The sequence below is a fragment of the Pithys albifrons genome, chromosome 6, assembly GCF_047495875.1.
Source record: "Pithys albifrons albifrons isolate INPA30051 chromosome 6, PitAlb_v1, whole genome shotgun sequence".
In the NCBI taxonomy this organism is placed as follows: domain Eukaryota; kingdom Metazoa; phylum Chordata; class Aves; order Passeriformes; family Thamnophilidae; genus Pithys; species Pithys albifrons.
This window is the reverse complement of record NC_092463.1, coordinates 63642047-63783605: the sequence shown is the minus strand read 5'-3', so window position 1 is coordinate 63783605 and position 141559 is coordinate 63642047. Positions and strand designations below refer to the sequence as shown.

The 141559-nt window shown below is 47.4% G+C and overlaps 4 protein-coding genes across 6 annotated transcripts; 3 read left to right on the top strand and 1 right to left on the bottom strand.

Moving 5' to 3' along the window:
* The first annotated feature begins 46162 nt into the window (after nt 1–46162).
* Nucleotides 46163–48609, top strand: LOC139673564 (basic proline-rich protein-like). The gene is made up of 2 exons (XM_071559323.1): nt 46163–46384; nt 47059–48609. The coding sequence occupies exons 1-2, from the start codon at nt 46163–46165 to the stop codon at nt 48607–48609; spliced, it is 1773 nt and encodes a 590-aa protein (XP_071415424.1).
* Nucleotides 48610–74823: 26214 nt separating this feature from the next.
* On the bottom strand, nt 74824–88401 carry DHCR7 (7-dehydrocholesterol reductase). 3 transcript variants are annotated; one of them, XM_071559259.1, is made up of 8 exons: nt 88298–88401; nt 83267–83370; nt 82194–82416; nt 81407–81497; nt 78833–79046; nt 78168–78372; nt 77057–77188; nt 74824–76468 (listed from the first exon to the last, which is right to left on the bottom strand). In XM_071559259.1, the coding sequence occupies exons 2-8, from the start codon at nt 83362–83364 to the stop codon at nt 76004–76006; spliced, it is 1428 nt and encodes a 475-aa protein (XP_071415360.1). In that variant the 5' UTR covers nt 83365–83370; nt 88298–88401; the 3' UTR covers nt 74824–76003. The 3 variants fall into 3 exon arrangements, with proteins under 3 accessions (XP_071415360.1, XP_071415358.1, XP_071415359.1); XM_071559257.1 differs by lacking the exon at nt 88298–88401 and adding an exon at nt 85677–85866 and having other exon boundaries at nt 83267–83429; XM_071559258.1 differs by lacking the exon at nt 88298–88401 and adding an exon at nt 85677–85866.
* A 115-nt stretch (nt 88402–88516) lies between these two features.
* NADSYN1 (NAD synthetase 1) lies at nt 88517–106654 on the top strand. The gene is made up of 21 exons (XM_071559255.1): nt 88517–88674; nt 88809–88869; nt 89621–89737; nt 90556–90609; nt 91000–91089; nt 92438–92489; nt 93143–93231; nt 94314–94431; nt 95663–95794; nt 96566–96640; nt 96815–96939; nt 97157–97205; nt 97858–97960; nt 99105–99273; nt 99611–99746; nt 100947–101053; nt 101821–101952; nt 102511–102580; nt 103186–103314; nt 103751–103927; nt 106161–106654. Exons 1-21 carry the CDS (start codon nt 88590–88592, stop codon nt 106212–106214), a joined length of 2124 nt encoding a protein of 707 aa, XP_071415356.1. The 5' UTR covers nt 88517–88589; the 3' UTR covers nt 106215–106654.
* Nucleotides 106655–108988: 2334 nt separating this feature from the next.
* TPCN2 (two pore segment channel 2) lies at nt 108989–138327 on the top strand. Its single transcript, XM_071559254.1, has 25 exons — nt 108989–109157; nt 111117–111181; nt 112381–112457; nt 113791–113968; nt 114677–114793; nt 116568–116674; nt 117519–117591; nt 119984–120083; nt 121119–121184; nt 121542–121606; nt 123413–123510; nt 123822–123903; nt 124532–124618; nt 125596–125715; nt 126039–126098; nt 126186–126314; nt 126960–127009; nt 129090–129189; nt 130121–130192; nt 132142–132215; nt 132571–132661; nt 132759–132841; nt 133635–133716; nt 135019–135104; nt 135812–138327. The coding sequence occupies exons 1-25, from the start codon at nt 109076–109078 to the stop codon at nt 135888–135890; spliced, it is 2223 nt and encodes a 740-aa protein (XP_071415355.1). The 5' UTR covers nt 108989–109075; the 3' UTR covers nt 135891–138327.
* The last annotated feature ends 3232 nt before the right edge of the window (nt 138328–141559 follow it).

Below are 141559 nucleotides of genomic sequence, written 5' to 3'. Positions count from 1 at the left end.
AAACTGCAATTTCCTGGACACACACGTGGCACGCACCGTCGATCTTTATACCCAGGGAAAAGGTGGCAGCCTTGGGCTCTCAGGTGCCAATGAGGGGGTCGCATTAACCCTAGACCTGGAACAATCGCTTTCTGTCCTGGCACCTTTTTCCTGGGAGGAATCTTCATCCATCTGGAATTCTGGGATGAAAAACTGCATTTGCCGGACCCGCGCATGGCATGCATCGTCGAGGCTTGAGCCCAGGGAAAAGGTGGCAGCCTTGGGCTCTCAGCTGCCAAAGATGGGGTTGCATTAACCCTAGAAAAGGAACAATCACTTCCTGTCCTGGCACCTTTTCCCAGGGAGGAATCATCGTGCGTCTGGAATTCTGGGCTGAAATAACCGCATGTGGCATGCACCGTCGGGCTTTGCGCCCAGGGAAAAGGTGGCAGCCTTCGGCTCTCAGGTGGCAATGATGGGGCCCCATTAACCCTAGAAAAGAAACAATCGTTTTCTGTCCTGGCACCTTTTCCCTGGAGCAATCTTGGGCCGTCTGGAAATCTGGGTTGAAAAATTATGCTTTCCAGAACCGCACCTGGCACACTCCGTCGAGCTTTGAGGCCAGGGGAAAGGCGGCAGCCTTGGGCTGCCACGTGCCAATGATGTGGCCCCTTAAACCTAGAAATGGAACAATCACTTTCTGTCTTGGCACTTTATCCCAGGGAGGAATCTTAAACCGCCTGGAATTTCGGGTTGATAAACGGCTCTTTCCCTGACCCGCACCTGGCACGCTCCGTCGTGCTTTGAGCCCAGGGAAAAGGTGGCAACCTTGGGCTCTCAGGTGCCAAAAGTGCGGCCGCATTAACACTAGAAAAGTAACTATCGCTTTCTGTCCTGGCACGTTTTGCCTGGCAGGAATCTTCATCCGTCTGGAATTCTGGGCTAAAAAACCTGAACTTGGCACGTTCCGTCGAGCTTTGCGCCCAAGGAAAAGGTGGCAGCCTTTGGCTCTCAGGTGCCAATGATGGGGCCCCATTAACCCAAGAAATGGAACAATCCCTTTCTTTCCTGACACCTTTTCCCAGGGAGGAATCATCGTCCCTCTGGAATTCTGGACTTAAAAAACAGCATGTGGTAGGCACCTTCTGGCTTTCCGCCCAGGGAAAAGGTGGCAGCCTTGGACTCTCAGGTGCCAATGATGGGGCCCCATTAACCCAGGAAACGTAAAAATCGCTTTCTGTCTTGGCAGCTTTTCCCAGGGTGGAATCTTCGTCTCTCCGGAAATCTGGGCTGAAAAACTGCACTTTCCCTGGCACGAATGTGGCACGCTCCGTCGAGGTTTGCCCCCAGGGAAAAGGTGGCAGTCTTGGGCTCTCAGGTGTCAATGATGGGGCCTCATTAACCCTAGAAAAGGAACAATCCGTTTCTGTCCTGACACCTTTTCCCTGGGAGGAATCTTCATCAGTCTGGAATTCTGGGATGAAAAAAGGCATTTCCCGGACCTGCACCTGGCATGCACCGTCGAGCTTCGAGCCCATGGTAAAGGTGGCAGCCTTGGGCTCTCAGCTGCCAAAGACGGGGCCGCATTAACATTAGAAAAGGAACAATCGCTTTCTGTCCTGGCGAGTTTCTCCCAGGGAGAAATCATCGTCTGTCTGGAATTCTGGGCTGAATAAAGGGCATGTGGCAGGCACCGTCAGGCTTTGAGCCCAGGGAAAAGGTGACAGCCTTGGGCTGTCAGGAGCCAATGAGTGCGCCACATTTACCCTAGAAAAGGAACAATCGCTTTCTGTCCTGGCACTTTTTCCCTGGGAGGAATCTTCGTCAGTCTGGAAATCTGGGCTGAAAAGGAGCACGTACCCTGACCCGCACCTGGCACACTCCTTTGAGCTTTGAGCCCAGGGAAAAGGTGGCAGGCTTGGGCTCTCAGGTACCAATGATGGGGCCCCATTACCCCTAGGAAAGGCACAATCGCTTTCTGTCCTGGCTCCTTTTCCCTTGGAGGTATCTGATTCTGTCTGGAATTCTGGGCTGAAAAACAGCACTTTCCCTCACCCGCACTTGGCATGCTCCATCGAGCTTTGAGCCCAGGGAAAAGGTGGCACCCTTGGGCTCTCAGGTGCCAATGATGGGGCCCCATTTCCCCTAGAAAAGGAACAATCCCTTTCTGTCCTGACACCTTTTCCCAGGGAGTCATCTTCATCCGTCTGGAATTCTGGGCTGAAAAACGGCATTATCACGGACGAGCAAGTGGCACGCACCGTCGAGCTTTGCGCCCAGGGAAAAGGTGGCATCCTTGGGCTCTCAGGTGCCAGTGATGGGGCTCCATTAACCTTAGAAAAGGAACAATCACTTTCCGGCCTGACACCTTTTCCCAGGGAGGAATGTTCATCGGTCTTGAATTCTGGACTGAGAAACGGCACATTCCCCAACCCGCTCCTGGCCCGCACGGTTGAGCTTTGCGCCCAGGGAAAAGGTGGCAGTCTTGGGCACTCAGGTGCCAGTGATGGGGCCCCATTAAGCCTAGAAAAGGAGAAATCGCTTTCTGTCCTGGCACCTTTTCCCAGGGAGGACTCTTCGTCCGTCTGGAATTCTGGGCTGAAAAACGGCACTTTCCCGGACCCGCAAGTGGCACGCGCCGACGACCTTTGCACCCAGGCAAAAAGTGGCAGCCTTGGGCTCTCAGGTGCCAATTATGGGGCCCCATTACCCATAGAAAAGGAACAATCTCTTTCTGCCCTGGCACCTTTTCCCAGGAAAGAATCTTCACCGGTGTGGAATTCTGGCCTGAAAAACGGCACATTCCCGGACCCGCACCGGGCACGCACCATCAATATTTGAGCCCAGGGAAAAGGAGGCAAACTTGGATCTCAGGTGCCAATCATGGGGCCCCATTACCTTTACAAATTCCACAATGACTTTCTGTCCTGGTACCTTTTCCCAGGGGGGAATCTTCGTCCGTCTGGAATTCTGGGCTGAAAAATGGCACTTTCCCGGTGTCGCAAGTCGCACACGCCGTCGGGCTTTGCGCCCAGGGAAAAGGTGGAAGCCTTGGGCACTCAGGTGCCAATGATGGGGCCCAATTAACCATAGAAAAGGAACAATCGTTTTCTGTCCTAGCACCTTTTCCCAGGGAGGAATCTTCATCTGTCTGCAATTCTGGGATGAGTAACTGAACTTTTCCAGACCCACACAAGGTATGCACCATCCAGCTTTGCGCCCAGGGTAAAGGTGGAAGCCTTGGGCTCTCAGGTGCCAATGATGGGGCCCCATTACCCCTAGAAAAGGCCCAATCGCTTTCTGTCCTGGCACCTTTTCCCTGGGAGGAATCTTCGTCCGTCTGGAATTCTGGGCTGAAAAACGGCACTTTCCCTAACCCGCAATTGGCATGCACCGTCGAGCTTGCGCCCAGGAAAAGGTGGCAGTCTTGGGCTCTCAGGTGGAAAAGATGGGGCCCCATTAACCCTCGAAAAGGCACAATTCCCTTTAGTCGTGGCACCTTTTTCCTGGGAGGAATAATCATTTGACTGGAATTCTGAGCTGAAATACCGCACATTTCCGGACCCCCATGGGGAACTCACAGTTGAGCTTTGCGCCCAGGAAAAAGGTGGCAGCCTTGGGGTCTTAGGTGCCAATGATGTGGCCCTGTTAAACTCAGAAAATGAACAATCGCTTTCCGTCCTGGCACCTTTTCCGAAGGAGGAATCTTCTTCCGTCTGGAACTCTGGGCTGAAATAGCGCACATTTCCAGACCCCCACGAGGAACACACCGTCGAGCTTTTCGCCCAGGGAAAACATGGCAGCCTTGGGGTATTAGGTGCCAATGATGTGGCCCTGTTAAACTCAGAAAATGAACAATCACTTTCTGTCCTGGCACCTTTTCCCTGGGAGGAATCTTCGTCTGTCTGGAATTCTGGTCTGAAAAAATGGCATTCTCCCGGACCCGCCCAAGTATGTACCGTTGAGCATTGCGACCTGGGTAAAGGTGGTAGCCTTGGGCTCTCAGGTGCCAATGATGGGGCCCCATTACCCCTAGAAAAGGCACAATCGCTTTCTGTCCTGGCAACTTTTCCCAGGGAGGAATCTTCATTGGTCTGGAATTCTGGGCTGAGAATCGGCATATTCCCGGACCCGCAAGTGGAACGCATCGTCGAGCTTTGAGCCCAGGGAAAAGGTGGCAGCCTTGGGCTCTCAAGTGCCAATGATGGGGCCCCATTACCCCTAGAAAAGGCAGAATGGCTTTCTGTTCTGGCACCTTTTCCCAGGGAGGAATCTTCATCGTTCTGGAATTCTGGGCTGAAAAATGGCACTTTCCCGGATACGCACGTAGCAAGCACGGTCGAGCTTTGCGCCCAGGGTAAAGGAAGCAACCCTGGGCTCTCAGGTGCCAGTGATGAGACCCCATTACACCTAGAAAAGGAGAATTAGATTTCTGTCCTGGCACCTTTTCCCAGGGAGGAATCTTCATCCGTCTGGAATTCTGGGCTGAAAAATGACCCTTTACCGGATCCCCACATAGAAAACACCATCGAGCTTTGCGCCCAGGGTAAAGGGGGACACCCTGGACTCTCAGATGCTAATCATGAAGCCCCATTAACCATAGAAAAGGCACAATTGCATTCTGTCCTGGCATATTTTCCCTGGGAGGAATCTTCGTCCGTCTGGAATTCTGGGCTGAAAAACGGCACTTCCCCGGACTGGCAAGTGGCACGCACCGTCGACTTTTGCCCCCAGGCAAAAGGTGGCAGCCTTGGTCTCTCAGGTGCCAAAGATGGGGCCCCATGACCCCTAGAAAATGAGAAATCGCTTTCTCTGCTGGAACCTTTCCCCAGGGAGGAATCTTCACCGGTCTGAAATTCTGGGCTGAAAACGGCTCTTTCCCGGACCCGCACATGGCACGCACGGTGAAGCTTTGAGTCCAGGGAAAAGGTGGCAGCCTTGGGCTCTCAGGTGCCAATGATGGGACCCCATTACTCCCAGAAAAGGCACAATCGCTTTCTGTGCTGGCAGCTTTTCCCAGGGAGGAATCTGAGTCCGTCTGGAATTCTGGCCTGAAAAACAGCACTTTCCCAGACCCGCATTTGGCACGTTTCATTGAGCTTTGAGCCCAGGGAAAAGGTGGCAGCCTTCTGCTCTCAGGTGCCAAGGATTGGGCCCCATTACCCCTAGGAACGGCACAATCACTTTCTTTCCTGGAACCTTTTTCCTGGGAGGAATCTTCTTCTGTTTGGAATTCTGGGCTGAAAAACGGCACTGTCCCGGACCCGCACTTGGCACGCTTCGTCGAGCTTTGAGCCAGGGAAAAGGTGGCAGCCTTGGGCTCTCAGGTGCCAATGATGGGGCCCCAATACACTTAGAAAAGGCACAATCGCTTTCTGTCCTGGCATCTTTTCCGTGGGAGTAATCTTCATCCGTCTGGAAATCTGGGCTGAAAAACGGCACTATCCCTGACCCGCACTTTGTATCCTTCGTCGAGGTTTGAGGCCAGGGAAAAGGTGGCAGGCTTGGACTCTACGGTGCCAAAAGTCGGGTCGCAACAACACTAGAAAAGGAACAATCGCTTTCTGTCCTGGCAGCTTTTCCCTGGGAGGAATCTCTATCCGTCTGGAAATCTGGACTGAAATACGGCACCTACCCTGACCCTCACCTGGAGCGTTCCGTCGAGCTTTGAGCCCAGGGAAAAGGTGGCAGCCTTGGTCTCTCAGGTGCCAATGATGGGGCCCCATTATTCTTAGAAAAGGCACAATCGCTTTCTGTCCTAGCACCTTTTCCCAAGAAGGAATCTTCATCGCTCTGGAATTCTGGGCTGAAAAACGGCATTTGCCGGACCCGCACACGGCATGCACCGTCGAGGTTTGAACCCATGGAAAAGGTGGCAGCCTTGGGCTCTCAGCTGCCAAAGATGGGGCTGCATTATCTTAGAAAAGGAACAATCGCATTCTGTCCTGGCACGATTTTCCCTGGGAGGAATCATCGTTTGTCTACAATTCTGGGCTGAAAAAACCGCATGTGACATCCACCGTCGGGATTTGTGCCCAGGGAAAAGGTGGCAGCCCTCGGACCTCAGATGCAAATTATGGGGCCCCATTATCCCTACAAAAGGAACAATCGCTTTCTGGTCTGGCACATTTTCCTAGGGAGGAATCCTCATCGGTCTGGAATTCTGGGCTGAAAAACGGCACTGTCCCGGACCCGCACTTGGCACGCTCCATCAAGCTTTGAGCCCAGGGAAAAGGTGGCAGCCTTGGGCTCTCAGGTGCCAAAGATGGGGCCCAATTACCCTTAGAAAAGGCACAATCGCTTTCCGTGCTAGCACCTATTCCCTGGGAGGAATCTTGTTCCATCTGGAATTCTGGGCTGAAAAACGGGACTTTCCCGGACCCGCACTTGGCACGCTCCATCGAGCTTTGAGGCCAGGGAAAAGGTGGCAGCCTTGGACTCTCAGGTGCCAATTAAACCTAGAAGTGCAGCAATCGCTTTCTGTCTTGGCACCTTTTCCCTAGGAGGAATCTTCGTCCGTCTGGAAATCTGGGCTGAAAAACGGCACTTTCCCGGACCCGCACCTGGAGCTTTCCATCGAGCTTTGCACCCAGGAAAAAGGTGGCAGCCTTGGGCTCTCAGGTGCCAATGATGGGGACCCATTATTCTTAGAAAAGGCACAATCGCTTTCTGTCCTGGTACCTTTTCCCTGGGAGGAATCTTCATCCGTCTTCATTTCTGGGATGAAAAACGGCATTTGGCGGACCCGCACCTGGCATGCATCGTCGAGCTTTGTGCCCAGGGAAAAGGTGGCAACCTTGGTATCTCAGCTGGCAAAGATGGGGCCGCATTAACCCTAGGAAAGGAACAATCGCTTTCTGTCCTGGCACATTTTCCCTGGGATGAATCTTCATCTGTCTGGAAATCTAGGCTCAAACAACCGCATGTGGCATGCAACGTCGGGTTTTAAGCCCAGCGAAAAGGTGGCAGTCTTGGGTTCTCAGGTGCCAATGATGGGGCCCCATTAACCCTAGATAAGGAACAAACGCTTTCTGTCCTGACACCTTTTCCCTGGGAGGAATCTCCATCCGTCTGGGAATCTGGGATTAAAAATTACGGTTTCCCAGAACCGCACCGTATACACTCCGTCGAGCTTTGAGGCCAGGGAAAAGGTGGTAGCCTTTGGGTCTCAGGTGTCAGTGATGGGGGCCCTTAAACCTAGAAATGGAACAATCGCTTTCTGTCTTGGCACCTTTTCCCTGGGAGGAATCTTCGTCCGTCTGGAAATCTGGACTGGAAAACGGCACTTTCCCAGACCCGATCCTGGAGCTTTCCGGCGAGCTTTGAGGCCAGGGAAAAGGTGGCAGCCTTGGGCTCTGAGGTGGCAAAAGTGGGGCTGCATTAACACTAGAAAAGTAAGAATCGCTTTCTCTCCTGGCACATTTTCCCTGGTCGGAATCTTCATCCGTCTGGAATTCTGGGTTGAAAAACTCGCAAGTGGCACGCTCCGTCGAGCTTTGAGCCCAGGGAAAAGGTGGCAGCCTTGGGCTCTCAGGTGCCAATGATGGGGACCCATTATTCTTAGAAAAGGCACAATTGCTTTCTGTCCTGGCACGTTTTCCCTGGGAGAAATCTTCATCCGTCTGAATTTCTGGGATGAAAAATGGCATTTGGCAGACCCGCACCTGGCATGTATCGTCAAGCTTTGCGCCCATGGAAAAGGTGGCAGCCTGGGGCTCTCACCTGCCAAAGATGGGGTCGCATTAACCCTAGGAAAGGAACAATCACTTTCTGTCCTGGCACATTTTCCCTGGCAAGAATCTTCATCCGTCTGGAATTCTGGGCTCAAAAAATCGCATGTGGCATGCAACATCGGGCTTTTCGCCCAGGGAAAAGGTGGCAGCCTTGGGCTCTCAGGTGCCAATGATGGGGCCCCATTAACCCTAGAAAAGGAAAAAACGCTTTCTGTCCTGGCACCTTTTCCCTGGGAGGAATCTCCATCCGTCGGGAAATCTAGGCTGAAAAATTACGCTTTCCGAGAACCGCACCTCACACACTCCGTCGAGCTTTGAGGCCAGGGAAAAGGTGGCAGCCTTTGGCTCTCAGGTGCCAATGAGGGGGCTCCTTAAACTTAGAAATGGAACAATCGCTTTCTGTCTTGGCACCTTTTCCCTGGGAGGAATCTTCGTCCGTCTGGAAATCTGGACTGGAAAACGGCACTTTCCCGGATCCGCACCTGGAGCTTTCCGTCGAGCTTTGAGGCCAGGGAAAAGGTGGCAGCCTTGGGCTCTCAGGTGCCAAAAGTGGGGCCGCATTAACACTAGAAAAGGAACAATCGCTTTCTGTCTTGGCACATTATCCCTGGGAGGAATCTTCATCTGTCTGGAATTCTGGGCTGAAACACCCGCAAATGGCACGCACCGTCGGGCTTTGCGCCCAGGATAAGGTGACTGCTTTGGGCTCTCAGGTGCCAATGAGGGGGCCGCATTAACCCTAGAATTGGAAAAATCGCTTTCTGTCCTGGCACCTTTTCCCTGGGATGATTCTTCGTCCGTTTGGAAATCTGGACTGAAAAACGGCACGTAGCCTGACCCGCACCTGGCACACTCCGTCGAACTTTGAGCCAAGGGAAGAGGTGGAAGCCTTGAGCTCTCAGGTGCCAATGAGGGGGCCACATTACCTTTAGAAAAGGCACAAACGCTTTCTGTCCTGACACCTTTTCCCTGCGAGGAATCTTGGTCCGTCTGGAATTCTGGGCTGAAAAACGGCACTTTCCCGGACCCGCACTTGGCACGCTCCATCGAGCTTTGAGGCCAGGGAAAAGGTGGCAGCCTTGGGCTCTCGGGTGCCAATGATGGGACCCCTTAAACCTAGAAATGGAACAATTGCTTCCTGTCTTGGCACCTTTTCCCTGGGAGGAATCAGCATCCGTCTGGAAATCTGGACTGGAAAACGGCACTTTCCCGGAACCGCACCTGTAGCATTCCGTCGAGCATTGAGCCCAGGGAAAAGGTGGCAGCCTTGGGCTCTCAGGTGCCAAAAGTGGGGCCGCATTAACACTAGGAATGGAACAATCGCTTTCTGTCTTGGCACATTTTCCCTGGGAGGAATCTTCATCCGTCTTGAAATCTGGACTGAAATTCGGCACGTACCTTGACCCGCACCTGGAGCTCTCCGTCGAGCTTTGAGCCCAGGGAAAAGGTGGCCGCCTTGGGCTCTCAGGTGCCAATGATGGGGACCCATTAACCATAGAAAAGGAACAAACGCTTTCTGTCCTGGCACTTTTTCCCTGGGAGGAATCTTCATCCGTCTGGAATTCTGGGATGAAAAAAGGCATTTGGCGGACCCGCACCTGGCATGCATCGTCGAGCTTTGCGCCCATGGAAAAGGTGGAAGCCTTGGGCTCTCACCTGCCAAAGATGGGGTCGCATTAACCCTAGGAAAGGAACAATCGCTTTCTGTCCTGGCACATTTTCCCTGGGATGAATCTTCGTCTGTCTGGAAATCTGGGCTCAAAAAACCGCATGTGGCATGCAACGTCGGGTTTGCGCCCAGGGAAAAGGTGGCAGCCTTGGGCTCTCAGGTGCCAATGAGGGGGCCGCATTTATCCTGGAATTGAAACAATCGCTTTCTGTCCTGGCACCTTTTCCCTGCGAGGAATCTTCGTCCGTCTGGAATTCTGGGCTGAAAAACGGCACTTTTCCAGACCCGCACTTGGCAAGCTCCGTCGAGCTTTGAGGCCAGGGAAAAGGTGGCAGCCTTGGGCTCTCAGGTGTCAATGATGGGGCCTCTTTAACCCTAGAAAAGGAACAAACGCTTTCTGTCCTTGCACCTTTTGCCTGGGCGGAATCTCTATCCGTCTGGAAATCTGAGATGAAAAATTACGCTTTCCCAGAACCACACCTCACACACTCCGTCGAGCTTTGAGGCCAGGGAATATGTGACAGCCTTGGGCTCTCAGGTGCCAATGATGGGGCCCCATTACCCCTAGAAAAGGCACAATCGCTTTCCGTGCTAGCACCTATTCCCTGGAAGGAATCTTGGTCCATCTGGAATTCTGGGCTGAAAAACGGCACTTTCCCGGACCCACACTTGGCACGCTCCATCGAGCTTTGAGCCCAGGGAAGAGGTGGCAGCCTTGGGCTCTCAGGTGCCAATGAGGGGGCCGCATTTATCCTGGAATTGAACCAGTCGCTTTCTGTCCTGGCATGTTTTCCCTGGGAGGAATCTTGGTCCGTCTGGAATTCTTTGCTGAAAAACGGCACTTTTCCAGACCCGCACTTGGCACGCTCTGTCGAGCTTTGCACCCCGGGAAAAGGTGGCAGCCTTGGGCTCTCAGGTGTCAATGATGTGGCCCCAATACCCTTATTATTGGACTCTTAGGTGCCTGTTCTGGAGCAGGGGTAGAGATAGAAGGATTTTATGCTACAAGCTGCTAAATATTAATTCACTAAAATCTACAGCATTACATCTACTGTGTTTCTAAAATCTACAAAATATGAAAATTGAAATATTAAAAAAACTCTTTCGGCATCAGCGCCCAGGGAAAAGGTGACAGCCTTGGGCTGTCAGGTGGCAATGAGGGGGCCTCGTTAACCCTAGAAAAGGAAGAAACGCTTTCTGTCCTGGCATCTTTTGCCTGGGAGGAATCTCCATCCGTCTGGAAATCTGAGCTCAAAAATTACGCTTTCCCAGAACCGCACCTCACACACTCCATCGAGCTTTGAGGCCAGAGAACATGTGGCAGCCTTGGGCTCTCAGGTGCCAATGATGGGGCCCCATTACTCCTAGAAAAGGCACAATCGCTTTCTGTGCTAGCACCTATTCCCTGGGAGGAATCTTGGTCCGTCTGGAATTCTGGGCTGAAAACGGCACTTTCCCGGACCCGCACTTGGTACACTCCGTCGAGCTTTGAGCCCAGGGAAAAGGTGGGAGGCTTGGGCTGTAAGTTCCAAAAGTGGGGCTGCATTAACCCTAGAATTGGAACAGTCGCTTTCTGTCCTGGCACATTTCCCTGGCAGGAATCTTCATCCCTCTGGAATTCTGGGGTGAAAAACATGCAAGTGGCACGCACCGTCTGGCTTTGCGCCCAGGGAAAAGGTGACAGCCTTGGACTGTGAGGTGCCAATGAGGAGGCCACATTTATCCTAGAATTGGAAACATCGCTTTCTATCCTGTCACTTTTCCCTTGGAGGAATCTTCGTCCATTTGGAAATCTGGGCTGAAAAAAGCACGAACCCTGACCCGCACCTGGCACACTCTGTTGAGCTTTGAGGCCAGGGAAAAGGAGGCAGCCTTGGGCTCTCAGGTACCAATGATGAGGCCCCATTATTCTTAGAAAAGGCACAATCGTGTTCTGTCCTGGCACCTTTTCCCTGGGATGAATCTTCATCCGTCTGGAATTCTGGACTGAAAAAACCGCATGTGGCATGCAGCATCGGGCTTTGCGCCCAGGGAAAAGGTGGCAGCCTTGGGCTCTCAGGTGCCAATGATGGGGCCCCATTAACCCTAGAAAAGGAACAAACACTTTCTGTCCTGGCACCTTTTCCCTGGGAGGAATCTCTATCCGTCTGGAAATCTGAGCTGAAAAATTACGCTTTCCCAGAACCCCACCTCGCACACTCCGTCGAGTTTTGAGCCCAGGGAAAAGGTGGCACCCTTGGGCTGCCAGGTGCCAATGATGGGGCCCCTTACACTAAGAAATGGAACAATTGCTGTCTGTCCTGGGACTTTATCCCAGGGTAGAATCTTAAGCCGCCTGGAATTCCGGGCTGATAAAAGGCACTTTCCCTGACCCTCACCCGGCACGCTCCGTCGTGCTTTGAGCCCAGGGAAAAGGTGGCAGCCTTGGGCTCTCAGGTGCCAATGATGGGGCCCCATTACCCCTAGAAAAGGCACAATCTCTTTCTATCCTGGCACCTTTTCCCTGGGAGGAATCTTGGTCCGTCTGGAATTCTGGGCTGACAAACGGCACTTTCCCGGACCCGCACTTGGCACGCTCCGTCGAGCTTTGAGGCCAGGGAAAAGGTGGCAGCCTTGGGCTCTCAGGTGCCAAAAGTTGGGCCGCATTAACACTAGAAAAGGAACAATCCCTTTCTGTCTTGGCACATTTTCCTTGGGAGGAATCTTCATCCATCTGGAATTCTGGGCTGAAACACCCGCAAACGGCACGCACCGTCGGGATTTCGCCCAGGAAAAGGTGACTGCTTTGGGCTCTCAGGTGCCAGTGAGGGGGCCGCATTAACCCTAGAATTGGAACAATCGCTTTCTGTTGTGACACATTTTCTCTGGGAGGAATCTTCGTCCGTCTGGAAATCTGGACTGAAATACGGCACGTACCTTGACCCGCACCTGGAGCTCTCCGTCGAGCTTTGAGCCCAGGGAAAAGGTGGCAGCCTTGGGCTCTCAGGTGCCAATGATGGGGCCCCATTAACCCTAGAAAGTTACAAACGCTTTCTGTCCTGGCACTTTTTCCCTGGGAGGAATCTTCATCCGTCTGGAATTGTGGGATTGTCTCGGTTTGAGGGGAAAAAACCAAAATGTTTTACCCACAAGCAGGGGAGGGGCCTCCTCCACGATAATCACACCACTCTTTATTAAATTTAAGAAAAGGAATTTTAATACAAGAAGGATAACTGCTATATATATATATGTAAACAGACTAGTGCAACCCACTTCCCCAACACCACAAGAGAGGGAAAAAAAAAACAAAAAAACCCCAAAACAACAACAAAACCCAGCAGGTTTTTTCTCCGGGAGGAAAGGTTATACTCAAGTGTTCATGTCACAGCCCGGCTGGCTGCAGAGTGAGTTTCAGTCCCTCTCCAGCGAGACAGACGAGCAGTGAGCTTTCAGATGGACTCAGTCTCTTCCCCCTGTGTTCCCTGTCCAAGAAGCAGAAAGGTACGAGCAACCAGCAGCAAATCCAAGGCAGGGAGCAGCAGCAGCGCGGCACGAAAAGTAGTCCGAGGTAGGCAGCGGCAAGACAGCCAGGAAAAACCCCAGTAACCAGCAGGGCAGCCTGCCTCCTTCGAGCCCCCACTCCCCCGTTCTGCCGAGCCAAGACTGGGGGAGAATATCCAAAAAAAACCCAAAAGAGACAAACCTGCCCCCACCCCAGCGATCAACAGTTAACTGCTTCTTTTGTTAACCGCTGGCCTGGGCAGTTAAGTGGCAGGGGAGAGAATTTACATAATAATCCCAAACTACAACAGGGATGAAAAAAGGCATTTGGCGGACCCGCTCCTGGCATGCATCGTCGAGCTTTGCGCCCATGGAAAAGGTGGAACCCTTGGGCTCTCAGGTGCCAATGATGGGGCCCCATTAACCCTAGGAAAGGAACAATCGCTTTCTGTCCTGGCACCTTTTCCCTGCGAGGAATCTTGGTCCGTCTGGAATTCTGGGCTGAAAAACGGCACTTTCCCGGACCCGCACTTGGCACGCTCCATCGAGTTTTGAGCCCAGGGAAAAGGTGGCAGCCTTTGGCTCTCAGGTGCCAATGATGGGGCCCCTTAAACCTAGAAATGGAACAATCGCTTTCTGTCCTGTCACCTTTTCCCTCGGAGGAATCTTTGTCCGTCTGGAAATCTGGACTGAAAAACGGCACCTATGCTGACCCGCACATGGAGCGTTCCGTCGAGCTTTGAGCCCAGGGAAAAGGTGGCAGCCTTGAGCTCTCAGGTGCCAATGATGGGGCCCCATTATTCTTAGAAAAGGCACAATCGCTTTCTGTCCTGGCACGTTTTGCCCTGGGAGGAATCTTCATCGCTCTGGAATTCTGGGATGAAAAACGGCATTTGGCGGACCCGCACCTGGCATCCACCGTCGAGCTTTGAGCCCATGGAAAAGGTGGAAGCCTTGGACTCTCAGGTGCCAATGATGGGGCCCCATTACCCCTAGAAAAGGAACAATCGTTTTCTGTGCTAGCACCTATTCCCTGGGAGGAATCTTGGTCCATCTGGAAATCTGGGCTGAAAAACGGCCCTTTCCCGGACCCGCACTTGGCACGCTCCGTTATGCTTTGAGCCCAGGGAAAAGGTGGCAGACTTGGGCTCTCAGGTGCCAAAAGTGGGGCCACATTACCTCTAGAATAGGAACAATCACTTTCTGTCCTGCCACATTTTCCCTGGCAGGAATCTTCATCCATTTGTAATTCTGGGCTGAAAAACCCCATGTGACACTCACCGTCGGGCTTTGAGCCCAGGGAAAAGGTGACAGCCTTGGGCTCTCAAGTGCCAATGATGGGGCCCCATTACCCGTAGGAAAGGCACAATAGCTTTCTGTCCTGGCACCATTTCCCTGGGTGGAATCTTCGTCTGTCTGGAATTCTGGGGTGAAAAATGGCACTTTCCCTCACCAGCACTTGGCAAGCTCTGTCAATCTTTGAGCCCAGGGAAAAGGTGGGAGGCTTGGGCAATAAGGTGCCAAAAGCGGGGCCGCATTAACACTAGAAATGGAACAATCGCTTTCTGTCCTGGCACATTTTCCCTGGGAGGAATCTTCATCCATCTGAAATTCTAGGCTGAAACACCCGCAAATGGCACGCACCGTCGGGCTTTGCGCCCAGCAAAAGGTGACTGCTTTGGGCTCTCAGGTGCCAATGAGGGGGCCGCATTAACCCTAGAATTGGAACAATCACTTTCTGTTCTGGCACCTTTTCCCTGGGAGGATTCTTCGTCCGTCTGGAAATCTGGGCTGAAAAACGGCACGTACCCTGACCTGCACCTGGCACACTCGGTTGAGCTTTGAGCCAAGGGAAGAGGTGGCAGCCTTGGGCTCTCAGGTGCCAATGATGGGGCCCCATTACCCCTAAAAAAGGCACAATCGCTTTCTGTCCTGGCACCGTTTCCCTGCGAGGAATCTTGGTCCATCTGGAATTCTGGACTGAAAAACGGCACTTTCCCGGACCCGCACTTGGCACGCTCCATCAAGCATTGAGGCCAGGGAAAAGGTGGCAGTCTTGAGCTCTCAGGTGCCAATGAGGGGGCCCCTTAAACCTAGAAATGGAAGAATCGCTTTCTGTCTTGGCACCTTTTCCCTGGGAGGAATCTTCGTCCGTCTGGAAATCTGGACTGGAAAACGGCACTTTCCCGGACCCACACCTAGAGATTTCCATCGAGCTTTGAGGCCAGGGAAAAGGTGGCAGCCTTGGGCTCTCAGGTGTCAATGATGGGGCCCTTAAACCTAGAAAAGGAACAATCGCTTTCTGTCTTGGTACCTTTTCCCTGGGAGGAATCAGCATCCGTATGGAAATCTGGGATGAAAAACAGCAGTATCCCTGAACTGCACCTTGTATGCTCCGTAGAGATTTGAGCCCAGGGAAAAGGTTGCAGTCTTGGGCTCTAAGGTACCAAAAGGGGCCACATTAACACTAGAAAAGGAACAATCGCTTTCTGTCCTGGCACATTTTCCCTGGGAGGAATCTTCATCCATCTGGAATTCTGGGCTGAAAAAACAGGAAACAGCACGCACGGTCGGGCTTTGCGCCCAGGGAAAAGGTGACTGCTTTGGGCTCTCAGGTGCCAATGATGGGGCCTCATTAACCCTAGAAAAGGAACAAACGCTTTCTGTCCTGGCACCTTTTCCCTGCGAGGAATCTTGGTCCGTCTGGAATTCTGGGCTGAAAAACGACACTTTACCGGACCCGCACTTGGCACGCTCCATCGAGCTTTGAGGCCAGGGAAAAGGTGGCAGCCTTGGGCTCTCGGGTGCCAATGATGGGGCCCCTTAAACCTAGAAATGGAACACTCGCTTTCTGTCTTGGCACCTTTTCCCTGGGAGGAATCTTCGTCCGTCTGGAAATCTGGACTGGAAAACGGCACTTTCCCAGACCTGCACCCGGAGCTTTCCGTTGAGCTTTGAGGCCAGGGAAAAGGTGGCAGCCTTGGGCTCTCAGGTGCCAGTGAGGGGGCCGCATTTATCCTGGAATTGAAACAATCGCTTTCTGTCCTGGCATGTTTTCTCTGGGAGGAATCTTCGTCCGTCTGGAATGCTTTGCTGAAAAACGGCATTTTTCCAGACCCGCACTTGGCACGCTCCATCGAGCTTTGAGGCCAGGGAAAAGGTGGCAGCCTGAGGCTCTCAGGTGTCAATGATGGGTCCCCAAAACCCTTAGAAAAGGAAAAATCGCTTTCTGTCCCGGCACCTTTTCTTTGGGAGAAATCATCATCCGTATGGATATCTGGACTGAAAACACCGCATGTGGCATGCAACGTCGGGCTTTGCGCCCAGGGAAAAGGTGAAAGCCTTCGGCTCTCAGGTGCCAATGAGGGGGCCTCGTTAACCCTAGAGAAGGGACAAACGCTTTCTGTCTTGGCACCTTTTCCCTTGGAGGAATCTCCATCCGTCTGGAAATCTGAGCTGAAAAATTACGCTTTCCCAGAACCGCACCTCACACACTCCGTCGAGCTTTGAGGCCAGGGAATATGTGGCAGCCTTGGGCTCTCAGCTGCCAATGATGGGGACCCATTAACCATAGAAAAGGAACAATCGCTTTCTGTCCTGGCACTTTTCCCTAGGAGGAATCTTTATCCGTCTGGAATTGTGGGATGAAAAACGGCATTTGACGGAACTGCAGATGGCATGCATCGTCGAGCTTTGCGCCCATGGAAAAGGTGGCAGCCTTGGGCTCTCAGATGCCAAATATGGGGCCGCATTAATTTTAGGAAAGGAACAATCGTTTTCTGTCCTGGCACCTTTTCCCTGGGATTAATCTTCGTCTCTCTGGAAATCTGGGCTCCAACAACCGCAGGTGGCATGCAACGTCGAGCTTTGCGCCCAGAGAAAAGGTGACAGCCTTGGGCTCTCAGGTGCCAATGATGGGGCCCCATTAACCCTAGATAAGGAACAATCGCTTTCTGTCCTGGCACCTTTTCCCTGGGAGGAATCTCCATCTGTCTGGAAATCTGGGCTGAAAAATTACGGTTTCCCAGACCCGCACTTGGCACGCTCCATCGAGCTTTGAGGCCAGGGAAAAGGTGGCAGCCTGAGGCTCTCAGGTGTCAATGATGGGGCCCCTTAAACGTAGAAATGGAACAAGCGCTTTCTGTCTTGGTACCTTTTCCCTGGGAGGAATCATCATCCGTATGGGAATCTGGGCTGAAAAACAGCACTATCCCTGAACTGCACCTTGTATGCTCCATCGAGCTTTGAGCCCTGGGAAAAGGTGGCAGCCTTGGGCTCTCAGGTGCCAAAAGTGGGGTCGCTTTAACACTAGAAAAGTAAGAATCGCTTTCTGTCCTGGCACATTTTCCCTGGCAGGAATCTTCGTCCGTCTGGAATTCTGGGCTGAAAAATGGCACTTTCCCAGACCTGCACGTGGGACGCACCGTCAAGCTTTGCGTCCAGGGAAATGGTGGCAGCCTTGGGCTCTCAGGTGCCAATGATGGGGACCCATTTACCTTAGAAAAAGAACAATTGCTTTCTGTCCTGGCACCTTTTCCCTGGCAGGAATCTTCGCCCATCCGCAATTCTGGACTGAAAAATGGCACTCTCCTGGACCAAAACATGGCACGCGCCGTCGAGCTTTGCACGCAGGGAAAAGGTGGCAGCCTTTGGCTCTCAGGTGCCAATGATGGGGCCCCATTAACCCTAGAAATGGAACACTAACTTTTCGTCCTGGCACCTTTTCCGTAGCAGGAATCTTCGTCCGTCTGGAATTCTGGGCTGAAAAATGGCACTTTCCCGAACCTGCACGTGGCACGTGCTGTCGAGCTTTGCGCCCAGGGAAAAGGTGGTAGCCTTGCCCTCTCAAGTGCCAGTGATTGGGCCCCAGTAACCCTAAAAATGGAGCACTCACTTTCTGTCCTGGCACCTTTTCCCTGGCAGGAATCTTCATCCATCTGGAATTCTGGGCTGAAAAATGGCACTTTCCCAAACCTGCATGTGGCACACGCCGTCGAGCTTTGCGCCCACGGAAAAGGTGGTAGCCTTGGGCTCTCAGGTGCCAATGATGGGGCCCCATTAACCCTGGAAAAGGAACAATCGCTTTCTGTCCTGGCACATTTTCCCTTGCAGGAATCTTCGTCCGTGTGGAATTCTGGGGTGAAAATGGCACTTTCCCAGACCTGCACGTGGCACGCACCGTCGAGCTTTGCGCCCAGGGAAATGGTGGCAGCCTTGGGCCCTCAGGTGCCAATGATGAGGCCCCATTAATCCTAGAAAAGGAACAATCCCTTTCTGTCCTGGCACCTTTTCCCTGGCAGGAATCTTTGCCCATCTGCAATTCTGGGGTGAAAAATGGCCCTTTACCGGACCTCCATGTGGCACGCACCGTCGAGCTTTGCGCCCTGGGAAAAGGTGATAGCCTTGGGCTTTTATGTGCTAATGATGGGGCCCCAATAACCCTAGAAAAGGAACAATTGCTTTCTGTCCTGGCACCTTTTCCCTGGCAGGAATCTTCATCCATCTGGAATTCTGGGCTGAAAAATGGCACTCTCCTGGACCAAAACGTGGCACGCGCCGTCGAGCTTTGCGCCCAGGGAAAAGGGGGAAGCCTTGGGCTCTCAGGTGCCAATGATGTGACCCCATTAACCCTAGAAAGAGAACATTCACTTTTCGTCCTGGCACATTTTCCCTGGCAGGAATCTTCGTCCGTCTGGATTTCTGGGCTGAAAAATGGCACTTTCCCAAACCTGCATGTGGCACACGCCGTCGAGCTTTGCGCCCAGGGAAAAGGTGGTAGCCTTGGGCTCTCAGGTGCCAATGATGGGGCCCCATTAACCTTGGAAAAGGAACAATCGCTTTCTGTCCTGGCACATTTTCCCTTGCAGGAATCTTCGTCCGTGTGGAATTCTGGGGTGAAAATGGCACTTTCCCAGACCTGCACGTGGCACGCACAGTCGAGCTTTGCGCCCAGGGAAATGGTGGCAGCCTTGGGCCCTCAGGTGCCAATGATGAGGCCCCATTAATCCTAGAAAAGGAACAATTTCTTTCTGTCCTGGCACCTTTTCCCTGGCAGGAATCTTTGCCCATCTGCAATTCTGGGGTGAAAAACCGGACCTCCATGTGGCACGCACCGTCGAGCTTTGCGCCCTGGGAAAAGGTGATAGCCTTGGGCTTTTATGTGCTAATGATGGGGCCCCAATAACCCTAGAAAAGGAACAATTGCTTTCTGTCCTGGCACCTTTTCCCTGGCAGGAATCTTCATCCATCTGGAATTCTGGGCTGAAAAATGGCACTCTCCTGGACCAAAACGTGGCACGCGCCGTCGAGCTTTGCGCCCAGGGAAAAGGGGGAAGCCTTGGGCTCTCAGGTGCCAATGATGGGACCCCATTAACCCTAGAAATGGAACACTCACTTTCTGTCCTGGCACCTTTTCCCTGGCAGGAATCTTCGTCCGTCTGGAATTCTGGGCTGAAATTTGGCTCTTTCCCAGACCTGCACGTGGCACGTACCATCGAGCTTTGTGTCCAGGGAAAAGGTGGCAGCCCTGGGCTCTCAGGTGCTAATGATGGGGCCCCATTATCTTTAGAAAAAGAAGAAATGCTTTCAGTCCTGGCACCTTTTCCCTGGCAGGAATATTCGCCCATCCGCAATTCTGGACTGAAAAATGGCACTCTCCTGGACCAAAACGTGGCACGCACCGTCGAGCTTTGCACGCAGGGAAAAGGTGGCAGCCTTGGGCTCTCAGGTGCCAATGATGGGGCCCCATTAACCCTAGAAAATAAACAAAGGCTTTCTGTCCTGGCACCTTTTCCCTGGGATGAATCTTCATCCGTCTAGAATTCTGGGCTGAAAAATGGTTCTTTCCCGGACCTGCACGTGGCACGCGCCGTCGAGCTTTGCGCCCTGGGAAAAGGTGGTAGCCTTGGGCTCTCAGGTGCCAATGATGGGGCCCAATTAACCCTAGAAATGGAACAATCGCTTTCTGTCCTGGCACCTTTTCCCTGGCAGGAATCTTTGTCCATCTGGACTTCTTGGATGAAAAATGGCACTTTCCCGGACCTGCACGTGGCACGTGCCGTCGAGCTTTGCGCGCAGGGAAAAGGTGGCAGCCTTGGGCTCTCAGGTGCCAATGATGGGGCCCAATTAACCCTAGAAATGGAACTCTCACTTTCTGTCCTCGCACCTTTTCCCTGGCAGGAATCTTCATCCGTGTGGAATTCTGGACTGAAAAACGGCACTTTCCCAGACCTGCACGTGGCACGCACCGTCGAGCTTTGCGCGCTGGCAAAATGTGGCAGCCTTTGGCTCTCAGGTGCCAATGACGGGGCCCTATTAACCCTAGAAAAGGAACAATCGCTTTCTGTCCTGGCACCTTTTCCCTGGCAGGAATCTTTGCCCATCTGCAATTCTGGGCTGAAAAATGGCACTTTCCCGGACCTGCATATGGCACGCGCCGTCGAGCTTTGCGCCCTGGGAAAAGATTGTAGTCTTGGGCTTTTAGGTGCCAATGATGGGGCCCCATTAACCCTAGAAATGGAAACCTCACTTTCTGTCCTGGCACCTTTTCCCTGGCGGGAATCTTCTTGCGTCTGGAATTCTGGGCTGAAAAGTGGCACTTTCCTGGATCTGCACCTGGCACGCACCATCGAACTTTGCAGCCTGGGAAAAGGTTTTAGCCCTGCGCCCTCAGGTGCCAATGATGGGGCCCCATTAACCCTAGAATCAGAACATTCACTTTCCATCCTGGCACCTTTTCCCTGGTAGGAATCTTCGTCTGTGTGGAATTCTGGGGTGAAAAATGGCTCTTTCTCGGACCTGCACCCTTCTCTTCCTGCATCCCAAATTTGGCATTCTTATAATGGATGGCTGATCAATAAGGACACCAGGACTGTGGCAGCTGAGCGACACCCATCCTCACCGAGCCCACGCTGGCTCCGCGGGGACGCCCGCTAAGCATGGGGCCGTCCAGCTGTTGCCCATCCTGGTCGTCCTGGCCTGTCTGCTCCAGTGAGCATCCGGGATAGCGAGTAAGTGCAGAAACATCAACTATTTTGTATCCTTCTGTATTCTTTTATTAAGTGTTTTTTTCTTTTTATTCTCTTTTGTATTAGGTGTTAGGTATTTTATCCTTTTTATTCTCTTTTGCTAGTTGGTATTGCAATCAATGTAATTTTTTGGCATTTTATGATTGTGCTTATCTTTATTCCAGACATGAATGAACTGGTACAGTGGCATTGATGGGCTCTTGTTCTTGAAGGTCCTTTTCTTTGAGCCTGTTGGGAGGCTTCCTCAGAGCATTCTCAGCTCACTGACACGTAGATCACGCTGCTCAACAGGGTCTTGGTTCTTGGAGTTGTTCTTCTCCCTGAGAGCTTTCTCTCATCACGCGGCATGTTTGTAGTGTAATGACTCTGGTGTGCGTGTGTTTGGCCTGCAGCTCTTCTGCCCTGTTGTGTAGGCTGGAGGGAGCCAGAAGAGTCTCCCATTAACACGTTTGGTACCCTTAGGTGGTTGCGGTGGTGGCTGTGTGCTTGAAGCAGCCATGGGCAGTGTGAGTGCAGTCCTGAGAGCAGGGGTTTGTGAGGATGATGGGAGCTGCATAGCAGGGCCTTGACCTAGGGTGGTTGTTCTTAGGTGTCTTAATGTGGGCTGTAGTTGAACTGTGGATTTCCATGAGAACCTTAAGACATTTAAAGTATCAGTGAGCATCTGGGTAACCATATTAATCCTGTCTGTCAGTGTCAGTGTGAATACCCAAGGCCGATCCTTTTGGAAGGAGCTTGGTGTGACGGGGCAGAGAACGAGACTACAGCCCCCTGATGTGTGTGTGGACCCTGTAAGCTTGTCCAGGGCCATGCCGTGCTCAGGCCATGCCCCCAGAGCCTCAGCATCCCAGCATTGCAGGTGCAGTGCCTTGGGAGTTCTGTGGAGGGAAGAGGATGAGAAACTATTAGAGAAATATCCTGAACTCTGGGGACTGTTGTGTATTTGAAGATATTCTATTTGTTGTGCCCTGTATTTTAATTATTGTCTTACTGCTTCAGCTCTGCATGTAGCATTGCTGCCATACCATAGCCAAGTAGAAGATGAGGGAGTAATTAATGTGTCCTCTCTGGAGTCTCCAGTTAGTGATGTTCAGAGTGTGTTGCTTGTGTTGGAAGTGAGGGCTGATTTGCACATGACGGAGCCATAACATGGTTTTGGTGATCCTTCAGACTGTCTGCAGTGTTCTTGCTTGGAAAAGTGGTGAGAGTACTGGCAATTAGAGGCAGTGGCAGATGAGTTCAGTGAAAAGCATGATTGGAGGGTGGTAAGTACTGCATCTTGGCATCTTGGGCAGTGGCACTTAGATGTGTCTGTGATTGCAGACTGCCGTGTGCATGTAGGTTGGTGAAAACCTGAAAATCACAGGATCACAGACTATTCTGAGTTGGAAGGGACCCAGAAGGATCATTGACAGAGGGTGGGCTGGCTGAGTTTAGGGGATGGCGGGCTGGCTAGCTTGCACTGGAAAAAAGCAAAGGAAGCCCCAAGCCTGAAGTGGTATGCCTGCGGCCTCTGCCAGGCGCAGAGGTCGCTGCTGGGTGGTGTGGAGGGGAAGGCGCGGCTGTAGAGAAAGAGACGATCCCCGACTGCGGGGGGTGGGCGGTAAGTTGGACTGCGCTACAGTTCCCGGGTGTGTCCGCCAGGCGGCACCGTCGAGGCCAAGGGGAGGCCGAGGGTGGGATTCGAACCGGCGGGGGGGCAGAGGAAGCTGCGTCCCAGGCGGGCACCTTGACCGCTCGGCCGACGGGTGCAGGGAATGGCCAGCAGGCGCGGCAGGCGGGGCCGCCCAGCACAGCCTGTAATGGTAATAATAATAGATAAAAAAATAAAATAAAATTAAAAAAATATGAGGAAAACAGCATAAAAAATGGATGAGTCTCAGAAGCGTCGGTGGAACCCAAAAGGTTTTGCGGTGCCTCGTTTTATTTTGCAGGCTTTGTAAAATAAAAAAATAGAGGAGGCTCTGCAACCCAGATCCATGAAACAAGGAAGTCCCTGTAGACTGCTGGGGCTGTTTGGCGTCTCTGGTGTTCCTTGGGGGGGGTCCACGAGTGTCCCATGAGAGTTCCAGGGGACTGTGGGAGTCCCTGGGGTGTCTCCTGGGGGTGATGGGGTCCTTGGGGGTTCCTGTGGGACCCTGGAGGTAGCTGGAGGTCTCAGGGGGTCATTTTAAGTCACTGGGAGGACCCTGGAGGTCCTCAGGAGGTGCTGGAGGTCCCCGGGTCTTCAGGGCTGGCAGTATCCAGCTGTGCTCTACAGAGAAGAAATGGAGAGCTGGGGGAGGCCTGAACAACTTGGAATGCAAAGCTTCCCTGGGGGAGTCCTTGGCCGGGCCCACTGCCTCCACCTGGCCCAGTCTCTGCACAAACTGTTCACAGCGTGCCCAGGCAGGGTAGGTGGCTTGGTCTCTGCATCCCTGGGCTGCATTCAGCAGAGAAGAAATGCCTCTGTGAGAATGGTCTCTTGCTAAGGTTTGATAATCAGCAAAATGAAGTGTGTTGTAGGCAGAAGGCAAGATCTTGCTGTGTCTTATTCTTCATTGGAACTTGGCTTTTGTAAGGTTTTTCCTGGTAACCTCAGAAAGACCTTATTTTTAACAGCATTTAGTTTAGCAATAAGCTCAAATATATGCTGTTCAAAAAATTAAAATTTATCCACTTGATGGCCTAAAACTAATGGTTGTCTCCTGTTCAGTTGCATGGACTTGGGAGATTCAGGCAGCTCATATAAAATTAGACATTTGGAATACACAGTTAACTCTCTTACCCCATATGGTGTCTGTTTTGTTCAAGATATGGGTAAGTAAAGATTGTCTGAGAGATGAGCTGTTTCTCCCTCCATAACTGCTGCTCTCAAAGTGTCTGAGCTTATGCCCTGTGCATGAAGAGCCATGGCAGTGGCTGAGTGTCCCTGAGCCCTCTGCTGTGTCTGCCGAGATGGAAAATTCCTGCACTTGGTTTTGGCAAGTGGCAGTTTCCCAGAATTTTCTTGCCTTGTTTGCTTCCTGTGGAACATGTGGACCAGCAGAACTCTCAGGGCTTGTGTTCAGAACAGTCTTGAGGAGAGTGAGTGAGTGAGTGAGTGAGTGAGTGAGTGAGTGAGTGAGTGAGTGAGTGGAGTGAGTGAGTGAGTGAGTGGAGTGAGTGGAGTGAGTGAGTGACTGGAGTGAGAGAGTGAGTGGAGTGAGTGAGTGGAGTGAGTGAGTGAGTGGAGTGAGTGGAGGGAGTGAGTGAGTGAGTGACTGGAGTGAGTGAGTGAGTGAGTGAGTGAGTGGAGTGAGTGAGTGAGCGAGTGGAGTGAGTGGAGTGAGTGAGTGACTGGAGTGAGTGAGTGAGTGGAGTGAGTGGAGTGAGTGAGTGAGTTGAGTGAGTGAGTGAGTGAGTGGAGTGAATGAGTGGAGTGAGTGAGTGGAGTGAGTGAGTGAGTGGAGTGAGTGAGTGAGTGAGTGAGTGAGTGAGTGAGTGAGTGGAGTGAATGAGTGGAGTGAGTGAGTGGAGTGAGTGAGTGAGTGGAGTGAGTGAGTGAGTGAGTGAGTGAGTGAGTGAGTGAGTGAGTGAGTAGGAGCCACAACGTGTCTTCCTTGTCCTGCACTGCAGGATCAGAATCCTGGTTTAGGTTAGGGATGCTTTTGCACTGGTGCGTGTCTTAGATGGTCAGAGCCAACTTTCCGCTGGGCCACTTAGGAAGAACAGTTGCCTAGAGCTTCATGTTTGCTTTCCTTGCAGCCTGGATTGTTGGGAGGATTCCTGAAGCTGATTGCCTTGAAAGCCAGTGATCCCCAAGGCTTTGACCTGCTAAACAGCATCATCGAGCATATGCCCCCGTGAGTATGAGCTCAAATTGCATTCAAAACTGACTTCTGTGGGCTTTGGTTATGCAGTGTGCAGTCATGCCAAATGTTAACACTTCATGAGCAAAAATGTCACATTTATCAGTTAAAGAGATGTGAACAACTTTATCTGTGTTTTCTGTAAAGTGACACCACCAGTAAAAGCCCACTGTGAACTGAATAACTGTTCTTTTAAATTTCCAGTGAATTGGTTGACTGGTACAGGAAACAGATCTTCATTCTGCTATTTCAATGACTTCCAAGTTCCAAAACAACTAAAGTTATCAAAAGTAAGTTCCTTGCTCTGTAAAGCTCCACTGCAACACGAGTGGTTCAGAGTGTGCAGTTGCACAGATCAGGCATCCTGTACATGGGTGGGACTCTGGTGGCTCCAGGGACTTGCTCCAAATGCTCTGTAGTCAAGGGGGCATAAAGGGCAGTGGCCACAACAGGTGACACTCCATGAAAACTGAGGGAATGGAACTAAACTAAAGGACGAGACTTGTGTAGTTCTCTTCCTTTCCTGGTGTGTATGATGTTAAGTATCTGAAAGTGTCTCTATTTAATCTCCAGTTCTTGCCCTGTCACACAGCACAGCCATTCTGACCACTGCTCTCTGCAGTTTGTGTTAATGCTGGGAAACATTCCATGCTTTTGTGTCATTTTGGCCTTTGTGTGAATAAAGTTATGAGGAAGGGTTTACGTTTCTCTGTCAAAGCTGTGACACATTGTTGAAATCCATCCCCAGGCAGATGGCCATGCTGATGAAATTCGTGATGTTATCTCTACACAGATTAGACAATGTCTCTTACTTAATCCTATTGATGCCGAAAGGTTTTTTTTAATTTTTCAATTTTCATATTTTGTAGACTTTAGGAACACAGTAGATGTAATGCTGTAGATTTTAGTGAATTAATATTTAGCAGCTTGTAGCATAAAGTCCTTCTATCTCTACCCCTGCTCCAGAACAGGCAGCTGAGATCTGCCAGCTATTTAGTCTCTTCCTCAAGGTACCAGATTAAAGCATATCAGAAGAGAACATAAACATGGAGCAGCGTGACCCGAAGCCCTGGAGAGCGTCCAAGAGACCTTTGTGTGCTGAAGAAGAGGAGGTGGATGAAGACAGAGGGTCCCAACGACCCCAGCCCCAATTCAACAGGGGTGGGAACTGGGAGGGGACAGAGGTGGAACTGGACATGTGGACAGCAGTGATTGGATAGGTTATATTATAAAAGCTCTAGAACTTAGAGCTTGCAGGCGCGCACGTCGATGTATTCCTGGATGAGCGGGGTTGCTCATTAAAGTGCCTGCCCATTATCTTATCTCCTACAAAACTTGGCTTGGAGTCTTTTTTACAGACTTTTACGGCAACACTATAAAATCTGCTTGATGCCTCCTGGTAGAGGGGCAAGAATTACAGGGTTCTTCCAATGGTGTTCCACAAACCAAATGGAAGTGGTGCTTCCAGCATTCCATGTTTCAGTGTTGTGGTGCCTGAGAAGAGCAGCAGTTTTTAGGTAAACTTCAAAGCAGCAAGTTAATGTTCTTCACTAAAAGGGAACATTTATGAAGGCTGCCCTTTCTGTCTCCTTGTTAGAATGCATACCTGTTGCCGACCGGGTGCTAGTGAGACTGCACACACCAATGTGATGTTCAAGCAAATCCCAAGTTTATTCAAAAACACAGGTATGTCACCTCAAGTGACCCCGCCCCAGGTGCGGTGGTCTGACTCCAATTGGTTGAGGCTGGAAACATGTCCTTTTAAGGTGAAAACGAAACTTGTGAGGTGGTCCTCCAGACTCACCTGAATCAGAGGCTGCAACATCTCCCCCTTTTGTTTCAAAGAACAAAGCAAAAATGCAAACAACATAATACATATAACTCCTTAGCTAACTCATCCAATGGGGAAATTGTTACCATTAGGATACTATCCAGACTCATGCATATTGCAACTTGAACAGAAAGGCTGAAAATTTTGAAAATTGAGAAATAACATTTTGAAAATCTCAAATTTTGCTAATTCAAGACTTAACAGGGTATTTGCAGGTTACACATCCCTACCTCCCCCTCTCTTTTCAAAATAGACTTTCGGAAGGAGGTACAGTAACCTTTGTAAACTAACACAAACTAATACATGACTAAGACACGTATGTTTGGAATTTGCAAACTTACAACTAGTGCAAAACAAGAAACTTTTCTTTCACACGTGAAATTGTGGTCTTTTTGTGCAGTCGTCACTGCACAAACCACTGTAAACAAACTACAAATTTTATTAAATTTTGTGCATAGTGTCCAAGAGTGCAGAGTGACTTCCCTTAGCAAAGAAGCAAGTTCAGTCCAGCTGAACTAAATCTCCTTATGTTCAAGGTCCATTCTCAGAACTTCTGTGTGGCCATCACAGAGGTTTGAGAATGAAGCTTTGATTTTTAGTCCTTATACACTCTTGGTAAAGCAGTAAACAAGTGTGAATTCACAGAGGAAATTCACAAAGGCTAAACATAACTACTTACATTCTGCAGAAAATGTTCACTAGCTGAGGGGACAGGTGTCCTTATCCCTACAGCCTGCTGGGCAACTTGGCAGTGCAATAAGCTCAAAACTGCACTTTAACTGAAAATTAACAGAATTTCAAAATACAGGCTAAACAACATGCTCTTGAACTGGACTGTTCTTGTTTGATTGGACAGTTAACGACTAGTCCTGCAAATAAGAACAATCAAACAAATCATAATAATGACTAGGATCAATACTCCTTGAATCAGTGCTGCTTCTTGCCAGGTTATTAGGCTTAGGGAATGAACCCATTTCTTTAAAGGAGAAATGTTAACTGTTAGCTTGTCAGAATTATTTTTCATTGCTTGTACTTCGGAGTGTTTGCTTAGTTCTGTGGAACATATTCCTTTAAACTCATCACATTGGTAACCATGAATCTTCAACAAGAATCTCAGGGCTTCTCTGTTTTGTAATACTGCTTGTTCTATCCTATCAGCATCTGTTGAGAAATCATTAAGCATTTTGGCAATGATGTTTAGTTGTTCCTGCACACAGTAGTTAAGGATTTGCACTAAATGTAATGCTTTGTCTACACCAACTGGGGAAAAAACTGCTGCTAGCAAATTTCCTGTATCACTCCAATGTTCTATGGTGTTTTCCTCAGCTTGAGGACTAGACCACTTAACATGCTCTTGTATTGATTGTGTAAATTTGGTCAGCTGGCCTAAGTAACAAGGTCCACTTTTTACCTGGGCAGGTATTCCAGGCCATGCTCTATTACCACAAATTAAGAAATATCCAGGAGGCAGCACTCTTCTCTGGTTACCTTTTGTGTGAATGTCCTAGTTCAGCAGGAGGGACCAGCTAACCCTGTGTGGGGGTGATCAAAGCTGTGTATTCTACCCCCTCTATTCATTCCCCAAGGTCAATGGGCCATTAGCAGCAGCTGCCCAGGGAGCCATTATCACCTTCACACCCAGCCTGAGGGGGGCAGAGCTGCTAATGGGCCATCAACAGCTCAACACCCCCTGGCTCCCAGAGTTAATCACCCATTGGGTGAGTCCCCGCCCAGGGGGAGGGACTGAGAGCTCCCTGAGGGTACATAAGTGGTGGGTGAGAAGACCTCAGGAACCTCTCGTCGGATCCAGAGCAGCAGCAGGACCTTGACAGGAGGAGATCCCTGCTCTTGCCCAGACCACAGCCCTCGCCTGCACCAACAGGTTTTTCTTTTCCTTTTGTTCTGGACTTGGGGGAACCACAGGGGTCTCAGCACAAGGGCAAACAAACCCCTTTGGGTTTGTGCCCCAGGACACTGGGTTATACTGCTGGGGTTTTGTGAGTTGAAAGCAATTTCCCTTGTGTGTCAGTGTTGTTATTGTAATATTATTATTAAATTTTAGGTCTGACTTATAATCTCTCTCATTGTGAGTTCATTTCCCCTGCTGGTTCATCTTTAAACCAGCACAGTGAACCAATCTTGTTTTTGGGTAACTTGTATTTTGTGAACCAATAACATTCCAACACCAACTGCTATTGGTGTAACTCTTATTATGAGGAGTGACATCTGTGCTTCCCACAGGAAAATATTGCTGTGACCAGTGTTTGTTTGACCATTCAGATACACTAGAATGCACAGGGTGAAGTTCAACACATGACTCATTTCCAGGGAGAGCTCCTACTAACCTTAGCTCTTGTGGATCTCTCTCTAAGGAAGTATTCAATTGCCATATGATGTTTGCTATGGTTTCTCCAGTACCACTGCAGGACACTTTTGCTTCCTCAATACCAAAAGGAATGAAATCTTTGATGTTATGATAAGGTATTCCTATAAGGCACACTTTGTTTGGTTCTCCTGCTTTAACCATGTTATCTGAGCAGAAATTTTTTAGATTTGCCTGTTGAGAAAGCATTATCCATACATTTTGATTAGTAACAGCAACAAGACAAGTTACAAATGCAAGAGATAAACTTAGATACTCTCTGGATTTAACTACCCTTTGAATTATGGTGGCTAGATGCTTTTCATCTGGCTTCACCATAGCTGTGAAGGCTTCTGAAATGGTCCTTTGAGTTACCAGAGGCTTCCCTGTTCTAGGAAGGTTAGAAAAGACAGCTAAAGCAGCATTTTTGGATCTTTCAAATCCCTTTTTTACTACATCGTGATTCCCAGCTCCCCCCAGCATGTCCCAAACAGAGGCTTCTTTTTCTTTTTCTCTCCATTCTGGGATACAGCTGGTGGGTGTGGCTGTCGGTGATGGAGGCTGCAGGTACCAGGTTGCCGGCGCAGGGGCAGTCTCTACCGGCGCGGGGGGTTCCAGTGCCGGTGCTGGCAGCTGCGGGCAGCACACGGCTATCGGGGAGGGAGTCCCCGCTGGTGCTGCAGAGCTTGTGTCCTGCGCGACCGGCGCTGTGGGAACTCGCTCTCGGGACACTTGCGCTATGGAGGGTGCACAGTGAAGGGGACGACCAGGGGGAGCTCCGGTGGCTCCGCTCCACGGAGGAGGAGTCTCTCCCCTCTCCATGACGCGGTCGATCCACGCAGGAGGTGGTGGGGGTGGCGCGGAAACTGATCCGCCCCCGGCTCCTGCAGGCTGCGGCGGACCCGCGCCTGGCGCATGCGCTGTGATTGGCAGGCAGTAGGGAGGGGGCTTGGGCGGTCCTGGCGCCTTGTGGTAAGGGCACGCCGTTCCTTTGTTTGATTTCGCGGGCTTTGCCAGCACGTGGTCTCTTTGTTTTCCTGGCCATGCGGTTATGCCTCCTTTTTATCCTCCTCCAATGAGATAATGAGGCTAAGCAGGCAAAATTTAACATTGCCAAGCCCACAGGAGCATAGAGCAGTTTGGGTGGGAGGGCACCTCAAAGCCCCTTCAGTGCCATCCCCTGCCACAGGCAGAGACACCTTCCAGCAGCCCAGGGTGCTCCAAGGCCCATCCAACACTCCCAGGGATGGGGCAGCCACAGCTTCTCTCGGTACCCTGTGCCAGGGCCTGCCCACCCTCACAGTAAGTTCTCAATGAAAAAGTTTCACTCCATTGCTTTTAACTTTTCCCTTAATTTCCAAGTTGGAAGGATTGTCCCCTCCCCCTGGCCCTGCTTACTTTGGAGCTGATCACTTTCTGAAGAATATTCCTATCTTGGCCATTTCAAAGTTCCCAGTGCAAATGCTTCCAGGAAGGAGATGTTGTTTCCATGGAACAAGATATTTTCCTGCAGTTCCTCTCCTCCATTTTCCCTCTTCATCTTCTCCTTCTGTCTGATAAAAATGCAGGGGAGAGGAATGTGAGCCATGGAAGAAAAGGGAGAAAGAAGTTGTTCAGAAAATCAAACTACTGTATAATATCCTTGTAAATGTCAGCTGGCTGAGATTTCCAGCCTGCCTTCTCCTCTCAGCTTGGAAAGTGGGACAGATCCTTGGCATGAGGAACAAGGACAAGGCAAGCACTGCAGTGATACCACTGCTCAGCAATTCCAGAGAATTCTGACTTTACTCAGTGAATTGAAGCAAGTACTGACACAGTCCCCACTGCCCCAACCCTTTGCTCCTCTCTGGGGTCCTACCAATTCTGCTTTAAGGTCTCTTGGCCCTTTCCACCCCAGCTCTCAGTGGAGGAGAGGCAGCCATTCAGCAGAATGATATGGAGGATTAAGAGCAATTGAATTCTCCTCTGAAAAGAATCTGACTCCTAAAAACCTGAAAGCTTCCTTAAAAACTACTATACTGTTAATTTGCCATGTGTGAATCCTGACCTACTGACACTTTGCCATTTCTGTAATTTCAGCACTAGTGGGGACTTACAAAGGGCCACAGTGTGTGTTCCTTGTGCCAGGCCACTTTGTCCTGCCTCTTTTTTCAAAAGCTGCATGAATAATAACAACCCCTGAAATGAGGATTTCTTGTAATGCGCAAACCATGCATGGCTGGTAACGTCTGCAGAAGGCACTGCATGCAGAGCACTTAAGAACCTGGTTGCAGGAATTAAAGAAGACCCGGGAGGAGCTTTTTCAGAGATGCCACAAGAATGTTTACCTTCCCCTGGTTTCTGGTTCCTTCATCAATTCCAAGCCTTTCTTCACATCTGCTTTCATTTCATTTCCCTGAGCTCTGCTATGGACAGACCCTGCACTGTCCGATTTACAGCCAGAGCCTGTAACTGAAAAACAGGAAAACATGATGAGCCTTCCAAACACCAACATTTCTCACTGCTTACCTACAAACAAGAGACTCCTTTTCGCTTGCTGCCTGTCAAGTGCACCTCTGTACCACTTCAACCAGCCACAGCCTGCAAGTCTGAGTGTTCAGCCAACTCCTCTGCCTCGCTCCAACAACTCCCATCAGGCTCCAGGCATTTCACAGGGTTAGGCAGGAACTTGGTAAATGGGAAGTGTCACTCTCTGGTGACACTTTGGGCAATTTGATCTGACAGAAATTTGTCCAAAACATCCATTGGAGATTGTGTCTAAGACTCCCAGACGACAGAGATAATCCTGGGAACTGGAGAAAGTCAAGGACAATTCCTCTCTTCATAAAAAGGACACAGCTGGCTAACCCTGATCCCCAGAAACATTGTACGATGAGTTGTTCAATAATCCAGGAAGAAGCATATGGGGAAAAAAAGGGAGGGGGAGCCCAAACAGGAGGGATTGTCAAGAGCAGATACATCGAGGCAAACCCTTCTTTAACAGGAGCAAACAGCCAATCCCACCTGGGGGAAACGGCAGCTGGGCTGATCTGTGGATTCCAGAGGGGTGTTCTGCCCCCACCTGCCAAGGCAGGCTCAGAAGCAATGAGGGAAATACAGGCCAGGCCAAACTGCCCTGGGGTGGCAGAGATGCCAGAGCAGTGATCAACAAGCCTTGGGAAGCTCTGGGAGCATTTCCATGGTGACCTTAATCTCCTTGCGAGAGGCGGGGCACGCTGTTGGGGCCGCGCCGCCATCTTGAGTGTGGCACAACCCGCCCCCGGGAATTGCGGGACATTTTAAGCCTCGCCCGAGCGCTGACAACACCCACAGAGGTGGCACGGCCCAGGCACACTGACTCAGCGCCAGATAAGCGCAGAAAAAGAAAACAATTGCGGGACATTCCCTTCCTTCCGAGGCAAGGCAGATAAGCCCTGCTAAGAAAAGGAAAAAAGAGGCAAGACTTGATCAAGCAAAGCACACCCTGCCAAGCTGCTCTCTCTGCTTCCATTCCGCCCTTCAGTACCACGTGACACCGCGCTGCGCATGCGTGAAGGTCCGGTTGCGGTGCTGCCCGAGCTGGGCCCGGACAGGGCACAGAGAGAGCTCCGGACACACAGAGCTGGAGCTGCTGCTGCTGCCGGCACAGCGAGCGCATTGCATGGCACAGGGCACAGAGAGAGCTCCGGACACACAGAGCTGGAGCTGCTGCTGCTGCCGGCACAGCGAGCGCATTGCATGGCACAGGGCACAGAGAGAGCTCCGGACACACAGAGCTGGAGCTGCTGCTGCTGCCGGCACAGCGAGCGCATTGCATGGCACAGGGCACAGAGAGAACACCCGCTACACAGAGCGGGAGCTGCTGGCACCGGCACAGCGAGCACATTGCATGGCACAGGGCACAGAGAGAACACCCGATACACAGAGCGGGAGCTGCTGCTGCTGCCGGCACAGCGAGCGCATTGCATGGCACAGGGCACAGAGAGAACACCCGATACACAGAGCGGGAGCTGCTGGCACCGACCCAGCGAGCGCATTGCATGGCACAGGGCACAGAGAGAACACCTGATACACAGAGCGGGAGCTGCTGCTGCTGCCGGCACAGCGAGCGCATTGCATGGCACAGGGCACAGAGAGAACACCTGATACACAGAGCGGGAGCTGCTGCTGCTGCCGGCACAGCGAGCGCATTGCATGGCACAGGGCACAGAGAGAACACCTGATACACAGAGCGGGAGCTGCTGCTGCTGCCGGCACAGCGAGCGCATTGCATGGCACAGGGCACAGAGAGAACACCTGATACACAGAGCGGGAGCTGCTGGCACCGACCCAGCGAGCGCATTGCATGGCACAGGGCACAGAGAGAACACCTGATACACAGAGCGGGAGCTGCTGCTGCTGCCGGCACAGCGAGCGCATTGCATGGCACAGGGCACAGAGAGAACACCTGATACACAGAGCGGGAGCTGCTGCTGCTGCCGGCACAGCGAGCGCATTGCATGGCACAGGGCACAGAGAGAACACCTGATACACAGAGCGGGAGCTGCTGCTGCTGCCGGCACAGCGAGCGCATTGCATGGCACAGGGCACAGAGAGAACACCTGATACACAGAGCGGGAGCTGCTGCTGCTGGCGGCACAGCGAGCGCATTGCATGGCACAGGGCACAGAGAGAACACCTGATACACAGAGCGGGAGCTGCTGCTGCTGCCGGCACAGCGAGCGCATTGCATGGCACAGGGCACAGAGAGAACACCTGATACACAGAGCGGGAGCTGCTGGCACCGACCCAGCGAGCGCATTGCATGGCACAGGGCACAGAGAGAACACCTGATACACAGAGCGGGAGCTGCTGCTGCTGCCGGCACAGCGAGCGCATTGCATGGCACAGGGCACAGAGAGAACACCCGATACACAGAGCGGGAGCTGCTGCTGCTGCCGGCACAGCGAGCGCATTGCATGGCACAGGGCACAGAGAGAACACCCGATACACAGAGCGGGAGCTGCTGGCACCGGCACAGCGAGCGCAATTTATCGCACGGGCAAGCCCTTAGGTTTGTTTCATTTGTAAATACAAAACTCCTATTTTCAACATCCCCCCTTTCCAATTTCTCATATTCCCAAACCCTGTATATAATACCGAGATACAGGGCTCTATTTTGAATTCCATTCCGGTGTAAATTGATATGGAAATTGAACATACAGGAAAATGAGAAACATTATTTTTCTTATTAGTTTTACACACACAACTCCCCCCTGCGTTTTCAAGCATTTGGGCTGTAGCCTGCCTTTTTTTGCTGGACCCCACAGGACCCCCCTTCATCCCTCATGCACCTGCACCCCATCCTCACACTCCAGAGACATTGGGACGCTGCTCATCACCTTATCAGCCCCAGACTCCCCCCATAACACTTTTGACTCAACCCCAAACATGAAGAGGGAGGGTGGGTATGTCCTAGTTCAGCAGGAGGGACCAGCTAACCCTGTGTGGGGGTGATCAAAGCTGTGTATTCTACCCCCTCTAATCATTCCCCAAGGACAATGGGCCATTAGCAGCAGCTGCCCAGGGAGCCATTATCACCTTCACACCCAGCCTGAGGGGGGCGGAGCTGCTAATGGGCCATCAACAGCTCAACACCCCCTGGCTCCCAGAGTTAATCACCCATTGTGTGAGTCCCCGCCCAGGGGGAGGGACTGAGTGCTCCCTGAGGGTACATAAGTGGTGGGTAAGAAGACCTCAGGACCTTCTCGTCGGATCCAGAGCAGCAGCAGGACCTCGACAGCAGGAGATCACCGCTCTCGCCCAGACCACAGCCCTCGCCTGCACCAACAGGTCTTTCTTTTCCTTTTGCTCTGGACTTGGGGGAGCCACAGGGGTCTCAGCACAAGGGCAAACAAACCCCCTTGGGTTTGTGCCCCAGGACACTGGGTTATACTGCTGGGGTATTGTGAGTTGAAAGCAATTTCCCTTGTGTGTCAGTGTTGCTATAATAATATTATTATTAAATTTTAGCTCTGACTTATAATCTCTCTCGTGGTGAGTTCATTCTCCCTTGCTGGTTCACCTTCAAACCAGCACAGGGTACCAAGATGGAGTCATAAGACAGAGGGGAGAAGGGATAGATGCAGTTGGACAAAGAAGGGGGGAAGCAAAGGGAATGGGGATTTTTTTCTCAGGTGCCCAAGGTCCACAGCTCCATCCCACACCCCCTCTCTTCTGCAGTAGAATGTTACTCCCAAAACATGGTGTATCAGTTCCTTCTGGATACATGTCTGGAATCAAGGTTAGCACAGTCGGAGAAATACCAGAAATACCATTTATTGCAATACCAACAAACAAGGGAGAATAAACAGGATAAAATACCTAAACACTTAACACAAGAGAGAACAAAAATAATAAAATAATTAAAACTTAATAAAAGGATACATAAGGATGCAAAACAGTTGATGGTTCAGGGCTTACTCACTATCCCTGATGCTCACTGGAGCAGACAGGCCAGGACTACCAGGATGGGCAGCAGCTGGATGGCACTCACGCTTAGCGGGCATCCCCGCGGAGCCAACGTGGGCTCGGTGGGAGGATGGGTGTTGCTCAGCTGCCCCACTCCTGGTGTCCTTATTGATCAGCCATCCATTATACTACATAGGGCCAGGACGCAGTATAAGGTGATGCCCGGGGGGCAGCCAAACACCGCCTGTTAATTACATAAGTGGCAACAGTCTGCGCATGTTGCCTGTCAGGGAGTGGCCGTATTACCCCTGCCTGCATTATCTTCCTCCCCTCATTACCTCTCTCACCCTCCTGTACAATCTTCACCCTTGTGGTTCCAGGGTATCTGTATCTATCTTGTGGCCTGCAGCCAAGTCAGTATTTGTGCATTTTATGAGGGTGGCAGTTCTCTACAAAGCAATTCACAAAGTCCCTTCAGTTTGATTTGTTTCCAAACAGGAAATCAGAAAACCAGGGAAAAACCCCCAAAATTCCCAGCATGCCTCATACCCCCTTCTCAACATGCTGCTTCCCACACACAGCCTTGCTTCTTCCTCAGCTGCCAATCTCACTTTAGGGTTACCCCCAGGGGAGCTGCAGCTCAGGGAGCACAGTCTGAAGGCACCCAGCTGGGGTACAACACCGGCTCTGCAGAGGAAACAGGATGTCCAGGGCTCCCAGGACACTCCAGGGTTGCTCCAACGCTGCTCCCACCACTCTGTGAGCTGAGGTTCCAGTGGCCCCCACCATGCTCTGCCTAAGCCAGAGCTGAGACTGGATATCTCAAATCCTGCATGAGGAGTCAGAAAGCAAATGGGAGAGAAAAAAAAGATAACTTTGGGGTATTGGTCCACAGTGAGTAATTAGTGCCATTTTTAGCCTTGCTGACAACAAGCTCAGAGGCACCACACTGTAGTCCTGGGACAGAGAACTTGATACCCCTGTGTTATCCCCTCCTGCATCCTGGCAATCCACCCACCACCAGGCTCAGCCCAGTGCTGCTCTGCCTGCTCCAGGATTCCAACTGCCAGAGAGGCCACTGGTTTGCACATAGGCCCCCCCCATCCTGCTGATCCCACTCCTCCTCCCCCCTGCTCACTGCCAGCAGCCAGACCTCCCGGCATCCCCAGACACAGAGCCCCTTCCCCAGGACAGCCCACTGCCCTCAGCTCCCCAAAAGAGAGGCAGAAGAGCTCCCTTCTCTGTTCATTTTCCCAGCAGCTTTGTACCCTGTGTGCAACAAGACTAAAAGTCTCTAAACAGAATCACTTTTTAAATAAAATTCTTACCACAGCTGGCTACATGATTAAAGAAATACCTGTACTGTCAATCCAGATCAAATACTTTCACAAGAGAAAATATCCCTTTCAGTAGCACAATTGGATACACCTTCAGAAAAAGCACAACTGCCACCAACTCCCAAGAGCCCGCAGGAAGAAGGAAGCCCTCCTTGTGACACCCAATACAGCAGACATGGAAAAAGGAGGGAAAAAACCCAAGGTTCTAGTGGAAAAAAAACCAGGACAACAGAAATACATCATGACTTAAAAATCTCTCTCCTTCCACTAGTAGCAAACAGTGCAACTTACTGTTTGTTTGCTTTTTCCATAGATCTTCCAGCCAGCACAAAGTGTCTCTCTGCTCCTACATCCCTCCCAACCAGGCCTTCCTTCCCCTGCCCCAGCATCACACCTGTACAGCCCAGGGGCCCCCAGAGCTCAGAGGGCTGAGACATTCAGCACAGGCCAGCAGCCTCTTCTCTCAGCAGCTCCAGGGCCACCCTGCACTAACACACAGCCCTGTGCCACCTTGCACACTGACTCCCCTGCCTCGTGACATGCTGAACGAGCAAGGGCTGTGTGTTCGGAGATGAGACACTTCAACACTCCAAGCCCCACGAGCCATTTCACCAAAAGGCACCTGGAGTTGTCAACCATGTCAAAGCTTCCCTTTGCACACATGGCTTCACTGCATGGGGGACTTGCAAACCCTTTTTCCCAAAGGCCCAAAAATGCATCTCACTCCAGAGCCAAACAGTTTTGTGAGGCTAGAAGGAGGCAGAAGCCCCAAGTCACACAGCGAGTCAGGTCATACAGCTGTCCTGGGCAGGAATGGCTCCAAATTCCATCAGTCCCTGTCCTCAGACACCACTTTGTTCTGTCCTACACTACAATAACACAGACTTATGTGCTTAAGATCCACCCCTAAGAACTGTCACACCAAGATCTTTGAATATTCCCAATTCAATGCCAATACTTTTTAACCTCCTTGATTTCTTTCTGTACTACAATATCAAGACAAATAGTTTACCTGCCCTAGAAACTTATAAAGCAGAGAGCAGGGTTTAAACAAGCCCCAGGATCTGAGGTGCCCTGGCTGCCCAAAAAACCTAACTTTGCACTCAGGAATAAGCAACAGGTGGAAGGGTCCTCAGGAAACCCTCTCACAGCCACAGAAACCACACCAGTGACTGGGGCAGCACCAGAGGCACCTGTTCCAGGGGAGCAGGATTGGAAATTGAAGGAAGAGAAAGCATAAACAATCATGAGCTCCTTTTAAAGATGGAAAAACCATAATAATGATAAATTATTTCAAATTTTCCTCTCTCAAAGAAAATAAAACAGAACCCTGGGCTCAAGACCCTTCAGTTTCTTTCCTGTTTTACCTTTAAAGACCATGCAAGACAACCATGCCACGCACCCATCGCTCAACACCCTCACAAGAAGGAGAAAAAGGCCAAAAATTAAAGTACTCACAGACCCAAAAGTAACATCTTACCTGCCACATTGAGTGCTGATCCACCCTCCTGATCTGCTGCTCCAGCTTCCTCTGAGTCTGCTGGATATCTTGGCCACCTGCCTCTGAGCAAAACCAGGATTAATATGGTCACTCAGAAGCCCACTGGTAACTTCAACTTTGCAAAGTTCTCATGTCCCCTCAGGAAAACCAGAGTTCAACTACAGCCCACATTAGGACACCTTAGAACAACCACCCAAAGTCAAGGCCCTGCCATGCAGCTCCCATCATCCTCACAAACCCTGCTCTTGGGACTGCACTCACACTGCCCATGGCTGCTCCAAGTGCATCTTAACTGCCTAAATGTACCAAACATGTGTTAATGGGAGACTGTTCTAGCTACTCCACCTGCTCCCTCCAGCCTGCACAGCAGGGCAGAACAGCTCCAGGCCAAACAAACGCACACCAGAGAGATTACACTACAAACATGCGGAGTGATGATGACAGAAAGCTCTCAGGTAGAAGAGCAACTGCAAGAACCGAAACCCTGTTGAACAGTGTGACCTACGTATTAGTGAGCTGAGAATGCTCTGAGGAAGCCTCCCAACAGGCTCAAAGAAAAGGACCTTGCACAAGAAGAGCCCATCAATGCCACTGTACCAGTTTGTTTTAGACAGATGTCCAGAATCAAGATAAGCACAGTCATAAAATACCACAAATAGCATTGTTTGCAAGACCAACTAGCAAAAGACAATAAACAGGATAAAATACCTAACACCTAATACAAAAGAGAATAAAAAGAATAAAATACTTCAAACTTAATAAAAGAACACAGAATACAAAACAGTTGATGTTTCAGGTCTTAATTTCTATCCCTGATGCTCACTGGAGCAGACAGGCCAGGACTACCAGGATGGGCAGCAGCTGGATGGCCCCCATGCTTAGCGGGCGTCCCCGCGGAGCCAACATGGGCTCGGTGAAAGGATGGGTGTCGCTCAGCTGCCCCACTCCTGGTGTCCTTATTGATCAGCCATCCATTATACTACGTGGGGCCAGGACGCAGTATAAGGTGATGCCCGGGGGGCAGCCAAACACCACCTGTTAATTACATAAGTGGCAACAGTCTGCACATGCTCACCTGTTGCAGAGTGGTCGTACGACCCCTGCCCACATTTTCTTCCTCTCATCATTAGCTCCCTCACCCCCTGTACAACCCTAACCATTGGGTTTCCAGGGTATTTGTATCTACCTTGAGGCCTGCAGCCAACTTGGAGAGGAACACAGCCTTGATAATATAGAACATCTTGTGCTATACAGTCACCTTGTACCATACTTTACCTGGTTTCTCAGCATGTTTCTCACCCTTCAATGCTCAATTGATCATCTGAATGAAAAGTACTTCATTTATATTCATGTTTTTCTGTAACTTAGCAGGCAGCAAGGCCAGACATCCACCAAAATAACAGTATTTTACTACACTCTAATACAAGCTGAAAAAGGACTGCACAAGAATGCTACATTCGGGATGCAGGAAGAGAAGGGTGCAAAGAACAAGTCCTCCTCCTTTCAGCCACATGGCACAAGTGCACAGCTGTTGGATGACACAGCCTAAAATTGGGCTGTTAAAGACACCTGACTGCAAAATTCCAAGATGGAATTCTGATACACATGCAAGCTTGCAAGGCAAGGAAGTGACAAAATCTGCAACTGTGCCGAGGATGCCTTTGAGACCCCAGGCAGGACGGCGGGCACTTCCCATAAGCCCCTCCAGGACAGAATGCAAAGGCATCTGATCCCAGAGAGTCACAAGACATCGAAGTTGGACTAGAGAAACCATACAACACAGACTGGAACACAGACTGGAACTGCTCTGCCCTGCACAGCCCCCTGCTGTTGTGGCCAAAAGTGAGCCACTCCCTTTACATGCAATAAGGGACCAGTATCAGACATCCCTTTCCCCTACACTAACTTCTAAATCAGTCCCGTATTCCACTCCCACCCCAGTGTCCTGCTCTCCTCCCCTCTCCAGGTCACGGCCCTCGACTTATCTTTCACAGAGATGGCGATGCAAATCCTTCTTCAACACAAAGGAAGGTTGCCTCGGATCCCTCAGAGGTTCCTGCAGTCACCAGCTTATTCTCTTAGTCAGCTACAAGAAAGAAAACCTCAATCTATGCCTGAGTTTAGCAGCACCTCACCCAAAGCCCAACAATTCCACTACTCACCATCCCCTAAGTGCACCGAGGTCCTCGGCTCACCAGCTCCAGGGGACAGCTGTCATCAAACTGGATACCTGGCTGAGTGACAGCCAAAGTTGCTCCAAGTTCAGTGCATCCCTGGTCCTCTTGTGTCCTCCCTCAAGCACCTGGAATGCTCCTCTCTTTCCACAGGTTTCCCACAAGGCACCTGCAAATAGAAAGGCAAATGCTTAAATCTCTGAGCCCTGTGAGACTTTGGCATTACACACAAGGCTGGCGAAAGACCACCCAACCTTGTCAGTCAGCTAATCAGTGGCTGGCTTTGGTCCCCTGAGCTTGTGTGCATCCCCTGCAGAAAAACAAAGGCCAAGCCATGTACTGGCACACTGCCTTAAAGGATGCCTAAAGGCGTTCCCACAGTAGTTGCCATCTGATGATGCTCCACTGTCACCTCTCACCTGTTCATTCTCTGTTGCTTTGGGCTGGCAGCTGCAAGTTTGCAGACACCCTGGAAAACATAAAAAAATAAGGGATCTGTGTAGGTTCACATCCACCCACCCATGAATTTAATTTTCAAGCGTGTTTGGGCTGTAACCTCCCTTTCTTGGGAGACTGCTGCCTGAGTCCCCTCACTCACCTCACCTGTCTGAAGATGGGGCCCCGTCTCCCAGTACAGACTCCACTCCGCAATGTTCCCCCTCCTTTCCTGCACTCCAGCCACTGCTAGAGGATGTCTCGTCTCTTCCTTGTGACACTGCTGTGGGGAGATCACCCTGTGAGGCTGCAGGACACAGCTGTACCACAAACAAGATTTGTGCTCACACCATCACCAGAACAGCTCCTCATCCCCAGCCTCCAAGCCCCATTCCCAGCCCGGCTTCCCACCTCCTGCCAACCTGCACAGGAGACACCTTCAATTGGGAACAGACTTGCTGCAGCACCTAACACCACCCCCTGAGGATGTGTCCCTGCCTGCCTGCTGACCCCCTTAGGCCTTGGACTTGTCCTGGAACCTCAGTACCTTCTTCCTGCCAGACCCACCCACCCTGAACACAATCCACAGCAACTGCATCCCCCCAGCCACTGAGTGCCTCTGTCTGGAAAGACAACCTCCACCAAGTGAGCTGGCAAACGAGCACTGACTACAGGCTGCAGCTCCTGAGTGCTGAAAACAGGCAGCACCTTAATAATGATCTGAATGCCACACAGCAAAGGAAAGCATTTGTATTTCAAAAGTAATTTTATGTTTTCTACAGAGTTCGCAACAACAGTTTCCTGTTACCAAAAGGGAACGACAGAGATAAAAAAAAAACCACCCAGAGGCAAAAGGCACATACTGACCTATCATCTCAGAGCACATCATTCCCACAGAAGTCCCTATCTCAGGTTCCTTTACAGCAACATCACACCAGACAGACCTTTGTCACCCTGGCCTGATGGCTCTATGGCTGCCTGTGAAAAAAACAAATTAGAAGGCAGGTGTGCAGATGCACCGATAATACAACACCCAGAACTACCGTCTAAATCAACTCAGCAAGCAGAACACTCACCTTGCTCATTTCCCCTCTGGTGCCAGTCAGCCCATGCCACCCATCGCTCACCCACTTCACATTAAGAAAGGAAAGAAGCCAGAAATAAAAATACTTACGGACCCAAAAGCAACATCTTCCCTACCACACTAAGTGCTGACCCACCCTCTTGCTCTGCTGCTCCGGCTTCCGCTGAGTCTGCTGAACATCTTCTACACTTGCCTCTGAGCAAAACCCGGATTAATATGCTCACCCAGATGCTCACTGATAACTTAACCTTTTCAAGGTTCTCATTTCCCCTCAGGAAATCTAGAGGTCAACTACGGTCCACGTTAAGACACCTAAGAACAACCACCCAAATTCAAGGCCCTGCCACGCAGCTCCCATCATCCCCACAAACCCCTGCTCTCGAGACTGCACTCACACTGCCCACGGCTGCTCCAAGTGCCCATCAAAGCCACTGTACCAGTTCGTTTTGGACATGTGCAGAAAAAAGATAAGTGCAGACATAAAATGCCATAAAATAACACAGATTGCAAGACCAACTAGCAAAAGACAATAAACAGGATAAAATACCTAACACCTAACACAAAAGAGAAATAAAAGCATAAAATACTTAAAACTAAAGAAAGGAATACATAAGGATACAAAATAGTTGATATTTCAGGTCTTAATTCCTATCCCTCATGCTCACTGGAGCAGACAGGCCAGGACTACCAGGATGGGCAGCAGCTGGATGGCCCCCATGCTTAGCGGGCGTCCCCGCGGAGCCAACATGGGCTCGGTGAAAGGATGGGTGTCGCTCAGCTGCCCCACTCCTGGTGTCCTTATTGATCAGCCATCCATTATACTACATGGGGCCAGGATGCAGTATAAGGTGATGCCCGGGGGGCAGCCAAACACCGCCTGTTAATTACATAAGTGGCAACAGTCTGCACATGCTCACCTGTTGCAGAGTGGTCGTACGACCCCTGCCCACATTTTCTTCCTCTCATCATTAGCTCCCTCACCCCCTGTACAACCCTAACCATTGTATTTCCAGGGTATTTGTATCTACCTTGAGGCCTGCAGCCAACTTGGAGAGGAACACAGCCTTGATAATATAGAACATCTTGTGCTATACAGTCACCTTGTACCATACTTTACCTGGTTTCTCAGCATGTTTTAACTACTTTCTCACCCTTCAATGCTCAATTGATCATCTAAATGAAAAGTACTTCATTTATATTCATGTTTTTCTGTAACTTAGCAGGCAGCAAGGCCGGACAACCACCAAAATCACAATATCTTACTACACTCTGATACAACCACAAAAGCAGATGCACAAGAATGGTACATCAGGGATGCAGGAAGAGAAGGGTGCAAAGAAAAGTCCTCCTTTCAGACACATGGCACAAGTGCACAGCTGATCACACAGCCTGAAATGAGGCTGTTAAAGACACCTGACTGCAAAATTCCAAGATGGAATTCTGATACACGTGCAAGCTTGCAAGGCAAGGAAAGGATGACATCAGCAACTGTGCAGAGGAGACCTTCGAGATGCCAGGCAGGACAGGCGAGCACTTCCTATAAGCCCCTCCAGGGCAGAACACAACGGCATCTGATCCCAGAGACTCACAAGACATGGAAATTGGACCAGACAAACCATATAGCACAGACTGGAACTGCTCTGCCCTGCGCAGCCCCTATTGTTGTGGCCAAAAGTGAGCCCCTCCCTTTACGTGCAATAAGGGGCCTGGTATCAGACATCCCTTTCCCTTACACTAATTTCCATATCCATCCCGTACTCCACTCCCACCCCAGTATCCTGGTCTCCTTCCCTCTCTGGGTCACGGCCCTCGACTTATCTTTCACAGAGATGGCGATGCAAATCCTTCTTCAACACAAAGGAAGGTTGCCTCGGATCCCTCAGAGGTTCCTGCAGTCACCAGCTTATTCTTAGTCAGCTACAAAAAAGAAATCCACAGTTCATGCATGAGTTCAGCAGCATCTTGCCCTGATCCCAACAATTCCAGTACTCACCATCCCCTATGGGCATACTGGTCCTTACAGTTAACCTCAAATTTTAGACCCAAAATACTCATTCCACCTCTAGGTTACCTGGATTTTGCCACAGAAAACCAACCCTGATTACTGCTTTCTCATCTGCAAAACGTTTATCCAGAAGCCTCTGGTGAGGTTGTGAATTTTTCAACCAGGGGGTAACTAAAAAGAATTTGCAACACTTTTGGTTCAGGTGTCAAGAGAGGCCAACAAAGCTTTTGCCTTTTTCAGGCAAGTGTACAATTTTTTGGCTCACTGGCAGATCAATGTCACCACATCACCTTTCCTATGAAAGGGCAGATCTCACCCAGAGATTCCCAATTCAATGCCAATATTTTCTTTACCTCCCTGATTTCTTTCTGTACTACAGTAACTATACAATTTGTTTGCCTGTCCTATAGAGTTATAAAGCAAAGAGCAGGGTTTAAACAAGTCCCAGGATCTGAGGTGCCCTGTATGCCCAAAGAGCCTGACTTTACCCTCAGGAAAAGGCAGCAGGTGGAAGGGTCCTCAGGAAACCCTCTCACAGCCACAGAAACCACACCAGTGACCGGGGCAGCACCAGAGGCAGCTGTTCCAGGGGGAGTAGGACTGGAAATGGAAGGAACAAAAAGGAAAAGAATTATGAACTCCTTTAGAGATGGCGAAACCACAACAATAATAAATTAGTTACAATTTTCCTCTCTCAAAGAAAATAAAACAGAACCCTGGCCTTAAGTCTCTTCACTTCAGACCTCAAAGAAAGACATGGACATTCCTTTCACAAGAAACAGATGGCACGTAGTGCTTCTTTCTGTCTGTTCTCAGAGTCTGCAGCTCACTGGTTTTTATCATCTCATTTGTTTGTTGTTCCCCCAAAGAAGCTTCAAACAAACTACCTGATGGTGGGTGCCTCCCAGTGTTTTGGCGGGGAAGCACTAAGTTTTTTAAAAGAAGTACTCTGGCTTGCATTTATTTTCCCCATCAACCTTGACTTCAGACAGGACGCTAAAACCAGAAAGGTTTCAGCCTGCTTCCCCCAGAGTTCCAAGGGAGAAATAAAAGCACTGCCTCCAGCCCTGCCAAAGGGAGGATGCAAAGGAACCCACGCGACCAGGAGAGAGAAAATATCAGCCTTGGAGTCCAACGCAAATGAAACTGAGTCCTTGAGCAGACCCTGGTCCATTTAAGCCACAACCCCAAAACCAAAGAAGCATCCTAAGAACCACCCCCATCTTTGTACTCCTCACTTGAACCCTGCCTTGCTGGTCGGCAGTTCCGGTCACGGCAACCCATTGGGATGGTTATCAGCGCCAGACAAGCACTGCCAAGCCATTAAACACAAGCCTATTTCCAAAGAGAACAAAAGACAGCACTTACCAGCTAAGTCATGTCCGTGCAGCCAAGCCCTGCCCCGACGGTCCTCCTCGGAACAGGTAAGCAGAAATCCTGAGGGCACCTGCCCAAAGGAGTTTTCTCTCTGCTGCAGAAACCACCCCGGCAGTGGCAGCGAAGCGGGACCCACGCAGCCCAGTGCCACGCGAGAGGGCTTTTCGTGCCCACGGAAAGCGCCAACCCTCTCTGTGCAAGCACTGCCCTCAGCAGAGTGACCAGCAACACAGCTTGAGATAACCGCGTCCAGCGATAGGGCTCAGAAAGCCAAGGAGCTTTTAAGGCTGCGAGTTGAGGGGCTCAATTGGGACCAGTTGACAGGCTCAGGTGGAGCAAGTTAAACCCATGGGGCGGGGCCGGGCCGGGACGAGGGGCGGAGAAAGGGGCGGAGCAAAGGCGAGGCAGCAGGCGGGGTCGACAAATGGGCGGGGCCAGAAAATAGGGACGGGGCTGAGGCGGAGCCATGAGGAGAGCCGAGCGAGGGGAGCGGAGGGGACAGGGCAGGACCGGGGGGGCATGAGCTGGGTGGAGAGAGGGGAGGGGGCGAAGCAAATGGGGAGCCGGGGACCGGGACCGGGGCCACGTCCGGGGCGGAGAAACGGGCGGGGGTGCGACGAGAGGCGGGACCGTGGGTGGTGCTGAGAATGTAGCGAGGCCATGGGCAGGGGTGGGGTGAAGGGCGGGGTCAGTCTCCGGTGTCTCCAGCCCACGGCCAGACCCGCCTTCCCGCTGGCGGCGCGGCAGCCCATTGGCCAGAGTGCCTGTCAGTCTCCGGCGGCTCCGGCCCGCGGCTAACCCCCGCCTCAACACTATCGACGAGGCACCCCATTGGCGGAAGCGCCTGTCAGTCTCCATCGGCTCCAGCCTGCGGCTAGCCCCGCCTTAACTCAGCGTCGCGGGAGCCCAATGGCGGAAGCGCCTGTCAGTCTCCGTCGGCTCCAGCCCACGTCCAGCCCCGCCTTCCCGATGGCTGCGAGGCACCCCATTGCCGGACGCTCCTGTCAGTCTGCACCGGCTGCCGCCCACGGCTGTCCCCGCCTTCCCAGTGGCGGACGCTCCTGTCTCCGGCGGCTCCTGCCCGCTGCCAGCCCCGCTAGCTGCGCCGCCGCTCCCGACCGTATCCGCCAGGTGAGTGTTCTGCTTGCTGAGCTGATTTAGACGGTAGTTCCGGGTGTTGTATCGTCAGTGCATCTGCACACCTGCCTTCTAATTTGTTTTTTTTCACAGGCAGCCATAGAGCCATCAGGCCAGGGTGACAAAGGTCTGTCCAGTGAGATGTCTCAGTAAAGGAACCTGAGGTAGGGACTTCTGTGGGAATGATGTGCTCTGAGATGATAGGTCAGTATGTGCCATTTGCCTCTGGGTGGTTTGGTTTTTTTTTTCTTATCTTTGTAATTTCCTTTTGGTAACAGGAAACTTGTTGTGAACTCTGTAGAAAACATAAAATTACTTTTGAAATACAAATGCTTTCCTTTGCTGTGTGGCATTCAGAGCTTTCCAAGGTCATTATTAAGGTGCTGCCTGTTTTCAGCACTCAGGAAATGCAGTCTGTAGCCAGTGCTCATTTGCCAGCCCACGTGGTGGAGGTTGTCCCTCCGGACAGAGGTGCGCCGTGGCTGGGTGGACACAGTTGCTGTGGATTGGGTTCAAGGTGGGAAGGTATGGGAGGAAGAAGGTACTGAGGTTCCAGGTCGAGTCCAAGGCCCGAGGTGTCGCCCCTCGTCAACACCCCCGTTAGGGTTTCCCGGCGCCCGAGGCGTCGCCTCTCGGCAACCCCCCCTTGGGGTCCCCCGGCGCCCTAGGCGCCACCCCTCGGCAACATCCCCCTGGGGAACCCCGGCGCCCGAAGCGCTGCCCCTCGGCAACCCCGCCTTGGGGACCCCCGGCGCCCGAGGCGCCGCCCCTCGGCCAGTCCTGCCTTGGAAACCCCCAGCGCCCAAGGCACTGCCCGTCGGCCAGCCCCGCCTTGGGGACCCGAGGCGCCCGAGGAGCCGCCCCTCGGCCAGCCCCGCCTTGGGGACCCCCGGCGCCCGTGGCGTCGCCCCTCGGAAACCCCGCCTTGGGTACCCCAGGCGCTCCCCCACCCCAGTGCCCGAAATGTCGACCCCCAGAAGCCCCCCCTGGGGAGCCCCGCCGGTGCCCGAAATGTCACCCTCCGGGAACCCCCCACCGGGGACCTCCCCCCCAATGCCCGAAATGTCGCCCCCTGGGAGCCCGCCTTGGGGACCCTCCTTCCCGGTGCCCAAAATGTTGCCCCTCGGGAGCCCGTCTTGAGGACCCCCCTTGCCGGTGCCTGGACTGTCGCCCCGCGGGAACCCGCCTTGAGGACCCCCGTTCCCAGTGCCCGGAATGTCGCCCCTCAGCAACCCCCCCTTGGGGACCCCCGGCGCTCGAGGCGTCGCCCCTCGGCAACCCCCCCTTGGGGACTCCTGGTGACCGTGCATCGCCTTTTGGCAACCCCCACCTTGGTGACGCCTGGCGCCCGAGGCGTCGCCTCTCGGCAACCCCGCCTTGGGGAACTCCGGCGCCTGGGATGTCGCCCCTCCGCAACAGCCCCTTGGGGACCTCCGGCGCCCGAGGCGTCGCCCCTCGGCAACCCCCCCTTGGGGACCCGCGGTGCCCGAGGCGTTGCCCCTTGGCAACCCCCCTTTGGGACCCCCGGCGTTCAAGGCGTCGCCCCTCGGCAACCCCCCCTTGGGGACCTCCGGCGCTTAAGGAGTCGCCCCTCGGCAAACCCCCCCTTTAGGGACCCTCCGCGCCCAAGGTGTCGCCTCTCGGCCAGCCCCTCCTTGGGGACCCCCGACGCCCGAGGCGCGGCCCCTCAGCCAGCCCCTCCTTGGGGACCCCCGGCACCCGAGGCGTCGCCTCTCGGCCACCCCACCTTGGAGACCCCCGGCGCCCGAGGCGCCGCCCCTCGGCCAGCCCCGCCTTGGGGACCCCCGGCACCCGAGGCGCGGCCCCTCGGCCAGCCCCTCCTTGGGGACCCCCGGCGCCCAGGGCGTTGTCCCTCGGCAACCCTGCCTTGGGGACCCCCAGCACTTGAGGCGCCGCCCCTCAACCAGCCCCCTCTTGGGGACCCCCGGCACCTGAGGCTTCGCCCCTCAGCAACCTCGCCTTTGGGACCCCCAGCGCCCAAGGGACGACCCTCGGCAACCCCCGTTCCGGGGACCCCCGGCGCTCGAGGCGCCGCCCCTCGGCAACCCCGCCAGGCGCTCCCCCACCCCGGTGCCCGAAATGTCGCCCCCTGGGAGTCCCCGCCAGGGACCCCACCTCCCGGTACCCGAGATGCCGCCCTCTGGGAGCGCCCACCGGGGACCCCCGCCCCCGTTGCCCGAAATGCTGCCCCCCGATAGCCCCCGCCGGGGACCCCCCGGCGCCCGGTGCCCGAAATGTCGCCCCTCGGGAGCTCCCGCCGGGGACCCCTCCTTCCGGTGCCCGAAGTGTTGCCCCCCGGGAGCCCCCGGAAAGGACGGCGCCCCCCAGTGCCAGAAATGTTGCCCCCTGGGAGCCCCGGCCGGGGACCCCCCCCCGCGTGCCCGAAATGTCGCCCCCCCCCGGAAACCCCTATTGCGGAGCCCTGGTGCCGACAATGTGGGCCCTCGGGAACCCCCTCTGGGGACCCGGGTGCCCAAAATGTCGTCCCTCGGAAACCCCCATTGGGGTGCCCCGGGGCCCAAAATGTCGTGCCTCCGGAACCCACCTTGGGGACCCCCAGTGCCCAAAATGTCGTCCCTCGGGAATCCTCCTTGGGGACCCCCGGTGCCCAAAATGTCGTCTCTCGGGAACCCCCCTTGGGGACCCCCGGTGCCCAAAATGTCGCCCCCCGGGAACCCCCCGCCAGGGACCTACCCCCCATGCCCGGAATGTCGCCCCCTGGGAGCCCGCCTTGGGGACCCCCCTTCCCGGTGCCCAAAATGTCGCCCCTCAGGAGCCCGTCTTGGGGATCCCCCTTGCCGGTGCCCGGAATGTCGCCCCTCGGCAACCCCCCCTTGGGGACCCCCGACACCCGAGGTCTCGCCCCTCGGCAACCCCCCCTTGGGGACCCCAGGCGACCGAGACGTCGCCCCTCGGCAACCCCCCCTTGGGGACCCCCGGTGCCCTAAATGTCGTCCGTCGGGAACTCTCCTTGGGGACCCCCTGTGCCCTAAATGTCGTCTGTCAGCAACCCCCCCTTCGGGGATCCCTGGCGCCCGAGGCGCCGCCCCTCAGCAACCCTCCCTTGGGGACCCCCGGCGCCCGAGGCGTTGCCCCATGGCCAACCCCCCTGGGGGACCCCTGGCGCCCAAGGCGCTGCCACTCGGCCAGCCCCCCTTTGGGGAACCCTGGCGCCCGAGGCGCCACCACTCGGCCGGCCCCCCTTTGGGGACCCCCGGCGCCCAGGGTCGCCCCTCAGCAACTCCACCTTTGGCACCCCCGGCGCCAAGGGACGCCCCTTGGCAACCCCTCCTTGGGGACCCCCGGCGCCTGATGGACGACCCTCGGAAAGCCCCCTTGGGGACCCCCGGCAACCCCGCCTTGGGGACTCACGGCGCCCGAGGCGCCACCCATTGGAACCCCTCCTTGGGAACCCCCGGAGCCCGAGGCGCCGCCCCTCGGCAACTCCCCGTCGGGGACCACCGGCGCCCGAGGCGTCGCCACTCGCTACCCCCGCTTCTGGGACCCCCGGCGCCTGAGATGTCGCCCCTCGGCAACACCCCTTGGGGACCCCCAGTTCCCGAAATGTCGTTTCTCGGCAACTCCACTGTCAGAACCCCCTAGGTGCCCAAAATGTCGATTCTCTCAGGAACCCCACTTGGGGACGCCCGGTACCCGAAATGTCGTCCCTCATGAACACCCCTTGAGGACCCCCGGCGCCCGAGGCTCCGCCCCTCGGCCAGTCCCTCCTTGGGGACCCCCGGCGCCCCAGCTGCCGCCCCTCGGTAAGCCCGCTTGGGGAGCCCCGGCGCCCGAGGCGCCGCCCCTTTGCCAGCCCCTTCTTGGGGACCCCCAGCGCCCGAGGCACCACCCCTCGGCCAGCCCCGCCTTCGGGACATCCGGCGCCCGAGGCGCCGCCCCTCAGCCAGCCCCCCTGGGGACGCCCGGCACCCGAGGAGCCGCCCCTCGGCCAGCCCCGCCTTGGGGACCTCCGGCGCCCAAGGCGCGGCCCCTCGCCCAGCCCCCACTAGAGGACCCCCGGCTCCCGAGGTGCCACCCCTCGGCCAGACCCCCTTGGGGACCCACGGCGCCTGAGGTGTCGCCCTTCGGCAACCCCACCTTTTCACTGGGCGCAAAGCTCGATGGTGCGTGCCACGTGCAGGTCCGGGAAAGAGCCATTTTTCAGCCCAGAATTCCAGACGGATGAAGATTCCTGCCAGGGAAAAGGTGCCAGGACAGAAAGTGATTGTTCTTTTTCTAGGGTTAATGAGGCCCCATCATTGGCACCTGAGAGCCCAGGGCTGCCACCCTTTCCCTGGACACAAAGCTCGATGGTGCGTGCCACGTGCAGGTCTGGGAAAGAGCCATTTTTCAGCCCAGAATTCCAGACGAATGAAGATTCCTGCCAGGGAAAAGGTGCCAGGACAGAAAGTGATTGTTCCTTTTATAGGGTTAATAGAGCCCCATCATTGGCACCTGAGAGCCAAAGGCTGCCGCCTTTTCCCTGGGCGCAAAGCTCGACGGCGCGTGCCACATGCAGGTTTGGGAAAGTGCCGTTTTTCTGCCCAGAATTCCAGACGGACGGAGATTCCTGCCAGGAAAAGGTGCCAGGACAGAAAGCAATTGGTCCTTTTCTAGGGTTAATGGGGCCGCATCATTGGTACCTGAGAGCCAAAGGCAGCCTCCTTTTCCCACGGCGCAAAGCTCGACGGCGCGGGCCACATGCAGGTTCGGGAAAGTGCCATTTTTCACCCGAGAATTCCAGACGGACGAAGATTCCTGCCAGGGAAAATGTGCCAGGACAGAAAGTGAGGGTCCCATTTCTAGGGTTAATGGGGCCCCATCATTGGCACCTGAGAGCCAAAGGCTGCCGCCTTTTCCCTAGGTGCAAAGCTTGACGGTGCGTACCAGCTGTAGGTCCGGGAAAATGCCATTTTTCATCCCAGAATTCCAGACGGACGAAGATTCCGGCCAGGGAAAAGGTGCCAGGACAGAAAGCGATTGTTCATTTTCTAGGGTTAATGGGGCCCCATCATTGGCACGTGAGAGCCAAAGGCTGCCACCTTTTCCCTGGGCGCAAAGCTCCACAGCGTGTGCCACGTGCAGGTTTTGGAAATTGCCATTTTTCAGCCCAGAATTCCAGACGTACGAAGATTCCTGCCAGGGAAAAGGTGCCAGGACAGAAAGCGATTGTTCCTTTACTAGGGTTAATGGGGCCCTATCATTGGCACCTAAAAGCCCAACGCTACCACCTTTTTTCAGGGCGTAAAGCTCGACGGCACGTGCCACGTACAGGTCCGGGAAAGAGCCATTTTTCAGCCCAGAATTCAAGATGGACGAAGATTCCTGCCAGGAAAAGGTGCCAGGACAGAAAGCGATTGCTCCTTTTCTAGGGTCAATAGGGCCCCATCATTGGCACCTGAGAGCCCAAGGCTGCCACCCTTTCCCTGGGCGCAAAGCCCGACGGTGCGTGCCACGTACAGGTCCGGGAAAGTGCCATTTTTCAGCCCAAAATTCCAGATGGACGAAGATTCCTGCCAGGGAAATGATGCCAGGACAGAAGGTGAGTGTTCCTTTTCTAGGGTTAATGGGGCCCCATCATTGGCACCTGAGAGCCAAAGGCAGCCACTTTTTACCAGGGCGCAAAGCTTGACGGCGCGTACCAGGTGCAGGTTTGGGAAAGTGCCATTTTTCAGCCCAGAATTCCAGACGGACGAAGATTCCTGCAAGGGAAAAGGTGCCAGGACAGAAAGAGTTTGGTCCTTTTCTAGGGCTAATAGGGCCCCATCATTAGCACCTGAGAGGGCAAGGCTACCACCTTTTCCCTGGGCGCAAAGCTCGACGGCGCGTGCCACGTGCAGGTCTGGGAAAGTGCCATTTTTCAGCCCAGAATTCCAGATGGACGAAGATTCCTGCAGGGAAAAGGTGCCAGGACAGAAAGCGATTGTTCCTTTTCTAGGGTTAATGGGGCCCCATCATTGGCACCTGAGATCCAAAGGCTGCCACCTTTTCCCTGGGCGCAAAGCTCGACGGTGCGTGCCACGTGAAGGTCCGGAAAAGAGCCATTTTTCAGCCCAGAATTCCAGATGGACGAAGATTCCTGCCAGGGAAAAGGTGCCAGGACAGAAGGTGAGTGTTCCTTTTCTAGGGTTAATGGGGCCCCATCATTGGCACCTGAGATCCCAAGGCTGCCATCTTTCCCCTGGGGGAAGAGCTGGATGGTGCGTGCCACGTGCGGGTTCTTTCGGGTACCCCCAATGCCCGAGGTGTCGCCCCTCAGCCACCCCCCTTGGGAGCCCCCTGTGCCCGAAATGTAGTCCTTTTGCAACCCCCCTTGGGGACTCCCGGTTCCCGAAATGTCGTCCCTCGGCAACCCCCCTTGGGGACCCCTGACGCAGAAAATGTCGTCCCTTGGGCACCCCGCAGTGCCCAAAATGTCCCTCGAGAACTCCCCCGTCAGGACCCCCTAGGTGCTTAAAATGTCGATTGTCTCAGGAATCCCAATTGGGCACGCGCGGTGCCCGAAATGTCGTCCCTCGGGAACACCCCTTGGGCATCCCCGGTGCCCGAAGTGTCGTCCGTCGGAAACCCCCCTTGGGGACCTCCGGTGCCCGAAATGTCGTCCGTCGGACAACCCCCTTGGAGACCCCCCGGTGCCCAAAATGTCATCCGTCGGGAACCCCCCTTGGGGACCCCAGTTCCCGAAATGTCGTCCCTCGGCAACCCCCCTTGGGGACCCCCGATGCAGAAAATGTCGTCCCTTGGGCCCCCCGCAGTGCCCAAAATGTCGTCCCTCGGCAACTCCCCCGTTGGGACCCCCTAGGTGCCCAAAATGTCGATTTTCTCGGGAACCCCACTTGGGGACGCCCGGTGCCCGAAATGTCGTTCCTCGGGAACACCCCTTGGGGACCCCCGGCGCCTGAGGCTCCGCCCCTCGGCCAGTCCCTCCTTGGGGAACCCCGGCGCCCGAGGCTCTGCCTCTCGGCCAGCCCCCCCTTGGGGACGTCCGGCCCCTGAGGCGCCGCCCCTCGGCCAGTCCCCCCTTGGTGACCCCCGGCGCTCCAGCTGCCGCCCCTCGGCAAGCCCCCATTTGGGAGCCCCAGCGCCCGAGGCGCTGCCCCTTTGCCATCCCCCCTTGGAGACCCGGGCGCCAGAGGTGCTGCCCCTCGGTCAGCCCCGCCTTAGGGACCTCCGGCGCCTGAGGCGCCGCCCCTCGGCCAGTCCCCCCTTGGTGACCCCCGGCGCCCCAGCTGCCGCCCCTTGGCAAGCCCCCATTGGGGAGCCCCAGCGCCCGAGGCGCTGCCCCTTTGCCATCCCCCCTTGGAGACCCCGGGCGCGAGAGGCGCCGCCCTCGGTCAGCCCCGCCTTAGGGACCTCCGGCGCGAGAGGCGCCGCCCCTCGGCCAGGCCCCCTTGGGAATAGGTGGCAGCCTTGGGCTCTCAGGTGCCAATGATGGGGCCCCATTAACCCTAGAAAAGGAACAATCGCTTTCTCTCCTGGCACCTTTTCCCTGGCAGGAATCTTCACCCATCTGCAATTCTGGGCTGAAAAATGGCACTTTCCCGGACCTGCACATGGCACGCACCGTCGGGCTTTGCGCCCCGGGAATAGGTGGCATCCTTGGGCTCTCAGGTGCCAGTGATGGGGCCCCATTAACCCTAGAAACAGAACATTCACTTTCCATCCTGGCACCTTTTCCCTGGCAGGAATCTTCGTCCGTCTGGAATTACGAGCTGAAAAATGGCTCTTTCCCGGACCTGCACGTGGCTCGCGCCGTCGAGCTTTTCGCCCAGGGAAAAAGTGGTACCCTTGAGCTTTTAGGTGCCAATGATGGGGCCCCGTTAACCCTAGAAAATGAGCAATTGCTTTCTGTCCTGGCACCTTTTCCCTTGCAGGAATCTTCGTCCGTCTGGAATTCTGGGCTGAAAAATGGCACTTTCCCGGACCTGCACGTGGCCCGCGCTGTCGACACTTCCACCCACGGAAAAGGTGGTAGCCTTGGGCTTTTAGGGGCCAATGATGGGGCCCCATTAACCCTAGAAAATGAGCAATCCCTTTCGGTCCTGGCACCTTTACCCTGGAAGGAATCTTCGTCCATCTGGAATTCTGGGCTGAAAAATGGCTCTTTCCTGGACCTGCACGTGGCACGCGCCAACGAGCTTTGCACCCAGGGAAAGAGTGGTAGCCTTGGGCTTTTATGCGCCAATCATGTGGCCCCATTAACCCTAGAAACAGAACATTCACTTTCCGTCCTGGCACCTTTTCCCTGGCAGTTTTTTTCCATCTTTTCCATCTGCAGTTCTGGGCTGAAAAATGGCACTTTCCCGGCCCTGCACATGGCACACACCATCGAGCTTTGCACCAATGGAATAGGTGGCAGCCTTTGGCTCTCAGGTGCCAATGATGGGGCCCCATTAACCCTTGAAAAGCAAGAAACACTTTCTATCCTGGCACCTTTTTCCTGGCAGGAATCTTCGTCCGTGTGGAATTCTGGGCTGAAAAATGGCACTTTCCCGGACCTGCACGTGGCACGCACCGCCGAGCTTTGCGCCCTGGGAAAAGGTGGTAACCTTGGGCTCTCAGGTGCCAATGATGGGGCCCCATTAACCCTAGAAATGGAACCCTCACTTTCTGTCCTGGCACCTTTTCCCTGGCAGGAATCTTCGTCCGTCCGGAATTCTGGGCTGAAAAGGGGCACATTCCCGGAACATGACGTTCCACGCACCATCGAGCTTTGCGCCCAGGGAAAAGGTGGTAGGCTTGGGCTCTCAGGTGCCAATGATGGGGCCCCATTAAACCTAGAAAAGGAACAATGGCTTTCTGTCCTGGCACCTTTTCCCTGGCAGGAATCTTCGTCTGTCTGGAATTCTGGGCAGAAAAGGGCCACATTCCCAGAACTGCAGGTGGCACGCACGGTTGAGTTTTGCGGCCAGGGATAAGGTGGCAGCCTTGGGCTCTCAGCTGCCAATGATGGGGACCCATTAACCCTAGAAAGGAACAATCACTTTCTGTCCTGGCACCTTTTCCCTGGGAGGAATCTTTGTCCGTCTTGAATTCTGGCCTGAAAAGGGGCACTTTCCCGGAATTGTAGGTTGCACTCACCGTCGAGCTTTGCGCCCAGGGAAAAGGTGGCAGCCTTGGTGTGCTGGTTTAAACGTGAACCAGCAGGGGAAATGAACTCACCACGAGAGAGATTATAAGTCAGAGCTAAAATTTAATAATAATATTACAATAACAACACTGACACACAGGGGAAATAGCTTTCAACTCACAAAACCCCAGCAGTATAACCCAGTGTCCTGGGGCACAAACCCAAGGGGGTTTGTTTGCCCTTGTGCTGAGACCCCTGTGGTTCCCCCAAGTCCAGAGCAAAAGGAAAAGAAAAACCTGTTGGTGCAGGTGAGGGCTGTGGTCTGGGTGAGAGCGGTGATCTCCTCCTTTCAAGGTCCTGCTGCTGCTCTGGATCCGACAAGAAGTTCCCAAGGTCTTCTTACCCACCACTTATGTACCCTCAGGGAGCACCCAGTCCCTCCCCCTGAGCGGGGACTCACACAATGGGTGATTAACTCTGGGAGCCAGGGGGTGTTGAACTTTTGATGGCCCATTAGCAGCTCCGCCCCCCTCAGGCTTGGTGTGAAGGTGATAATGGCTCCCTGGGCAGCTGCTGCTAATGGCCCATTGCCCTTGGGGAATGAATAGAGGGGGTAGAATGCACAGCTTTGATCACCCCCACACAGTGTTAGCTGGTCCCTCCTGCTGAACTAGGACATTATCTACCCCTTATTCTACTACATCTAGTCATTCCCAAATTAATCCCCTTTTACCTACATATATATATATACACATATATACAATGAAACATTACAAACTCTTCTCGCTCAAAATTAGGTCCCCTTGGGGTACACAATGTGTTTCTCCATCTTTTTGCATTACCCACCAAGTGCAACCAGGTCCTTGAGCAAAGACAATCCCTCGGGTGGGTTTGCCTTTGTTTGAGGTGGGACTAACCCAAACAGTCTTTCCTAACATACCTCTCATATGGACCACAGGGACTTTGTCTCCATCTACAGTATTCAAGAGTTCTGATTGGTCTGGGCCAGCTCGATTGGTGGAGCCCCGGGTGTTGACCAACCAGGTGGCCTTTGCCAAATGCAGCTCCCAGTGTTTGAAAGTTCCCCCACCCAACGCCTTCAAGGTTGTTTTCAGCAGTCCATTACATCGCTCAACTTTCCCGGCAGCTGGAGCATGGTAGGGGATATGATACACCCACTCAATGCCGTGCTCTCTGGCCCAGGTGTCTATGAGGCTGTTCTTGAAGTGGGTGCCGTTGTCAGACTCTATTCTCTCTGGGGTGCCGTGTCTCCACAGGACTTGTTTTTCAAGGCCCAGGATGGTATTCCGGGCAGTGGCGTGAGATACGGGGTATGTCTCCAGCCATCCAGTGGTTGCCTCTACCATGGTCAGCACGTAGCGCTTGCCTTGGTGTGTTTGGGCAAGTGTGATGTAGTCAACTTGCCAGGCTTCCCCATACCTGTATTTCGACTACCGTCCACCATACCATAGAGGCTTCACCCGCTTGGCCTGCTTGATGGCAGCACATGTGTCACAGTCATGGATAACCTGTGAGACACTGTCCATGGTTAGATCCACCCCTCGGTCACGAGCCCATCTATATGTCGCATCTCCGCCCTGATGACCAGAGGCATCATGGGCCCATCGGGCTAGAAACAATTCACCTTTATGCTGCCAATCCAGATCTACCTGACAGACTTCGATCCTGGCAGCTCGATCCACCTGCTCGTTGTTACGATGCTCCTCATTAGCCCGGCTCTTGGGTACATGAGCATCTACGTGACGGACCTTCACACTCAGCTTCTCTACCCGGGCAGCGATGTCCTGCCACATCTCAGCCGCCCAGATGGGTTTCCCTTTGCGCTGCCAGCCGGCCTTTCTCCAACGCTCCAGCCATCCCCAGAGAGCATTGGCCACCATCCACGAGTCAGTGTAAAGGTAGAGTCTTGACCACTTCTCTCGTTCAGCGATATCCAAAGCCAGCTGAACAGCTTTCAGCTCTGCAACCTGACTTGATCCACCTTGTCCTTCAGTCGCTTCTGCAACTTGACGTGTAGGACTCCATACAGCTGCTTTCCATTTCCAGCTTGTTATGGGTTCACCTAGGTGGGCCTAGATTTGGGCTCTGAAGTGTGGACTAGGCCGAAGCTGTCAGCTGACTTGAGCTGGGCTGAGCTAACAGCTGACCTCTTCTAGCCAGTAATTTTGTATTCCATACCACATTATGACATCATCTCCAGGGAAGTAGGAACCAGTGTGGGAGTGGTTAAGGCAGTCGCTTCTCAGCCCTCCTTTGGGAGGATGCACGATGCTGTCCCAGGGGGGATGGAGAGGACCAGGCCCACCACTGGCTCACAGGGTATCTCAGGAAAGTAAAATGTGTTGTTCGGGGTCTCTCCTTTCTGCTTGAGTTTGTCTCCCTGGGTAATAAGTCTTTTCTTAAGTAATGTGTAGTTAAGACAGTAGAATTTGTGTGTTCGTTATGAAGTTGAGGTGGGGAACTTGTTGTTGCAGACTTGTGTGAGTGTATATTTGTACTCTCTTCTAATTGTCTCTTTCTTTCTGTGAAAAATATATGTAGATTTAGTATAAATGTGATTTGAAGTGTTTTTTTCTTTCCCCTCTCTTTTCCTCCCTTTCCCTGGTGTTAGGAGGGAGGCTTTTCTCTCTGTGCTTGGGGGGGGTTGGCAGTTGCTTATCTCAAACCAAGACAGGCTTGTCCCTACAATGCGGCAAGAGCCATCTGTGAAGAGAGCATATCGCTTCTCCTCTTCTGGTAGCTGGTTATATGGTGGGGCCTCCTCAGCTCGTGTCACCTGCTCCTCTTCTTCTTCAGAGGAAAATCCGAAACTCTCACCTTCCGGCCAGTTGGTGATGATTTCCAAAATCCCAGGGCGATTAGGATTCCCTGTCCGGGTTCGCTGTGTGATCAGAGCGATCCACTTACTCCATGTGGCATCAGTGACGTGATGAGTAGAAGGAGCTTTTCCTTTGAACATCCAGCCCAACACTGGTAGTCGGGGTGCCAGGATGAGCTGTGCCTCAGTGCCAATCACTTCTGAGGCAGCTCGAACTCTTTCATAAGCTGCCAGCATCTCTTTCTCAGCTGGGGTATAGCTGGCCTCAGATCCTTTGTATCCCCGACTCCAGAATCCCAGCGGTTGTCCTCGAGTCTCCTCATGTACTTTCTGCCAGAGGCTCCAGGATGGGCCATTCTCCCCGGCTGCAGTGTAGAGCACATTCTTCACATCCTGTCCTGTCCTGACTGGCCCAAGGGCTACTGCATGGGTAATCTCCTGTTTAATCTGCTCAAAGGCTTGTTATTGTTCAGGGCCCCACTGGAAATCATTTTTCTTCTGTGTCACAAGGTAGAGAGGGCTTACAATCTGACTGTACTCAGGGATATGCATCCTCCAAAAGCCCACGGTGCCTAGGAAAGCCTGAGTTTCCTTCTTGCTGGTCGATGGGGACATAGCTGCTATTTTGTTGATCACCTCTGTTGGAATCTGGCAACGCCCGTCTTGCCACTTCACTCCTAGGAACTGAATTTCCTGAGCAGGTCCCTTGACCTTACTTCGTTTAATGGCAAAACCAGCTCTTAGGAGAATCTGGATTATCTTCTTTCCTTTCTCAAAAACCTCCCCTGCTGTGTTCCCCCATACAATGATGTCATCGATGTACTGTAGATGTTCTGGAGCCTCACCCTTTTCCAATGCAGTCTGGATCAGTCCAAGGCAAATGATGGGACTGTGTTTCCACCCCTGGGGCAGTCGATTCCAGGTGTACTGCACCCCCTTCCAGGTGAAAGTGAACTGCGGCCTGCACTCTGCTGCCAATGGAATGGAGAAAAAGGCATTGGCAATGTCGATGGTGGCATTCCACTTGGCTGCCTTGGACTCCAGCTCATACTGAAGCTCCAGCATGTCCGGCACAGCGGCACTCAGGGGGGGTGTGACCTCATTGAGACCACGGTAATCCACCGTCAGCCTCCACTCTCCACTGGACTTTCGTACTGGCCATATGGGGCTATTAAAGGGTGAGTGAGTCTTGCTGACCACCCCTTGGCTCTCCAGCTCACGAATCATCTTGTGTATGGGGGTCACAGAGTCTCGGTCAGTGCGGTATTGCCGACGGTGCACTGTGGCTGTGGCCAGCGGTACCAATTGTTCTTCAACTTTCAGCAGTCCCACAGCAGAAGGGTCCTCTGAGAGGCCAGGCAAGGTGCTCAGCTGTCTGATTTCCTCTGTCTCCACAGCAGCTATGCCAAAGGCCCAACGCAGTCCCTTTGGGTCTTTGAAATACCCATTCCTCAGGTAGTCTATGCCAAGGATACATGGGGCTTCTGGACCAGTCACAATGGGGTGTCTATGCCATTCCTTCCCAGTCAAGCTGACTTCAGCTTCCAGTACAGTCAGCTGTTGGGATCCCCTGTTACCCCAGAAACAGAGATGGATTCTGCCCCGACGTCTCCTGATGGCATCAACGTGCATTGTGCACCAGCGTCCACTAAAGCTTTGTATTTCTGTGGGTCTGATGTGTCAGGCCACCAAATCCACACAGTCCAATAAACCCGATTGTCCCTCTCCTCTACCTGGCTAGAGGCAGGGCCCCCCTAGTTCTGGTCATGGTATTCACTGCGCTCTCCCTGTGAATATGACTGGGAGGTTCCTTCAAGAGGATCGGGCATAACATCATCATTCCTATACTGTCTGGAGCCTTGCCCACGAGAGACCAGAGCAGCCTTCAACCTTGAAGAATTCCCTGTGTTAGTTGTGCCTTTTTGCAATTCACGTACCCGAGCTGCTAAGGAAGAGGTGGGTTTCCCATCCCACTTCCTCATATCTTCTCCATGCTCATGGAGGTAAAACCACAGATTGCCGCGTGGAGTGTACCCTTTCTCCTTAGCTGGAAGATGCCTGCTTCTGATGGCAGAGACTCTCGTTTGTTCTGGAGAGATATGGAAGAGTCCTTCCTTAATCTTCTCTTCCAGTTCAGCCAGTTTTGTTTCCACAGCTGAGACGTGGGCTTGTAATGGAGCAGTGACAGTGTCTTCATAAATCCTGAGTTTGCTGACCAGTGCGTCCACCTTGTCTTCTCCCTCTCTCCACTGCAATGTTGCAAGGTAGCGAGAATACATTTCTGGCCCAAGCTGTGCAAATTTTAACCACATCTGGGATGTGCACTGGACACCATCTGGACTTTTAGGGAATCTCTCATCCTCTGAAAAGATTATCTCCAGTACGGCTAATTCCCTTAAGCACCGGATACCTTGTTCCATCGTGTTCCACTGTCCTTGCTGTACGTGGAGGTCCTCCTTACAAAGACATCTCTCCCTCACGCTTGACAACAGTCGCCGCCAGAGGCTGAGAGTTTCCTGCCTCTTTCCAATGCCCTGATCAATGACGACATCTCGAGAAAGAGATCCCAGCTGCCTTGCCTCACTCCCATCTAGAATTGTATCATTGGCTGCAGCATCCCAGATTCGAAGTAGCCAGGTCAAGATGGACTCATTTGCCTGTTGTGTGAACTCTCTCCGGAGCTCACGCAGCTCTCCCAGGGATAGGGACCGGGTGATTATTTCTGGCTCCATTTCTTCTGCTTGAGGTGAAGGTCCTGACTCTTCCTCGTCATGCACTATACGAACGGATTTGGTCTTTGATTTTCTTTTCTGGACAGGGGCAACTGCTATTGGTTTCTGTCGTCCTTCTGGCTCCTCCATGGTTTGTGTGGACATGGTGCTGGTTGATTTGTTTCCCTTTCTTTCTGGCTTAGCTGTGGTTTGTGTGGGCATGGTGCTGGTTGATGTATCTCTTCTCCTCGCTGACTCAACCATGGTTTGGGTGGACATGGTGCTGATTGATGTATCTCTCTTCCTCTCTGGGTCAGCCGTGGTTTGGGTGGACATGGTGCCTGTGGATTTGCTCCTTTTCTCCTCCTCCTGATGATGCTGTACCACACCAAGCAGTGTGCGGTAGGCAGTGGCCAGGGCCCAGCAGGTTGCTGTGAGCTGCACATCTCTGGGACTACCAGAGCATCTTCCTTTCACATAGCTTAGCATTTTGGCAGGGTCCTGCAGTTGTTCTGGGGTGAATTTCCAGATCATTTGAGGAGAGAAGGTCTCTAAATACTGGCCCATATCATCCCACTTCCCGTGCCACTCAACATCATCCACTCCCAGGGCAGGCCTCCAGCAAGTCTCCTTAGAAAGCCCAGTTCTGACCCTAAACATGGTGTATACAGTACAGAGGAGACAAAGCAACACTAACAGCACTAACAGTAAGATTATGCTGTCCCTAACATCAAAAGGAAGCTCAATATTTTCAATGATTGTTGTAGCAGAGGTGAAAAGGTGGAAGTAACCATCTCCGCCTGTTTTCCCCACAGTCTGGGTGCTATTTTTAATGAGACCCCAGAGGTAACAACCCAAACCAGGACAGGCACACCAGACTGAATATACATTCACAATGAAATTCATTGCTTCTGATGTTATGACAACATAAACATAGTATATTAATAAAGCAATTTTGATCCTTCTCCCTGGTATTAAAGAGAGCATCAAAACAGGCACATGGTTCCCCATGTGTCGAAATATGAACAGGCCCAGATACACCATCCACATGAATACATCAAGCAACATGGTAGTCAGGGAGTTTCTGTATCCAAATACACAAAATGAAATCGTAATTCTGACTTCTCTCTCGTGGCCCCACGTTGGGTGCCAAACCACAGCTGAGCCAGAGAGAAAGGGAAACAAATCAACCAGCACCATGCCCACACAAACCACAGCTGAGCCAGAGAGAAAGGGAAACAAATCAACCAGCACCATGTCCACACAAACCATGGAGGAGCCAGAAGGACAACAGAAACCGATAGCAGTTGCCCCTGTCCAGAAAAGAAAATCAAAGACCAAATCCATTCGTATAGTGCATGACGAGGAAGAGTCAGGACCTTCACCTCAAGCAGAAGAAATGGAGCCAGAAATAATCACCCGGTCCCTATCCCTGGGAGAGCTGCGTGAGCTCCGGAGAGAGTTCACACGACAGGCAAATGAGTCCATCTTGACCTGGCTACTTCGAATCTGGGATGCTGCAGCCAATGATACAATTCTAGATGGGAATGAGGCAAGGCAGCTGGGATCCCTTTCTCGAGATGTTGTCATTGATCAGAGCATTGGAAAGAGACAGGAAACTCTCAGCCTCTGGCGGCGACTGTTGTCAAGCGTGAGGGAGAGATGTCTTTGTAAGGAGGACCTCCACGTACAGCAAGGACAGTGGAACACGATGGAACAAGGTATCCGGTGCTTAAGGGAATTAGCCGTACTGGAGATAATCTTTTCAGAGGATGAGAGATTCCCTAAAAGTCCAGATGGTGTCCAGTGCACATCCCAGATGTGGTTAAAATTTGCACAGCTTGGGCCAGAAATGTATTCTCGCTACCTTGCAACATTGCAGTGGAGAGAGGGAGAAGACAAGGTGGACGCACTGGTCAGCAAACTCAGGATTTATGAAGACACTGTCACTGCTCCATTACGAGCCCACGTCTCAGCTGTGGAAACAAAACTGGCTGAACTGGAAGAGAAGATTAAGGAAGGACTCTTCCATATCTCTCCAGAACAAACGAGAGTCTCTGCCATCAGAAGCAGGCATCTTCCAGCTAAGGAGAAAGGGTACACTCCACGCGGCAATCTGTGGTTTTACCTCCATGAGCATGGAGAAGATATGAGGAAGTGGGATGGGAAACCCACCTCTTCCTTAGCAGCTCGGGTACGTGAATTGCAAAGAGGCACAACTAACACAGGGAATTCTTCAAGGTTGAAGGCTGCTCTGGTCTCTCGTGGGCAAGGCTCCAGACAGTATAGGAATGATGATGTTATGCCCGATCCTCTTGAAGGAACCTCCCAGTCATATTCACAGGGAGAGCGCAGTGAATACCATGACCAGAACTAGGGGGGCCCTGCCTCTAGCCAGGTAGAGGAGAGGGACAATCGGGTTTATTGGACTGTGTGGACTCGGTGGCCTGGCACATCAGACCCACAGAAATACAAAGCTTTAGTGGACGCTGGTGCACAATGCACGTTGATGCCATCAGGAGACGTCGGGGCAGAATCCATCTCTGTTTCTGGGGTAACAGGGGGATCCCAACAGCTGACTGTACTGGAAGCTGAAGTCAGCTTGACTGGGAAGGAATGGCATAGACACCCCATTGTGACTGGTCCAGAAGCCCCACGTGTCCTTGGCATAGACTACCTGAGGAATGGGTATTTCAAAGACCCAAAGGGACTGCGTTGGGCCTTTGGCATAGCTGCTGTGGAGACAGAGGAAATCAGACAGCTGAGCACCTTGCCTGGCCTCTCAGAGGACCCTTCTGCTGTGGGACTGCTGAAAGTTGAAGAACAATTGGTACCGCTGGCCACAGCCACAGTGCACCGTCGGCAATACTGCACTGACCGAGACTCTGTGACCCCCATACACAAGATGATTCGTGAGCTGGAGAGCCAAGGGGTGGTCAGCAAGACTCACTCACCCTTTAATAGCCCCATATGGTCAGTACGAAAGTCCAGTGGTATAGTATAAGATAGGATAGTGCACTTTCCTAAAGGAATTGTTGAAACGATTATACTAAAGTTATCAAAAAAGAAACAGTTATTAAAAAGCAGTGTATGTAACTCACCCAGACCAAGGCTCCTGGGGAAATCTCTACTCACCCTCGAGGAGGGACCGTGGGAAGGCTCCCCAGCCCAAGGGAGGAATCTCCACACACAGCCCAGGAGGGGTTATGTTGGAAGAACCTGCCCCTGTGAAAGCAGACTGGACCTTTATGTTATAAAGGGCTTGACTGACAGTCATTTGGCTCCAGTGGCTGCCTCAACCTCAGGTTGTTAATTTGGGGTTGAACCCAGAATGGTTTCAACATCTCCTGCCCTGGCCTGGCCCCCTCAGCTCTCCACCCATATATTGGCAAATAGGGCATTGTCTTGGTCAAATTCCAGGGGGATGTCCTGCCACAGTGTCCCAGTGTGCCTTTAGTTCCCTGAGGCCCTGCAGTGTCCCAGTGGCCCCTTCATGCCATCCAGGGCCAGACAGGGGAACCCCAAGCTGGAGCCCCAGGCCCCTGACAGCAGCTCTGGGAGGCAGGGGGGACAGGATGAGGGAAATGGCAGCAGCTGCTGGGAAGGTACTGGGATGAGTGGGACACACTGGGATAGACTGCCGTGGACTTGGACACTGGGATACACCAGGAACAGGACCAGGACCCAGCAGGACCAGAACTGAGGCAACAGGGATCATACTGGGAGCCTTGAGGAAACTGACAGGGAGTTTGGGGGAGATGGGTGGTAACTAGGAGGGGCTTTGGTAGGGAATGGAGAGGCAGAGAATGGGTTTGGAGTGTCCTGGGAGAGGGTGAGGGAAGTCATGAGGGTGGCTGGGAAGGACTTGGGAGCCATGGGGGATTACTGGGAAGAGGTTTGGGGTGTTGAGTGTACTGGAATGGGTTTTGAGGGGTTCAGGGAGCAATAGGGGGTGGAGTATCGTGTGGCTGTTGTTTCATTGTGATGGACGAAAAGGAGCACAGATCGCCGGTATCACACACAAGGCAGTTTATTATATCACACCATGGGGAAGGAAAAACTAAGAAAATAGAACAGCAAGCACTCTCTAACTACAAGTTATACAATATGTATTGTAAAATCCCACCCATGACCAGCTGTCATAGGTTGAATAACAGTGTCCATAAACTTTATTACAGCTTCTAGTTGGATGTTACTTCGTGTCCAGATGTACCTTTGTTTCACGAGAAATTTATCTCCCCACATTCCATTCTTATGCTTGCTTCTCTCAAATCCTCCTTATCTCACTTTGTTTTAGTTACCTAGCTAGTTTTTCTCACAGGATTAATTAACTTTCACTGTTCTCATACTGGTACCAAGAGGTGCCAGCCTGTTAAGGCCTAAAGAACTGCCTGCAGCTCCAAAGCCTTCCTAACTCAAAAAACCTTTATTAATCCTCACAGTATGGGGCATCCTATGTTGGCTGGGAAGGGACTGGGAGAGGGTTTGGAGAGTTCTCAGGGGGCTGAGAACAATTGGAAGGGGTTTGGAAGGCCCTGAGGGTGCTTGGAGTGTGTTGGAGCCTCCTAGTGGGGTTGGGGGTGGGGTTGGGGGATCTTGACAGGGCTGGGAGGAGGTTCCAGGGGGTCCTGGGTGAGCTGGGGGTGATTGAGAGGGGGTTTGGGTATATCCTGGAGGGCCAGTGAGAAGTTTTGGAAGGTTTAGACCCCCCCCCAGGTCCCCCAGAGCTGCTGCCAGATGCTGCCCACTGCAAGATGCTGATGGGATTTGGAGGCTTCATGTTGGGCTTCGTCTTTCTGGCACTGGGGATTGGCTTCCACCTAAGCCAGAAGGTAAGGGAGTCCCTGGGGGTCCTGTCCTCCTGTGTGCCCTCCCAGGGTTCTCCCCACCTCAGTGTCACCCCATTTTCTGTCCCCACAGAGTTCCTGAGCCATCAGCAGCCACAGACCCTCACTGTGGCCTTGGGCCCAGCCTGGACCACCCACCCCCATCTCCGCACTGATTTTGGGGGCATCACATGTCCCTGCCATCCCTGCTTTTATTCTAACACCACCTGGCTGGTCCCACTGTTCCCAGTAAGGCTTCCCAGTTCTCCCCAGTCCTGGCTACTGGGGTGCAGTGGGGGGCGGTCATGAGAGGACACCAAGATTTGTAGGGGAGCAGAACCAGCCCCAGGATGGATTGGGAATGGGGATTCCTGTGCATCCCCCTGTGACAATCAGATAATATAGAAATACAATAAATAATATTCCTCCAGTGTTTCTCTGCCAAAAACATCCTATTGAAAGGTTTTCTGTCAACATTTTGCTAAAAGCTCACAAACAAACTTCCTGCCAGAGCATCCTGCTGGAGCCTGCCTGCCATAAAGATTCCTGCCATCAAATGTGTTACACATACACCACTTTTCTCAGAAAGTTCATACATATGTTAACCAGCTCTGAGAATTTCTTCAGAAGTCTGTATTTGGTCAGTGGGGTGTTGTCTGGTGGTCTCTTGGTGGTCTCTGGTGGTTGGTTGGAGCTTGAACTTTATGTGAACTTGTCCATTAAGCAGCATATTTACAGCTGGTTATAGAGCATCCTTGCTCATCAAGACATCATCTCTTATCAAAAACTTACTTACATGTATGTGACAACTACTCTGAATGAAAGCAATCAGAAATTTGCTTATTATGCAACTACCTAAGCAGAAACTTCTATTGTAAAGGGCCAGGGAAAAGTGCTGAACAAGGGAGAATTACTGCTCTCAAGTGGCAGTACTCAGTTGGCTCTTTGGGAAAAACCTGTTTAAAGCAGAGCTCTGCAGATTTACCTGACCTGCTAACAGAAACATCTTCCTGGTCCTCAACAACCCTGTTGGCAGAGCTCCCTGGAGATGAGGGAGCTCCAACTCCCTTTGTTGCTGAAGGAACGTGTCCAGCAGAGAGGGGAGCCTTGTCAGTTGGTTCCTGGAAGGATGGAGGCTCTTGGAGGGAAGGAGGATCTCCAACGGAGATTCTTGGATGAATAGAGGATCTCTGATGGAATTATTTCCTTGGAAGGGTGGAGACTCTCCAATAGATGGGAATTCTTGATGGGAGAAGCCTCTCAGAGGGATGGAGCTCCTGGAGGAGCTGGAGGAACTGGACAAGCTGCAGCAGAGCAGGTGGCCTCGCTTCATCAGCACCTCCAGTTCCACCCACAACACCTGCTATGATAGTTTTGGCTTTAGTTTCAGCCAGGCCTCAGCTAGGCCTCAACTCAGCAGGCCCAGAGGATGTGACGTAGATTAGAACAGACAGGCATCACCTGACTTAAGCACGCAAAGAAGTATTTCATATCATCTGACATCATCAAGAAGTACAAAAAGAGAGGGAGGTGGAGCTTCTGCCTCTTATAGTCTTTGCCTTAGACCTGTGAGGATGCACTGCCCTGCCCTACCGAGATTAGGCCTTGCCACCATCTGCACTGTGTTATCCAGGGAGGGGAACATTTTCTTGTTAATTTTCTCCTCTCTTGCTGGGAGGATTCTGTAAAAGAGTTTTTGGGAAATTTTGTGGAGTTTGGGTGGTTGGAATCTGTATTGTTTAGTTGGGTGACTCGATAGTTATTGTTGTTAGTTTGGTTTTCTTTTTTCACATTTGTATCTATATATATTATGTCATTATCTGGTTTTAATTGCTTTTCTTTTGTGTAATATAAGAAGCTTGCTGCTTCAGGTTCTGAGGTTTTTTCCTCCCTCCTTTTCCCTTGGTTGAGGGAGGAACCCTTTCTCTCTGTGTTGGGCAGTTGGCATTTTGCCAGCTCAACCTCACACACCTGCCATATTCCAGAATCCAGAAGGAGACACATCCCAGCCCACACCAACATCATCAGTCCCTGCAGCTCCTTGGCCACTGCCATGCAGGGCTTGCAGCCACAGGGGACGCACAAGGTGCTCGTGAAAGCATCTGGATTCTGCGGAGAGGTCATCTAAGGCATGGAGGGACTCTCCTTGGGTGTTCCAAGAGCCCCAGGCCCAGCCCCCAAGGCACTTCCATGCCTTCAGTGTCCCCACTTGCTGCCTGCATGGTTGCCAGTGGCCAATGGGCAGCCAGACAGCCACAGTGGCCAGCAGCAAGGCAAACAAGGCGAGCACAATGCTGCTGTTGCTCATGTCTCTGGCACAGTCCATCCCAAAGGCACAGGGAGCCTCAGGCTGGTGGCTCGTCCTGCGGGCAGGGACACCTGTGTGATGCCCCAGCCTGGCATCACTGCAGTGCTCACTCCCGTTTGTGATGTCACAGCCCCACCTCACCCCAGTGCTCCCCAGGGCTTCAGGGGGGACAAAGGCGTTCCCTGTGGGAACTGGAAGCACCTTTAGGGAGGAATGGATGGAACATTCTTTACCAAGTAGGACACAGGGAGGAGGAGGGGGATGATGATGGTATCACCTTCTTGCTGGCAGAGCATGGGACATGGATTGTCCTTATGGATCTAAAACAGGTGCTCTGCGGAAGTATCTGAGGTGCTGACAGAGCACCCATCCTGGTCCTCATGGCAGCATAAATGGAGCTGTTTGCTGCTTCAAAATCTGAGGGTGGAACGGTGAGGTCTTTGCAAGGTTTAGTGAAAGCTTGTATGAACAACCAGAAAAGGAATGTTCACAGGGTTCTGTTGAGTGGGGAGCAGTTCAGAGGGAAAGGGAAATGAATCCATTGCTGCAATTGGCTCTCCAGGAAGCGATGGAACATGATGAATCTCTGAGAATGGAGCTGGAAAGAAAAAATCTCACTGCCATAAGCTCACCTTGTTAATGGATTATGGGCATGTCCTCTTGGGGGATTTTAGGAGTTTTGATCATGTGCCTCACAAAAACCTGTTGAAGAAGGTGTCTAGCTTTGGGATGAGGAGGTGCAGGGTGTGCTGAATGAAGAACTGGCTGCTGTATTGGGTTTTGCTGGGATAAAGTCCATTTTCTTCCCAGTAGCTGGGTTTGGATTCAGGATGGGATAACAGCTGGATGGTTTGCTTGTTGCTGAGCAGGGTTTGCTCTCCTCAAGGACTCTTCGGTGTCTCATGGGACAATCCATGTCCCATGCTCTGCCAGTCAGAAGGTGACACTATCCTCTTTCTCCTCATCATCACTGTGTCCTACTTGGCTTAGAATGTTCTATCCACTCTGCTCCAAAGGGGCCTGCGGTGCCCACAGGGAGGCCCTTTGTCCTCCCTGAAGCCCTGGGGAGCCCTGGGGTGAGGCAGGGCCGTGACGTGACACAGGTATCCTCTCCCACAGGCCTGACATCACTACACAAGATGTGCTACCACCCCCTGGCTCTCTATGAAGTCATGATGGGCCATGTCAGAGCCATGAGAAATGGCAGCATCCTCCTCTCCTTGTTTGTCCTGCTGTTGGCCACCATGGCTGTCTGGCTGGCCATGGGCCACTGGCAGCGATGGCTTCTGGAGACATCGAAGAACCCTGAGAGCGAGTCCACGGGCTCTCAGAGAAGCCAAGGAGCTCCAGTGAAGGCTTCCAGTTCCTCCACAACTCAGGCAACCCCTCTCCAGCATCCAGATGCTCCTGAAAGCCCCCTGGACATGCCCTGTAACTGCAGTCCTAGCTGTATCCCCTGCGTGACGGTGGCCCAGGACCTGCAGGATTTGGTGATGTCGGTGTGGGCTGGGAATGGGATGTCTTCCCCACTGGATTCTGGGACATGGCAGGTGTTGTGGGAGAACCTGGAGGAGCTGGTGGAGCTAGGCCACCTGCCCTGCTGCAGCTCGTCCTCCAGCCTTCCAAAAGCCTCCATCCGTCGGCAAGCCTCTGTTTTCTCAATATCCTCATACCTGCCAAGAACCCGATTCCGTAAGAGACATTCTATCCTCACAAGAAGACCACACCATAGGAGAGCCTTTACCCCTCTGAAAGTCTCCATTCCATCCAAGAGCCTCCATTCCTCTGAGAGCCTCACTCCTCCTCAGAGTCTCCATTCCTCTGAGACCGACAGTGAGACCTGCCAGACTCCAGGTGGAGAAGCCCCTGGAGACAGGTCTCCCTGCTCCCTCGAAGCCACAGAGGGAACCCACTTATCCCTGAAGATGCACATGGCCAAGAAAAGCCTGGAAGTAAAAACAGGAGTTCGGTCCATTGTAGTGACATGTTGCCAGGAGGAACCAGCCCAGCAGGAAGAGTCCTGCAGCCACCAGTGCGCACCCCCCAACTCCTGGGATGCTGAGGCAGTGTCAGCCAGGAACACCCACTGTGTTGTAGCACAGGAAAGCAGCCTCAGTGCAGAAGAAGATCCTTCAGTGGCAGAGGAAGTTGGAGATCCACCATCTCCAGGGAGCTCCCTTCAGCCAGGTGCTGAGGACTAGGATGAGGCTTGTGTTTGCAGCTTGGATACTTTTGCAGAGCATCCCTGTTAAATAAATTGGCTTTTTCCCAAAGAGCTGTGAGTGCTCCCACTGGTCTGGTTTGGACTGGTATAGGAGGCATGGTCTGGACTTGCTCCTGGGTCTCCTGACACTGGTCAGAGCACAGGACTGTAGAGGGACCACGGCAGAGCAAAGCCTGAGTGGGAGACAAGGCACCATCCTTGGGGACACTCCCTGTGCCATGGGGCATCCATCAGCCTGAGGGACAGGAGCTGAGGGGCACTCCAACCCTTTCAAGAGCTTGAATTTTCCCCCTTTTTGGAGGGCCTGTCCATGTGTACATGGCTTTTGGATGCACCAAACTGCTGGCCAAGGCAGTTCAACTCGTTTTGTTCCTTCTTTGGGGGTGAGAAAAAAGGGGGTTATGGGGGAGATGGGGGGTGATGGCGTCATTAGGGGCACCCCAATGTCACTGGAGGAGCAATGATGTGGGGGCTTCACAATCTGACTTCTGTCTCCCAACTATGAATAAATCAGCTCTTCTGTAGCTTTTTTGAATGGACAAAAAAAATTTGTTTAAATTCTTTATCAAAACCTTTAACTTGGCTAAACTTCTTAAGTCTTGCCACTCTTCTGTTACTAGTTCATAACTTGGATAACAAACCATGTTTATCTGGATTGTCCAGATAAATATTTACAAATATAAAATAAGATTCTCAATTTCCAGTAGCTACAAGCTGTAATCACACAAAAGACATTTGACAATTTTTTTTTGCAAAAGTATGGGCAACTTTTCCCTTTTATAGTTTTTCCTTCTGAACTCACCTCTTTCACTTCCTCTACTCAGAAGACTTTTCCTGTGATTTATTCCTGTATGGATTTTCTGATGCTTCCACAGCACTTTATAGACATGTAGCTGTAGCAACATATACTTATTAGGGTTTTTTTTGTTTTGATGTATATTATGTTAGATCATGAACCATGTATTTTACATTACCTTGAACTGTAAATTTTTTACATAATTAAGGGGAAATATATTTTTAAAAGTTATAATAGCATGATTTAAAAACAATAGTTTTATTACCCATCCAGTTGCCATAAAGTAAATGTGTATCTGTCATGTAAAAATTAAAAAAGCTCTTTCCCCTTTAGATTTGACACACACATTTAGACTTTTTTCCCCTGTATCAAATGAAGGAGAAAAAAAAGTTTTATTATTTCCTAAATGCATTATGTGTGCTATAGATCATCACTGAATTGCGTCAACATTCCTGCATGCTGGGATAAACTCAACTATAAATCACTAACCATCCTCATGCTGAGAGGTGGAGCCCTGATCCCACCAATGCCATCTAGTGATTGGTTTTCCATGTGTGAAGGCATCCTCCTCCCTAGAGGTATTCCCAGTTCCCTTCTTCCCAGTCCCCATCTGCAAATGGAGTACTGACAAACCATAAAGGTTATACATCAGAACACGGGGATGTAATTTTTCCTTAGGTAGATTTATGGCAACCTGGGTATTTGTCACTTTTCTTCCTACAATAATTCAAACAAACTACTTTGTTACTGCTCCAAGAAATAACCAGGAGCTTTTGCTGCATTTCCCCACTATATTTTATATAACCCAAGTGTCCTAGTTCAGCAGGAGGGACCAGCTAACACTGTGTGGGGGTGATCAAAGCTGTGTATTCTACCCCCTCTATTCATTCCCCAAGGGCAATGGGCCATTAGCAGCAGCTGCCCAGGGAGCCACTATCACTTTCACACCCAGCCTGAGGGGGGTGGAGCTGCTAATGGGCCATCAACAGTTCAATACCCCCTGGCTCCCAGAGTTAATCACCCATTGTGTGAGTCCCCGCCCAGGGGGAGGGACTGGGTGCTCCCTGAGGGTACATAAGTGGTGGGTAAGAAGACCTTGGGAACTTCTTGTCGGATCCAGAGCAGCAGCAGGACCTTGAAAGGAGGAGATCACCGCTCTCACCCAGACCACAGCCCTCGCCTGCACCAACAGGTTTTTACATTTCCTTTTGCTCTGGACTTGGGGAGAGCCACAGGGGGCTCAGCACAAGGGCAAACAAACCCCCTTGGGTTTGTGCCCCAGGACACTGGGTTATACTGCTGGGGGTTTGTGAGTTGGAAGCAATTTCCCTTTCGTGTCAGTGTTTTTTAGTGTAATATTATTATTAAATTTTAGCTCTGACTTATAATCTCTCTCGTGGTGAGCTCATTTCCCCTGCTGGTTCGCCTTTAAACCAGCACACCAAGTTAAATAAGTACTATTTTAAAACATTGGAACTTCTATATTTAAAATTCCCAGCATAGCAGAGACATTTGATGGGTGATCTTGAAATTTGATAGGTGATGTTGACAGCATGGTATCAATAAATGTGAGCTATGAGGACAAAAGTTCATCCAACACATACACCCCCAAATCCTTCCATATATATATTGTGTGTGCGTGTGTGCTGTGGAAGAAACAAACTTTAGAGCCCTGCCATGCATAAAACATAGTGTGTCCCAGGAGCAAGCTGATGGTAGTTCAGATTCCAGCTTTAAGGAGTGACCTTAGCTGGACACTGCCTGGATCACTTACACACTGCCCATGTTAGGATGAAGCTTATTGGCAGAGAGAACATTCTTCATGCTTCTCCAAAAAAGGATTTCCCCATGCAAACCCAAAATCTGAATGAAATTGGCCCTTTCTTTTCCCTATATGCATCCAGTCCATCTGTATGGCAGAGAGATGGAACAAGGAAGATCTACCTGGACAGCAGACAAGGCTGAAGAAGCAGAATCTGTCATGCTTACAAGAAGTAGGGTGTGAGTTTAGCCCACCAATGGCTTGAAAACCCTTGTGCCTAATTGCTTTTTAGAGTGCTGATATTTTTATTGGTCTTGAAGGGGCAATTTTTTCCATTATTGACCCAGGATTTCTCAGTGAGCAAAAGGGCACTGTGCTGTGCAAGGCTACTGTGATTTAGAGTCCAGGTTACCTTGAAACATTTGGACAACCTTGACATTAACAGCCAACAGTCAGTGTAATTTCCAAGGCTACATAAGAAAAGTGGCCTTAGGGGAACTGAGTAAAGAAAACATTCAATCATTTCAGCACAGCCTAAAGCAATTCAGGGACTAAGGAAGTCCAACAGCCCTGGAAATTCCCTACTCAGTTTTTCCTTCCTCTGGATTGACTTCCCTCAAATCAAGCACCTTTTAAGCACAGGCCCTTTGAGAGCTGGAAAGGTGTTGGGCTGTGTATTTTTTCACTAAAGGCATCTCTACACCTGTAAGTAATATCCAGCTCTGCAAAAGAGCCAAGCTGCAAGACACATTTGTTTTCTAGGTTTGGAGAGCCCCTTTTTCTCCTGCCTGTATCACCCTTTCCAGGAGTGCTACAGCAAAACCAAAACACATACTTAGCAACACACCTCATTCAAATCTGCCGCAAAGATCAACACACTCAGCAGCTCCTAAAGAAATCTAGTTTCCAACTTACTATAAAATCCAACATATTTATATGTAATAGTTAATACTATGATCCCTCTTTCTTTTTATTTGTTTCACCTTGGAAAAGAGAATTTCATGGAGCTCTTGAACTGCACTTTTTGAAGAGCTCTTTTGAAACCAGTAACTCTCAAAGATAACTATTAACAAGAAAAGAAATATCTGAAAGAAAATTAGCAGTGTTTTTATTTACTTGTCTTGAAACTAAGAATTTATTTCTTGAAATTTTACAAATATGATTTTATACAAACAACAGAGAATGAAGTTTTCTGTCCATACTAAAGAAATGGACCTGACCTTACCCATGGCTGCAGCTTCTCAGAGGATGAACCTGTGCTGTCATGGGATTTCCATTGCAACATGCTCTGAGGAGCTCCAGCACAACCCCATATCCTTCAGACTTAACTTTGGGCCACAATCCCTTCATGGGCATGGACATAACCACGGCCACAGATGCTTCGAGATGTTCCTGCTATGCCATGGGTTTATCCACAGCCATTGATGCTTTGGGGTGTCCTGTTCCCATATGGACTCATCATCAGGTCACAGTTCTTTTGATTTGAGTCCACACTGGAGTTCCAGACTGTCCAGCACAGCTGCACAGAACCAACAGTGATGCCCTGGCCACCTGCCAGCCCAGGGGTAGAGCCACTGCTGCCACCAGCGTCCCCAGGCACTGCACAGTAAGGTGATAAGCAGCAAAACCCAAATGAAGCCACTAATGAGCACTGTAATAACCAGTTAACACCTAAAATAGCACTAACAGCTAAAAATCGAGTTTAGCACATTTCAGTCAAAACTGTTGTTATCTCAAACCCCTCAAGCCCTGTGCTGGGCACCCAAAACGATTATCATGGTTTAACCCCAGCTGGCAACTCAGTCCCACACAGCACCCTCTCACTGCCCTGCAGGGGGATGGGGGAGGGAACCGGAGAAGTGAGAAGACTCGTGGGTTGAGATGAACACAGTTTAATAGGTAAAGAAAAAGCTGTGCACACAAACAAGCAAAATAAAAGGAATCCATTCCCCACTTCCCATCTGCAGTCAGGTGTTCAGCCATCTCCAGGAAGGCAGGGCTCCATCACACATAATGCTGACTTAGGAACACAGACACCACCACTCTGAACATTCCCCCTTCTTTATTCCCTCAGTTTTATATGCTGAGCATGATGCCATAGCACGGGGCGTATCTGTTGAGTCACTTTGGGTTCCAAAGTGTTCCACCCCTGCCCCCTCCCAACTCCCTGTGCACCCCCAGCCCACTCAGTGGTGGGTGAGATGGAGAAGAGGCCTTGATCCTGTGCAAACACTGCTCAGCAATAATGAAAACATCTCTGTATTACCAACAGTCTCAGCACAAATCCAAAACAAGCCCCGTACCAGCTACTATGATAAAATTAACTCTACCCTAGCCCAAACCAGCAGAGCTCAGTATCTTCACAAATCAAGGGTGGTTTCAGTATCAAAATAAAACTCAGTTGGTCACACACCATATTCTCAGGGGCCGAGAATGTCACTTTTGAGCCATACTAATTCATACCAGCTCTCACAAACATTTGTTTTATATTATAACAATCATTTAAGATCAGGTTCTCCAGTTCAGTATTTCCCCAGTTAATCTCTTGAAAAGCAACAAACAATAAAACCTCCTCTGTGATTGTTACTGACTGTAGGTTCTGACTATCATAAGCAACTGAATTATACAACTTCTTTCATGAAGACATCACATAACTATTTTCCTTCTCTTTTAAGTCACTGGAAACTGGTTCCAGCACCATGCTACTGGGAAAGTTAAGGCCACCTCCCAGCTTTGGAGGATCTCAGGAGTCTCAATACATGTAACTTTTCAACTCCAAGGTAATCTGGAAGTGAAGACCTGTCGAGGGGAATTCCAAGTAAAAGAGTTTTCTAAATGCACAGGGCATTTCAGTGCCTCATTTCATTTGCTTTAAGCACAGCATGTTCCTTCAGTACAGCAAGGATTATTGTCCAGCCACCTTTTCTCCCTCAGAGCACTACAGAGTTTCCTTCACAAAACCTTTTTGTTAGTTTATCTGTGTTCATAAACGTTGTCCACCTCAAAAAAAAGAACAAAAAAAATCCTTTCTCTTTCCCCTGGATTCTGTGTCAGCCTTAAAATACCCCAGGAATGAGCCGGTAGGGCACTGCTGCAGTGTAGCGCTTCCAGTCCCTCCCGTACTTGCTGAAACAACGGTGCTCGTCCCTAACGCAACGGTGGGTGAGCAGAATAGTCATATAAATTATGTAGAAGTAAGGCAGGATGTGTGCAAACCCACAGGCCAAGCAATAGGCCAGGGAGCCCATCAGGTCTCCCGTGTAGTTGAAATGACGTGCCCAGCCCCAAAATCCCGAGGTCATCAACTTGCTGTAGTACTTGGTGCCATCCACAGACATGTAGGAGCACTCGATGTACTCCGGTTTCTTCCCCCAGATCCTGCACTTGCCATCTGTACGACGGAAAAGATCCTTTTGGTGGTTGGTCACCCTGAAGATGTAGTAGCCAATCAAGCCCAACATCAAGATGCCCACAGTGTTAGCTGTGCCCAGCTGGACGGGGTGGTAAACCAAATACAAACCCTGGGGAGCACAGAAACAGTGATTTGTTTTCAATACATGCTCAGGATGTTGGATGAATTCCTTGACTACAACAGATGAGAAGAAAGAACGAAAAAATCCACTCCACCAGTCAAATTGTAGAAAACTTTCACAAAATTCTCCACCTGACATTTTCCTTCTCCCTCTCTCTCAGTTTCTCTCTCCCTAAAATTGCACTTTTTAGGTGGAACAAGCAGGAGAGAGAAGTTGTAAGGATGCAAACCAACCAGGACAAAGGCAAAAAACAACCAATCAAATCCAAACAAACCACCCCCAAACAAAAGACTCTCAACATTCAGGAGTATAAAAATAAACTGAAAGGATTTAGAGAAATATACAGACACAACAGACAGTTGTAGAAAAAGGCACAAAAGGAGGGAAAGAGAGGAAAAGATGTCAATTCCATGCATTGTCCTTCCTACAGGTGAACTGTTACAAGGGATATTTTAATGATTTCTCAACATTTAAACTGTCTAGAAAGAATTTAAGGTACAAATCAAACTGCTGGTAAGAATGTTTCTGTAAAGGTTCTTTTCTTTCAGCCCAAATATATATTGTGTACATTTTTACCTGCAGAGTATAGAGGTAAGGCAGCCAAACACAGTCTCCCCATCCCAAATACCATCCAAAATGATCATGGCAGATATCAATGGTTTTCAAATACCAAGCTTCATTCCAAAAGAAGTCCAAAACATAAATACCCTGCAACAGAATAATTTTACACTAATTACAGAGCACTGTCACCTGTTATCCTGTTTAACAGCATCAGCCTAATCTCTGTGCTGTCTTGTGATATGATCTCAAAACTCACTTTTGTTTTTATGTTAACACTTCACAAACAGGCTATATTAAGAGGAACATAATCACACAAGCACAGTCTGTCTAGATACAAATATCTATCCATCTAGACAGATAAGGCAAGAATAAGATATATATATCATATAGATGTTATATATAATATATATTATCAGATATAAGAAATTAAAAATAATAAGCAATAGTAAGTCAAGTGAGTACTTAAGGACACACACCTCAGTAGTGAACTCACAGTTGACCATCCTGACCTCTTTTCAGTTTAGAGCCATATGGGTACACAGAGGGGAACAGAGCTTCCACTAAGCATGCTTCTATTTACACAGATCAATTAATAAATCCTAACTATTCCCTATATTTGTTACCTTGGGGTCTCTTCAGTAGAAAGCACAGCACCACTCTGACTATTTCAAGGTGTGCAAGCATTTGTAGTTCTGCATGTCTTGCACAAACACACAAAAAAAATCAGGTGCTGTGATGCCTTCAGAAAAAAAACCCCACCCAATCTGGCTCCAACTAAAGCCATGGAATTTGTCTTTGTTTTCTTTGGATTCAAGATCAGACTATGCCTGTGTCCAGAACAGGGGATCAGAAAAGCATTTCTTAAGTTTCCACTGAAATTTGGAGCAGACATGACCAAGCCACTGCTGGCACTCTGAGTGAACACAGCAGAGTGTTTTCATTTCCTCTGAATGAATACAAATATCCAAAGAAACCAACAAAAGAAGCCCCAGCACATCAGCACTGAATGAGCTTGTTCAGGCCAAGAAAAACTGCCTAAGTTTAATTTCCATGGAAGGAGTTTTTTTCCTGCTTTAATACTACTTCATTTCCAAATTGGTTTCTTCATTTCCACCTCTGAATTTACCTGAAGAAAATTGACAAGGATCATGGAGTTTGTCACTTGGCCATAAAGCTCTTGTTGTTTAGCAGCATAGGAAAGGTTGATTAGAGTCCAGGCTACAATACCAGGGCGTCCATTGAAGAAGAGCTTGAAATCAAACCACTTTCCTATTCGAGGGTTAAATTCAATCCCCATCATGTAGTCATAAAAGAAGTTGCCCGTGAATTTGCTAGAAAGCATGAAAAAATAGAAAATACACAGTTATATACAAGTAATTACTATTCTGACTACACATTTCAGATTAATTTGATGTAGTAATAACACAAATGATAAACCCAAGTAACACTGCAAGGTAACACAAATTGACTGAACCAAAGTATTATATTCATAGAGATAAATTTTAGAACTTCAGATGAGCCCTGGTTTACTTTTTGTAACACTTCTGAACAGTGTAATTGTAACTGTATTTTTAGGATGGATCTGTCTGTGCCACTGAGGCTGCCAGTCACATGGTGTCTAGCATGAAACACAGAGGATGGTGCCAACAAAACAAAGAACCACAGTCCTATATTGGCTTATATATCTGTGCCAGCAAAATATATTCTGTGATTCGATTTATATGTCCTATTTGAATTTAACAGTTTTAATGTCTGATTATCTAGTATCCTCTCATACTAAAATTCACATACCAGTCTTTGGTATTGGTAGGGAAACAGTAGCCTTTAATCATTGCAAACGTGGAAACTGCATATCCCAAGATATTGGCACACCACAGGAGAGGAATCCAGTTGTCAAAGATGATGGTAGGGGAGAAGAAATGGAAGTAATAAGCATTTGCAAACCAAAGCACATGGGTAATGATCCAGGCCTGTAGTCCATTGATTTCATATTTATTCACTACACCTAAAATAAGAAGAAAAAAATGAGTGTTAAGTGATACTACATTAATACACCTCTTAACTAATATACAGAAGCTCAATTATCATCATCATCATCATCATCATCATCATCATCATCATGGCTTGGCTTCGTGAACGAAGCTTTGGGAAGGGCACTACCCACGCTTGCTGCAAGCTGTTGGTGGCTAAAAAGGCCGATACGGGATAGGCAGGTCCAGTCACAAAAGGCACAGCGGAACGTCTCTTTAGGTGACATTGGCAAGGAAAGGTTCTTTCTGCGTTGTTTTTTCTCCTCCGGACTGACTCTCCGTGCATTCTCAAAGGAAGCAGCAGCGTCGTGAATGGTGTGTCTCCATGAATCCCAATTGGAGGCCAGAGTGGACCATTGGGGGCAGTCAGTATGGCCAAGGCTGAGGTGTTGTTTCAGGGAGTCCTTGTATCTCTTCTTCGGGGCTCCTCTCTTGCAGTAGCCGGTGGCGAGTTCACCACAGAGCACAATCTTTGGGAGGCAGTGGGTGATCCTCCATCCTGGAGACGTGCCCTGCCCAGCACAGCTGCGTTCTCAGCAGCATGGCTTTGATACTGCTGACCCCTGCCTGTTCAGAACAGACACACTGGTCACATAATCACACCAGTGGATGTTTAGGATTGAACAGAGGCAGCGCTGATGGAAGCGTTCAAGAAGCTGCAGGTGGTGGCGGTAGATGACCCAGGATTCACACCCATGTAAAAGAGTAGACAGAACAATGGCTCTGTAGACACTGATCTTTGTACTTTTCTTCAGGTGTTTATTGGACCAGACTCTTTTATGGAGTTTTCTGAAGGCTTTGTATGCCTTTGCCAGCCTGTTGTCTATCTCTTTGTCAATCTTACTGTCTGAGGAAATGATACTTCCCAGATAGGTGAACTGCTGGACTGACTTAAGCTCTGAATTGCCTATGGTGATGTGGGGTTGATGGAAGACTTCCTGAGGTGCAGGTTGGTAGAGAACTTCTGTCTTCTTCAGGCTGACTTCCAGCCCAAAAAGCTCAGCAGCCTCTGCAAAGCAGGATGTGAAGCGCTGCAGAGCTGCTTCTGTGTGAGCAATGGGGGTGGCATCATCAGCAAAAAGCAGCTCATGGACAAGGCGATTCAGGGTCTTGGTGTGGGCCTTCAGTCACCTTAGGTTGAATAGGCTTCCATCGGTACGATATCGGATGTAGATGCTGTTTTCTACATCAAGGTCTGTTGTGGCTCTTTGGAGCATCATGCTGAAGAAGATTGTGAATAGAGTTGGTGCAAGAACGCAACCTTGTTCACCTGCCGTTTTCGACCCTCGCCTGTCACTACAGGGCTTTGCAATGTGGGTGAACCCTTCAAGCCTGCACAATGGATTTTTCAGGTGAGGCACAGCGTGCATTGAACTGGCCCCACCCTTTACTCCTAAGGTTCATCTGCCACGGCCTAGTGAGCTTGGACGGTGACAGTGAATACCTCAGGACGTAGGTTTGGTCAGAGTATCCTTCTCTTAGATGGATGGCCTGACAGGGCTAAGTGAGCTCCATCTACCTGGGTTTGGGGTTGGAGTTGTCCTTCTCCTAGGATGGTTGCCAGAGGGCTGGCGAGCCCATCCTGCCCATGGACACACTTTGTCTGACCCTTCAGCTGAGACCTGTCTGGCATGGGAGACCCTACTGGCGGCACAAACCACCTCCAGCATAGCTCTCAACCTCATGAGGGCACGCGAGCTTCTCCCCCGCGACCACGGGGTGTCCCCGGAGAAGAGAAGCTCAATCAAGTGCTCATGAAATTACCTCACTCTCCTCATCCTCCCAATTAAATATCTTGAAGCACTTTTCTGAACATTACATCAGGTTTTGTTAGGCTGAGATTACCCTTTCTAGCACCATTCACACCACCCATTTTGTTCAAGTCTCTCTAACAGCTTCAGCTGCTACAACTGCCTTGTCAAATACCAGCAATAGTCCAGTGATGGTTTGAAGTGCCAAATTATCAATTATTACTTTTCCATGGCTGGTGTGGTGCCTGCAGTATCAATAGTTTTACTGACATTAAGAGAGAGAAATTTTAAAATTTATTCTAAAAGATGACTTTAGATTCCTTTCTATTTTTGTTTGAACATATCACAGAATCACAGACTATTCTGAACTGGAAGGGACCCCAAAGGATCATCGAGTCCAACTCTTAAGTCAATGGCCCACACAGGGGATTGAACCCATGACCTTGGCACTATTACAACCAAGTTCTAACCATTTATGTCCCCATTTCCTCCAGCTACAAATGGGTTGTTAAAGACTATAAGCACAGAAATATTGCAATTTTACAAGATTGGATGGTGTATGTGTATTCCAAGGAAGGCCTTACCAGCAGGGGTGACAGCACCTTCTTGTACACCCCCCACATATCCAGGAAGAACTTTATGGCAGAAGTCAGGAATGAACATATACAAAACCACCTGGAAGAGAGAGAATGTATCAACAGTAAACACAGACAAAACAAAACCCCTCCCAACACTACTATACAAATAACAAATATATGCAGTTTCTATTAAGTATTGAACAAACAAATATGTATTGGATAAGCCAATATGGCAATACTTTGCTGTTATTTTAGACAAGTAACATGTCCAAGCTATTACACAACTGTAAAGATGTGTTTCCTGACAGGTTGTCATCCTTTTTTTGGGGAGGCAGGACAGTTGGTAACTAGATTCAGCTCCTTATCCTTTTATTTTGAAGTTAATCTGTGTTATAAGTGGTGTCCAATTAGGCAAAAACATTGGTTTGGTAAGTTTGAAGATATTTTACACATCTAAGTTATATTTAATTCATTAGCCTTTTTTTACTGCTTGTCTATAGAAAATAGTAACCCTCCTGCAGTGCTTTACTGTATGTGAATTTATGAAAAATGGGTACTGTTTTTATATTGTAACTTCATCAAGGATTATGTCACTGTAGGAATATCACACAAGGAATACTTGTGCATATTCCCTACACACTTATTTTTCCATAAAGCTTCACTTGGATTCCAAAAACCATGGGAAGTGAGAAACACCAAAGAGCAAATGCCAGTGCAACATTGCACTATCCTTTCACCAAAGAGCTGTTTGAAAAACCAGACACTTCCTCCAGGTCATGCCTTGTTAATGTACCTGGAAAGCAACCCAGAGGGAATAGATGCCAGCAGCCCTGGAAGTCAGCACAGGAGTCTTGTTCCAGATGTCAGACAGATGTCTGTTCCCCGTGAGTAAGTCAATGAGTGGATCAGTCAGGGAGCATTGATACTGGTCACAGGACATGATGAAGTAATACACAATAAGTGGTGCAAACATGAGCAGGAAAAGGATGCTTGCCAAGGAAAACCAGTCCACCTCCCTGGAATCCAAAACACAGTGGTTTTAACCCCAGCTTTCAGGTAGACAAGTGCTTTGATTACATCAGACAATTTTTTCAGTGGCCCTTCCAGACTAAATGGATGAATACTGGAAATGTTTTCAGGACACACACATTTCTTTGCGTTAAACAACCACAAAAAACTTTACCACAAACTGCTATAAAACTACAGTATCTGATCAGAGCAAGACATTAGATAACATCTCCCCTCCAGAAAGCAGATTATTATTGCAGACTGCATGTTTTTGATGGCAATCATGGCTAAAACTGGTAGAGCATTCATCTGGAAGTCATAACAGCACCTCAAGAATATTATGCAAAGCTTGGGAAGGCAGAAAAGACAGACCTTGGACAGCCATTGGTTGAAGTCCCTGTTTGACAAGCTGTCTGTAAATCCACAGACCCCATGGCTGTTTCCAGCTGCAATACAACACCTTACCAAGACTTGCCCAATTCTTACAGAACAGGGATATGAGTCATAAGTCTTGCTACAGCAGAATTTGTCAGCTGGGAATACCACAGATGCTTTCCAAATCTCAGGATATATTTTGTTCCTTGAAGGAGCCACAAATTGTATCAATTTTTATGATTTGCTTTCCCTTTTTGCAAGGAGGACTGCGTGCTAACCCAAGCCATCTGGCAAGCTCTGTGTCTTAAAAATCTTGAAGAACTCTTCTTTGGCATCTGTTCCTACAGGAAATTATCCACAAGTTTTCAAGAACAACAATCTGTTACTAACAGGGTGAAGTTGAAAAGAGATGTAGCATCTTTAAGAGTATGTATGAAGCAATTGGAAATGCAAGGACTAGTTAAGGTCATCAGCTTCTCTCACCATGCTCTTCCCCACTGGACTTGAGATGTTTGAGTATCATTTTGGGTGGGTTTGTGTTTTCTTTCTTGAGCAAGTTTTTTCTCCTGATGGGCTGCCATGATTTCCTGTACAAAAGAAATATTCATCATATCACTCCAGTTGGTTCTCAGTAATTCTTATGGCTCTACAAGAGAAACACAAACAGAAGTTATTAAAAACTCTTACATAGCCTTTGGATTGACATTTGGGGGTGGAGGGAAGGAAGGAAAAAATCCTTACCAATTCCTTATGAACTTAATCAAAAAACCTTATCAAAACATTAATGTCAAAGCAATGCATTAAACTTCTTGCTAATGGGAAACTTAAGATATATTACAAAATATATGGCTTATTACTTATTATGTGAGAGGCAAAAAGGAAAAAAGTTTTACCACATTCTTATAAAGCTCTGTAGCTAATTGCCTTCCTTAATTAGAGGAATTGCTACTGTTGTAACATTATCTGTATTGGACTGCAGTAATTATGTACTTTGGTCCAGACTCCTTCCTCCATAAGTGTCAGCTACACCAAAGAAAACAAGATATAATCCCACCTAAGCCAAAGATCAGTTATTGTGGCAGCTGACACTCTGTGGGGATTAGCACTGGAGCTGAACCTCTGTGGGATCTCTGCTAAAGAACAGTTTATTTAATGAATGGTTCTATTTCTGAATTTCCCTGGACAAGTTGCAGTTGGCTGGTGAGGCTGAAAGATTTAGTGTAAGGATTTCTATCTTTTGAGACTACATTGTGAATTTTAGGGATCAACTGTAATATCTTGAAATTGGAACACTGAAAAAATACAAGAAATAGTGTTTCTTCCTAAAACATACTTGAAGTATTTCCACTTATGAAAAAGTTACAGACTAGTAAAAATCAAAAAGCTTGACACCTGCTCAGCATATCTGATTCTCATCTCCACTGATCATCAGGAATAAAACTCTCATTATTTCAGGTTCTTATCTGTATATACTGCATTAAGGCCTTGAAACTTATTAAGAAAAGCAACATTATAATCTCGCACTTCTGGAAAGGTTTTGTTATCAAAACTTTGTTGCCAAGACCAATTCATGCAGAGGATGCTACAGTGACAAAGGTTATTTCTGTTGCTATTTTTGTTACACTCTGTAAGAACTCAGGTAGAGATCAGTGCCAGCAAGAAGAAGTCCAATTTTACACTTGCTTCATTCTTCAGACTCTGTATTTCAAAATGGTGACGGTTTTTTTGGAAACTTTGAAATGGTTCTAACAAACACCCAGAGAAATTTTTTTCTTCATTCTAAGGGAGAATTTTGAAGCATATCTTTTGAGTATGCAAATAGTTGAACAAGTTGTTGTTTTGATTTTTATTTACATTTGCTCTTACTATGGCCTTAATTTTTATTTTGATAAATACAAGTTCTTTCACTGTCCCCTTCTTTACAAAAAAGTCTTTTCACTACTTTTTAAAAAAAATATAAGCATAAAGGTGATCTCATAAATTGTTACGTCACTTTAAGTCAACTTGCTGCCACAAAACAACAGCATGCAAGTCTTGCATTCAAATATACAGACATTTACACAGGAAAGCTTTGCCTTGATGAGAGTTCTCCACGGGTAATGAACAGAGGACTGGTTTGAGGTGTCACACAACTGTGGTGACCACAAAAGCATGCTCTGAGCTGTTATTTATTGCCCTTAGTTTGTAACTGCCTTCCTTCCCTTGTGGGGAACACAGGCCTGTATTTTGCATGCTTGTTGTTTGTTTATTTGGTTGGGGTTTTTTTAATTTTGTAGAGTGGAGTCGGCGGGTAGATCTTTTGGAGCCAAATAGTTTGATCCACACTCCGTTAGTTTATAGGTGAATAAAAATCAGGAGGTGGACTAGATGGTCTGGAGGGGTCCCTCCCAACTCCACACACTCTGTGATTCCACCAAATCCCATTGTCAATCCAGCACTGTCCCAGTAACCCTCAACCACTGAACCGTGTCATTCATCGCCTTTGAAACACCTCCAGGAGTGGTGACTCCACCTGGCAATCTATGCCAGCGCTGACCACCCTAACAGCGAGAACAACTTTCCTATATCTAATCTGAATCTCTCCTGCCTCAGCTCAAGGCCATTCCCCTGGTCCTCCCAGAGGAGAAGGCGGCTCCTCGTTCCCTCTGCTCCCCCGGCCGGCCATGCACGGCCCTCGGGGAGGAGGGGACGGGGCACCCGCGGCCCGAACCCCGCGGGGGCCGCTCGCGGGGGCCGCTCACGGGGGTCACTGACTGAGAATCACTCACCGGGGGCCGCTCACGTGGGACCGCTCACCAGGGGTCGCTCACGGGGGTCACTTACCGAGGACCACTCACCAGGGATCGCGTACCGGGGGTCCCTCACCGGGGGCCGCGCACGGGGGGTCCCTTACCGGGGGTCGCTCAAGGAGGTCCCTCGTCGGAGGCCGCTCAAGGAGGTCCCTCGTCGGAGGCCGCTCAAGGGGATCCCTTACCAGGGGTCCCTCGCCGGGGGTCGCTCACGGGGGCCACCCACCCGCGGCCGCTCCACCTCGCAACTGGCCCACGGCCCCTCGGCCGGTCTCGGCCGCGCCTCTTGGCCACGCCCCCGCCCCACTGCCCCGACCAATCCCCGCCTCGCCCCGCCCACCCCGCGCCCTCCCATTGGTTGCGCGCGCTCAACCCATGGGGCGAGGAGCGCGCGGGGAGAGGTTTGGGTGGAGCCCGGGCAGGGACAGCCTGGGAAAGGGCACCGCGGGAAGAGATATCCTGGGAAAGGACACCCCGGGAAGGGATACCCCGGGAAGGGATATCCCGGGAAAGGGCACCCCGGGCAGGGACACCCCGGGAAGGGGCACCCGGGAAGGGATATCCTGGGAAGGGACACCCCGGGAAGGGACACCCCGGGAAGGGATATCCCGGGAAAGGGCACCGCGGGAAGGGACATTCCGGGAAGGGGCACCCCGGGAAGGGATATCCTGGGAAGGGACACCCCGGGAAGGGATATCCCGGGAAAGGGCACCGCGGGAAGGGACATTCCGGGAAGGGGCACCCCGGGAAGGGACACCCCGGGAAGGGACACCCCGGGAAGGGATACCCCGGGAAGGGACACCCCGGGAAGGGACATCCTGGGAAGGGACACCCCGGGAAGGGACACCCCGGGAAGGGATACCCCGGGAAGGGACACCCCGGGAAGGGACACCCCGGGAAGGGATACCCCGGGAAGGGATACCCCGGGAAGGGACACCCCGGGAAGGGATATCCCGGGAAAGGGCACCCCGGGCAGGGACACCCCGGGAAGGGGCACCCGGGAAGGGATACCCCGGGAAGGGATATCCCGGGAAAGGGCACCGCGGGAAGGGACATCCCGGGAAGGGGCACCCCGGGAAGGGATATCCTGGGAAGGCGCAACCCGGGAAGGGATATCCTGGGAAAGGCTACCCCGGGCAGGGACGTCCCGGGAAGGGGCACCGCGGGAACGGATATCCTGGGAAAGGACACCCCGGGAAGGGACTCCCGGGAAGGGATACCCCGGGAAGGGATATCCTGGGAAAGGGCACCCCGGGCAGGGACACTCCGGGAAGGGGCACCCGGGAACGGACACCCCGGGCAGGGTCACCCCGAGAAGGGACACCCCGGGCAGGGACACCCCGAGAAGGGACACCCCGGGCAGGGACACCCCGAGAAGGGACACCCCGAGAAGGGGCACCCCGGGAAGGGACACCCCGCGACTCCCAGCGGGAGCGGCCGTGCCTCGGGAATCCTCCCGGAAAGAGCGGCCGCGCCTCGGGAGTCCCGGAGGGAGCCGCAGTGCCTCGGAAATCCCTGAGAGATCGGCCGTACCTCGGGAATCCCGGCGGGAGCGCCCGTGCCTCGGGGATGATCCCGGCAGGAGCGGTCGTGCCCGCCCGGGGAAGGGACATTTGGCTCGTGGCCGCTCCCTCCAGAACATCCAGTGCAGCTCGTTCTAGTGCACAACTACTCTCGGGGGGAAGAACATCCTTCTAATATCCACCCTGGCCCTGCCCTAATACAAATCCAGGCCGTTCCCTGGGTCCTGTCCCTGGTCCCCACAGAACAGGGCTCAGTGCCTGCCCCTCCCGAAGAAGTTGTAACTGCAGTGAGGTCTCCAAGGAGGTCTCTCCTCAGTGTCCTGTCCAGGGAGGCACTTTAGACCTGCCCTGGGTCACAGTCGCCCCCTGCAGCACCACAGGCTGGTTGCTTTAGGAGGCCACAAAGCCCCAACAACACACCCTAAACGGGTCTGGGACACCTTGGCTTGTTACCAAGCTCCCAATGTTCCACTGATTATCTGTCACTTCTGTGTAATTTGCACCAACCTGCTGGGAAAGGGCCTGGGGGTGCGGGTGGAGAGAGGCTGAACATGAGCCAGGAAGGCCAATGACATCCTGGCCTGTATCAGCCACAGATTGGCAGCAGGGCCAGGGCAGAGACTGTGCCCTGACTGGGACCTGCTGAGGTCCCTCCTTGAATCCTTGGATCAGTTTTGGGCCCCTCATGACAAGAAAGACATTGAGGGGCTGGGAAAGGGTCTGGAGCTCTCTACAACTCCCAGAAAAGAGGCAATAGGACAGGAGGAAATGGCCTCAAGGTGTGCCAGGAGTGGTTTAGATTGGATATTAGGAAAAAAAATTTCATGCAAAGGGTTGCCAGGCATTGGAACTGCCCATGGCAGTGATGGAGTCACCATTCCTGGGGGTATTTAAAAGCTGTGTGGATGTGGCACTCGGGGACATGGATTGTGGTGGCCTTGGCAGTGCTGGGGGAATGGTTGGACTCAGTGACCTTGGAGGTCTTTTCCAAACTAAAGGACTCTGGGATTCTAGAACAGAACAAAATTAGAATCCTGTACATAAGGAGGATCACGACACCCAAATATGGGATAAGGACCACTAGAGACGAGACTGGACTCTGAAGAGCCCTCGTCCCTTTGGGATGAGTGCCCTGAGAGCTGCCGGGACGGCGCTGGAATGCGAACAAACACAGAGCACACATCGCACCCGGCCCCACTTACCACTCGCACCCTGAGCTCGGCTTAAGGGACACCTCAAACCGGGCTATGATGCATTCCCGTTATTCGAAGGTCGGGGGATATCCAGCTGCGGAGAGAGGGGAAGGGATGAGCAGCTGCACGGGGGACGGGGCAGGAGTAGCCGGAGGGAGGGAGCGGGAAGAGGCAGAGGGCGGAGGGAAGGACTGGGAGGAGGAGCTGGACGATGGAGGGAGGGAGCGGGAGGAGGAGCGGGCGGAGCGGAGGGGGCGGCAGCGGCAGCAGCAGCGGCAACGCTGGCACAGGTAGAGCCGTGATGGGCCGGGCGGTGACTGTGGCCACCTGCGCCCTGAATCAGTGGGCTCTGGACTTTGAGGGCAACCTGGAGAGGATTGTGAGAAGTGAGTGCGGGGGTTGCCCCTGCCCCTGGGAAGCCTCCCTGTCCCTCCCTCCGCCCCTTCTCCCTGCCTGCCTCACGCAGCTGGGCCTGGGCCGCGGGCAGGGCCCAGGGCTCACCCAACACTCTTCCTTCCAGGTATCGGCATCGCCAGGAGCAGAGGGGCTCGGTACCGGCTGGGGCCGGAGCTCGAGGTCTGGTAAGAGAAGAGCGGGGGATGGGCCGGGGGCGGCCACGCAGCGAACCCAGAGCTGGCCCTGACAGTGCCCAGTGCTTATTGCAGAGCTGCTCTACCCAAAGGCCAGCCTAACACAGAGCTGCTCTGCCCAAAGGCCAGCCTAACACAGAGCTGGGCCCGACACTGCCCCGTGCTTATTGCAGAGCTGCTTTACCCAAAGCTGGGCCTAAGGCAGAGCTGCCCTGCCCAAAGCTGGGCTTATTATTGCAGAGCTGCCCTCCCAAAGCTGGGCCTAACATTGCCCAAAGCTGGGCTTATTATTGCAGAGCTGCCCTCCCAAAGCTGGACTTATTGCAGAGCTGCTCTGCCCAAAGCTGGGCCTAATGCTGCCCAAAGCTCAGCCTAACATAGAGCTGCTCTGCCCAAAACTGGGCTTAACACGTACAGGTGCAAGGGGAAGCGCTGTAGTTTTGAGCTCAGGGCTGGTTTGCCTTGGAAACCTGACTGGTACCAATCAATTTTTGGCCTATTTCAGCGAGTTTTCCTTCAGAGAAACTGGAACTCTGAATTCTGCATCCTGCCCTTGGCAGCAGAATCACAGGCAGGAGTTTTAAATGCAGGCAGCAGGGATGGTGTTGACAGCATTGCTCCTCATGTTCTGAATAAATTACCTGTATGGGTGAAGTTGCCACAGTCTGAGGTAGGTCTGGTTCTTCAGCTCTGGTGCTGTTTTGGCTGAATTTTTGATTTCCTACTTTTATTTTATATGCAGTGGTTACGGCTGCTCAGATCACTATTATGAATCAGACACACTTCTGCATTCATTTCAAGTTCTGGGAAAGCTCTTGGAGTCTCCAGCTACTCAAGATATTATTTGTGATGTGGGAATGTAAGTTGGGGTTTTTTGTACATATGATAAAGGGATAGGTCTTTAGGGAATGCTGCCTTTGCCAGGATTCTGGATAGCAGGAGCTCTGCACCAAACTTTGAAATTGCCCTACTTTTAATTACCATGACGAAGACTGCGACAGGCCGAGCTGTTTCTGAAAGAAAATACTTTCAGAGATTCCTGGAGGTTGAGCCCTTTTAGAGATAAATAGGATAATTACAGTTATTTGTTGGGAACTTTAACGGCTTAGCCCTGTTTGCCTGTTTGTGTTGGATGTGACACCAAGGGCTTTATAAATTGAGTGTCTTTTAGGAATTCTGGGGCTGAGTAACTTGCTTTGACTGACAGACATCTTTAGGCAACATAAGTGTATGTCAGAATCTCTGAAACCATTGTAAGTCACATGGTGACAGTGAGCAGTGATAAATTATAACTGTAAAAATCACTTAGATGTTAGTATTGATTTATTGATGCATTGATTTTTAACTGGGCTGATAGTATCAAGGGAAATCAGCTTTGGCTAAATAAGTTGGCCCAGCCATGGGGATTTATTCTGGTCTGCTTGTGTTCCTAAGGCAGGACACTGCTTGGGTAGTAGTTGATACATCTAAGACTGACAGGATAGTCAGTAACTCTGATTTTTTTCAAACAACTACTTGAATTAAAAAACTAGAAACTAAAACTATATGTATTTTTTAGCTTAATACCCTCTACTGAAGTCTTAAAAAGTTTTTGTGCAGTAAAGTAGATTCTGTAGCTTCTTTAAAATTTCATTTAAGGTGCTTAGGCACTGCTAACTTTGCTTCTTATTTTGATAGGCCTGTTCTGCACAGAAATGTTCGCTATAATTGTCGGGTGATCTTTTTAAATAAGTAAGTTCTTTACATGTTTTGAGGGGTAACACATTAGTGTATTCTTTCAAAGAGCTATTCAGCCTTCTAAAAGATTCTTCAGTTCTATGTAGTGTGATGCAGTTATTTTCCTATCAATTAAATTTTGAGAGAGACAACTAATGGTTTTCATTTTCTCTTTTTCATTTCTGATTTTGCAGAAACTAAATTCCCACTGCTTTCTGAAAGACTTCAGAAAACCCCCTTGAGTTTGCAAACAGAAACTGTAAAAATGTTTGTATGTAGTAATGGTTTAACATACTCTGTAACAGGATAAAAAAAGAGTTGATCTTAACTAATGTTCATATATAGCCTTGTTTGGTTGTACATCAGGTCTTAACTTGCCCTTCTTGTTTTGTTGTATGATTTAAGGAAAATTATTCTGATCAGACCAAAAATAGCATTGGCAAACGCAGGAAACTACAGGGAGCTTAGATGGTTCACCCCATGGAGCAAAGCAAGGTATGCTGGTGACTCTTAAAGTTCTGTTTAAAAACAGCTTGCTGTTTGCAGCCACAGATTGAATCCTCTGCAGCAAATAGTGGTCTATTCATTATAGATCTAGTTTCTAGCTGGGATTTAGCATTGTTGACCATGCATTTCTGTGTTGGGTCCAGTCCTGTTTAACATCTTTATTAATGATTTAGATGAGGAGATTGAGTCCATCATCAGCAAATTTGCTGATGACACCAAGTTGGGAGGGAGTGTTGACCTGCTGGAAGACAGGAGGGCTCTGCAGAGGGATCTGGATAGACTTGAGAGATGGGCTGATTCCAATGGGATAAAGTTCAACAAGGCCAAGTGCAGGTCTTGCCCTTTGGCCACAACAACCCCCTGCAGCGCTCCAGGCTGGGCACAGAGTGGCTGGAGAGCAGCCAGGCAGAGGGACCTGGGGGGACTGAGGGACAGGAAGCTCAAAAGGAGCCAACAGTGTGCCCAGGTGGCCAAGAAGGCCAATGGGATCCTGGCCTGCATCAAAAATAGCGTGGCCAGCAGGCCCAGGGCAGTGACCCTTCCCCTGGACTCTGCGTCGGTGAGGCCACACCTTGAGTGTTGTGTTCAGTTCTGGGCCCCTCAGTTCAGGAAAGAGATTGAGGGGCTGGAGCGGGGCCAGAGAAGAGCAACAAGGCTGGAGAAGGGACTGGAGCACAAGTGCTGTGAGGAGAGGCTGAGGGAGCTGGGGTTGTTTAGCCTGGAGAAGAAGAGGCTCAGAGGTGACCTCAGCACTGTCTAGAACTCCCTGAAGGGAAGTTCCAGCCAGGTGGGGGTTGGTCTCTTCTCCCAGGCACTCAGCAACAGGACAAGGGGGCACGATGGGCTCAAGCTCTGCCAGGGGAAATTTAAGTTGGAGAGCAGAAAAAAATTCTTTGCAGAGAGAGTGCTCAGGCATTGGAATGGCCTGCCCAGAGAGGGGGTGGATTCCCCATCCCTGGAGGTTTTTAAGGTGAGATTGGCCGTGGCACTGAGTGCCATGATCTGGTAAAGGGACTGGAGTTGGACCAAGGGTTGGACTGGATGATCTCGGAGGTCTTTTCCGACCCAAGCAAAACTTAAAAAAAAAAAAACCAACAAAAAAAAACCAACCACAAACCAAAAAAAGAGGGATGTTGCCAGCTTGTAATCTTACCATTTGTGATTTACTGCGCAGAAAATATTAAGGTGGTTTTATTATTTTTAAATTCATATAGCCCTGTACAACTTCAATATGGTTTCTTTAACCAGTGTTAGAAGGTATCAGAACGTGGAGATGAGAATCAGTTTTTATGCTGTTATTTACATAATGCATTCACAATTTATAAACTTGCTTTAGGCACGTGGAGGAGTATTTTCTACCCAGGATAATTCAGGAAGTGACTGGACAGGTAAGTTGCTTTTCTTAACTTCCACCTTCAGCAATTAAAAACTGTAGTACCCTAAATTCTGCTGCCAGTCATGTTGCAGATTTATAGGTTTCAATGCTAGTTCTCAGTTACATTAAATGAGAGCAGAATTTAACCTTGGGTATGTTTGTGGCAGCAGCACAAGCAAATTTTAAATCTGCCTCAGTTATTTGTACATGCGGGACCTTGATTGTCTCATGTTGCACAATTTTAGTACTGCATTTATCTGTGCTTGATACTGGAATTGAGGGTATGTTTTTAGGTTAAAAAAATTAAGAAAATCATTTAGCTTTCTTGATCTAAAACTTGGGGTGTTTTCCACTGAAGCAGGAGTATCATTCCTAGCAACAGACAGTCTCTGCTTTGTAGAATGTTAATTCCTGTCATGAATCAAAGCACTGGATCTGGATACTACTGAAATTTCAACATAAAATTTCGGTCACTCCAGAAATTTGTGGTTTAGAGCTTTTTTTTTTTTTCTTGGTACAAACTGAAGTAAAGTGTAATATGATTGGTAGTCACTCATTTCACATGAGTGAGTATTCAATTTTATTTTTTAAGCTTTGTAGTTAACTTTTTGAATTGAATAGATTCTTCTACCACATGTGTGTGAGGGTTTTCTTGGTTTTTCTCAGGAAACAGTTCCTTTTGGGGATGCAGTTCTAGCAACCAAAGATACTTGCCTAGGGGCAGAAATGTGTGAAGAACTCTGGACACCAAACAGGTAAAGAGGAAAAAGAAATGAAAAACAATCTAAAACACCCTGGACCTGCCTGAAATAAATGTTTGAAAAGATCAGCTTGTTATTCTTCCATATAATTTATCTCTCAGAAAGTGCAAGTAAGCTAAAATGTAATTAGGAGCAGTAAATACATTGTGAGAAAGATCTCCCTAGGCTTGGTGCAGGATGGCCAAGAAATTTGGGTGGTTAAACTAAATTAATTAGAAACAGAAGGTAGGATAGAAGTACCAGAAAGAAGCAGAATGAAAGGAGAGCCCTGAGGAAACAAATGACAGAAAACAGTAGTGCTCACATTCCTACACTGTTCAGCTTTCAGCTCAACCTAAGGCTGAAACGTCCTCTCTGGATACATGTCCCTAACTGGATTGAGGCTCAAAGGTATTTTGTATCAATTCTTAGTGTAGATTTTGTCTAGTAAACTAAATTTTGTATTATTCTCACTCACTGTATGTAGTCTCAAAATTTTGAGATTAATATTAGGTCTTTTAGTTACTCTGTTGCTTTTATCTTCAGATTTGCCAAACCACTTCTCTTAACAGACAAATGGAGCTCTGTTCAGTTTGACAAGACAGAGCATGGGCTTCTGGGCAGCATCACTTTGAGATGTGTCACTTTTCTGAAAAATTCAGCTGTTAGCTTAATCCTGCAGCATGAGAAACTGCATAAAGAGACAACAAAAAGTCACTAAGGGAAAGCCTAAGTAACATTTCCTGATATTATTTTAGTTTCTGTTACAATTTAGAGTTCTTCCTAATGACAAAGAAGATCCCTTTCACAAAGCTCTGATGTGGGGTAGAGCTGTGGCTGCATGAAAGCTGTTTACAACATAAACAAAGTGTTCCTGATACATTTCCAATCTCCAGTTACAGACATTAATTTTCTTGTAACTGCAGAAGGTCTGGTGTGTCAAAGCCGTGATTACTTTTTTAGTGTTTGTTACAACACTGTCAAAAAAAAAAGCAGAAAAATTCTCCTTCTTGTGGTTCTGTTATTGGATTTACTAAGAGACAAGGAAAATGGTCCCACAACTGACCTTGCCTTGTATGTCCCTATTGGTTTGACAGCCCCCACATTGAAATGGGACTTGATGGTGTGGAAATCTTCACTAACTCCTCTGGGAGTCACCATGTGCTGCGAAAGGCTCACACCAGGGTGGATTTGGTGAACTCTGCCACAGCAAAGGTCTGCACTTACAAAAATATAATTCTTTAAAAAATTTGTTTTAATTACCAAAAAAGGTTATGCACCTCATCTTGTTTTCAGAACACTCTGCTGTTCTGGGACAGGACATAGGAAGAGTGTGAGGGTCCTGACAGTCGTTGTAACTGGTTTCTTGTTTGGTAACCTGTAATTAACTCCCCTGATTGAATCAGCCATGGGGGAAGAGCGCTCTGGCTGGGGGAACTGTGCTCCTTTGGAAGAGAATAGAGAGAAAATACTTAATCACAGCAACTGACTTTGAATAATTGGAAATATGTGATATTGTATCTATACAGAGAATAACCATCTTGAAAGGGTGTTGCTGAATGCATTTTCTGCATATAAAGGGCAAACAACCAATGGCTGTCGTTTCTCCCTGTAGTACCTGTGTCTAAAGTCTCCCTCTGTATACCTTGTGTAATGAATTGGCAGCTTGTTGCCAGCTTGTAATTCCATCAATACACCCTTGACACATGTCAAAATCATGCAAAACTCTCTTTCATTTCCTAAAACTGATAGTTTCTTTCCCAATTTTTGTTCACAAAGCAACATTGTGTTTGAGAAACATCAGTAACTATATCAGGAAGGGGAAATAGAAGTCAGTGTTTAAACTCAGATTTAATTTTTCCTCCGTTATCTTCTTACTTAAAAAATATTTTTCTACTTTGAAAGAAGAGAAGCAATTAGACTGTAATCCTATCTAACAATGATGGGGACAAAAATAAAGCAATAAGTGTACATTACACTGTGAAAAGTGTGCAGGTGCTTTGTCATTGTAATTTAACATGCTTTGGTTATATTTAACAGTATCTGCTCTGTTCTCAGATGCCCAAACAAAGCTTCTGTCATCATCTTCCTGCTTTTCTTAATCTCAAATTGAACTTAGAATTTCAATTTGAAAGTGCAGCCCTCACTATTTGGACTAGTGGAATGACTCTTGGTACTAATAGAAGACTCCTGTTTTCCAGCACTGTGAAAAGGATAGAGCTCCCTTGCACCATTTACTCATGTCATTACTTGTTTCTGTCATGCATATGTCATGCAAAGTACCTTCTCAAATGGACAAGGGAAAGTCTCAGCCATAAATGATTTGCAAGGTCTACAAAGGTTGTAAGAAGGGCAGGAACAGAGATAACATTTTGTCCTTTAACATCCTGTCATGTGCTGGTTCTGAACAGCTTTTGTTGTTTTTTTTCCCTGCATTCCTCCCCAGAATGGTGGAATATATATTCTGGCCAATCAGAAGGGCTGTGACGGTGATCGTCTGTATTATGATGGCTGTGCCATGATTTCCATGAATGGAGAAACAGTTGCCCAAGGATCCCAGTTTTCCCTGGATGATGTGGTAATATGTTCACCCTAGAGCTGCTAGTTACAGCTTAGTAAAGTTACATTTATGCTCAACACGTGTTGAGCACTCAGTGTCCCAGACATTCCAGACACAGGTCCATGTCTCTAGACTAATAAAGATGTATTTTAACTATGCCATTCAACTAGAGGCAAGTTCTTTTCTTAGTCAAATTGCCTAGACCTGATCTACAGTAGCTCTCCTGCTTTTGTGAGGGAGGAAGAGCTTCATGAAAACTGTGTGTCCGATCACCGTGTGTGGGAGAGACTCTGTTAACGTACATTCCCTTATCTAGAGAATGAAAGGGCAATGATTGCAGTGTTCTAATTATGACCCAGTTTTGAGACAAAAGGTTTCGTAGGACTTTCTGAAGTAAAGCTCACCCTTTCTCTGTAGATTTGTCATCCAAATTGTAGGTTTCCTCACATTATGTGGCAAATCCATCCCTTTCCACATTGTGCTTCTTGCCTTTTCCTTTGCCACAGCTGATGGTGAACCTTTTGTTCAGCCATCTGACAAGGGCTATAAATTTGTCCTAGTTTATGGGTGTCCCAGTGTACTCAGTGAGGCAAGTTGGTTGTGCTCCCTTTGTAATCTAAGGGATTCTACTGAGCCAGAGATAAGTTGTGGGGTGAGCATAAAAATCTGCATTGAAAAAGTTCCCCAACATTTCTTATGGTCCAGGCCTGCCAAGCATTGTTCATCTGTTGGTGTAGAACTAATGTAGCCAACTAATGTGTAGATCTAATGTTGCCAACCTTTCCACAGGAGGTGCTGGTTGCCACTCTGGACTTGGAGGATGTTCGAAGTTACAGAGCAGAGATTTCATCTCGTAACTTGGCAGTAAGAATTCTTTAGGGAGGTCATGTTTGTAAACTCTGCCAGGCTGGAATAGTTACTGAATTTAAAAAGTATTTGCATGTCTTGATCTTCACGGTGTTCTATAGATCTGATGTTTTATAGGTATATGCTGCTTTAAAATTGATGTCTTGTGAATTCTTCTGTCCTGTTGCTCAGGCAAGTAAAGTGAATCCTTATCCCAGGGTAAAAGTGAATTTTACTCTGTCATGTCCTGATGATGTAGCTGTACCTACCTGCGTGCCAATCCAGTGGAGATACCACAGTCCTGAGGAGGAGATCAGGTAAGCATTCCCTGAATTTGTTGCTTGAAAATTACTTTGATTAAAAAAAAACCCAAACCCAACCAAAACTCAAATAAACCAAAGAAAGAGATAAACATAAGATGTTATTTAGATTTAGGTAAAAAAAGTAGCTCACTGGAAGACCACAGGGAATATGTTGACTTGCTTAGGTGTTATTCCATACCTCCCTTAGAATAATCATGTTCTGTAATTTCAGCCTTGGACCTGCATGTTGGCTGTGGGACTATTTAAGGCGCAGCAAACAGGTAAGAACAACTGGATTTGGTCTTTGCCTTGGTTACACATCACCTTCTGTGCCACAGGGACAGTACCTGTTGCTGTCCTGTGCTGCTGGGAATGCAAAGGGATGTTAATCCAAGGTTCAAAATTAAGAGTTTTTCACTCATAGCTCATTGACTTAAGAATTGACTTCCAAGGGTGACTTCAGTGTGCTCTTTGCACCTTTCCCTAGGAATTATACTTTCTCTGGAAGCAACAGTCAAGCTTACCTAACAAAGGGGATTTCTTCCTACTGCTTTTCAGTAAGGAAAATACTTGAATGGTATCATGGAGATTTGTAAAATAAGCAGAGTGACATGAGCTTGTAATTCAGTTTAATAGTAAAGTAGATATGAAAAATGTAAACCTTTCTAATAGTTCTTCTCTCTTACTAGAGGGTAAAACATACTAGAAGTTTTTCTAGCCCGAGGGTTTATACTGACTACTTGTTTGATTACCCAGTTGAGGAGAGTTTGAGGGTTTACTCTGGGTGGTTTGTTTTGTTTTTCCCCAGCAGACTATAAGCAACTTGAACAATGCACCTGTCACTCTTTTACAAGGATGTGTTTCTGAATAGTAACAATACATATTTTTTTCTGATTTTGCTACGTGGAACATCTTCCTTGCTCTATTTTCAAGGCAGGATTTCTCCTACCTCTTAGTGGTGGAATTGACAGCTCTGCTACAGCCTGCATAGTGTATTCCATGTGTCACCAGGTTTGCCTGGCAGTCAAGAATGGAAGTAAGTACATCTGTGTCTCACCAGCCATGCTGTTGGTGCAGGAGGTCATTATTGGCGGACTATTTCTGATGGAGTCCTTTGTATCTTTTCAGAAATGCCATCAAAAAATGTGTATCCAGATTCAGATTCTTTGAATTGGTGTAATAGTTTTCATTTTGGATTTAAGAATTGGATGTGGAACTCGGAATAGTTTCTGTCAGGAGTACTGTTTATTGCTCATGTAGTTTTGGTATTTCAGTTTATCCTGAAAATTTTGACCTCCTATTAAAAATGCATTACAAAACATGGTTAGGCATGGTTCAAGTTCTTAAAGTGACTTTAAGTACACTTTGTACACTTAACTAAGCCTTGTACATCATGGATTATTGTGCTGGTTTAAAGAAAAACCGGCAGGAGAAACGAACCCAACACAAGAGAAATTATAAGTCAGAGTTACAATTTAATAACAATATTACAATAAATGCAATGACACAAAGAGAAATTGGTTTTAACCCACAAAACCCAGCAGTATAACCCAGTCCCCTGGGGTACAAACACAATGGGGTTTGTTGGCCCCTGTGCTGAGCCCCACGTGGTTCCCTCGAGTCCAAAGTAAAAGGAGATGAAAAACTTGTTGGTGCAGATGATGGTCATAGTCTGGTCCAGAGTGGTGATCTCCTGTCGAGGCTCTCATCCTCCTCTGGATCCAGAGAGTGGTCCCAGAAGTCCCAAAACCCCCAAGATAATATGTGCTCAGGTCCAGGTGGGATCACCCAGTCCCTCCCCCAGGGCAGGGAGTTCAACAGTGGGTGATTTGACTCTGTCATTCATGGGGTATTTGGAATCGTTGCTGGCCCATGAGCAGACATGACCCCTCAGGCTGGGTGTGGAGGTGCCAAGGACTCCCTGGAGGGGAGTTATCACAGCTCTTATCTCACAGGCTTCTTTCCCACCCAGCTCCCAGCCTGAGGGGTCAGGTGTACCCTGGGCAGCTGCTGCAAAGGGTCCATTGTTAACAGTTCCTGGGAAATGGGATAGAGGATTTAGAATACACAGCTTTGGTCACACCCACACAGTGATACACTGGTCCCACCTGCTGAACTAGGACACCTGGGTAGCAGGAGTGCAACAATTTCCACTTTTGTTTCTTTTGGCCTGCCCTCAGATGCAGATGTGCTGGCTGATGCACGCAGGATTGTCCATGAGGAGACCTACATCCCTGAGGATCCTCGGGAATTCTGCAAGCGTGTCTTCACCACATGCTACATGGCCAGTGAGAACTCCTCCCAGGATACCTGCAACAGGGCCAAACTCCTGGCTGAGCAAATAGGCAGGTACATGCTGAGAAGGGCTGGGGAAAAAAAATGATGTTCTGGCAAAGACTTTCATCTAAAACTTTACAACTAAAATGGGAAAAGTAGGAGAGAAATAGGAGGTGTGTTAAATAGGAGTATTACAGATATTATTTAAGTGCTCATGTTAGGCAAACTTAGAAGTGTTTGGCAAAGGACAGACTCTGGGAAGTATTATTTTTTCCTAAATTTCTTCATACCAGATCTGAGATGTCAGCAGCCTTAAAACATCACGATGGGTGGGGGTTTTTGCTTTTTAATGCGATTTTATGTAGTCAGATTGTGCTGGTTGGGTCACTTCTGCTTGACTTGTTCTCAGCTATCACATCAACCTGAACATAGATGTGGCTGTGAAGGCTGTTGTGGGGATTTTCAGCGTGGTGACAGGTCGAACTCCCCGATTTTCTGTCCATGGAGGGAGCAGCAGAGAAAGTGTAGCACTGCAGAATGTACAGGTGTGTGCCATGGAGGCTGAATCAGGTCAGACACTTTTGGTTGTGTTTTTTTCTGAACTTGTGGTATGTCCCTGAAGATTCATGGGCTTCCAGTAAATGCTTGTCTGCAGCAGAAATCTACAGTCTCACATAATTCAGGAGGAGACCAATTGTTTGTGACTTCTCTAGGATGGTCAGGAAGGACTAGTATATGCCTGTTTCCCATTAATGGCACTGGTCTAGGTGCTCTTTATAAAAGCATTCCAACAGAAAGTTGCCAGGTCAGGAAAATGAGCAGCAAAATATCCTAATAGGCAAGTCTGAGTCCAGTAGGATTGTGGGAAGTCAAGACCCAAAACCACTGCTGCTGTACACTTTCCTCTGGTGAATGTTAGCAACTTTTGAAAGGCTTTGATGGAGAAATCAAGCTTACCCATTTCAATTCCTAAGGTAGAAGAGAATATATTAGTTGTTGTTTTTTTACATCAGAAGGTATTTAATCTTCATTAGGCTTGTTTTGGCCTGTTCTTAAAAGCTTCCAACTTAACTAGCAACTCTGCTTTAATTCTGGATTAAATGTTGGTTTTCCTGTTTGATAGTTTTGTGATAGTTTTATGTTAGTTTCTCCCTCTGTTACTGGAGAAATCCAGCTGTCTCCTCTGGAAGCAGACATTGGATCCTTCATCAGCTTTTGGGCAACAGGATGGGCTTCAGTCACACAAGGTTGTGGTGATTTGCTTAACATCACCCACAACTGTGACTGGAGCTGGAGGCTGAATGCCAGGTTGCTTTGGTATTATTGCCATCCTTGTTAAAAGCTGAGTTTCAGAATGGGGACAAAAGCAAAGTGAACTTGTTACAAATGTCATGTATTAAAATAAAGGGATTTATTTACTTTATAAAAGGGTATGGTAGACAGATGGTTTATCTGCACACTTTGTCCTTCATGGATCCTTGTAGGAGGTAGAAAGTGGCAACTACTCTGCATTCTGCAATTCAGAGCAGAACAAACTTGCTCAGTCATGTGAGTCTGTGGCAGTAGCAGATACTGAAGCTGGCTTTACTACTTTTTAATCTTCTCCACAAGAGCACTGTTCTTGCAGTAACACTCCCTTACATTTTGTTCTTCATTGGTTTGTTGAGGGAATTGATTAATAAAAGTGACTGGGGAGAAATCACTGTGCTTTGTAAATTTGCTTTCTTTTTCATTTTGCTTTTCAGGCTAGAATAAGAATGGTCCTTGCCTACCTGTTTGCTCAGCTGTCACTCTGGGCTCGTGGGCTGCCAGGGGGACTGCTGGTGCTGGGATCAGCCAATGTGGATGAAAGGTTGGTGAAAATTAGAAATCTAAACCCAGCTGGAACAGGTCACTGCATTTCCTTGCAACTCTACCAAATCCCAGTGAAGATTAGTACTCAGAAGATGTAAAAAAACTCCTAAGAATACACTGATAACAGTGAAATTAATTAGAATAGTTGAATCAGTATGAATAGAAAATTGTATGTTTTTTAGAAGTTTAGCCTAAGTATTGCTGTAGTTTTCCAATAAAATACTGCTTTCAGTAGAGCTTGCCCTGTGCATTCACTGGGTTAACTTCCCAGTTTGTGGCATTTTCAAGTACTATATTAGGAATTAAGATCTGTACTTGGGGTTGAAAAACAGATTTAAAAATCTGAGGTACTGATATTAGAGCAGTCTATTTGAAGATTAAAGCAATCCCTCTAAGCCTGTGGGACTGCTAACCTCTCAAGCTGTGAGACTACTGTGTGCTGGTTCTGTGGGTGTTTGGGGTTTTATTTTTTTAATTGGCCAGCACAGTATTTCAATTGTTTTGCATCAAATATGTTTCCTTAGCACAGACAGTTTTGCAGTGCTTTGTAATTGTTTAAAATACCATCTCGTGGTAATTTCCTGGCTTTAGGATAGCCCCGTTGTAGCTGAATGTGTTTGCCCCTTAGGTATAAATATGTTAAAAAGACACAGTCTGTTCCTCTCTTTATTCTAAACAAAAATTCTCTATGGTATAAATGATTATACTAGTCTATAGTTACAGTATTATTTTCAATTACAATATAAAATCTCTGCTCTTGCTCAGTCTCCGGGGTTACTTGACCAAGTATGATTGCTCCAGTGCTGATATCAACCCCATTGGTGGAATCAGCAAGACTGATTTGAAGAATTTCATACAATATTGCATCGAAAACTTCCAGCTCACAGCCCTCAGAAGGTGAGCAGTGATTCAGGGACTATATTTGTTTGCAGCACATTTGGGGCTTTACACTTTGGCTTTCTCTACTTCCAGAACTGAGCTGCAGTAATATTCCCAGTGCTAATCAAGTGTTCTGCACACCCCTCTCCTTTGAAATGTGGGGGCTCACACAACTGTGTTCAAGCGTTTCTGCTGTTAATTCCACTGAATGAACTATTTGAACCAGATGCTTTGTTTTTTAAACCTGGAACAGCTTGCAGGTGCCACTTCCTTTGTTATCTAGTCCTTTAGCAGCTTAGCCTGCCCAGAGAGGTGGTGGATTCCCCATCCCTGGAGGTTTTTAAACTGAGACTGGACGTGGCACTGAGTGCCATGATCTGGTAAAGAGACTGGAGTTGGACCAAGGGTTGGACTTGATGATCTTGGAGGGCTTTTCCGACCCAATTGATTCTATGATTATGCTCTGAAAAAGTTTAGAATAAAGCATTTGATTTTTAGCAAACCAGACTGTTTTCTTAAATACCACTCATAACACTGGATAGAATTAATGTTTTTCATTTTACCTTTTCCTTACAGTATCATGTCAGCTCCACCCACGGCAGAGTTAGAGCCCCTGGTGGATGGACAAGTGGCTCAAACTGATGAGGTAATGGGCAGTGCCTTTAAAATGCTCTGGTAAGCCTTATCTCCACAATTTTGTGCAGTAACTATAGTTTACTCTTGTCTGTATTTGTGCTTATTGACAAGCATGTTGTAAACAGTGTTAAGGCTGCCAACAAGACACTAGTTAGTATCCCTGTCTATGCTGACAATAGTTTCTAAACCAGAAAATTAACTTTTTTTGAATGATTATACATTTTGGACACTTGGAAGGATGAGTGTTCTGAAACTGGGTTTGTTTTAAGATTTTTTAAATATCAAAAGAGAGTCAGTCAGAGCCTTAGTGGTATGAAAATGATTGGCATCAAAGCCCTTCCTTTTTCTCCCCATGCCCTTCTCTTTGTTATCCCCTTGGAAGAGAGAGGACTGGTGAGCCTAACAACTGCCTCTCAGGGCTCAAATCTCCCAGTTCAGAGAGATTCCAGTTATTTTTAATTCTTCTCATAGTACTACTATGTGTTTTTGACCCTGACCATTTCATTGGGGTATTTCTTTGATTAAACTGGGTTATTGTAATTGCTCCATAAAAGTATTAATTATAGTTTGCATAGTTAAGATTTTCAGTGACTCTGTGTGTGTGTGTGTTTTCAGGCAGACATGGGGATGACATATGCAGAGCTCTCAATCTATGGCAAATTAAGAAAAATTGGAAAGGCTGGACCATACAGTATGTTCTGTAAGCTGATTAATATGTGGAAGGAAATTTGTACTCCAAGAGAGGTAATATACCAAAAAGGGAAAAAATAATTTAATGTTTTTGCTGAAATAGACTGTGTTTGGAGTTGCTCTTAACTGAAAAGGATATTTTCATTATTTGGATATTTTCATTATTCTGTGTTTAGCAGAATATGCTGGAAGAGCTGGTCTGCATTTCTCAAATGGAGCTTGTTAAATTGCTAATTGTTAAAACAGTAGTTGGGTAATTTGAAAACAATTGCTTCAGAAGTACACCTACCTTCAAGGTCTCTGAAATCTAAGTGGCCAAGTTCTCCTGAAGCCTTTGGTTATATGCTCTGAAACAAAAAATGGCTCTTGCTCTTAAAGAATGTCTACACTGTGTAAAGGTAGAACACAGTCTCCAAAATACTCTTCTCCTCTAAATTTTTTAAATCCTAAGAAATTCATGTGATTAAAAGCTCTATTCTTGGTACACCAGGTGGCATCCAAGGTTAAGCATTTCTTCAGGATGTACTCAGTTAACAGGCACAAGATGACCACCCTTACACCTTCCTACCATGCTGAAAACTACAGCCCAGATGACAACAGGTTTGACCTGAGGCCTTTCCTTTACAACACCACGTGGTCCTGGCAATTCAGGTGTATAGATAAACAGGTAAATGCCCTCTTATCCCTGTGTGGTTTTATAGCTGAAGTCCTCACAGTGGCTTGAGCCTGGTTCCAGTGAATCTCCAGCAGAAGACAACCAATGTCTGCTTGGGGAAAGCTTGTAAGGCAGCAATTCCCTGTGAATGCTTCTCCCACCTGCTGCTGCAACAGCTCCTTTTTTAAACCTCACTTTAGTTGACTCATAAATATGTATGTGCTCCAACACAGAAACAGTAATGGTACCATTCTTAGTTTGAGCACTGTGAGGTGTGAAAGGCCTCAAGCAATTATAAGAACTGTGCTTAACTTTTTGTAGTTTTCAGCCACCTCTTCAAACTTACTTTAATGCCTCTTTTATGGCCAAAGTGCTGGAGTGAATGTAGAATTTTAGCACCTTGAAGATTTTTCTGCCAGAGATTTTACACCCCGGTTGCTTTTAAGAATATGTTTATGTATGTTATAAAATATTAATTCCTTCGCCTGTGAAATGCCAGACGTGTTGTAATAGTGTTTTATTACCTTGAAACCTGGAATAAAAGCTACCATGTGCAGTACTTTATTGTAGGTCTGTATAGTGGGGCTTTTTTTCTATCATTTTGGAATTTTTCCCAGTGAAGTCCAGGACAAAAGTTCTTTTGGCCTCAGTGGGAGTTGGGTAAAATATTTTTGTAGGGTCTGGACCAAAATGTGATTATTTTACACTTACTGTAAATGTGATTAAGATATTTTAATGATGCAGGATATTGTTACACTCTTTAACTGGATCTGTATGTAATAGCAGTTGTGCTGTACAAGGGTATTGGCCATTGCAACTTATTCCTGAAAACTGGGAGTCACGTTTGGGGAAGATTTTATTGTGTAGGCTACAGTAACCTGGACTGATAACTTGTGTAGCTTTTTGCAAGACTGGAAAATAATAACTTGAAATAGTGTGAATCAAATCTACCCTGCTCAAGACAGTAAATAAGGGAAGAGTTTCCTCTTATTGTATGTGTTCAACACAACTATAGTTCTGGTAATTCTGCTCCTGGGACTTATTCTGCACTTAAGGTTTTTCTGGCATGGTAACAGGCCTGTGAAAATAAGGCCTAAACTCACCATAAACCTCACCTTTAGTTAGGTAATGCCAGGTTTTCCTGTAGAAGAGTCGTGTTACAGCTCATTTGTGAATGGGAACAGTTTGGAGTGCTAATGATAGAGAAATATTTGTGGAAGGAGGTTTTCTGCTTTGAATGCTTGTAGTGTACTCAAGCTAATTTAGTTACCCACGCTCTTAAGTGCAAAATTCGCTTTGTATTTGGTGCAGAAGGAACAGGAGTAAGTGGAAGTTTAGATCATAGTGTTTGCTTGGAATTGCCACATATGCCCTTAGAGTCTTAATGTCATTTAGCTCTACCAAGCTGAGGGTTCCACCTATGGGGGTGAAATTCCTGGTGGCTTAGAGCAACCCTAGGAACTCCAGTAGCACTGGCTGTAACTTCTGCCTTGGAGCTGTGTCTGAAGTAAAGGATTTGTGGTCAGAGCATGCACTTTTAATGACTTCTAGGTGCCAAAATGTTCCCTGAGGTTTCAATAGGTGGCATAATTTGAAGGAGCTGTGATGTAGCTCAGAAGAAAGCTGGCACACCTACCCCCAGCAATCAGGTATCTGCAGGCTGTCTTCTGCTTTTTCCAGTCTTTACTGGTCATTCCACAAGATTAGCTGCATTTGGTCAAACCAAAAGGTTTATCAACCTTACAAAGCCCTGATCTTTGTGTGTCTTTCACCACCAGTAGCAGATATTGATGGAAGAATGTAAGAACAGGGAATTCATAATATGACTCTCCCTCTATATCCCCATATATTTTGGGAATGTGGAATTGAGTTTTCCAGACTTAAGAGATAACATGGAGAATGTTGTGTTTCGTTTGTGCTCTTGGTCTGTTCTCCCTGAGTGTAGAATCCTTCCTGCAGCTATTTGTATTGTTAGTCTTACCAACAGCTTAGCTTAGTAAAGCTAATTCCTTAAGTTTTAAGAACAGTGAAGGTCAGTTTTATAGACCCCTGTGTATGTGTGATGAAAAGCAAAAGTTTACCTTCTCTTTTGACTGCTCAGCTATGCCCTACCTAGAGTGTATCACACTGTCAGTTCCTGGTCAATGTGGGCTCTGCATTGTTTTGTGGTGGAAGTCTGAAATGACAGGAGACATTAAATGCAAGTTTATTTTTACTATTGAATTAGTTTCCTTTTTACTTGCAGGTATCTAAACTAGAAAAAAAGGAAGGAATTTCTCCAGTTGAAGATGTGGACTGATTTCCTGTCTTTTTAACTGTGGTAATTAATTTGCCAGGTAGAATGTTCAAAGCTGGATTACACTGTGATAATGAGCAGCAATGACCCAAACAACTGTTGAGCTGACCATTGCAATCAAGTAATTTTGGTTGTTTTTTACTGACTCTCTGGTTTATTCCCAATATACTTAAACTGTAATTTGGCTAAGGAATTGTTTATCGAGGACTGTCAGCTACTTAATTTAAAATATTTGGGTAAGCCATCAAGTAAATCATAAATAAATGCAGGGTAGTCTTTTGTGAAAGTAAATACACATACAAACATAAAGTTTGTTTCTGATAATTTGGATATGATTTTTGAGTAACATTCAGCTGAAAGTAAAATTTTAACAGTTCTGGAATGTTCTGTTGAGAGCAAAACCTATCTTGCTTTGCAATAAACTTGTAATTTGGCCATCCTAATTGACTCAGTTCTTATTTCACACATTTTTTATTTATCTAAAATTGTCTTTGTAGACTGGTCCACATAAGGTCTAATTCAGCAAGGTATTGGAAGCATGTCTGCCTTGAAGCAGATGGGTAGTCTCGTTAGTGGGATCAAAATTAGAGTTCAGCTTCTTGTATAAAACCAGCTTCCTTTGAGCCCAATTAGTATTACCCACCTTCCACCTCCTGTTTGCAAAACTTAAATTTTAACTTCACTGATCTTCTAAATGTGTCCAGTGCTGTGCAACAATAAAAAAGGATAAGTTTGTTCATTTGCCTGAGTCCCTTTTCTGCCTTTTCATTTGATGTTTACCTGTTCCTTTTTTTAACTTGATTTGAAATGAACACTTTTAGTGGGGATACTGGGAATGCATTTCTGAAGTTCTGGGTAAAGAGCACGCAGAAAGGAGAGCTTAGACCACATGAGACTTCTGTTAAAATTCCTACATTGTTCTAGTGGGAAATGCCTGCTAAAGGGCATGTTCTCCAAATTTTTTCCACGATCCACAAAGATAGAGTTGATTTACTTGGAGTTAAAGAAGCTGCATTGTTTGTTGTGGGTTTATTATATCATATTAATTTAAATACATAACTAAATTGCTTTAGTGGGTGCTGCTGATATGAAGGATGTTTATGTTCATCTGTTGGAAAACGCCAGATGAGATTTGCCTTCACAGCTAGTTGGGCACTAACCCTTGCAGTGAATGAATTTTGAACTGAAGTTGAAGAATTTGTTGTATATTTCAAGGCTTCTTATTTTTTTTTTCTCTTGACAATTACAGAAAAGAAGGAAACATATTCTTTTTTTAAATAAAAAGAGTAGCAAGAATGATACAACATTTGCATATGCTCCCTATTAGTGTGGTTATTTCAGACACATGATGAAGGTCCACTTGTGTTTCTTAGCAATGGCATTTACCCATGTGTACAAATTGCATTTTATTTCTTGCCTGCTACTGCTGAATTCACATTGTACCTATCCAGAAATTTACACTGTGTCTGTTCCATCTGATGCCTCTTGTGCAACTGTTAACCAGCAATAACTCCAGTTCTGTGTTTTGTTGCCTCCTGAGAATAGGCAATAACCCCATCGTGTAGCTGGGGTCACTTTTTGCAAAAGACAATTGGGTTTCATGAGCAGGTGTTTTTTTCTTTTTGGCCAGGAGGGGGCTGGGAGGAGGGCTACAGGAGTGGCTTCTTTGGCAAGCTGCCAGAACCTTCCACTGTGTCCCATGGAGTCAGTGCCAGGTGCCTCCAGGATGGACCCACTGCTGGCCAAAGCTGGGCCAGTCAGCAATGGTGGCAATGCCTCCAGTAATGTATTTAGGAAGAAAAAACCACAATTATTGCACAGATGTAACTGTGGCAACAGAAGAGAGGAGTGGGAAAATGTGATAGGAACAGCTCTGCAGACACCAAGGATGGTAGAGAAGGAGGTTCTCCAAGTGCCGGAGTGGAGATTCCTCTACAGCAGGTTCTGAAGACCCTGGTGAAGCAGCTGTGCCCAGCAGCCCCCGGAACTCCCGGGGGTGCAGAGATCAAACTGCAGCCCCTGGAGGAGCCCACACCAGAGCAGGAGGATGCCCAGAGGAGGCCGTGACACTGCGGGAAGCCCGCGCTGGAGCAGGGTCCTGACAGAACCTGTGGTCTCACTGGGAGAGGAGCCCACGCTGGAGCAGCCAGCCCTCTGCACCCTGTGGAAGGCATCTGTGCTGGAGCGGTTCCTGAGGAACCGCAGCCCGTGGGAAGGACTCGCGTTGGAGATGCTGGCGCAGCACTGATGCCCATGTGAGGAACGGGAAGGACTGCTTTCCCCGAGGTGTCGGGGAAGGAGGCAGAGAAACGGGATTAAAGTCAAGCCTGGGAAGGAGGTCGGGGTGGCCGGGGCGGAGAATGGCGCCCTGCGGACGAGTGGTCGGGGGCAGCGCCGGATCCCGGCGGTGGCAGGACCGGGGGGATGCGGGTGGGCGGCAGGAGCCAGGAGAATGCCGGCGGCGGGAAGGACCGGGTGGATCCCGGTGGCAGGAGCCTGGGCGAGAGGGAATGTCGGCGGCAGAAGGGACCAGGGAGACGCCGGCGGGCGGGAAGGACCGGGAGGATGCCGGCGGGCGGGAAGGACCGGGAGGATGCCAGCGGGCGGGAAGGACCAGGGGAATACCGGCAGCGGGAGGGACCGAGGGGATGCCAGCTGTTGGGAGGATGCCGGCGGCTAAAGGACCCAGGAGGATCCCTGGGGCGGGAGGAGCCGCCAGGCTCCCGGACCCGCCCTCCCCGCAGCCGGTCACATGCGGCGGGCGGAGCTGCCCGGGGCGGGCTCAGCCCCGCTCCGTCCCCCCTGCGGTTCTCTCCCGTCCTTTCCTCTCCGCTGCCCTCCTCTCTCGTCCCGGCGGTGCCGTGATGGAGGCCAGCGCCGAGGCGGAGCCGCTGCTGCCCCCGCGGCGCGGCCGGGCGGGCGGTGGTGCCCGCTGGGCGCAGGGCGGTGAGTGCGGGGCGGGCACGGGGAATGCGGGGCTCTGGGGTGGGCTGTGTCCCGCACAGCCAGGGCGGGGAGTGCGGGTAGTGCGGGGCACTGGAGCGGGCGGCTGTGCCCGCTGGGCGCAGGGCGGTGAGTGCAGGGAGTGCGGGGCGCTGGGCAGGCGGCGCTTCCCCGCAGATCCAGGTCGGGCACGGGGAGCGCTGGGTGCTCGGCAGGGCTCGGTCACCCTGCCCGGGCCGGCGCTGAGCTCAGGTGCGAGCCTTGCGCTGCTGCAGCCCAGGCTTCGTCAGTTTCTTATGTAATTACATTTTTTCTATAATGCCGGCGAGTTCATCTCGAAACCAGTGACTGTCGGAGGTCCGGTGGCTCACTTCCCTTATTTTCGGCGTATCGCATCACCTGAGCGAACCTTGGCGCTCTTGGTTGTGTGTTTGTGCGGTGTCAGAAATGCAGCGCGGTCTCGGATGGTCCTGTGTGCCCGAACCTTTAATCATCACTTGTGACTAAGTGTCACTTGCTGTGACTAAGAGTTGCAGAATAAGTTGGATATCCATGGTAAAATGCATGGAGAAACAGTTAAATATTTTTTGCCGATTTCCTTGTTTTATTTTTATGCTATGAAAAGTTGCTTGGATTCTGCCCTTCCTCAATCCTTGGCATCAACACCAGGCTCGCTGCGTGCCGCAAGAACCTAAAGCTTTTGCTGTCCTTGCCACCCTTTTAACTGATACTGTTCTTTTAAGGAACTTTCTTTTATCACCTCTGATGTGAGATGTCCCCAAAAAGATACTGTCGATCCTGCCTGAGCCCTGCTTGTCTCCTGCTCGGTCTTTCTTGTGCTGGGGTTCATATCAGGATCAGTACAGGACTGTGTTGCTGCTGATGCTCAGATAAAGGGTGACATTTAAAAACTGTTTGCAGTCTTTGTAGAAAATTGATGCCACTGAATCATGTGGGACACACAGTTGTCCGGGACTCTGATCAGTGGTGTTTCTGGCATTGCCTGTGTCTAGAGAGTATTATGGTAGCACTGGAATGGACTCTTTCCTGTTGTATCCCATGTTGTGATTGCTGTCTCCTTGCAGGAGATGGTATGAAGTGCTTCGTAGGACTCTTCCTCTCAGTAGGAAGGTCACACTAGCGCATATTTTTTGTATCTTTAGCTCCTTTCAGCTTTTATTTTTTTCCTTCCTCATTTTGACCTTAACTGCCTTTGTTTTTCTTGTTGGCTTAATTGCCGGCTTAGTTCCTCAAAGGTCCCTGGTTCAAGTGAACACAAGTGGCTCCCCTTAATTTTTTATGTGAATATCTTCATATAGACTTCTTGGTAACAGGTTTTGAAAAGTGGCATGAATATTTAGTGAAGTTTCACTTAATTTTCTGTACTTTCACCCTTTGCTGTGTTTTGAACTCTGATCTGTTTGGTATGGTAATAATCACACTCAGGACAATTTAAAAAAAGTCCACTTAATTTAGTTCTCATCTGTCTGGAGATTCCTATTGGTTTTGGAGACAACAAGAGCAATCTGAACTGCAGTTCTTTTATTAAACAAAAGTATAAATTACTCAAATATTAGTGCCTGGTTTTTCCAGCTTCACTTGACTGTACACTTTGTCAAATAATAATGTGATTGAATATTAACTGTGTTGCGTGTTAGGACATGTCTCTGTGTAGTCTTGTGGGATTTAACTACTAGTTTAATATACCTACTTAAGCTAAATGTCAGATCACAAAATACAGAGAGATGTATGATGTGTTTGATATTATTAGTATTTATTTAATAAAGTGCACAGTGATGCTGATGGAGCAAACATGCCAGGAGATCTCTCTTTATTTTCTGTGTGTGTACAGTGCCCTATTTCATGAGAACCATGGATATGGAGCTTCTAGCAACTAATAGGGAAGCTGTAGGCTTTATCCAAAACACAGCAAGTGATTCTTATTTCTTTTTAACTTCGTAGGTAGTGGAGCTGATAATGACCTTTATATAAACCAAGCTGTAGTATTTATTGAAGATGCAATACAGGTAAGTGTAGATTTTTTGTTTGCTATTATCCTTCCCATACTTGATATTTGTCACACTCTTGACATTTTTTAAAGTTTTTCCGTGTTCAGGCAACCTTTATATAACATCATCTTGATTCACAAAGCAAAATTAGGCTTCCAGATTCCTGTGGTACATATTTATCTGTGAACTTCTGCCCAGGAGAAACATATTTTTCCACATAATGAAATAATCTTCTCTTTAAGGTTTTCAAAAGAGATGCTGGTTTGTGGCAGGGTTTTCATGGTGGTTTTCTTGTTTGTTTGGGTTTGTTTGTTTGGGTTTTTTGGGAGTGACTAACCTACTGGTAAGAGAAAATATCTGAGCAAACCCTGTGTAATTTGCCTCTCAGTCTGAGTACTTGCACAGCTGGTAGAAATTTAAGAATTTGAGGCTAATTTCAAGTGAGAAGCCTGTTTGCTTCAGCTAAACAATGCGTTTGGAAGCCTTAATCCCCACTTTGTTGCTTCTTTACTGTAAGTTACCTCCCAGCGAGTAGCTGAAGGCAGTGGGAATGCTGGAGGGCAGTTCCTGTGTTGATGTTGCACTCAGATAGCTTTTGGTTGGGAGATTTTTGGGGATCAGATATACTTAAGTTGTGCCCACCCTTCTGGAAGTGGATACTTCTCAGCTGTGGCAGAGTAACAACAGCCCAGGAGCCATTGCAGAGGGGACAGCAGATTTTGGCAAAAGCAGGTCAGTACTGAAGAATCATGGGGGATTCCTTGATCATAAAGCATGTTTTATTCAGAAACATAGGTTGAGGTCTCCTATATTCAGGATAAATTTGTTTGCATCTTATGGCTTTTTGGAAGAGAAAGACAAAAGAAGGTCCATGAGTGGAAGGAATGTTAGAAAGGAGAATTAAGTAGCTGGGCCATTTTGGCAGGTACATAAAATAGTCACTGAATTATTACAGATGCTGGTACTTGTAAGGATGCCACTGCTTTCTTCAGATGGCTGCCACAAAGTTTGATTATCTCAGCAGCCCTGTGGACTTTACATAGGAGAACTTCTTTAAAATCTTTCCCTCTTCACACATGTAGACTGCATCTATGGTTGTGGGTGACTGATACTTTAATAATTAATAACATGTACTAATTTGGTTTTCTTTGGTAACTTGATCTTTGAGAGAGACTGAACATAATGTTTGAATTATCCTTTTTGCTTCCTGCCTTCAGTATCGATCCATAAATCACCGTGTGGACTCCAAATCCCTGTGGCTTTATCGATGGTACTATTCAAGGACTTGCCAGTGGTAAGAACTTGGTTATTCTCTTTGTTCTTTTGTTTAGGAGTAAGTATTTCTAAAAAAATTATTCTTCATCTTTCTTTTTTGTTAAACAATTAGATGACTGTGCTTTTATTCTTGCAAGAACTTCCTGAAGCAAGGGGATGTGAACATGATAGAAGTGGAAAACAGCAAGTTATATGAAAGTGCAATCATGCAGGTGGCTCTTTGGAACAGCCATGGGACTGTTGCATGAATGGACTATGAGCATGATTTACAGCACTGTATGTTAAGAGTTTTCAAAGAGTCCATTTCTAAACATATTAACTAACAGCCAGATTCTTTGCTGCTGTTTGTTTCAAAGGAACACCACCTGGGGTTATTTGTTGTTCAGCAGTTACATCACTAATACAGGCAACAACAGGCTACTCAAGTGCTACATTCTGGTCTAAGCCATTTGTGTTGAATATGGTACTGTAAAGTATGTTTTAGTTCTGAGAAAATTGATTTACTGTGAGTGTTTTGTTGCTCCTTTGACTCATTTTGTGGATAGTTGTGCTGGTTTAAAGGTAAACCTGCAAGAGAAATGAACCCAGCTCAAGAGACATTATAAGTCAGAGCTACAATTTAATAACAACATTACAATAAATACAATGACACAAAGAGAATTGATTTTAACCCAGAAAACCCATAAGTATAACCCAGTCCCCTGGGGCACCAACACACTGAGGTTTGTTGGCCCCTGTGCTAAGCCCCACGAGGTTCATCCGAGTCCAAAATAAAAGGAAGTGAAAAACCTGTTAGTGCAGATGATGGTCACAGTCTGGTCAAGAGTGGTGGCCTCCTCCTGTCAAGGTTCTGCTCCTCCTCTGGATCTGATGAGTGGTTCCCGAGGTCTTCAGACCCCAAGATTCTATCCCCTCAGGTCCAGGGGGGAGCACCCAGTCCCTCCCACCCCCCAGGGCAGGGAGTTCCACAATGGGTGATCTGACTCTGTGAGTCAGGGGGGATTTTGGAATCATTGCTGGCCCATGAGCAGACGTGACCCCCCCAGGTGGGTGTGGAGGTGCCAACCCAACTCCAGAGGGGAGTTATCCCAGCTCCTGTCTCCCAGGCTTCTTTCACACCCAGCTTGTAGCCTGAGGGGTCAGGTGTGCCCTGGGCAGCTGCTGCAAATGGTCCATTGTTAACAGCAGGGTACAGGAAATGATGTGGAGGGTTTAGAATACACAGCTTTGGTCACACCTACAAAGTGATAAACTGGTCCCACCTGCTGAACTAGGACAGTAGTTTTGGCGGTGGAGGGCATGGAGTTTTATTGTTTGTTGGTTTTTTTTTTATTTCATCTCTCTCCCAACAGGATTTTGAGTTTAACCATTACAGTAATCCTGGCTTTGGCTTTCATTGAAGAGCCTTCTTCACTCACTGTCACATCGGATGTGAGGTATCGCCTTCCCGCTTGGAATCCTCCTTGTGGCCTGACAGAGAGCCTGGAGCTGCTCTGCTTCCTTGTGTTTGTGGGTGATGTGTCTGTGAAGGTGAGCATCCTGTTCATCTTGCATGAAACAGTTGTTCATTACATCCTGGATTGCAAGATGATGTTTGCTGTGCTTTATTAAAGCCTTATTTCAGTAGAAATTAGGAAGTGTGTGTTTGCTGAATTTAAAAGTTTATTGCCTTTTTTTTTCATCTACTTTTCTAGAATAAATGAAATATATTTTGCTAAGAATATGATTATTTTGGCTGAGGTGCTCATATTATTTAAAAATTGGGGTATATAGTAATCAAATATATGCCAGTTCATTTATGCAAAATAAATATAAGCAGAAACTGACCTTTCTTTGGGTACTCATTTCTGGAAAATCTTTTTGCATATTTTTCAAAGGGGCAGTTTTCTTTTATTCAGAGGATTCCCCTTGCATTGCCTGTGTGCACCTCTCACTTTTGCCAACCTTTAGTTCTCACTTTTATCGACCCTGAGTTCTCACTTTTACCAACCTTTAGTTCTCACTTGTACCAGCCTTTAGTTCTGGTAGAGAAAAAAATCTCTCAACAATATATTTTAGTTTGGGGAGCTCTTTATGAGCACTGATGTAAAATTACAAATACTTGGAAATCAGCTGGTATACATTAAGGTATATATATAATACATAATGGAATATATAATATAATATATATTCCAATATTAGGATATTGGAATGAATTATTAAAGTAAGTTTTGTTTATCTTTTTTTTTTCTTGTCCAGAGTTACTTAATTGGATGGAAAGAATTTTGGAAAAACAAATGGCTAATGGCTTATATACTGACCTTGATTGTCTCCCTTACTGATTGGATTGTCTCACTGAGTTTTTTCTGCACAGAGGTAAGAACTTCCTTCTGCAGAAATAGTGAGCATCTGAATTGTGGAGAGCGACAGAGGAGAAGTACCTATAAAGGAATAGTCAGCAGGGGAGTGTATGTGGTGTATTGGAGGATTAAGAGATGAGTGAGATGGTTCATTTTTGGTCTTTGATAGCTGGATAGTACACAGAAAAAGGGGTGATGTAGCTTCACAAAGGATTCTGTTTGATGCTTAATGTTTGTGTCCATTGGTAAAATTAAGTAAAACTTTGCTTTTCTGGTCTGTCAACAGGTAAAGAGTGTAGAGAAAACTCACTGCATGGCAGCAATTTTGTCGTGCAGTTGGAGATTTATGTTCATAACTTGATTCAGTGGCAGAGCTTAGGTAGTGATGTATAAGTAAAAGGTAATTATGTGGTTTAGCAGCTGCTTTCTAAGCTGAAACTGTGCTGTGTTCAAAGCAGTTGGGTCCTGAGGGGAAAGTCAGCTTTGTGAGATGGTTTTAAAAGTGCTCTCCTTTATAAAATGGTGCAATTTCTCAGTTGGTTTTCTCTGTCATGGATTTGCATGAAATTAGTTGTTGTGCACTTGCAATCATTGTTAAGAAAATCCTAATATGGTAAAAGTCCTGGGAAGTGAATGAGGCAGAAATCTTGAAACTGTGTAAGTTCTTGAGTCAAAGCCATTTTCTGTTGCCTTTAGACAACTTCCAGAGCTGTTTCAAGTTCCTACCTGTGTTGGTCAGGATGAGGTTGGATGCAGGTGCTGCTGTCAGTGACACACTGCTCAGCTGTTCCTGCTTTTCCATCTCTGACCACTGGTCACTGCTGACCTGCATGTGATGAAGTATCAGAGAGATAATCTTAAAATGATGGGAAAAAACAGTGTTATTTAAGTTTATAAACATCTGACTGTGAGAAAAGTGAGTGTGTCCTTCATGTGTTCAAGCTAAATAAATACAATGCAGCTGAAAGAAGTTAATCATCTAGGAGGCAGTTTGTGCTTACAACATGGGGAGTTTGTCTTGGAAAGAAGTGATTGGAAAACCTTTAGGTGTGATAATGGATGAGGAGTTTGAACAGGAGCCTCCCACACAAAGCAGTGGCAGGAGGAGCAGTTGAACTGCTGGGATGTGTGAACAAAGGAATAGCAATGAAGAAAATGATCTTTGTTTTCTTTTTGCTGTTAAGTATGGCCCAGGGAAGATTGATCCTAAAATGCAGGATGTTGAAACACCTGAAGTAGGTGATAAGTCACAGAAATAACTTGAAGCTTGGCGAGAAGTGTCCTGAATGCAAGAAACAAACAGATTATTTGCTGTAGTGTTGTGGGAAAAAAGCAATTACAATTTGAGTCTTATCAGTGACAGAAATTGCTGAGTAATAAGCAGGCCCTTTAATTATAAAGCAACAACAACAAAAAAGGTCTGAAAATTGAAATCAAGCACTTATTTTTAGAATGTGTAGCTCACTATTAATTCCTTTCTTGAGACAGACCTTGGCAGAAAATACAGAAATGCCATCTCTTGCTTGCTTGTTGTGTCTACTGAGCAATAAAGTTAAATTGTTTCTGATAAGGCTGTTAAAATGTCAGTGTGTGTTTCTAAAGCAACATCCTCTCATTTTAATGAGGCACCTGAAGTATGAAATCTCTTTTGCCAGTTTTGTGAGCTCAGTGGGGCAGAGTTACCATCTGAGCACAGCCTTTTTCTGTTAGACTTTTTGACAAACTTGTATTAAAAGTGTCTGTGCCATCAGCCTTAGGGAACTCAATGTCTGATGTGTTGGATTTTGCAGAGTTTGAGAATAAGAAGAATTCTTCGTCCGTTCTTTCTCCTTCAGAATTCTTCTATGATGAAGAAAACATTAAAAAGTATCAACAGTACATTGCCTGAAATGGCAAGGTAGGTAGGAGCACAGAAAACAACCTTTCACAGCAAGCAGGGAGTTACCCTCCATCTTCTGGAGTGTGGAACATGAGTCGCTTCCTTCTAAGTTCTGTGTGATTCAGGTAGGAATGGATGGAGGTTATATATTAGGGTTTTGATTCTTTTTAATCTGTAAAATATCTGTAGAATGCACATGATGTGACTGTATGTCACAGGTAAGGTTTTTGATGTTGCTTCAGTGGAGGTTTTTAATTCTGTTTTTGTAAGGTAAGAACTCAGGCATCATCTGTGCTGTGTTTCTCTCAGGTGAGTATGGGTAGACACACAGAACTTGTCTTCCAGGTATGAGTGCCACACAAGAAGGCACCTCTTTCTTTCCATCTTTAGGTGTAAAACTTCAGCTTTTTCCTTTTCTAAATGGTTTTAGCAATATATGTATTACATTTTAGTGTTATTAGATGTGTTAAACTGGAAATTTCACTGCTGAAATCGTAGCCAGACAGACAAACATGATGCTTCTTGGTAGAGATCTCTTCCTGGGATGTGGGTTGTGTATGTGTAGAGCTTATGGAGCTCCCTGCCCTGCCTGTTACTTTTTAACCACCAGGTTCCAGGAGAATCAAAGGTGTGTGCAAGCCAAGGTGTGTTTTCATTGGAGGGTATAAACATGGTCCTGACTTTTAAAGAGGTGTTAGAACCTCACAGACCTCACAAAAATCTGAGCATTTTGCAATTTCCACGTGACATCTTAAAAACACCTGTTTTTCTTTATATGCCATCTTTTTGCATTTTTAGCAAAGGATATTAAGAATAAGATGAAGTTGCTATTAATGCATATGCTCTCTATTTTTCCCAACAGTGTCCTGCTGCTGCTGGCTCTCCATCTGTCTCTCTTCACCATGTTTGCCATGCTGCTGTTTGCTCGAACAAAGGTAATCCCTTATAGGTATGCTTTGGTACCTCTCAGGGGCTTTTTTAATTCACTTGCACAGCTGCTTCATGTCTAGTTTTCTAATCAAACTAGTGCAACTTGTTTCCCTGGAAAGGTCATGTTACCTTGTCACACTTGCTGACTTGAGTTTGAAGTCCATTTGGAGAGATTTAATATGTGCATAGTATTCAAGGACACAAAAGACTTCCTTGTGCATTTTTCCAGTTTGATCCTTTGAGTTGCTTTCTCTGCTTCTGTTGACACCCTCTCTGCTCTTCTGTATTCAAAGCTCTTGTGATTTTTCATTTGTATTATCACTCATCTCTTTTTCTTTTTTTTTCTTTTTTCCTCTTCCTTATCTAGCTTTTTGCTGATTTTAATCTGTGTTTTGTCACCTTCCAGTACTGACCAGGCTGTGGTAGGTTTTTACCTGCATTACTCTGATGTTTTAGTTTCTGGTCTTTTTGGATTTTCCTCTCCCTTTTCTCTTTCTGTGTCTGGAAAACGAATTTGAAATTTTGTGGTTAAAAGCAACTTTTATATTCCAGTGCTTATAGTATATTCCCCCCCTCCTAAATTTCCTGTATCTTGATGTGTCATGCTCAGATATTTTGGGCTTTTTTTTTGTCTTTACTTTTAATGGCCTTTCCTAAATATGTTACTGTGAGCACAGAAATTTCTTGCTTACTTCTCCTAGTACTTAAAGTCCTCTCCTTAATCTCAGTTTTGCACCTTTATTCCTACTGCAGTTTGCACTTGAGCCTTCCTCTGGTTTTCCTTATGATCAGCAAATACCTTGAATTCCCAGCTTATGGAATTTCTGAAATCAGAAGCAGGGCTCTGTTGTCCTGCTTTGTTTATTTGCATTCTGGAGCTTTGTATTATCTGTGTCACATCTAATTTCAGATATGAGCTCTCCAAGCAGATGGGAATTGTATACCTAACCCAGGCAATTTTGTGTACATTTAGGTGAAAAATAAAAAATTAGCAGACTTGCTTTATGATTTTCATGTGCTACTCTGACATCCATACAAACTAATTTTATCTGGCAAGGCAAATTACTAAAAGCCAAGTTCTGAAAATACATTTATTAATGAAATCTATGCCTCTACATTTTTGCATTGTCTCGTGTATGTCCTCTAGAGGTACCTTTTCCCATCTTTGCTGCAGATTCAAGGGCTGCAGGATTCATATTTGTGTTGTTTGCACTCTGCATCTTTTTTATCTGTCTCTGCTTGAGCTTGGGGCGAAGAAAAAAATGTGGATGGCCCAAGATCAGCCTCTCAGTGTGTTTTTGATGAAGATTCTGACCCTATCTGAACTTTAACAGATCATCTGATGTTTCTGAGCCACAAGATAACCTTGATGACTTTAATTGCCAAAGTATTTGCAGATATTTTTTTGGTACTGTAGCAGTGATCATTTTTCTTTTTTTTTTAAGAATTTATTTCCCCAAGATATTTAAGCTCTATGTGATGTTTTCATTGAGCATTTTAAATCTTAATTTTTTTCCAAACAAAACAGTTGTCTGTTTTCTACTTGCCCAGAAATTCTTGTACTGTGCATAAATAACTGTCTAAGGGGACAGCAAGAGGAAGGAGTAAACCTGTGTTTCAAGTAGTGGTAGTAATTTTTGTGAAAAAACTATTTCAGAGGATATTAAGTTTTATATTTGCAAGTCAGAGGGGAAGTGGAAGACAGTAGGTGGGTGTGCTGGTAGAGCTGCAGGTGTTTGAGAATTGCAGGATGTTTTGTGGTTATTGAAGCAGCTCTTCATCACTGAGGAAGCTATTTTATTTCTGATCATCTGTAGAGCCAAGATCTATCTTAATATTGTCCCCAAATTGTATTATACTTGTGACAAGTCCTGGAGTGTAGTCCTACAGTGTCCAGCTCAGGGTGATGAACTTTCCATCTGAGTTGAGGTGCAGCTGGAATAACAACGAGAGCAGCTTGTCCTATATGTAATTTTTATAATGAAAGTTGAGACTGAAGATACTATTATTATTGTTTTAAAATCATAGGAGTCCTTTTCTCTGTAATATAATCTCTTGCAGGCTAAGAGGTAATGCTTCTTATATCAACCAAGGGTCATTTCAGATTCTGTACTGTCAGTTTGGGACATGATTGTTCTTCCTGGGGCTGAGGTTCTGGCTAGACATAACTTCTATATTGAGCTTCCTGTTCTTCCTTGTGTTTTTCAAGGTTTTTTTAAAAAGTAAAGGGATTGCTCTGTATTCCTACACATTATCTTCATTTTTGTTCTTGGCTTATCCTTTTTTCATGCTGTAGATGTGATTGTGTGTGTGAGAAACTGATTATTGACTTAGATTTTAAGACAGTGTGAGTGATTCTCCAGTATTTCTCTTAACAATGAACATCTCTTTACCCAGGATAACCAGCAGGATAAGGAGTGGGTGGTGTATTTCCGGAATTTGACAGATTCCCTGACATCTCTGCTGGTCCTGCTGACTACTGCAAATAATCCTGATGGTGAGCAGAATTTCAGAAACAACTCTTGTCTCTCCTTTTGAAGAACAACAGAGTTAAGATTACCTTCAGACTGCTGTCAGCATTCTTTCAGCTGATAGTTCTTAGTACAGCCAGAGTGTGCTGGTTTAAAAGGTAAACTGTCGAGAGAAACGAACCCAACACAAGAGAGATTATAAGTCAGAGTTACAATTTAATACCAATATTACAATAAATGCAATGACACAAAGAGAAATTGGGTTTAACCCACAAACCCCAGAAGAATAACCCAGCCCCCTGGGGCACAAACACAATGGGGTTTGTTGGCCCCTGTGCTGAGCCCACTGTGGTTTCCCTGAGTCCGAAGTAAAAGGAAGAGAAAAAACCTGTTGGTCACCTGATGGTCACAGTCTGGTTGAGAGTGGTTGTCTCCTCCTGTTGAGGTTCTCATCCTCCTCTCAATCTGGCAAGTGGTCCCAGAGGTCCCAAAACGCCCAAGGTTATATCCCCTCAGGTCCAGGGGGTTGCACCCAGTCCCTCCCCCAGGGCAAGGAGTTCCACAATGGGTGATCTGACTCTGTGAGTCGGGGGGTATTTTGGAATTGTTGGTTGCCCATTAGCAGACCTGACCCCTCAGGCTGGGTGTGGAGGTGCCAAGGACTCCCTGGAGGGGAGTTATCAGAACTCTTATCTCACAGGCTTCTTTCCCACCCAGCTCCCAGCCTGAGGGGTCAGGTGTGCCCTGGGCAGCTGCTGCAAATGGTGCATTGTTAACAGTTCCTGGGAAATGGGATAGAGGGTTTAGAATACATAGCTTTGGTCACCCCCACACAGTGATAAACTGGTCCCAGCTGCTGAACTAGGGCACAGAGGAAGGTTGTGCAAATGTTTTTCATACTTTTACTGGTAATTCTTGCCTTTCTTTAGTGTGATTATGTATTGCCCCTCTAAAGTGCAGCTACATAAGAGCTTTTGCCCATTGCCAAAATTTGATTGAGGTCTCCATTGTGTGTCTTAAGCATTCAAATATTATTTCCTTTTTTGTTAAATTTGATACAGTGATGATTCCTGCATATTCTAAGAATCGAGCGTATTCCATCTTCTTCATCCTCTTCACTGTGTTAGGTAAGTTTCCTCTTGTCTTCAGGAATGTAAATGTACTTTAACTTTGGCACTTGTGCTTAACAGCTACAGTGTTTTATTTTTCTAGGAAAACTTAATCGTAAATTTCTTTTTTTCTGTGTTTCTTCCAATTGTTGTGTCTGTAAGATAATTTTCATGGAAGGTACTTACGGCTTGTAGTTTTTGTTAACATGTCACAGGAAAATGCCTACATCACAGTACATAAAAACACTTTGGAAATGAAACACAAGAAAACTAATCCCTTTTAAATTTCATATTTGATTTACTGCATGCATTGACTTTTCTTTGATAAAGAGATACATATTTCAGTAATTCTCGGTGCTTCTTTTTCTCCAATAGGCAACTTGTTTCTGATGAACTTACTGACAGCAATAATATACAACCAGTTTCGAGGATACCTTCTGGTGAGCAAAGCATTCCTGCTTTCTGTGTCCTGCCATGACCTTGAACCTGTGCAGTGTTAAGTGTCATCTGTGCATTAAAGCAAGAGGTCCATTCTGGTTGTAGATACAGTTTTAAAATACTGAATGTTCTTTGATGGAGATACTTTTCTCCTGATATGCTGTTGTAGCTTGATCCCCTTCAATCACAAAATCACCTACTTCATGTATGCTGTGGATCTGCAACTTTTTCTATTATAAGGGGAAAAACCCCCCTATTATAAAATTGATCAAGGTGAACAAGTAACTTAAATTTGGTCTCTGGGAAGAAAATCCACTGTACTGTTTAAATAGCCATTGTTGCAAATTATAGAATATGAAGGGGTTGGAAAGGACCTTAAAGACCATCCAGTCCCAAGTCCCTGCCATGGGTAGGGACATCTTCAACTAGATCAGGTTGTTATCCAATCTGGCCTTGAACACTGCCAATGTTGGGGCATCCATGACCACCCTGGGTGACCTATTCCAGTGTCTCCCCACCCTCACAGGAAAGAATTTCTTCCTAATATCTAACTTAAATTTCCCCTCTTTCAGTTTATACCCATTCCTCTTTGTCCTGTCACTATCGTTCCTGACCAAGAGTGCCTCTCCCATTCCCTGGAGCCCCTTCAGACACTGGAAGGTGCTCTGAGTCCTCCTCACAACCTTCACTTCTCCAGGCTGAAAAGCCCCAACTTGCTCAGCCTGTCTCTATAGGGAAAGGTGCTCTGGTTCTCTTACCACCTTTGTGGCCTTCTCTGCACTTGCTTCAGCAGTTCCCTGTCCTTCCTATGTTGGGGACACCAGAACTGGATGCAGCACTCCAGGTGGAATCTCACAAGAGCAGAGGGAGAGAATCATCCTTGGACTTGCTGCCCAAGCACTTCTTGATGCAGCCCAGGATTCTCAGGCCTGTGGTTTCCCTGAGCTTTAGTGTTAGGAGAAACTTGGTGACTTTGGGTGTGACTTTCCCCTTATTTACATATCTTTTTATAGTTCCTTCATTACTTGCTTCCCCTTTGCTTATATCTATCTATCTGTCTATCTTATATATATATCTTCCTTCCCCTTACATACCTAGTCTTACAGTTCCTTCAGCCCTTCAGAGGAGTGGGGTATGGGCTTGGGGGTGAGAAGTGAAATAATAGCTACTCTAGTAGAGTTCCAGAGAGAAGCAGAAGTTTGTTGGATAGCAGAAAGAATGGCCCCCACCCTCTTTTGGTAGAATTTTAATCTACCAAGTGCAAAGAGGATTTTTGGTAATCTTTTCCTCCTCCTCTGTTTTTTCCCTTCTTTGTCAGTTTTCCTCATTCTCACGTCAGGACATGACATAATTCGACTCCCAGTAAAGTAACTGAGTTGAAAAGTGATTATTTTGGAGAGGGGAAAAAAAAAAGACAAAACCTGTGGTTCTGGATTTGTGATTTTGGGCAAGAAGGTAGAGTTGGACAAGCTGTCTCACTTTTCTCTCTGCACAATATTTCCCTGAATCCTTGAGCTTTGCTGTTGCCAGTGTCTGTAGAACAGTCATATGCCTACGCAGTCTAGAACTGAAAATAAATCATGTCCTGGATGTTTGCTTGAGCTTTAGACTTGTTTTCTTGCTTGCTTCCTTTCCTCCCTGTACACAGAGTTCTTGGAGGGAGTAAGGCTTAGGGCAGTCTCCTGTTCTGATCTCTAATCCCAGACCCAGGACTTGTGCCAGAGGGTCAGTATATTCTGTAGCCATAGGACGTGGTAGTGCATGAATTGTGAATAAATCGTTTCCTCTGTGGTGTTTTTGCTGTTCAGAAATCAGTTCAGTCCTCCCTCTTCAGGAGGCGGCTGGGAATCCGAGCTGCATTTGAAGTGCTTTCTTCCCTGAAGGACACTCCTGCAAATGCCCAACAGTAAGTGAAGATTGTTGAAACAGTAGATTATCTAGCAAAAAACCAAGTAGGTATTTGGTCATCTTGTTTAATATATATACTGAGGATCTGTTCTTGAAAAATGGCAGTTTGTTGCTCATCTCATGGATTTATTGTTTCTTTAGCTTGATGTTTATTAAACATTATTTAGGACTCTTATGGAGCCTGTTTCCTTTTTTGTACTTACTAATTTTAGCTGCTTTTCCAAAAAACAAGAGGCAAGAACGTGTTTGGAAGAGCTCTTTTTGCCATCTATACCTGTATCAGGGCCCATCCTGTTTTCTTTTAAATAGGTCCTATGTCAGCACCGAGGCCTTACAACAAGTGCTGCTGAAAGTGGAAATGGATTCTCGCTGCAAACAAGCCATCATGAGAGTAAGAACTGGATTTTCTTAGTCCTTATGTTGGTGACTATCAGCTGTGGAAACTGAAATGTCCTTCACCATTGATCTTGGACAAGTACCTTTCAACTCAGCTGCTTGATGCTGCTTTCTCAAAGTGTGAAAGCAGCAGTGCGTGTTTTGGTCTTTGGAATAAAAGTTGTCCTTAGACAATGACTTCACCTTAGGGTTGCTCCTTCTCTGGTTGGTGTGATGGAGGATGCTTTCACCTGGAGAGAGGTGTAGAGGAATGAAAAGTTTTGTCTTGCAGATCTCATTTTCCCCTTGGCTTTACTTTCTCCCTGGAAGTAAAGCATTTCTCATTGTGGTCTTGAGCTCCTCACTGTTGCAGCAGTTCCTTGGATCCTGACATAGTAATTGCATTACTACATGAGACCAAAAATTTAAGTTTGTCTGAAGTGATCCCAGAGAGGGGAAAACAGGTGAGACAAATCCTGCAACCACGTGACAGTGTTGTGTTAAAGCTGAGCAATATTGTTACTCTAATTGCTCTGAGCAGCTTGTGTTTCATCTCTGTTCCTAGACTTTTAAAGATTGTCTGAAGGTTTTGGCAGATGCACCTATTGCAGATGCTGATCTGAATGTTTCTCTTTCATGTGAAGTCACTCAAAATGTGCTCCTGTGACCAGCTGTCAGCTGCCCAGTTCCAGAAGCTCTTTGAAGAACTAGACAAAGATGCCATTAAACAAGTATGTATCTCACCATTTATAAAGCATCAGAAGTTGTCTGGTCTTGTGCAAAAATAAGTGAGAGTATTCCTCTATAAAGTGTGTGAACAATCTTTGTGAACACAAAGTGCGGTCACATGGTGCTGATTTTTAAGTTGTTCATGAGTTGTTATAGTCACAGAAAATATGGCTTTGGGGGCTTTTACAGCATTAGTTTGGGATTGGCAGGTAGTGCTAAACGTACAAAAGGCGAAGTTGTTTATTCTGTCAGCATTTTTAACAGGTAAGATCTGTGGGTGTATTTGTCTAGTAGGAAGATTCATTACAAGGAGACAAGGAATAGGAATTATAACACAGACTTTCTGAGAAGTGGATGCCTCCATGGCAAATTGGTTTTGATGAAATACGAGGGATTTGTCTTGTTGTGAGAATCCTGTATTAAAGGAATACATCTTCACTTGCATGAGTCTTTGCTTAAATATACTCCAAGTCTCTTCTCCAGTCCCTGAATGAAGAACAAGATGTGGTTTCTTTAAATGTTCTGATGAAGATGGGCAGAAAACAGCCTTCTCCACTTAGGGGGAGAAAGAAAAAACAAAACACTTAACTATTTGAGAGTTAAGAAACATTCTTTTCTATGTTTGCATGTAACCAAGACTTCTGAATTAAACTTTGGGAAATGGGAAAGGAATGTGTACAATTGATAGCTTGGTGTTTAGTTTACCTGCTTGGGGCATTGAAGAGAGGTTGGATTATCTCCCTTCTTTCCCATTACTTTGTGTTGTGCCATAATCAGAAATGATCTCTTGCTGGGAATAGCCACAGCTTGAATACATTTTCCAGCTGAAATGTCAAAATTAGCCTGTGGTCCTAAAGTTTTGCTTTGAAAATATTGTTTGGGTTTTTTTAATCTGGAATTGGGTGTGGTTTTTAATTATTTTAGTATTATTAAAATGCTTATGCTTTGATTCTCAGCAAATCCTATGTGTTCTTTTCAGCATCCTCCCAGTCCAGAATACCAGTCCCATTTCATGCAGAAACTGCAGTTTGCCTTTGGCCATCCCTGCTTTGGCTACTTGGGAAATGTGGTAGCCCTTGCAAACATTATTTCTATCTGTGTAAGTAAAAGGGGGTTTTGTTGTGGAATGGGATTGGTTGGTTGTTTGACTTTATTTTGTTGTTGTTGTTTTTCTACTGCTGCAAACTTAAGTTCTAGGGTTTTTTCTTTAGTCTCTTTAATTAACTATATTTTGTAAATGTTGGAGTTTTGGCATCCTTTAGTCATGCAAAGTCTAAAGAGGGAATACCTGCAGTTAAAAATATATTCTCAGCTGCTTGAAAAGGTCTGTGCAATGCCTGAAAGACTGTTCTTGTGCTTAAAAATCTGTTTTATGTGGCAGTAAAGCAAAGCTGTGGATTCATAAAATATTTCTTGTTCAAGGTGGTTTTGGTGATGGATGCAGATAAACAGCCATCTGAAAGAGATGACTTCTTCCTGGGGGTAAGATGCAGCTCTGTTCCTACAGTTACTGTTGTTCCCTGAGATGTCAGTAATTCCAATGATTATTTTTATTTTGTGGGGGTGAAGGCTATCAACTGCTTCTTCATCCTCTATTATCTGCTGGAAATGTTGCTGAAAGTCTTAGCAATGGGCTTGAGAAGATACTTGTCTTACCCAAGCAATAGATTTGATGGACTTCTGACTGTAATTCTGCTGGTAAGTGTTTTGTTAGACTTCTGTGCTCTTGGATTTGTTGACTAGGCAAGTTGGGGAACTGCTTGAGCTGGTGTTGTGATTTTCAGTGACTTGAAAGTTTTGGTGGTACGTGGTTCCTTTAAGGGTCTGCTTTCCAAAGGCAGCTTATTTAAATCCATGGAAAAGGTGAGCTTTCTTATAAGAAGCCTTTTCAATGCTTTCTGGAAACATTCAGCTCTTGAAAGAATTGCATGAGGAATTGTGTTATGTAGCTAAAATCACGTTGTGCTTTCTATAAAAAGATAGATCATTATTATAGAATCAGCTGGGTTGGAAGAGACCTCTGAGATCATCAAGTCCAAACCTTATTATAATAACTATTTGGTAAAAGTCTGAAGTCCATGTGGCAGATAAGGCCAAATTCATGGTTAATGGTGTTCACTGCGTATGCTTCTATGTGTCACTATTGAATAATCTGTGTACATTGGGATAATTTGGGGAATAACTGGGCAAGTGTGACAATTCAGAGCTTAAAGTGAGTCAAATTACTTAAAGCTCTTGAAAATGTTTCCTGTCAAGAAGCTTACAGAATTTCTGAAACTCAAAACTACAAAATCAAGCTTTGACCTTTTTTTCCTTTATTCTATCCTTCCTTCCTAACTGAAGATTTTGGAGATTGCAACTTTTGCTGTGTATGGATTTCCTCATCCTGGCTGGTAGGTGACCTGTGACCTGCTGCACTTTGCTCAGGGGCTGGGATGGCTCAGGGCAGTTGTCACACAGATTTATATCATTGTGCTGTGATTGTCAGCCCAGTCCATGATTTACCAAACTCAGTAGAATTTCTCACCCTCATAGTCACTACAGGCCATGCAATATGAAAGAATATTCCTTTTTCATCAAATTATTGTTCTGTTTAGCTGTTCTGAGAGAGATGCATTTGTAGTAATAGTAATCTGATGTAAAATAACACCTTGACAGACCTACTCTTACTAAAGGTGCAGTGGTGGCAGTTTGATACAACATACACAACCAGCTACTAACATAATATATTTCAGGGTCAGGTTGTCCATAATCCAAATTATACGAATTCCTAAACAAGCCTCTTCAACTGAAGTCTGAGGGGTTTTTTCATGCTGTAAAATTTAGTAGAAAAACTTCCATGGACTTACACTGTTTTTCTATACTGGAATAGCAAGCAGTTATGTTTTGATTTTTCTGAAGTTCATACAGTTTTTGGATAACTATCCTGATCTTTTTTTTGTTACAAAACCCATAAAAGTTATCATTTCATCTTAAAATCTTAAATATGCCTCCACATGGAAAGAAGAAAGCAAAAGGATTCTGGAGGATTTCCTGAATCTTCAGGGGTGATTCATAACACATTCTGTTACTTTGTGTCTCAGTCTCTAATTTTTCAGGATATTTATGGTGTTGCCTCAAGAAGTTATGTTAATTTACATTGTTATCTCTGCAGCCACCTGGTAAACCCCATGGTTTGAAAAGGGTTTGTTTGAACACACTTGCACTCAAAAATGCGATGGTTGCCAGAAGAGTAATTGCTTCAGTCTAATGGCATTAATTATTATCTTATAATTGATTATGTTTGGGTTTGATTTTGCCCTTTGATTCTTAAATGTAAGTGATTGTTTGCTCTACAATAGTATCTTGGAGCACCATAACACTTGTTGAGTCTTTGTGTCAGTCACTGCAAACAGATTATAACCCAGAAGAGTCACTGCTGAGTGTGTGCTGGTGGTAATTGCTTGGTCTGGAGATGTAACACGTTCAGGACAGGCCAGTGATGTGGCTATTTTCTAGAATTTGTGTTCTGTGCAATGTTGTCTTCTTTCACAAACATGCACTTTAAAGAGCACTGTCTGCATATTTAAGATCCCAGGCTAAATGAGTTGCTTCCTTCATCATCATCATCATCATCACGTTATTAGAGTGAGGTTTCTGCAGAGTAAATTAATGTCCTTACAGTTACCTTTAGCCCAGTAGGTTTAACTGTGTCTTTTTGTCATGGTGTGCTGGTTTGAAGGTAAACCGGCAGGAGAAATGAACCCAGCTCAAGAGAGATTATAAATCAGAGTCACAATTTAATGAAAATACTAGAATAAATAGAATGACACAAAGAGAAATGGGTTTTAACCCACACAACCCAGTAGTATAACCCAGCACCTTGGGGCACAAACACAATGGGGTTTGTTGGTCCCTGTGCTGAGCCCCACATGGTTCCCTGGAGTCCAAAGTAAAAGGAAGGGAAAAACCTGTTGGTGCAGATGATGTCACAGTCTGGTCGAAAGTGGTGGTCTCCTCCTGTCAAGGTTTTGCTCCTCCTCTGGATCCACCAAGTGGTTCCAGAAGTCCCCAAACCCAGAGATTTTATCCCCTCAGGTTCAGGTGGGAGCACCCAGTCCCTCCCCCAGGGCAGGGAGTTCCACAATGGGTGATCTGACTCTGAGTCAGGGGGGATTTTGGAATCATTGATGGCCCATGAGCAGACATGACCCCTCAGGTGGGTGTGGAGGTGTCAACAACTTCCTTGAGGGGAGTTATCCCAGCTCCTGTCTCCCAGGCTTCTTTCACACCCAGCTCCCAGCCTGAGGGGTCAGGTGTGCCCTGGGCAGTTGCTGCAAATGGTCCATTGTTAACATTTCCTGGGAAATGGCATAGAGGGTTTAGAATAGACAGCTTTGGTCACCCCCACACAGTGATAAACTGGTCCTGGCTTGCTGAACTAGGACACGTGGGCTGTTTCTCTGATGTCTTATTTTCTTCCATCTGTCCTAGGAGACCTGAGTTCATGGGTTTACTGTCCCTCTGGGATATGGTGCGACTGGTGAACATGTTAATCGTGTTCAGGTTCCTGAGGATCATTCCTAACATGAAGGTGATTGCTTATCCTTCCACAGCTCAGATTTCTTTGTTGGCCACATCATAAATTTTGTTAGAGCCTTTTGGAATAATGTGTTAATTGCAATTCTCTTGTCCATGACTGGGTTTACAGTTCATCTCTCACTGTCCTGACTGTTGCACAGCAGCTCACAAACTCACTGTCTCTGGAGCTCGTTCTCTCTGTTGAGTTCTATTCATGTGATGGTGTTCCAAAGTGGGCAAACTTATCCAGAAACACTTGTGCAACTTGTGTGGTGCTTCAGTCTTAATTAGATGAGTGGCTGGGATATCCTTGAAGAACTTTGTCCTCAGGAAGGAATAGACTTGCTTTCTCTAGATACTGCAAGAGGGTTTTATGGGGCAAATCCCTCTCCACTTTCCCAGTATGGATATTTCCACCACAATATGTGCACTTGAGACAGAAATCACTTTGAGATGTTTGCTTTTTTGTTAGAATCCTGCATTTACTTGCTTGAAAGCTAAGCCCAAATATAATCAGGTGCAGGACTTGCATCATACTTCAATAAGCCATAAATACCTACCTGCTATAATCGGAGGTCATGATGTCAGTGGAGAGTGTAAATTAGAAATGATGTGGGTTAAATATAAAGCAGTCACCCTGGAGCTTTGGGGTGCTTCTGTTTTGTTTGCTTCCCACCCCTTCTAGTCTTGCTAGACATATAGTCCTTTAGGTCACAGTGCCTGTGTAATTTAAATTTATCATGATGGCTATGTGTGAAAAAGACTCCAACAGCATTGTTCATTCATTTTAAATACATAATGGAAATATCTCTGTACAAAATCTGTCCTGCACTTAGATATACCTCACTTTCCCCAGTGGCATTTCTTTGTCCTTTTAGTAAAAATAATTTGATGTGGATTGGAAGTGTGACATGTCATACAGATAAAATTCTGCTTTGTTTTAGTTCATGGCTTTGGTTGTTACTACATTGCTGGATCTGGTAAAAAACTTAAGAGCCTTTGCAGGAATCCTTGTGGTAAGTCATGATGCAAGACTGTAATTTCCTTTGTTATAGTTGGCAGTAAAATAAGGGTATGTCACCAAAAAAATAAACAGTGTTCTTGTACAATCACCATTACCAATAACATTTCACCTTAATCAGCCAGTTCTTCTCAAGGGCATGTCTTGGAAAGCCACCACAAGTTTTTTATGGCCTGTGCACAGTCACAGTGCTTCATTTGCCAGGAGTATCTTTTAAAGAGTGTCTGAAGCTTCCTTGGAGTGCTTGCCTCAGGCTGGGTACTCTAGTTTCAAATAAAAATGCATCAATGCTAAAAGTAGACCAGTTTTCCTTGCCCTGATTTGCTTATGTTAAATTAAATGGCAAAACCACTTAAAAACAGTTTTCAATTGAGAAGCTGTTGAGGATGGCATGTTTGGACATGATTTTTAAAAGCCTCTGCCATCCTGTTTTAGGTGTGTCTGTGCAGAAAGTCTGCTCTGTAAATATGTGATTAAAGGGTAGATCACCATGAATGATGTTCATGACATAAAACCTCCCAACTCTTGAGTTTCTGGCTTTGCAACAATGTCTTCCTGGCAGAGCAAAGAAATAAAGATATTGTTTGAAATAAAGATATTGGCTGGGGCAAAGCTAAGTTGGTCACAACTTTATTGTGCTGTTCAAGTCACACTTGCTAGTGGGAGCTACTCTTGAAACTGAGAAGTTGTACTTTTTTTTATTCCTGAAAGGAGTGTTAGGAGCCTGTAGTAATATGCTTGATTTTATTTTCATAGTGATTTTATTGTCATTAGTGTTCCAGTGTGGTGTCCCTATCCACATATGTAAGACATAATGCTCATAAAGTAGCTGCTGCTGATTGTCCTTAATGTCAGGAGTGTGAACTGTGGTTTTGCACCAACTATGAGGCAAATCCGCAACAGTGTTTGCCACTTCCATTAGTGTAATTTGCTTTTACTTGAAGCTGCCACTGAGCCTCTGCTGTACTGAAATGTGACTCCATTAACAGCTTATGCAAAATATCTTTCCTAATGTTAGGCTGGAACACATGCTAATAAAGTAATGTAATTAATGAGCTAATTTCTCATGCAGTGAGAGTTTGAAATATATGATTTCTCAAAGCATAAAATTAATTTTATTGCCAGGCCAGATACCCTGTGAAATGTCAGCTTCACCTTACTCTGGTGGTGCTCAAAGTGCTGTGGTTCATAAACCAGGGCAGTTCTCTTCTATTCCTTCCAGTCTTTACCCTCTTGGTGGGTCTGTTTTGTAATAAAATAAATTTTAAAAATTACTTTTCATTTGAAGACTCACCTTGTTTCAAACTTTCCTTGGACAAATGGCTCTTCCTTAGAAGAGTGAAGCTATAGGTTATTTCTAGAACCATCTTTGTAGGATAAAAATTTTAAAATCACCTGGGTGACTGCTGAAGACTGAAAGGTGTCTCTTTAACAAGAAGTTTGCATTTTCAACAGGTAAAAGACAGAAGTTCCCAAATCTTTGTGTTACTGAAAACTTTATTTTTAGACTAACATTTTTAAGGAAGCTGCTGATGTAATACAAAATACTGACTTAGTTTTGTCTTTCAATTAACTTTAGTAAAAGCTTATTTTCACTGAATCTAGCAGAAAATCTCCCAGATATTTAGATTTTTTTTTGTAAATACTGGCACTGTGTTTTGGTTTTAAGTCACTATTTTGCAATGTTAACAGTTAAATATCAGCATTTTGAGACGCAGAAAAGTTAAACAGGTGATAAAGTAAAATTATTTAATGCATTTTAACAACTGAAATTTAACTAGAATATTAAAAAGTAAGAGCAGACAGTTGAGGAATATTTTCACTTTAACAGCTTCAGGCATTGTGGTTACCTGTGATACAAATATAAATTCTATGTTAATTGAGTTGCTTTCTCATTTAGTGACAGAAATATTCCAAGCTAATAGTTGCCTGTATTCCTTCCAGGTGGTTTTCTATGCATTTGCTATAACTGGCATAATGCTCTTTAAAGGTGCTGTTGTTCCCCTGGGAAATACCAGGTAACACCCTCAACATCGCTTCTCACAAGGAATCTGTTTTTCAAAATCATCTGCAGTTTGGTGCCTCTGAGCTGTTTGTGGTTGGTTTTGTTGTTTTTTTTTTTCTCTTGGAGCTACTCTTCTTTTAATATTAAGTCACAAGAGTTTTGTTATCTGTTACTCCTTCTGTTCTTTCAAGCTTATCTGTAGCTTGAAATTTTTACCCTGCTGTGGCTTAAATCCTTTTTTTAGCATTTTCCCTTGTTTTCTGCCCTCATGAGATACTGAACTTTCTACAAGGCACTCAGAATAGTTTTGTTTTGAATACTCAGTTCACAGAAAGGTGTGTTCACATCAGCCTGTGCATCTCTTGCAGTGCTGCCAACACAACCTTAGATAATGGCACTCTGCAGTGTGGGACGTATGAGCAGCTGGAATATTGGCCCAACAACTTTGATGACTTTGCTGTGAGTCTCATCCGTGATGAAATCTATCCCTCTTCCCCTGTCCTCATTTTCTGAGCCTTCATAACCACTCACCTTCTGTTCCACTCGCATTATTTAGGCAGCAGTGGTGACCCTCTGGGATGTGATGGTGGTGAACAACTGGCAGGTCTTTTTGGATGCATTTTCAAGATATTCAAGTCCGTAAGTAGCAGTAATAATACTGAAAAATTCCCATGTAAATCCAGCTTCTAAGAGAAGGACACACAGAGCGCAGTTCCTGCCCTCTGCTAAGAGGGGTGCTGCTTATCTTTCTTCTGGAAACTCAGGTATAAAGGAAATAAATTTAACACTTTTGTTTTCTCTGTGGCTGAACAGTTTTTTGTAGACATGAAACTTTGGACATGTCTTTCATTTATATTTAATGACTTTATGGGAGTGTTTGAATGAACTGCATGGCCTCTGGGTTGAGCTGTTCCAGTGCTCCTTGGCTGGTTATTCCAGCACTTGGTGAAGTTCTCCTGGCTATTGTGTGGGATAAAAGTTTGTGGTCTGGTGGAGACTGGACAAGTCATGGCAGAGAAATCCATTGGATCTGCAGGGAATGGAAGGTCCCTCTGGGTCAAGAAATCTCTGAACAAGTAATGGTGGCAGAGCACTTTGAGGGGCAGTTATCAGAGGTGTTTTGCCATGAGTTTGCACTCTTTCCTGTGCTTATGCTTTGGACCACTCCAAGGATAATATCTTGGATGGATCTCTTGTTGCTTTTCTGTCCTTTCAGGGTTCAATTAAGCACATTGAGTGGGGAGAGTGCGTCTGTTTGGCTGACTTAATGAAGGGCTGAGATTTTTTTTTAATTTTTTTGCTCCTTTTACATTAAGAAAGTAGGAGTATTACATTTCAAGGCAAAATGTGCTTTCATGGTGCTCTGCTGACTTTCAGGCTGAGGGTATATGCTGCTTAGTTTTTACTTACTGTCTTTTAATCTGATCTGCAGGTGGGCAAAGATCTATTTTGTAGCCTGGTGGTTGATCTCCTCTGTCATCTGGGTTAATCTTTTCGTAGCTTTACTTTTGGAGGTAAGGAATTATTTGATGCTGGTCCCAAAGCTGAGTTCTGATGTGTGCAGGAAATGAAAAGAACCCAGACTACTTCTTGGGAAAAGTGTGTTGCTTTCCATGCTGACCCTCCTTGGAGAATTAAGTATTTTTTTCCTAGACAATTGTATGTTTTATTTGCAATTCTGTCAAGAAACTGGTTGCATCTCACTGGGTGTGTATATTTTCATAATGTCACTCTCTATAAAGATGAAAAATATTTCAAGTATTATAAAAATGCATGTCACTTGTACATTAGCATTACCTGCAGCATTAGTTACTCATTTTAATTTGTCAGCAAATGAAATTAGCACTTTAAAATTTAATTTTTTTATTTTATTTGGCTCTCCTGTGTTTCTTCCCACCCTGATTTGAATTATTACCATTGTTCACTTCCACACTAGAAGAGTGGAACTGATTACTTACTTTCAAGGAACTTTATTGTGGAGTTTTTTAAAGAAGCTGTGGAAATGTGTGTTCCTAAGCAATGCCACAAAGGACATGTAATTCTGCTTATTTCTCCTGCATGAATACTTTCCTGCAAATCCAAATTTCTGATGGTGAAGAGAGTGTTAATGAGAACCTCCTCCAGGTTAATCAATGTAGACTTCTCTTGTAAGTAACAGAAGAAACTGAGTACCTGTAGAGGGCACTTCACCCCATCTCAAATCCTCTGAAAGTTTCTTTCGGAGATGTTCTTGTATTTGCTGATGGTATTGAGAATTAAAATTTACTGTAGCAAATGCTCAGTGTAAGACATTTCATACCTGGTTACTTCTGCAGGGCTGTGGCCAAAGTTTGCTGGAAGAGCTCAGATGCAGCACTCTGGAGCAGGAGAGCACGATGTCAATGTTTTTCTCTTCCCCTAGATATTAATTTCTTAGAGTTACTCAAAGTGGCTATGGGATATAACAAAACCAGTAGAGTTTAAGCTGTGATGCCTGGACTAGCAGTATGTTGGGTTTTTAAAGAGGAAGAATTTCAAAGCAGATGAAGTCTTGTGAGTAGTTCACAGGGTTGTCTTGGGGAGGCAGACCTTGCTTGGAGCAGAAGGCTCTGCTGTTCTTGCTCGTTGTGATGTCAAAGTTATTTAATTCCTCAACAAGAGGCTTGAATAAAGTAGGGACTCGCAGCCAGTGAGTGTGCTGATGCCTAAATAAATCAGTTTAAAAACAAAGCTGACCCCTCTCCCAAACTTAACCTGCAAAATAGTGACCAGATATTTTTGATGCCAACAGAAGTAGTCTTTTTTTTTGTTTTTATCCTGTTCCTTTAACATTGCAGAACTTTATTCACAAGTGGGACCGTCGCTGTCATCGAGAGTCTCTCTCAGATATTGAATACCAGAGGACAGTGGAACTCATGTTCAGGTGAGTTGAACTGGACTTGATAATCAATCTAGTTTTTTCTGTTTGTCTATTTTAAAGAAAATTTGCTGCCTGCAGGCGAGTGAAGGCTTGGCTTCCGTTTCCTCTCACTGAAGCAAACTGTTCTATCTGTTAGTTTGGGAAAAAATCAGCAAGTGCTTTAAGCTGACTTGGTAGCCTGACTTTTATGTGCTTTATGGTCATAGCAGGATGGGAGAAGAGGTGCTGGGAGTGAGTGGAACTGCTGAGGGGGGACAAACAAGGGAAAGAAGAAAAGGGAAGATGAGGAAAGTGATGCATGTTCTTGGCTTGTTCTGAAATTGTGGGTGGTGAGTTGAGACTTGATGACTGTGTGTAAGTGGAACTTCTGGTGCACGTTGGATATTCAATAGTAGCACTGGGAACATGTTCTCATCTGGGAGTTTTTTCAGGAAAACAAATCTCCTGACCTTCAGTTGTGTTGTGCTGTGTGCAGGAAATTGCTTCCCTGCTTCTTGTGGGAAAACAGCTGCTGGTTTCCATGACACATCTGTAGAGGATGGATCACTTGCAAGTAGATGCATCTTTAGGGAGCATCAACTTATTGTAATTTTAATTCCTTGTTTTATTCTTGAAACAAGTACACGTAACATCTCAGGATGTGCATTGCAAAAACAAATGCTGAGAAGCTCCCTTTGCTGCCCCTAACAACTGCTGCTTTTTCTTTGTAGAGATGTTTTGGAAGAACCTGCAGAGGAAGAGTTGATGGAAAAACTGCACCAGCACCCACACCTGCACTTATGTAGGTGACTGGTGGGAAGGACTGATTTATTTAGAGCCCTGTTTGCTTGAGGTTGTCACCTGGAAGAAGCTGAAAGGGATTTTCTGTGAGATGCTCTTAGGAGAGGGGCTTGTAGGACAGTGTGTGAGGTTTTGCTTGGCAGTTCTCTGCAGAAAGGGTTTTTTATTTCTGGGTTCATTTTTTTTTTTGAAAAAGATTTGAATCTTGCCAACTTGAATTTAAGTTGCAGTTTTAGAGGAATATTGCAGCTGTTATTTTTATAGACTGTTGATATCAGAATGTTTTATTGTCTTTTTTAAGAGGGAAAGTGTGTTTAAAATGATGGTGCACTTTAAAACATGAACTTTATAACCACTAAGCCTGCTACTTTCTTCAGCACAGGAAAATGGAACTGCCTTTTCTGGCAATGTGAGCCAAGGGCTGTGCCCTGCAAGTCATGAATGGATTAGGCAGGACCAGAACAAAATCCTTAACCTATTTTGTAGTGAGAGTGGAAACACTATTTTTGCTGTAATGTGACACCAGCATCTCTTACCAAATTATCAGGAGTTAATCACATGGAAACACATTCAACAAACTTAAAGAATAGGCGCTGCCTACTTTGCACATCCTCTGGTTTTCTTTGCCTTGGATCAAGGGTTGGGGCTGGTGATGTCCTGCTGGTCACTGTGGGAGCAGTTACATCCCTGACTGGAGCAATTGCACTTGGTTTTCCATGTGGTAAAACTGAGCTCTTTTGGAGTAAATATTCTATATGCTGCTTTTTAGTGAACCTCTTCCTTTTACCTTCTTCCAAGTCCTGTTCTACACTGTATCATATTCCAGGAAAAAGCTGAGGGGAATGAACTTTGGCTGGAATGTTGCACCATGATCACAAAAAGAGGTTGAATGGGATAATCAAAGTGCTTAGCAGTTCAAATTCTATTTCAAGTCTGTGGGAATTGAAGGTGCTCAACCAGTACTGCAAGATGACATTCTTTTATGGCTTAATGACCACATGGTTTGTGTCACTGACTTTCACCTGGGTAAAACTTCTTGGGTAAACAACCTTCTCAACAAATCTAAAGTGGAGAACTAACAGTAAACTTTGTCCTTCACCATCCCTTAGTTTTCCTCTAAAGAGGTGATTTTTGTTTGAGTCTTTGTCACATAAATAGTAAATTGCTATGAAGATTAGAATCAATTCCAGCTACTACTTTTAGGTGTAAAACTGAAGCTGCTCTTTGAGGTGCTGCCTTCTGCTTGAGACAGTTGTCACCAAAAATAGACATTATTGTAGTCACCTCTGTATGGACAAGGGCTTGGGGAAGGTAATTGCCTGTAAAACATGGCCACTACTTATAAGTTATTTCTTTTTTAGATAGAAAACAATTTTCAAAAGTGCCAAGCAATCATCCTGTATGCTTTTGCTCCTCGTTTTTCATCATTAGCCTCTTTTTTTTTTTCTGCATGAAGGAGAGGAAAATATACCCAGGATGATGGTGCATTTGAGCTCAAAAGCTCATTTTTGCCTTGTTGTCTCACTTTTCAGAAGTGGCTTAATGATTCTGGTCTTTCCGTTTCTTTATCTTTTGCTTGTATTTTCTTTGTGCTATGGAGCAAAATGTGTTATAGCTTTTATATATGTAGAACAAACCTGAACTGAGTTCTGAGCTACTCCTGCAATCCTTTTTTACTATTGTAAATCCTGCCTCTTGTCTCTCCTCCAGAAGAAGCCACCCAGGAACTCACTTGCACTGGTTTCAGGCACATCATTTTGCTTGTTTTCAGTCATGCACTTAAAACACTCATCATGACAAGTAGAGAAAGGCATCAGCACACAGTTTTTCTGGTGTTTTTTTTTTTCACTTTGGCTTTATGTCAGGATGGTTTCTGCTCCTTCCAGCATGATGTGTTATCACATCCACCAATTTATTGGCACTTACTACCACAGTGGTTAAAAAGTCTCTTTTCACTGAAAAAGGTATTTTTTTCCACTTTTCTGAATACTTGAAGTAGTTTTGCTTTGCCTAAAAGGAAGTGTCTGGTTCTTACCAGTATAATTTTTTTGGGGCCTCCTAAGGTTGTTTGGGTTTATTTTGGTGGTTTTGGTTTTTCTGGTTTTTTTGGGGGGGTTTTGCCCTTACATTCCACTGCATTCTACCAAAGCAACACAAATTGGTGTGGGATTATCAGAAACATCACAGCTGTCTCCATTATGCTTTTTTTGCATCTGGACAAATGTGAAGAAGGCATTCTGAAGGGAATAGTCTGTCTTGTTCTTGTGTCACACTGGTGTAATTGCCTGAAAGTGTAATTAGAATTTAATACAAAGTTGTGCTACCTAATGCCACTTGGACTGGAAGATGTAAATTATTATGCAATAATTGTATAAACCATGAAAATGAATGTATGTGATTAGGTTAAAGTTGAGGATTGCATTATTAAAAACAGTTTCTTCTCCAACTATGGAAATAATTGGTGTGTCAAAGTGGTTCTTATGGGGTTTTTTGCCTTTCCCTTCCTACTGATTTTCTGCAGTGCTCAACATCTCTGCTTCTATTATCTTTGCTGGTTAAAGGCTGGGCCCATGGAGGAGGTGACATGGAAGTGGGAAATACCTGCCTGGATTCAAACTTATTATTATTCTCCAGCTCGGGAGGCACAGAACATCATCTGCAGGTAGATGAGACACAGAACGTCACCTGCGGGTGGTTGAGACACAGAACGTCACCTGCGGGTGGTTGAGACACAGAACGTCACCTGCGGGTGGTTGAGACACAGAACGTCACCTGCGGGTGGTTGAGACACAGAACGTCACCTGCGGGTGGTTGACAAGCTTCCTTTTTAAGGGGAAACCTCCCTGGAACTGAGCATTGAAGAGTGTTGAGCAGGTTGATTTTAATTTGTGTTTCAGTCTCTACAGACACTTCTCTTCCTGAAGACATCAGTGCCAAAAGCATTTTTGTAGCATTTCAACTGGGGCACATTTTGCACATTGTTTAGCAGAGTCCAAGTTCTGATTTAGGAGATGATGAGATTTTTAGGGACACAACAAAATCAATTCTGAGTCATGCTGATGCCTCTGGTAATGGCTGTTGCAGATGCTCAGATGAAGCATGTGAAAGTCAAAGCAAAGAGAGGATCATCTTATTAAATCAGGATCAGATTTTTCTAGCTTCTGAAGGAGGACAATATCACCTAATTAAGGCTAATTTGAGATTCCTCAGCTTCTTTATTTTATTTTTCCTTCCTGATTTGCCATGAATTTTTATTACTGAAACACTTAGGAATGGAGGGAGAGGGCAGGTACAATTGATGTGTTCTTGATTCTTTCAGTAAAAATACCGAAATACAGTGATCAATCTCACAAACACAGTGAACTACTGAAGAAGCATAAAGAGCTTAAACTGGTCAAGTTTAATTTAATTTTATTTTATTTTACTTTATTTTATTTTACATTATTTTATTTTATTTATTTTATTTTGCCTGCTTTTTTATGTAGATGATGAATGTTTTTCTTTCACTACATCTTTGCCTAATGAAAAGCCTCTACAACTGTTTGGAGTTTTTCACAAATCAAATGGTTTTGACTTCATCTGCAGCCTTTAGAAACATTCAATGTTATTTATGTGTTTTTTTCCAGGACAGTAACAGAGATCTTAAGAAATTTGAAAGGTGTGAGTTGGTAAGAACTTTAGAGGAAATAATTTCAGACAAACAAGAGACAGGCAAATAGTTTTTCAACCAATATTCAAATATATAAATGGTTGAGAGGAGTGAAATGTAGATGTTTAGTAATCTCTGGGTGCTGGTTGTAGAAGTTTTAGTTTGGATTTCAGCAAAATTTAAATTGGACACTCTGCTCTACTTGCTACCAGATGTCACATAATACGTGATACATCTCTAATACTTCAGCTCTTCTTTCAAATACTGGTTTGGTGAATGAATTAAAAAATTATTCCCAGTGGACTGATGCTGCATAAATCCCAGAAACAACTAGAAATCCTTACGGAAAGTCATGAAGTATTGTTGGAAATTTTGTTCATTGAATCTGATATTTCCCTGGATCCAAAGCAGTGTAGAATGTGAAGCCTTTCAGTGAGAATTGAGCACTTGGTCTCAGAGGGGGAGAAAGGGAGGTGGCCCAGAGATTTAATCATGCTTATCATGATTTGTAGATTTCTGGGCTGATGTGTTTCAAAACTGGCAGCTGGACTTTCCTACATCCTCCAGTTAGACCATCTTTTTTTTCTAAAGATAAAATAGATCACAGAAGTATCTAAATGAAGAAATTAAGGTCATGGGAAATCAGTTGCTAATTCAGGAATAAACACCAAATCATCAGACCTCCTTCATCATAAACTTCGTATTTCATTCTGGACTCTAAACCTTTTTCTCTATTTATAGAGCTACAATTTTCCCAGCATAAAGAAAGAAAACATTCAGGAAAAGCCACTCAAGGCTGAGCTGAGATTCTTCAAATACAAGGACAGCAAATCACTGGAGGAGACACCTATCATTATCTCCCACAAAGAATATGAGAAGAACTTCCAGAATGTATAAAATGGAGTCACAACATAAATGCTTTTAAAACAAAATTGTTGCAATTCTGGAGGAAAACGTGTCTGATACAGTTACCTCCATCATCTATTCTCTTGTTTGCCAAAGAGGAAGCAAAATGATGTTTTGTCATGAATGACCCATGTTTACCCACCTACAAGGGAAAACCTAAATGTGATCTTTGACTTGAATTCCAGCCATTTATAGTGTTTATTTGCATTGTTTTTTATAACTAGTCCTATACTTGAAATTTTTCCATGGTAATTGTATAAAAATGGTTTACTGATGCAGAATTTTGTAACTGTAAGCCAGAGACAATTGCAGCTTGTCCTTTCCTTTAATGCTAAAAATTCCTTCTAACAGTTCCAGTCATCTTTTTTCCATTAACTAGTTGAGCAGGTGTTGCCTTTGTTCTGCACAGATACTTTCATGGCCCCCATCATTGCATTATTTGAGTGTCTCCCAAGTACTCTTCTGAACACATCCTGCTGGGATAGGAAAATACTGCTATCCTTATTTTGTAGATGATCAGCTGAGATATTTGGTGATCTGCCCACAGCAGAGCTGGAAATCTGTGGGAGAGTTCAGAATAAAACCTGCAGTCCCTGCTCACTGCCTTTGCTCACAGACAATGCTGCCTTCTTTTTTTGCACCAGCTGTGAACCTCAGTTACATGTTTAGGAGATGATGTTGATATTTCCACATCAATTGGTGTATAATTTTGTTGCTGCCTGTTCATGGATGTAACTTTTATATTTGTTTTGGTTTAAAATTGGGGAAAAAAAATCCTGGAACCTCTAAACTATTAATTTCCCACCTTATCAAAAGAGGAGGGAGGAGCATTACTGGTTTGTCATCTGATTTATGGAAGGATCATTATGGGTTTGCCATCTGATTTATAAATACTTTGTAGGGATGATCTGAGTGCTGAAAGTTTAGTAAGTGTAAGTAAACTGATAGATTCCAGTAATGAAGTTACTAACTTAGCTGTACAAAAATCTGGGAAAAAATGCAGGATAACGATCCTAAAGAGCCGTTATTTCCCAGTTCCAGCTTTCTTTCAGACCTGAAACACACCACAACAATGCTTTTAGCATCATTTTCCTTTGTACTTCTTATATTCTGTTCTTTGAGA

Coding starts and splice junctions, on each gene's coding strand:
- LOC139673564 (XM_071559323.1), top strand. CDS start 46,163: ATGGCGGAAGCGCCTGTCAGTCTCCGTCGGCTCCAGCCCACGTCCAGC. Junction 46,385..47,058: donor CTCCCGACCGTATCCGCCAG/GTGAGTGTTCTG, acceptor CCGGCGCCCTAG/GCGCCACCCCTCGGCAACAT.
- DHCR7 (XM_071559257.1), bottom strand. CDS start 83,394: ATGATGAATATTTCTTTTGTACAGGAAATCATGGCAGCCCATCAGGAG. Junction 82,417..83,266: donor GTCCAGTGGGGAAGAGCATG/GTGAGAGAAGCT, acceptor TTTGGATTCCAG/GGAGGTGGACTGGTTTTCCT. Junction 77,189..78,167: donor TCCTTGTCAATTTTCTTCAG/GTAAATTCAGAG, acceptor ATTCTGTTGCAG/GGTATTTATGTTTTGGACTT.
- NADSYN1 (XM_071559255.1), top strand. CDS start 88,590: ATGGGCCGGGCGGTGACTGTGGCCACCTGCGCCCTGAATCAGTGGGCT. Junction 94,432..95,662: donor TGAACTCTGCCACAGCAAAG/GTCTGCACTTAC, acceptor ATTCCTCCCCAG/AATGGTGGAATATATATTCT. Junction 99,747..100,946: donor TAGCACTGCAGAATGTACAG/GTGTGTGCCATG, acceptor TTTGCTTTTCAG/GCTAGAATAAGAATGGTCCT.
- TPCN2 (XM_071559254.1), top strand. CDS start 109,076: ATGGAGGCCAGCGCCGAGGCGGAGCCGCTGCTGCCCCCGCGGCGCGGC. Junction 123,904..124,531: donor GCAAACAAGCCATCATGAGA/GTAAGAACTGGA, acceptor TTTCATGTGAAG/TCACTCAAAATGTGCTCCTG. Junction 127,010..129,089: donor GGATTTCCTCATCCTGGCTG/GTAGGTGACCTG, acceptor CATCTGTCCTAG/GAGACCTGAGTTCATGGGTT.